Source organism: Dermochelys coriacea, chromosome 14, assembly GCF_009764565.3.
Source record: "Dermochelys coriacea isolate rDerCor1 chromosome 14, rDerCor1.pri.v4, whole genome shotgun sequence".
NCBI classification, from domain to species: Eukaryota; Metazoa; Chordata; order Testudines; family Dermochelyidae; genus Dermochelys; species Dermochelys coriacea.
This window is the reverse complement of record NC_050081.1, coordinates 4,709,748-4,853,926: the sequence shown is the minus strand read 5'-3', so window position 1 is coordinate 4,853,926 and position 144,179 is coordinate 4,709,748. Positions and strand designations below refer to the sequence as shown.

Here is a 144,179-nt window from a genome sequence, read left to right as displayed (position 1 = left end):
GTATTTTTAATCTAGTACAATTCTTAAATACCCACATATATTCAGAGCAACGACGTTCATAGCTGCCTAAACCAGATAGGCATAGAGCCTTTGACACTGGATCTGCCATCTGCTCATGCAGTCCTCCTGGAACTTTGGGGTTGAATTTGTTTATAAGCAGAGAAAGCTTTGCCTCTTTTGAACTTATGCCTTTATTTTGTAGAAAGTCCTTCAAGCCATCAACTGATTAGACTCGGGGATTTATTTTGCCAGAAAAGGTCATCATCCCAGCGCTGTCCACTTCCTGTTTTCCTTACAGATCTTCCTCCCTTTTCCCTCACTTGCCCCCAAGCAGTTTTGCAGTTTGACTTGAATACACAGGAAGTTTACTTATGAAGCATTTCTCAAAAGGTTGAGGTTATTGCCAGGAGCAGTCCATCTGTTAACCCTGATCAATCCAGATTGCCTGATAATAACTCTAATATTACCCAGCTGGCAAGTGGCAATACATGTGGCTTTTCAAAACCAGATTCATGGTGTCCTGAGGAGAGATCAGAAGCGTGAACTAGACTTAAAGGTGTATTTCTAGGTTAAATTTCTATGCGACAGCAATTTCAATACTAGATATTGTTTAGGTGCACTTTTGAGATGAGTAAACCCTGCCTCAGAATATGTACCAAACAATATTTCTGCTTTCCCTCTGAATTATTCAAGGTACGATAAATCCTTTTCCATTCTAATATATTGGTATCCATACAATTGTATGTATCTATTTATGCTTAGAATTTTGTAGGGCACCAATCACCAAAATACCTGGAGGCCAATATACTATGTGAGGACCTGATCCTGCAAAGACTTAAGTGCATGCAAACTTTACACATCTGAATGACTCAAGTGGGATTACTCAAAGACATAAAATTATGCATGCATGTCAGCCTTTGCAGGATCAGAGCCTACATGGCCCAATCCCTTATGGTGCTGAGTACCCTCAATGCTCACCAAAGTCAACATAAATCAACGTTTCTCAGCACCTCATGATATCAAGCCACTAATTATATAATGTTGCAGAATAATCATTTGGTTGATTGTCAAAGGCTCACATGACACTTAAATGCCTAGTTTCCATTGAAATGGGAGGATGGGTGCTCCAGTGCTTTGGGTGCTGATCTAGGGCTTGTGACACCTGGGCACAATTCTCTGTCCGGGTACACATTTCTGATGTGCCCGTGGGCATTTCACTTAACATTTTAGTGTCTCATTCCCCATCTGTAAAATGGAGACAGTAGTGCTTCCCTGCAGGAGTACTGTGAGGATAAATACATTAAAAGACTATGACATGTTTTGATCATATGGTAATGGAGGACATATGAGCAACTAAAATAGTTATGCACCTGCATGTCTTCAAAAATCCCTCTCCAACATACTCCTGACATTCCGGCCTAGAGCCAGTTACCTAGAGTTCAGAATATTTGGACCAGCTTGATATTTTACCAAAACCATGCAGCTAAATCCCACTGAAATTACTTTGGTTTTCTATCATGGCTAATTTTCTTACAGTACATTTCCCTGACACTTATTAATTTTTGGTCCTTTTTTTAGATGGGGGAGTTTGATTGATATTTGGGTTTTGTGACCACCACACAGCACTCTGTTTTATGGTTCATAAACGGATTTATGGCCTGCCCCATTGTTTTTCCCTCTTCCACATACATTTTGTTTTTGATCTGTCCATTCTCAGGGGTTCTAATCTTCTTCCAAAAAGCTATTTTGAAAAAAAAAAAAATAAAATAAAATAACAAGGCAAGAGCTGTTGGGTTCTGATATATAATTGTTCATTGATTCATAAAGTGTCAATTTTCACATGTACAGTTGCAGCTTGTTATTCTTATTTATTAGTCGAAGTATTACATTAAAGCCTAGAAGTGCTAACTGCTAGTGAGACTAAAGCTGGTTGGAATATTTTTGGCAAAATGAAATTTCACCAGTGTTTTGTGGATGCATATCGGTTTCAAAGAGAACTCAGACTCACCTCCTATATCCTTGTGGCTTGGACACTGCTGGGGATAGGGAAGACCCAGGTTCGTGTCCCTGATCTGGCTGATTCAGTGTGATCTGTGATTAAAAACTTTCTCTGAATCAGGCTGAGCAAGGAGTTGAACGTGCGTCTGCCACATCCCAGGTGAATGTCCTAACCACCCGCAAAGGTTCCAAAATGGACATTTGGACACAATTCTGTTTGGGCAAAAACATTCAAAGGGCTTTGTTTTCATTCCAATGTGGAATGAAAACAACATTCAAAACTTCTGAAGTGGCTGCAAAACGGAATTGTCATTCTTTGGGCAGTTCTAATCACAACCCATTGTGATACATGGTATACAGACACTTGGGTAAGGGACAGTTCCTGCTCTAAAGAGCTCCTATCTGAAATGGACAAGTCAAAAAGTGGGATAAAAAAAAGGAGTAGAGACAGGAAGGGACTTGCCCAAGGTCACACAGTAGATCAGAGGCAAAGTTGGAAACAGAACCCAGCTTTTTGACCCTTAGTTCAGTGCCCTGTCCATTAGATACTTTCATATATTGCTTTCATGGTCAGGAGGAATTGACTTGGAAGAGACTGTCCCACCAGGTTATTCCAAAGTCTAGAAACTTAGAGTTGTACAGTGTTGTACTGCTGTTTCTTTTTGCCAGCTCTCATTTCTACAGCCTCTTTGGAGGATCCCAGCAGAAATTAGCCAAAGTTAATTGAGCCCCTCGGCACTCAAAGAAGGAAGGAAACTACACTTGTTGCAGAAATAATGGGCCAGATTCTGCCTTGGATTGGGGTAGCTTCAGGATGTATCAACAGTGCAAAGCTATTTGAAAGACAGTTTACCTGGCCATAGAAGGAGCAACCCTGTGTGCTGGATCTTCAGGCAGAATTGAGCTACAATAGATCTCTTGCATCACTCCATCTCTTTGCACCTAGCCAATGTCCAAGGAAAAGGAGGTAGAGCCAAGGAACCCATCCAGCAATCACCAGCTGTCATACTGGTTCTGCGGCTATTACTAGCCAAGACAAATTAGAGCAGCCTTCTGACTGCTCTAATTTGTGCCAATGAATCCAATGCAGAGCAGAACCAGGATTTTAAAACCAAAATTAAGATGGTTTTAAAGCCAACTTTGCACACTTTGCCCTGTCAGGACTAGTGTGACAGACATTAAAAACAGGGGATTCCCAAGCCACAACAGTTAAATATACAATATTATTTTCCAGTACCACAAATCCCCCTAAAAAAACTGCAGTAAATGTCCATTTTTAATAGTATCCAACAACAGTAAACTGAGGCAATGAGAAATTAAGAACCAGATGTACAATGGTATTTAGGCACTTAAAGATGCAGGTGAGTGCCTAGTAGAATTTACCAAAGTGCCTAAATGAGTTAGGCACCAAACTCTCATTAACTTTCAATGGGAGTTAATCAACTAACCTGCGTAGGTGCTTTTATTAATTCTACCATCTGCATCTCAAGGTGCCTAAATACTTTTGTACATCTTGTCCTAAGTGATTTGCCTATTGTCATGCACCAATTCTGAGACATGCCCTGAAATATTTCACTGGAAATTCAAAGACGCTAATATTAAGCTTAACAGTAACAAGTGAGTGAGTCCCTTCAACACTCTAAGCATATCATGCTCTGTATGATGGCCTGTGTGTTGTATAACTAGTGAGGATAGAACTTGGCTCAATAGGAGAGACTGGTTTAAAACTACCTGGTGAATGCAGAACAGTGGGATACAGGAAAGTAAGGAGGGGCACTCCACCTTTCCTATAAACACCCTTGATCAAAATCAAAACATTGTATAGGCTCGACCCTCTACATCCATCCTTTCCATGAGACACTGTAAACAATGGCCACGGATAATCACTGTAATTAAGATGGAATATGTTTCCATTTTCCAGTTGCATTAGCAAATGTTGGGGTGTTATTTGTGGTAATAACCCAGAAAGGATATGGGGGGTTGAATTCCCCCATCTGGAAATGGTTAGGTCAGACTTTATGGCTATTGTAGCAGAGGCTGGCATTCAAGGAAGGCAGAAGGTGAGGTTTAGAACATAGGTTTTGGGATCCCAACCTGCTACTGTAGAGATATAGGGTGAGGAAATGGGTCCTGAATGATACTGCTCTGCTATCTTAAATAGTAGCCAGAAGCTTTATAAATATTATCTTACAAAATGAAGAGATGGGGGAAGGGAAATAGTGTTTTGGCATTAGAACAATTTCTCCATTACTTCAATTAGCTCAAATGATCTGGAAAGGTTCTCTCTGGAGAAATCAAGCCAGCAAAAGGGCTGGTGGTTGCTTTAGGTGTTGATATGAGCATTACTCAGCACCGTAGATTGCAATGAAGTCTGCAGTCTGGGCAGAGCCAGAAATTAATTAACTATATCACTGTGGTAACCAAAGTCCTTGTACTCGCTAGGATTCTGATTTGACACCTTCCACGCTATTTCTGAAGCTGTCCAACCTTAGAAAGAACTGTTTACAGAATGTCAGGAACCAATAGAAAAGGGCTAGCTAGACAATAAGACAGAAAATATCATAATGCCACTATATAAATGTCTGGTGCATCCACACTTTGAATATTGCACGCAGTTCTGGTCGCCCCATCTCAGAAAAGATATATTAAAATTGGAAAAGTACAGAGAAAGACAACAAAAGTGATTAGGGATATGGAACAGCTTCCATAAGAGGAGATTAAAAAGACTATGACTGTTCACCTTAGAAAAGAGATGACTAAGGGGCGGATATGATAGAGGTCTCTAAAATCATGAGTAGTGTGGGGAAAGTGAATAGGGAAGTATTATTCACCCCTTCCCATAACGCATGAACCAGTGGTCACCAAATGAAATTAATAGGTGGCAGATTTAAAAGAAACAAAAGGAAGTTCTTCTTCACACAACATACAGTCAACCTGTGGAACTCATTGCCAGAAGATATTGTGAAGGTCAAAAGTATAACAGGATTCAAAAAAGAATTAGCCTTTGATGGAACTATCCTCCATGAATTTATCTATTAGTCAAGATGGTCAGGGATACAACCCAGTGCCCTAGATTTCCCTAAGCCTCTGACAGCCAGAAACTTGGATTGCATGATGGGATGGATCACTCAGCAATTACCTTGTTCTGTTCATTCCCTCTGAAGCATCTGGCATTGGCCACTGTCAGAAGCCAGGCTACTGGGCTAGATGGACCATTGATCTGACCCAATATGGCCATTCTTATGTTCTTACTGAAGGCCAATCTCATTCAGAGAGCTGGATATGGAGGAGATTATTTCCTATAAAACTTAGACTTTCTAAAAGATATTCATGTTCATTCTTCTCCGTTATTCTCAAGAAAGAAATCAGTACACTGAGCATGTGCCCTGGCTAATGAACCCTTTTTCCATGTGCTCAAACAATGCCTTTTCCTATAGCCAACAAAGATGGCCTTGTGGTTAAGGTGCTGGAATAGGACTCAGGAGATCTGGTTTGAATTCCTGATTCTGTAACTTTGGACAAGTTACCCAATCTTTCTTTGCCTCAATTCCTCATCTGTGAAATGGGAATCATAATACTGCCAGAAGCTGGGAGTGCACGACAGGGGATGGATCACTTGATGATTCCTTGTTCCGTTCATTCCCTCTGAAGCACCTGGCACTGGCCACTGTCGGAAGACAGGATACTGGGCTAGATGGACCTTTGGTTTGACCCAGTATGTTCTTATGTTCTTATGTTAACAGCTTCACTGTGTCTCCTTGAAATCTTGTGAAACTGGCAGGTTTACATGGTAGCCACACGAAATGAGGTGAAGTTCCATGGGTTTGGCTAAGTTTCAGTTGGAGAGTTGGGGTTTATTCAAACTCACAGTGAAACTCAGGAGGAAAGATACAAATCCACATGGGTCAAAACCAAAGCAAATGTTTGTGCACAAACAGCCAATTTTGTGCACAAGTAACAGCCCATTATTAAACCTGGAACAGGACCAATAACTAACATCCTACTAAAAATTAAAGGCTTTGAATACTCATAAAATGGGATGGGAACTGACTCTCTTCAGGAAAAAGAAAAGGAGTACTTGTGGCACCTTAGAGACTAACAAATTTATTAGAGCATAAGCTTTCTTGAGCTACAGCTCACTTCATCGGATGCATTTGGTGGAAAAAACAGAGGGGAGATTTATATACAGTTTTAATCTTTGGGCAGCACTTAGATACCATGGAGATGGATAGATGGATAGCTAGAACCAGTGTTTCCAGCCCTTGTGATTTTATTGCAAGTCTCATGGTATTTGATATTTTACTTAAAGTCCCAGATCCTGAAGACTGGATGAAAAATCTCAGCTTTCTTTAAAAACAAAAACATCTTCATGATTGTAAAGGATCAGAAACAGGGTGACCAGACATCCTGTTTTTAAAAAAAAGAAAAGGAGTACTTGTGGCACCTTAGAGACTAACAAATTTATTAGAGCATAAGCTTTCGTGAGCTACAGCTCACGAAAGCTTATGCTCTAATAAATTTGTTAGTCTCTAAGGTGCCACAAGTACTCCTTTTCTTTTTGCGAATACAGACTAACACGGCTGCTACTCTGAAACCTGTTTTTAAAGAGACAGTCTTGTATTTAAGCCCTCCTGCAGCATGTCCCGACTTTTTCTTAAAAATGAGCACATTGTCCCATATTTTCTGTTCCGCCCCCCCATACTGGCAGGTCCTGCTGCTGGCCGGATCCCCGCTCGCCAGCTGCCCACCCACCAGTGGTGAGTGGGGTGGGGAGGTCCAGAGGCCGATGATGGGGGTGGCTGTGCAAGGCGGGTGGCAGGGAAAAGCTGCAGCGCAAGGGGCCGGCTGCTCCCACTGGGTGCCGGCTCTTGGCCAGCAGGGCCCGACACCCCGTCCCTTTTCCAGCCAGCACTTGCTGCCCGCTCTGAGCTGTGGTGGCTGATGAATGCAGGCAGGCAGCCGGTTATGTGTCACCTCTGCTGCCCACCCATTGGCCCTTTAAATGCTTCCCCTCTCACTGTCCTCTCCCTGCTTTGCCCCTTCAGCCCCCCAAGCGCCGCTGCTCCTCCATATCCCCCTCCCCCCAGTGGGGTGCATCCCGCTCCCAGCGCTGTGTGGAGAACCAGCCCCAGGTCGGAGTGCTCAGCTCACCAACAGCCTGGCCAGCAAGCGCATTTCTTCCCCCACTGCCAAAGCCCAAGACCCTCCGGCCTGGGGCACTGGCCACGAGGAGCCGAGCCCTGTGTGTGCCAAAGCCCCCCACAGCGCTGGCACGGGGAAGCCTCTCCACCCCTCAGCTAAGCTCTGGAGTGGCCGGGGGGGGGGGGGGGGAGGGAGGTGATTTCCAGCCTGTTCACATCCTGACCCTGCAGACTCTACAGCAGCCTGTTCACCCCCCCTCCCCACCCCCGCCTGGGTCCTGTCCCCATGGAGCGAGGGGCTGCTCCATCCCCTAGGCACCATCCCCTGCTGAGCCACCTCTCTGCCCAGGTTCAGGGAAGCCCCTGCAGTCAGGTTCCCAGGGCCCTGGTGCACAATGCATCCTAAGGGCTTAACCCCTTCCTGCGCACGCTGTAGCCAGGGGACAGGAGGCAGCTGGGCTATGTCGGTGGCCAGCAGCAGCCGGGGGGTGTTAGCTGCCTTTCGGCATTGTGTAGGCAGGAAGGCCTGGGAGCTGTTTCCAGCCACGAGGGAGCAGTGAGTGAGGGACGGGGGGGGTGGGGGGGGTGGGAAAGAGATGAGCTCTGCAAAGACCCGGGCCAGGTCATCCCTTCCCCAACTCCTCCTGCCCTGCGGCTGGAAGCAGCTCCCATCCCTTCCTTCCCACACAGTGCCGAAAAGCTGCTGCTGACCACATTCTGGTGTGAACCCTGGCAGAAATCTGGGGGGGGGCATGTGACCCTGTGCGCCCCTCACCCACATGTTGCCTGTAAGACATGAAGACATGGCACCAGATACCAGGTCCGTAACCAGGGGCCCAGCCAGGCCTGGAGAGTGGAGAGCCTCGGGCAGGGACGGTCATGTTGGTCGGTCACTGCGTCCCCCCTGCTACCCCCCCCCCGTGAGAGAGGTGTACAGGAGTGTGTGTATGTGTGACCTTTTCCTGGGGGCAGGGGAGGTGTCACCCTTCCCTGTGTGAACCCTAAAGCCTTAAAGATAAGAAGGTAAATAAAAACTATGCAGTATTTCTTTTTAGCAGGGGCTCAGTCAACTTGATGTTAATTTGAACATTTGTACTGCATAATTGATTGTCGTTGAACTTGCTTGACTACAAGTAATTTTACCAGGTGTCCCATATTTAGCATAGGGAAATATGGTCACCCTTCTCAGAAAACAAAAGGACAAAGAAAAGAACCCAGAATGTTTTTATTTAATTGCATGTGTTTCAAGCCAATTTCATGATTTTTGAGGGGCCGGACTCATGATTGTTGAATATTTGGGGTTGGCAATACCATAGAGCCACCATTCTGTATAGCAGATAAAAAACAGTTTGTTAGATGCCCTTAAGAGAAACCAACTACTAGGATTTATTTTGAAGGTGCTTGATACTACCTCACCTACCTTGTCTCTCTAGTATGGCACCTGTCTGTCATTTACGCCTTCTCTTCTCCCCCTCCTGACCAGTGAGTCAGGGCATGATCAATGTTTTCAAATAGTAGGTGTGCAGCACTAGGGACCCCTAGGAGCAATGGAATATTTTTGTAGGCCTATAAACCTCTCAATTAACGCTGTAAATTGGGAAAATGGCTCTCAGGCTGGACACTGCCCAAGATCTAATGTGCTTTCACCGCTTCAACGAGCAAACCTTTTTGCAACTGATTGATGTGGGTGGGGGGAGAGGGATTTTGTAACTGTATTTAGTTCAAATGTCATCCAGCAGTTTTTATGGAACATTTTCTCAAAAGTCTTTACAGGGACAGAGACAAAATGGCCACAGTAAATGAAAGGTATGTTTTCCAAAGAGCAATAAATAATATCCAACTATTATTTGTATGATGTTAGTACCCCACGGCACCAGTCAAGACCAAGGTCCAGTGTGCTAAGCACTGTACATACACATGGAGAGAAAGTCCCTATCACAAAGAGCGGACTATGTAAATATAAAAGGCAGATAAAAGGTAGAAAGGGAAACTGAGGCACAGAAAGGCAAAGTAACTTCCCCAAGGTCATAAAGCAGTCTAGCAGTGGGAATAGGACCCCAGTCCCTTGATTCCTACTCCAGCACCCAACCCGGAAAGCCTTTAGGTTCGCTTCTGCATCTGGGGCAGTGTATAGCCTGGCAGTCTCAGGAGGAGTGCAGCGAGAGGATTGTGACTCAGAATCTTAGTTGCTTCCCTGCTCCCCCTAATTCTCTGGCAGATGTAATTTACCGGGGTCCTGAAGAGGATGTTGCTTATTTCCGCCCTCCCATCCAGTGCCTTAGTAATGGGGCTGAGCCCTGAGGCAGCGAGCTATAATGCAGCTGCCCAGGAAGTTAGGGAGGGGCTTTTCTCCTCTACAGGGTTGATGGCACCCTTGTGCGTAGATAAAGGGCTAATCGGGGTTCAAGGATAAGCAAGATTTGGATGAAGTTAAATCTCAATGTACAGGGTGTGGTCAGGTATAAGAGTCCCGGTCAGGCTTTGTGTAACTCTGGTTTCACTCCATGGACTTCGGTGCCTTTTCATTTACACCTGTGCAAGTGTGATCAGAATTAGGCCTGAGGAAAGGGAGAGGAGAGTTTAAATGATCGGCTGGTGCTGAGCTGTTCTGCAGGAATCCATCGTCGCCTCTTAGTTGCCCCGATTTTAATAAGTGCACAAAAGGAGTGAAGCTCTCATGGCCGAGCACAGCTGGGAAGACCCAGACATTGGGGATGGGAAGGAAACAGACTATCCCACTGACTCCGTCCTTTTGAAGTCCTTTTTAATTCCCCGAGCATCCTGACTCCTCTATGGCCAACTGTCTGACCACTGCCCAGAGGCGATGGCCAAGCCATTCTTCGGCTCTCTTTCCCAGCTGGGAGAAGCAGGAGGGAGACGAAGATGCAAGGGAAGCCCCTGCCACACAGAAATGTCCCGCCAGGTTAGTCAAGTGTCACAATGTTTCCAGGCCTTTAAAAAGCCTCAATTAACCAATAATCAGCACAGCATGGCAAGTTGGGAACTGATAGTTACTTCTGCTGACTCCGTGGCCAAAGGCTAAAAAGCATTCAAGGAGCTAAATTAATCATCTAATTGGGATTGTTCCATCCCTACACCAGTACCCACTCCTGCAGGCTCACAAAAATGTGTTGTTTGACCTCAGTAATAAGATTCCAATGGCCTCTATTTTCCTGCTGCTCTCCTCTTAGCAAACTCTCCTAATGAGCTTTACGAGGCCAAAGGGGACAGTGCATGCCAAGTTGTGACCTCAGATGCACAAGCATGACTCCAAGGAAGGAATACAGCCCAAAAGATCTGGGGTCGGATCCTTGCCTAGTGTATATTGCTATAGCTCCTTTGGCTTCAGTTAGCTACACTGATTTATAGCAGCTGGAGATCTGGTCCCAAATTCATTCCCACTTGCATGAGAAATCTGCTCCTTGCAAATATTGTTGAGGCCCCTGGGGGCAGAATGTGTGTGACAGAGACACCAGCCGAGGGATACAGCAAGCCATAGCAGAGGAGGACGAGGGTTGGAACTGGCAATAAAGACTAGGCACCTGGGTTAAATGTTCATAACGTTTTCTATCACTTCAGTTTTCTTGATTGGGCCAAACACATCTTTTCGTTATGGAAAAGTCCTATAGAAAATGAGAACTTTTCTATGGGTGTTTTGAAGCATTCTATAGAATTTTAATTTTTTGTAAAGACCTATAGAAAAGTTCTCTATCTATAAAATGTAATAGGGTTTTAGAATAACTTCTATAAAGCTCTTCTAAATGTCCATGATTTCAGCCATATTAAATTATATAGGACTTTATTGTAAAAGAAATTATAATTAAAACTAGACTTAAAAGTGTGAAATCTTTGCCGGTGTAAGTTACGGACCCACCTGTCTGTATAATGTGTCTGTCTGTGCTTGGTAATTTAGTCCTTCCATCCAATGTCTGAGCAGAAACAAAATTAATTTTGCTGGTAGCATTGGGTTTTTTTGGTCTTGTTTTATTTTTCCCGCAGTGGCTAGCTGAGGAAAAAGAAAACAATACATTAATTCTCCCTGTATACCCCAGCTCCGCATTTTCAGCCTGATTCACCAGTGTATTGGAATCAAAAGAGTTATACAAGCAATAAGATAGAGAATCAAGCCCTTTGATTAGAGTTGGGGCTGAATCAAAACTCCAGACCCAAACTCCCCCACACCCCACCCCACACACACGCTTTGAGGAAGCCAAATGGGGAACTGAATTTTCAACTCTAGCTCCACATTTAATTGCTCCTCAGCTTTTTCCTCTCAAAAGGAGGCACATTTCTATTCAGTATCCTTGAAATCAATGGAAAGACTCCAACTGACTTCACTGAGCATTAGAGTCGGCCCTGTGGGTGCTCTCTTTCCCAATAGATCATTATCTCTTGGGAAAGGGACATGGCAGCTCTGCTGTAATTTTCACTTCTCTGTCTGATCTTATTGAAAGCTTGAAGGGTACCCAGGAGAATTCCAGTCACCTCTGACCCTTCCATGCTCTGGGTTGCCTACGGGCTGTTTCCCAAGAATATTTCTAACTCGTTCTTCATCAGAAGCTGCAACCTCTGTGATCATCCAGGTTAGGTTAAGACTAAAACACCAGGAGCTCCAATAACAGGGCTTCATATATTAATTACAGGTCTCACGTAGTGCTGACAGAATGGTGGCTATAGCTGACTGCCCCAGCCCTTCATATTCAGATGGAATTGATTTCTGGGAGCAGATAAAGAGTTAATTTCCCCCCAGATTATCTCTTCCTGGTTTCCAGCATGTTTCACTCTTGCTGGTACCTAAGTTCCAGGTGGATTGTTCTGAGAAGGGTCATGTTTTCATCTGACATGGAGTTTGCATACAAAGGGACTTCCACTAAAATCAGTTATAGCCAGATCTTTGGCTCTGGCCTAAGGAGCAGACTAGGACAGCTTTAAAGTCCATTAAAGGAACCACTGAAGACTGTGGGGGTTGGCATGACAGAACATGGAGGGAGCAGGGCTGGAACTTACTGAACTCTTGATATCCTGAGTCAACAGAATCCAAAACCCGGCAAATGGGGATTATCTCTAAATCATGTGAATGGTTCATCAATGTACCTTGCCTGGCAAATCTGATGGGTTTTGCAGGGTATAATCTCATCTGAATCAAGGACAGAGGAGTTATACCTATTCTTTAGGCAATGTTGTTCATGCCATTAACGTTCCGGATTTGTTGTCACGTATAAGCCCTTATTTTCAGAGGGGTTATAACTCCTTTGCCGTTTGTTCCATGCTAAAACTGGCACATAGAATTTCCATCCTCCAAGAGCCATTTCTCTTTCAAGAAAACTGTGTTCTGGTCTTCTTAGACTGCAGCTGAAGCAATGGGAGGGTTCTGTTTCCATTAGCACGGATTAAAAAATGTTTTTCTTGTTTTGGCTGAAAATTTTGGTTTTTCATTGGAAAAAAAAATTGATTTTCAGCAGCAGAAAATTTTGGCCAAAAATTGCCAGAGATTGTTCCATTTTTAGCCAAAAGTCAAAAAATGTTTGGTTTTTCAATTTTAATTTCCAAAAAAAATTAAAGGATAGCAAATACCATATGAAAAATTTTGCTTAGCCAAAACCAAACAAACAAAAATGGGGAAAACAAATTCCAATGGCACAATTTTTAAACAGCTATCTCCTGGGTTTCCATATACAAAGAGCAAACGTACTTTCAGTCTAAAATGAATTTTAAATTAGTGGGATTAAAAACTAAGAAAAATCAGAAGCAAAGTCTCTGAGAGAGATTACAGTGTGTGTCTCTTCCGTAACAGACTGCAGTGGTTCTGGGAACCAAATAGCTGCCCGAACTCTGAAGACAGGGAGAGATCTTAGCTCTTTAAAATACGTACCCAGAAAAGAAAAAGCATAACAGATTCATAGCATCATAAATGCATGGGCACTCTGCACAGAAAGCAGTTACAGGATTGGACCATTCCCCTGCCAGGAATTTGCCATTAGTTTAGGCCCTGCCCTGAAGCATGAAGCTTAATACAGCCTTACTGATTTTTGTCCACATTAGTTTCACTGCCGATACTGTTCCTATTCATACAGGTCAAGAGAACTGGGTTCTAGTCCCACCATTACCACTGGTCATCTGTGTGACTTTTAGCAAGTCACCCCCCACACTCTGTTTCTCCTCCCAGCTTTTGATTTTGGACCAGGGACACTCTTCCTATATGTTTGTACAGTGCCTAGCACAATGTGGCCCTGATTTCTGTTGAGGCCTCTAGGCGCTACTGTAATACAAATAATATTAAATAATGATGCTAACATCCAGGAAGAGTCCAAATCTACCAGCCTGAAACCTGAGACATTTCACTGAGAACTTGTCTCTGATTTCTGATCTTGGGTCTCTTCGGATAATCTTAATTTGCCTTCCCAGACTCTGAAATTAGCAAAATCTTTGTCAGCCTCAAAAAAAGTGAAGCCTCAGCATTCTTTGAACTCGACATACAGTAGTCAGAGTATCTGGAGCAGATAAAGAACTGCTTTACATTTAGTGCTGTGGCTTTTGCCAACCCCATAGATGTTTTCTTCTATTTCCTCCACAATAGGTTTCCCCCGAGTTCTTTCTTCCTGTGCAATAACTGATAAGAATGAGCTTTCAAGTCACAGAACCATTTGCTACTGGCACTCCACATTACAGTACATATTGCAGCAAAGCAAGTAGAGCTTGTGAAGGGGGCTATTTTTTTATTTTATTTTTTTGGTGGTGAAAAGGTTGCATACACTTTTTTTTTCTGGTGCAAAGGCTCAGAAAGGGTGGAAAGCAAAATATTTTGACAATTATTCAGGCCATCGGGTTACATAAAAGGTTCCATAGCCCTGTGCATCAAACCTTAACAGTTAAAACCACAAATTCTGTTTGTTCAGCTATAAAACATTCAGAGCAATATATATATATATATAATAAAATCTATTTTCCATTCGCCTGAAACTTATAAAATTTAATGTGGTGAAAAATGACAGTTTACTCCCAGAAGGAAACTGCTCAGAGAAGCTTGTTTCAAATGTACACTGGTACGGAGAAATATGTCCATTTTCAAATAAAAGTAATTAAATGTTGGAAGAGGATGTCACAGCATAAAATGTGAGAGCTACGAAGAACATGATGTTTTAAATCTTAACGGGAAACCTTCTGGGACGATGGTTCAAGAAGAAGTCAGTTCTGTAGATCTCGCTATACCAGTGTTTCCAAGGCGGTCTCAGTTTTGATAGGATGATGATTCTGCCAACTTGAAGCCAATGACTAGATCCTATAAGGTGCTGTGGACCCACAACTTTTTTTATCGCCTAGATCTCCAATTGATACAGCACTTCTCAGGTTCTATGAGACATTAAAAGGCACTGAGATCATGGACATAGGAATGGCCCTATTGGGTCAGACCCAATGCCCATCTAGGCCAGCATCCTGTCTCCAACAGTGCCCAGCACCAGACATTTCAGAAGAAGATGTAAGAATGCTGCAGCAGCAGACATGGGATAATCTGCCCCCATATAGATCTCAGCATGATCTTCAATAGTCTCATAGTGCCATGGCATTGTGACTGGAGCAAACCAGAAACCCAAGACTTGATTGTCCTCACACAGCAGAGGCTGTAGCAGAGACACCAATGGATGCACTCAAGGTACACCTGATTTATGCTGGATTAAGTGTGAGCAGAATCTGGTCCTCTCTGTTAGACAACCTTACCAGAGCCCTATTTTGGCACAAGACATTCCAGTGATGATTTGGAGTCCTGGTTTCAGCCATACTGGAAATATAGAGAGAATTATATTTCTTGTGCCATTTCAGTGTATGTGTTTCTATTTTAAAGAGACAAAACATTTATGAAGTGCTGATTGTTTGAGTTTGTCTTAATTTGGTTTAAATACTGGGGTGAAGGCTCATGTAAACATTATCTCGTGAACTATTGCGCCCATCCCACCTATAAAACAACAACAAGGTAGGTTGATAATTCTCCTCATTTCACTATCCCCCCCAAAAAAACTCTTCCTTAAAGACTTAGTTTGAAATGATATGTTCATCATCTGGTATGCCCTGACTCCACATACAGCAGTGGGGAGTCGGAAGTTTAAATTCCCTTCACTTCCAATGAGTAAAGTATATCTCTAGGTATGGTAGATCACATCACATTTCCACCCAGGACAACAGAGTGGCTGCACGATACAATATGCACTGAGGGGGGAAAAGCATCCAGTATTCTGTTAAATATACTTGCAGCCTCATAGCACCTGAAGACATGGGGAGTTGGAGAAGGCAGCCCCCAGGAAATCAATCTAACTTTTTTAAGCCCACAGTAAATGTCTTTGTGGGAAACCCAGATTTTCTTTGACTGGCACATCGTTGCATCTGTTTGCTGTGAGCAGCTGTATCCTGATGCCTGGAACATCTGACCAGAGCTGGGTGACTTTTGTGTGGCAAATAGTTTATTCAATGAGAAATGCCATTTTGACCCCAAAACTATTTGCGAATTTGACACCGTTACTTTCATCCATTCACAAAATGGCCAGAAGAGGAGAAGGAGGTGATGGTAGCAGTGCTGCTGTTGCCACCACCACCTCTTGTATGTCTGCCCCTTTTATAATTGAGCACTCATGTGGGAGATCGAGGTTCGAATCCCTGTTCTGGAACAGCCCCAGCATTGACATTTTCAATCCACCAAGAATCCCAAAAAATGTCACATGTGATTTGACCCATTGAACCAAAAAATCAGTTATTCACCCAGCTCTACATATGATGTTATCTTGTGTCAGCTGGGCATTTAAGGCCTGAAATTGCAAGGTGGTGAACGCTTCTGGGAGGTGAAGTGTTGTTCAACTACCATTGGTTTCATTGCAATTCAAGAGCACTTTCCAGGATTGAACCTGATCTTGCTCCCATTGAAGTCATTAGCAAAGTTGCTATTAACGCCAAATAAGAGCAGAATACATCTCATAATGAAGGCCACAGCTTCTTTTGAAGACCACAGCTATAATGACATTATAGCCATTCAGAAGTGGTCGGTTTTCAAACTAGTTGTGTTACTTGGTCTGCGGAAAATATCCAGCTTAAAATCCTAGACAAAGCATATAAAACAGCTCAGAAAAATCCATAGAAGAATATGCTTCTTTATAAACCTTTCCTATAGGATATGTATACACAAAAGATAAATTTGTATATGAAAAATCCCCACTCACTACACTTTTGCTTGCCAATTAGAATGAGTCCCACAAACATTACTAAGAAAGGGATATAATTTTCTTTATGTTCTTTCTGCATGGGAACATTAAAAAGTCATCTAATCTCCTGTAACTACAGGCTAAAGAAATATGTTAAAAATTTCCCAATAGTCAGCCACAAAAACACAGACTATTACCAGCTAAAAACCAACATTATTCCCTCTGCATGTTAGAATTTGACACTTCTGGGCACCAGGATCATTTTTCAAAAAAAAAAAATCAAAAATAGGTCTGTATAAATGAAAACTCCCCCCTCCCCCTTTTCCATTTCAGACATAGAAAAAAAATGACTCTTAAAATATTAATGAGCAAACATGAGCTGTGGAAGGAGACCTAAAGCCACGAGCAGGACATAATGGACTGTGTGAGTAACTCAAATGCATGGCACATTTAAAGCCATACGGTGATTTTGATTTGCTATGCTATACAATTAGCATGTCCAGAGAAATGCTCTCTGCTCATCAGCTAGCTAACAAGTGGCCAAATGTGTGTCTCCATTTTTAACAAGTAATGAAAATTCTACATTGTATTACAAGAGCAACTAGAACTCCCAGTCAAAGATCAGGGCTCCATTGTGCTAGGGCTCTTTACAAACATACATATTAGTTCTGTCTATATAGTTATTTATGAAATATCTAATTACCATTGTGACTATGCTTCTTGGGCATGATTTTCAAAGCTAGGCGCCTAAAACTAAGCTCCTGCGTCCATATTTAGAATAGGATTTCAAAGCCAACTAAGGGATTTCAGGTTTCAGAGTAGCAGCCGTGTTAGTCTGTATTCACAAAAAGAAAAGGAGTACTTGTGGCACCTTAGAGACTGCCACAAGTACTCCTTTTCTTTTTAAGGGATTTCAGCATCCAATTCCTGTTAAATTCTACTGAGATTTGGACATCCAGGGTCTTAAATAAGTAGCCATATTTCCAAAAGTGCTGAGCAGCCAGCATTTCCTTCTGAAGTTAAATGGCTGTCCGTCATTTTTGGAACATCAGGCTTCTTATTTAGGAGCCTAAATATTGACTTGGGAGCCTATGTTTTGGGCTCCAAGTTTGAAATATTGGGTCCTACTCTAATGAGAAGCACACTTTGGAAGAGCTGAAGATTTGGTTCAGACAAGCATTCAGCAAGTCTGGTGATAACAGAACAAGGGACAAAATGCCTGCCTCCCAGCATGAAGCCTGAATCAACAGGCTTGGTGCAGGGGTTCCCCCAGGACTTGTAGTTTGCAATCCTCCTCCAAGTTATGAATCAACAGCTGAGTACATCCAGGAGCAGTAATGCAGCGTCAGGGATGCAGTAGTGTCCATGTGCTTCCCCTTCCCCAACCCCAGAGGTTTTAGCTACTTGATCCACGTAGTTGTGGATCCACTGGCTATGCTGTGATCTCATGCTAATGGTTCAGAGGTGGCTCCTGTAGAACACTGTTATACAGGCATCCTCAGTGTGCCCCCTCCACTGGATTTCAGAGGATTAGCTTTTGCTGTACTCTGATCAGGGCTTTTAACTCACTGGTAAATAGCTTTTAACAGCAAGGTTTTAAACAGAGAACACAGTCTCCTGACAATAAGTACTTAGAAGAAACATTCTCTCTGGACAGAGATTTTGCTGCTCGATTGTTGATTAACTTTGCCAGCTGAAGGTTGTTACCCACAAGTCAATGGTAGGGTCAGGCACAGAACCCAGGAGTCCTGACTCAGTCCCAGACACTAACCATTAGGCGACATTCCTCCCAGCAAACATGCTGCAAGACAAAACAATTGTGTAAAGAGACAAAAAGACAGTCCTCATGAAAGTCGATTTGAAACACTGGTCTTCATAATAAATGAGAAGGAAACCCAGTCCTGGCTGAAAGTACATCTGACAGGTAGATAGTCCCATTACTGATACCCTAATGATTCCTAATCACAGTCTTGGGCTTTTGGGATAGGCTCAGTCATTTTCCTACATCACAGCACCTCTGAAAATATAGTGCTATTTTCTCTGCCTTAAACCATAACCTGCCTCTTATGAAAATATTTTAATAAGCCTCTTTTCCCAAAGAACTTCTGTGACATTTCTTTCATAACCCTATCATGCCCATCATCTCTTACAGTAGTTCACATGCACAGCACTCATTCAGGTTCTCTTTCAACTTAAACAAAGGGTTTCAAATGTGACTTGCGATTTCAGATGCCTCAAATTTGGGGAGGAGGGAACTTGCAGCAGTGAATGAGCCCCTGTAAGACGTCTCGAGCTGGGAACCCAAAGTCACCTTTGAAACTCTGAAACTTCTGCCTAGCAAGAAGCCAATGGAAAGCACATCATGCTGTGTATTACCTGAGTCGCAAGGCAATTTCCAGTCCTACCTGAAGAAGAGGATGTGGCTGATCTGCCACTAAAGGAGACAAAGCACAATGGCAACTGTCTCTGTGTCCATCTCGCAAGATACGATCACAGGACCTCAGCAGTATGTGACTATTAGAGCAAAAGAACACAGATAATGTTGCAAGCTGCGACTTTAGAGATGGTAATAACCAGGCTGCAGAGGTACAACCAATGCCCCCTCCTCTTCTCCTCCCTTGCTGCTCTTTTTCTCTCCCTCATCTAACCTGCAGACACTCGATCCCAAAGGCTATTTAGTTCCTGGCCCTTCTGAGGCCACTGGAGGCTGAGTGATACGTGTGGGAAAGTGGCAGCCATCTTTGGTGCACCTGTTGTATGGGTCACCCCCCTCTTCCACTCCCTTCTCTTCTCCCTGTCCCATTGTGTGCCACCTTATTCTGTTTCAGCAAGAGCAGAATAGAAGCCTAGCTGCTCACATTCAAAACAGATACACACACACAAAAACTCCCATGAAAGAGCGCAGGAGAGCCCTCCCCACTGTCCCTCTGAGGGGCAGCACAGTTGCATTGTTCAATAGCAAGTTTAGCAACACTATCCCCCTTTTCAGAACAACAGCGCAGCAGGGTCTCTAAATAGCACTAACCAGGTCTCTCTAAGCGTGTGACCATTTTAATGGGCCTACGAACAATAGGGCTCCAGAGCTGACTTTAAAAAACATAACAAAGCAAAAACTCCTTGTATCTTGTATCCCTCGGAACAACAGATCCATTACTTTTTTGTACAAGGAAACAGACTGGAGATCAAAGGCAGCTAAGATTTCTAACTTCCAAGTAAAGTAAAGTGTCTTCAGATCAATAATTATGCCCAGGAGCCTTTGCACAACACACTGTTGAGCATGCACCAGGCTCTAATAACGCAGCATCCAGGATCATGCTAAAATAAACCACCCCCAGAAACCAACGCACCCCCAAAAAACTCCAAATCCTAACCCAAGAGCAACCCAGCTCTAGAGGGCCATGTCTTCTATTGGTATAAACAGCTATAGTTCCACTGACTTCTATTGGTTTCTTATACTATCCTATAGAATTTAATAATTATTTCCTGACTATAAAATCCTGTAGGATGCATCAGAAATCCTACAGATAGGAAATATGTCTCCATCAAATGCTATAAGTCTTCAGAGTAACTCTATAGGTTGTATTACATTTCTTCAGTACCCTATTGTCTGTAGGACTTTTCCATAGTGGCTGGGGGGAATGGGGTTACTGAGGATTGGGTACTGACTGGCTTATGAGAACCATGGATATTTTAATAGTCTACAAGATGCTAAGGAATTTGCATGTGCACGTACCTGAACCTGAGCACTCTCTTCCCGTTCCATCACTTGTTTCAGTCTGGTGTTTCTGAAACAGCCCTACATGGAAACAACAAACATCTTTTCATTTTCTAGTCTCCTCAGCACACAGATTCCTTTGTAGCACACACTGCATCCCTGTAGGCAAACTGAAATTGTACAAACAAAATAATAATAATGCAACCTAAGCCCAAATGCGGCCTGAGATAGAGCATCTGGTGAAGATGCCCTCTGCCTGCAGTAGAGAGTTCTCCCATCAGCGTAATAAAACCACCTCCCCAAGAGACGACAGTGATGTCAGCAGGAGAAGCTCTCCCGCCAGCATAGTGCTGTCCACACCAGCGCTTAGGTCAGTGTAACTTACATAGCTCACACCCTTGAGGAATTTCCTAAATTCACGCTCACAGCTTCCTGTGTCTTCCAAAGATCATAGGATGAGGGCAAGGCTGGCTAACTGCATGGTCTGATTGCTGCTGAACTCCTCCAAAAAGCAATTTCTATTCATCTAGATAAAAAAATGGAAAAAGGTTTGTTTTTTCATTGGAAACATTTTGAGCCAAAAAATCACTTTTTGACCATTCTCAGATGGACATTTTTTTGGCATCTAGATTTTGTTTGTTTTGACAAAAAATTGAAATTACGGGGGAGAATTTGGACAACAAAAAATTTAAAATGTAATGGAAATTGTCTAGGGGCTGGAGGTGGGTGCAGCAAATGAACATGTTTTTCAGTCAACTTTATTGATATTATTTTTAGATTCCCAATACACAGTCTAATGAAATGTGACTATCAGGCTCCTGACCTTTGAAATTTAATGGGGTCTTATAGAAAATACTTTACAAATCAACAAGGAGTCTGGTGGTACCTTAAAGACTAACAGAAATCAGAATCAGTAGAGAATGCGGCTTCCCAAACCATGTTACAGAATTCTATTCCAGGGCTAAAGTTTTCTACTAAATTCTGTAGGACAGATCAGAAAACCCTATCATTTTCTATTACATTCTTTAGAACTTTTCCAGTAGGGTTTGCACTGGGAAAAAAGGGGTTTTAAAATTGCCTGTTTTCCCATTGATGAGAACTGGGAAAGAAAATGAAATTATTTTAATCTGTCTATTTTTTTAAGGCTCTGACAGGCCATTAAACCACCAAGTTAATCTCTAATTCCTGGATAATCATCACGCTGCGATTTAAAAATGTGGTCTCAGAGAATGACGGGAACAGCCAGGTGTAGAACAATCAGAACCAGCACATCTCAGAGAGTTTTTATTATTTTTAGCATTACAGTACTATTATTTCAAGGATGTCTCTCCAAAACCTCTTCCGATCTGTCCTGCAGTGAACTGAGTTGTAGGAACAGCAACAGACTTAAACACACAATGTTTCAAGAAGTTTTTAATAAAAACAAATAATAATTCTTCCTTTGTAAATCAATCAATAAAATTACATCGTTTGCCACCTATTTAAAATAGGGTATTTATACATAACAAGTGTTATTTCATTGCTAGTTCTCCTCACCCTCTGCTTAAAAAGAAAACCCATCTCTCTACCCACATTTACAGAAGATTGCTCTTATACCAATGTGAAGAGCAGAATAACAATCTTTATTTCAGTGACAACTACAGTATGGCCTATGAAAGCAAGAGAGAAAGATTAATGCTTTAACATCAAATTTTTCCCTTTCAGATTATTTTTCCTCCTTCCCGCTCAGCTTGTCAAACGATGATTGATAGGTGTAGAAATGGACCTTAAAAACAGCAGCCATTGCCTGGGGTCCTTCCTATAATCAAAGAACATGCCCACCCATGGCTAATTAGACATTAGGCTAATGTCAGCTGATTGATTTAGAACAGTCATACCACCCACCAGAGAAAGCTGTAAACCTTGTTCAAAGAGGCACAGTGCCTTTGACAATCAGTGATGGAGTGAAAGTGGTACCCAGAGGAGACGGTGTTGTTACACCTTGAAAAACCATGAAGAAGAAGGTATTTCAGCTTATTTATGCAAGGGGGATGCAGGGAAGTTTCTTCTTACTCACCAGTTAAAGAAAGGAAATAGCAGGAAATGCAAGGTAAAGTGCATCCCAGCAATGTCATTCGGTTGTTTAAAAAATAAATATATAGGGGCGTTACCCTCATAATATAACGCAATGTTTTTCCCACCTGAATTGGTTTCTTCATCCTGAGTGCTCACAAGCATGTTATGGTGAGCTAAGGAATGGGGAAGGAATGCCTTGGGCAATGGGGGTGCATGGACTGTGTGAAAGGAGACACAGCATGCAGATTCATCCTCACAAAGCAAAGATGTAAAAATAGCAAAGGCGAAAATCAATTTTTTTTTTTACAGAGTGAGGGGAGAAGAGCAGGAGGCTGTGATGAGTTTAAGGGACAGGGAGTGAAGGGGGGAATTGCAGGGATGGGGCACTGGAAAGAGGCAGGAATTGAGGATAGGGGAAAGAGAGAGGAAGTGAATGTTTCAGTGACGGGAGAAGGACAGAAGCAGAAATGGGGGATCTACATGCATAGGAAAATAGATCATGAACTTGGAGGGCATATTCTCAGCTGCATGAACTTTTAAAAACAAGAACACTCAGAGGTCATCGGCTGAGCACAATGTAAGAAATCCTGGCTACACAAGGAGCCCTGTTAGGCAGATTATCCCATAAGAGAGCAGCTGTGATCAAGAAGGTTATTGCACTGCACTATGGCAAGCCCTGGGTCCATTTTGCTGGTGTTTCCAGTAGGCTAGGAGAGATTCCTATTCATTTGGCTACAATTTAGATACAGTTTTTCAAAGTCCTTTGGCCTACATCCTTCTTGTGACCCCCTCATCCCCACACACACGCACTTGCTCTGAATTTATGGGCCGGAAAAACTCAAAGTTGTCTTGATGGATTAAGCAGAGACAAGTCTGTATTGAGTAAATTAAAAATGAAATAGTTACAGCTGTTGGAACGGTCTTGGGCCCAGTGAAGGTAAAAGCCTTTCTATCCTCCAGGGGCAAGGAGTCATCTGTGAAGCACCAAGCACTTAAGTAAAGACAGCTTGAGTGAGAGCACGGGCTGTCTCTGAAGTCCTGAAAGACCTCATCCTTCCCTGTGGCTTAGGGCATACTGAGAAATGTACAAAAATGTCTCCTCCTAGCAAAATAAGATCTTCAGAGTGCTTAGTTGCTGAGGAAAACAAATGCTTGTTATAATTTCCCTCCATGCATTTGTAGTGAAGATGTTAGGGCCAGTTCCAGAGTTAATGGAGCAAAGGAAGCAGAGACATTTGGAAATAAAACATGGAGGACTTCTCCTCTCTACTCAACTTCAAATAGCACCCAGGGGTGTCTTTGCAGGATGGAGGGCATCGGACGAGATATTTATTCTGTAACATTTCCCCCATACCCAGCATACCAACTAGGTCCCTGAATTACTGTTTTTAAATGAGTTTAAGATGGAATTCATTTCTGCGGTTGAAATTGCAGAATTCCACGTGCATCCCAAGGTTCCCCTTAACTCATCTCCTCACAGAGGAGAGTTTGTGTGAGTGAGTGAGCGAGAGAGGAGGAGAGGGATTTTTCTCCAACTGAAGAATCTGTGCAACTTGATGTTTTTCAGCTATAAGACTTTCAATACCTGGAAGTAAATCCTTCAGGTTTGTAACAGAGCTCAGCCCCTGCAGCTGCAGATTTACTCACCCAGCAGAGAATCGGGCCAAAAGACGTAAACATGAAAGATGTGACTGATAGCTCGAGGACATAACTCAAGCTCTCTCTGCCCTGCACTGCAGGGCACTTCCCAGGGAGAGACTCTCTTTGCTGACTGCCTGCTGGAGCTGCAGATCTCATACTCGAAAATGAGGAAATTCCTCCCTTGGAAGTTGAGGGAGGGTATAGACCAGGTACACACTAGAGGCTGGTATAGTAACCAAATGCACTTGTTATTGTAGGGCTAAGCTCATGTTATGGGCCTGGAGTTTTAGGGTTGCAAACAACTAACTGGCACATGGAGTTTGAAAAGAGCTAAAAGACAAAAGATGGTCCTGCTAAGTCAAACGTTGAGACACTTAACCTTGATATGAACCAGCAAACTCTAAAGAGGCTTTTATATAAAACTCACGGACAAAATCAATGGCAGAGCATTGCAACCATTGCCTGTGAAGTGAGACTCTGAATCTGTGAAAGGCCTTTATAGCCTCTCTTATGTGATGTAATATACAGTCCTGAGAAAAAGAGCTTAAGAAATTACCTAGATACACATTTCACACTCAAAGGCTTTGGGGAATGACTCCCTTTGAGTTTTCTACAGGGTCTCAATTCCTTTTCTTCCACTGAACTGGCACATATATCCAGCTACTGCCCTCGCTACTACCAGCAGTGTCCCAAGCTGCAAACCAAACCAAATCATACAGATACTTAATTCGCTCAAATCTCCAGCCCAGTTCCAGTTGCTTTGCAATGCTCTGGCAGTGCAAAGAAACCTAACATTGCTTTACCTGGAGAATCTTACCCAAACTGCCTCCTGGCCCCTAGCATAATGGCATGTCCAGGGACTAGAGGCCGTGTCTGGGCTTGTCATAACCCCCCTGCCCTCAGTCATCCCTGGCTGCCAGAACAATCCTTTGGGCAGCTGGTGTAAATTAAAGCAGCTTTAAAGCAGCATAAGACAGCCCCAGCAGCTCAGACCCAGGAAGGTGGTTTAGAGGTACCTCTGACTCCCTTCCCTCCATGGCCATCACCACCGCACAAACTTCTGGTCTGCCACTAATTCAGCTCAGCTTTTGCAGTGGATCTAACGGGGTTGGTGACGTTTCAAGTTTACCCAGATGCAGTAATGAAATCGGCATAACCTGCTCGAGCTCACATGTCCTTAAACTGGGCGACGAGGAGGTGGAGTTTTTGAGGGTTGATTATGTCTGGGATGGGCTTGATGCTTTAGGAGAGTCTCTTGGATTTGAAGGTTGGCTGCATGATGAAGTTCTGTGTTGATGAAAGGCAGGGAGGGGCCTGGGGGGGTGAGAACGGAACAAAGACTAAACATAAATAGGGCAGCACAGCACTCCTGCTCCTGGCTGTCACTGGAAGCTGCTAGACTCTATCAAGCTGCACTCACAATGGGCCACTCATAGATACTGAGGCCAAGGGAGGTCATCCACAGTCATTGCCAGTTATTCCTGTCTGATGGCTCATTGGTCATCTGAGTGTGGTGTCAATCCAGTCCCTAGCAGACAAATGCCCACAGAACAACAGTGCTCTGAATAGCAGTTTCTTTAGAGAAGTCACAGACTGAATGAATCCAAACTGCTCTCTTACTTCATGCTCAGAGATGATGAACCTAGCAAGGTGATGGAGGGAAGCTAGTGTATGGGTCAGCAGCTGGGTTTTGAATCTGGAACCTTTTGCATCACAGTTCTTTTACACCTAAGTTCCATTGGTGAGCAGCAGTAGTAGACTGTTATCCTTTAGTGCACCAACTACTAGATGGGGAAACAACATGCACTCTGCCAATATGTTACCCTGCGTTCTGTTGAGGGAGGCCATCTTCACTTTCTAGGCCTCCTGGGCTGACGATCTGCTCCAACCCAAAATTTACTTTAAAGAAAACATAAAAACAGTAAAGCTACAGTGAAATCCAGCCAAGTAAAGCAGAGCACTTGGGTTTTAAAGGAATAGCTTAAAGGGGAAGATGCAGCAATGTAGCCGATCAATATGACAGAGTTAATTACCTCTGTGCCTTCCCCACATAACTTGAGGTGTGTCTGAGGCTGCAATAACTGCTCTGGAATGAGTCTCCTGATTTCGCCATGCTTGGGCAACTGCGTGCACCTCCCCAAGGCCATTGGAAAGGCAGACAATAAGGATGCAGTTTTACCCTCAGGGATTTGGCAGGATTCTCAGATGCAGGGGAGAAGCGGTGCCAGCACACACACACACACACACACCATGGTGGAAAATCACAGCATTAGGCTGGGCTGCATGGTAGACTTAGAGAGAGGGGCTTTAAGAAATAAATCAAGCTTCTGTTTAGGGGTGAGGTCGCTCCTTTGAAGAACTCAAATACCAACCTTGAAGCCAGTTAAATTCCACTGAACAGGGATGAGTTTCACCATAGCAAACTAAGGTCTTGTCTCCACTAGAAAAGGTTTATAGGTATAACTGCAGTATAGGCCTGTTCCCTAGTGGCCAGAGCACCAGACTGGAGACTTGACTTCTATTCCGGGCTCTGCCACTTGCTGGGTGAACTTGGGCAAGTCACATCCCTGCTCTGTGCCTCAGTTTCCCCAACTGTAAACAGGGACAATGATACTGCCCTCCTTTGTAAAGTGTTTTGAGATCTATGGATGGAAAGCACTGCATGTGAGCTAGAGATTATTAGTATAGTGTAGTATAGATGGTTTAGTCCAACCATAAAATGCTTTTGCCAGTATTACTTACACTGGTCCCCCAGCAAAATAAGCTATAGCAGCAAAAGCACTTTGATGCCTGTGGAATTGTGTCTCCATTAGGGATTTTAATGGTATAAAAATGGTCATCCAAAATCACCCCCCCCAACCAACATTATTATATGAGTCACGTTTCTATGTAGACCTGGCGGGGATTGGAATAACAGGAGGAAACCACCCAGCTCAATCAATTTAAAGAGTCAGGTGGAAATATGATTAGTCTTTCCTTTCTAAACAAAACAGTGAGATAACCTTTTCTTTATCCCCCCCCAACCCCCTACTTTCCCTCCCAACAACCCCTAAACCATCTGACATTGCAATGCACTTTGCAAAGGTCATTTTGCAGTGTTAACTGCTGCATTTTGGCTTGGTTCATGGGCTTCTCCCCCCAAAAACCTAGTGGCAAAATCATATGACAGGCATTAGTACTCGGTGGGCAACCCCTCCCCATTCTCTCTTCTCTATCCCGGGCTCAGCCGCTTGCGAGACTGGTTTCCATTAACACGGGAAAAGCTAATAAGTCTCCTGATAAATCGGAGTGACCTGGATCATGCTGACTTGCTGGGGGAGAGAGAGAGAGTGTATTTCCTTCATGGTCCCTGACTAGCATTTCATCTTCACTTCACTGGCAAGCAACAAAAGGGGAGATTGTTTTCTCCTTTAACCCATAGGAGTGCCCCTTCCTATGTAGTACATGAAACACTCAGCACTCTCAAACTCCATTGACAGCTGTTTGGTGCCAGGGGAAAGTCTTTGGGAAGGGGGCTTCTTTTCCTTATTAAATAAATGGGGTGTCCGTTTCATTAACTGCAACCCATGCCCTGCGATGAAAAGGATTTACGGAATCAGACCCGTCGATGTAGGAGAGAAGAGACTGGTGGGCAACACAAGCTAGGTTCATTACCAGAAAGACAAGAATGATTGTCCTTATGCAGCATGGGCAGTGTTGTCAGCTCTTCTTAGTCTATATGATATGTGGTTGTTTTCTTAAAGCTCCAGCTCCAGGAATCATTTGAATATGTGAGAATCTCAGCTTTCATTAAAAAAAAGAGAGGACGGCTTCTAGCTCTCGCTGTTGTCGAGTAAAGCTTGAAAATAAATAAAATACAATACATTGGAAATGCAGATTTACTCATAATGATTTGAAGAGAAAGAACAGAAGGCCAATATAAAGAACCCCAAATGTATTTTTAATGCAATCTCCCAGGGCAGAGGGGTCAGTTTAAGCCAATCTCATTATTTTTAGGGGCCTGATATGTTTTCTGAGGTATAATATGTTTGGGGTTGGCAGTATTGTTGATGCTGGATTAGCCCTTGGCATAAGCAGTGCAGAAGACTACTTGGGTTCTCGTATTTTCAAGGCCCTGTGATCCTGCCTAATTGGCAGCTTAGGGTTCAATTCGGGTTCCATCTCTGGCAAGTGGACTGAAGGCACCATGCTCATTACCCCAGGCTTGCTTCACTGTGTTTGTTTGTTAATATCAGCCAATGCAATCCTTCATTCTAGCAGCACCAGCTGAATTCTACATTGTCTGGCCAATTAGTGCAGCAGCAGATTTTAAGCCTGGGAGCAAGACCCATTGTGCTAGGTGCTGCACAAACACAGACCAAAAAGATGCCCCCGCCCCCAAAACACTTCTGATCTAAGGGATGTTTTCTTCCCTCCCCAATTTTAATCTTATTTTATTCTGAGCCACTTTTCCGGGCCCCTTTTGTTGGCCTTTCTGTTTAAAGTAATTTTGTGCCTATCCAATGTTGCTTTTCCATCCGGATTTGACCACAATCCATTGAAAACATGCCAAATCTAGACATGTCTGCTTTGAAAGGGGTCTTTCACCTGGATCAGGCCCATTCTTACTGGAAAATGGGTTCATCAGCATTGTAACAGCTTTGGGTTTGAGCCAAAAATAATTAACACAATGGGGGGCATGGATGCTTAAAAAAAAGGGGGGGGCATTGTTCAGCTTGTAACAAAAGATGCAGAAACGCTAATTCTGTGCAGCTATACCTTTTTTCTGTGGATATTTAGCTCTCACAAGGCTTGGGTCCCCGTAGTCAATTTAGTATTTATCAGTATATCTGGGTCCAGTCAGACTATCCTCTCCTATCAACTCCTGGGTTATGTTTGCAGCACAATGACTAGTTTAGCAGTAGGACGCTCAGTGATGCTGCAGACATTACTCATGGTTGCGTCCTGGAACCCAGACGAGAACACTCATTTCACACTGCAACCATTCCCCCCCCCCCGACATTTTCTTTTATCGAGTTTCAATATAATAAACAAAGGACACGATATTACTTCACTGGCAAAGAGTCTGACTTATGCAGAAACAGCTTTAAATACTGGCAGACAGAGTGGCTTTTTCGCCATGCGCTGGCTAATCCGTTCGGAACAACATCAGCACTAATGGCTTCGAGAAATGGAAATTCAGATCCCTCACCTTAAAGAACAGTCGCAATTCATGCATTGCTAGCGCTCTTTTTTTTCTTGCAAACATAGTGAACTGACTCATCACAGTTGTTTCAAAGGAAATTTTTACAAGACATTCACATACTGTAAGGGGGCTGCCTCTCGAGCTTTCAGATTTAATCTCTGTAAAATGTGCCAATGTCTTTGGGTGGCAGTGTGGTGTACCAGATAGGGCACTGACCTGTGGGTCTGGAAACACCGGGTCTGTTCCTGCCTCTGCTACTGCTTTGCTGTGTAACCTTGACTAGTTACTTTACTTCCCTGTAGAACTGGTTGGAATTTTTTCAGCGAATAGTAAATTCACCAAAGTGCATTTTTGGGGGAACCAAAAATAATCACAAATTCAGGTTGAAGTTGGCAAATAGTTTCAGATGAAAATTTTTTTTTAAAAGTTCTTAATGGTCTGTTTCAACTATTTTCACCTTCCTCTGCAGGATGGAGCATAGGTCACTTGAGGGTTTAAACTAGTGTAAATGGTGAAGTCTCCGTAATTTGAAGTCTTTAAACCATGATTTGAGGACTTCAGTAACTCAGCCGAGGTTAGGAGTCTATTTCAGGAGAGGGTGGGTGAGGTTCTGTGGCCTGCAATGTGCAGGAGGTCAGACTAGATGATCACGATGATCCCGTCTGACTTTAAAGTCTATGAGAACATTTTGACTCTGTTTCAAAATGACATTTTGTTTAGAAATCATAGAATCATAGGACTGGGGGGGCCTCAAGAGGTCATCTAGTCCAGTCCCCTGCACTGAAGCAGGAGTAAGTATTATCTAGCCCATCCCTGACAGGTATTTGTCTAATCTGCTCTTAAAAACCTCTAGTGATGGAGATTCCACAACCTCCTAAAGTAATTTCTTCCAGTGTTTAACTATCCTTATAGTTTTTTCCTAATGTCTTGACAAAGATCTCCCTTGCTGCAATTTAAGCCCATGCCGTTGCATCTATTAAAGCAGGGTGGGCGGGAAGATAATAAAACACCCAGAAACAAAATGAAATGAAATGAAAACCTCAAGGAAAAAAAAAAGTCAGGTTCAACCAAACCAAAATATTGGGGGAGGAGGGTTTTGTTTTGGCCCCTGAACTGAAAAATCAGTTATTCACTAAACTTTACTGCTCTGTCCCTATGTCCCTTCCCATCCTTTGTCTTCATTATTTAGACAGTAAGGTTGCCCTTATTGGGTGGGATCTATGTTTTACTATCTGTCTGTATAGGGCTGAGCACTATGGGTCACTGATCTCATTTGGGGGTCATCAGAGCTAATGTAATACAGAAATTAATAATAGGAATGCATATCAATGTAAGGATGTGCCATGTGTTTGATAGTATTTTTGTATTTGCACAGATTATCAGTCAGACCAGATAGCATGACAGTCAGGTAAAGGAGACAAACAGAAGGAGACTTTCTCTTTTGTCAGTAACTCAAGTCAGTGTTCAATCCCACATCTCTGGAGCTGAAGGGCTAATAAAGATCATAACCATTTGTACTTACACGTCAACTTCATCTTAAGGTCTCAGAGAACCTCACCAGAAGTCTCACTTGACCCCTGTGGTGTGAGCTAAATTTCCCTATTTTGAGTGAGCTTTGCTGTGTAACTGGGCTCTCGTCCACCAGTGTGGCAGTTGAGGTTCAACCCTTCTCCACCCCGTGTAGGTGCAAGGCGAAACAGAGATAGCACCAGCACCTCCCATCCCAGTAAGTCACACTGGTGAAAGCACCATTTTGCACTGGAGCAGTGTGCCTCTGTGAGAGGTGAATCGACACCGTTACACCGCTGCACATTTCACTAGTCTAAACAAAGTGCAGCGAGAAAAAGTCCTTCCTGTTCAAAGAGCCAACACAAGACATGTGTACTACTTAAGTCTGAGTGAGTGAATGACTTTTCTAAGATCGTACTGCAAGGTCATTGGTAGAGCCAGGGCTAGCAATTTGAAGTCCTGAGCCCCAGTCCTACTGCTCTAGCTATGAACCGATACATCCTCCCACTGCACTTTCGCAACCCCTCCCCTCCACCTGGTTGCCTCACTGGAAAAACATGCCATTTTCCATAGGTGGGGGAGTTTTGAGTTACTAGGAACACAAATCATGATGACTAAAATGGCATTCCCAATTTATTTTATTTATAATTTTATTCCTTACTCCACATTTTCCATGTGTTTCACGTCTCTCGCGTCCATTCAGGACTTTACATGGAAATTTGGGCTCCTCTCCACTGGCTAATGTGTTGACGGCTTTATAAACAGTCTTGTTTCATTGTTTTCTCTGCATGTTTCTATCCCAAGGGTGTGTGACTAACGTTATGTTTGGTACAAGTCCGAGCATTCTGCAAGAGGGGGGAAAGGGAGGGAGAGAGAAAGGCAGCTATTAATGTGATAAGCTGGAGAAAATAAGGAACATAAAATTATTCAACCCCCAGCTCCAATAAAGGAAAATCTTGAGAGTCCAGTTAAAAAAAAATCTGGCCAAAGATAACAGGCCAGATTTTCCATGAGCTCCAGACAATGCAAAGAAGTGCTAGATAAATCACCTACACATAACTAGATTTTCCATCAGCTCCTGAAACACAACCCTTTGAATGAAAAGATATCCTTCTGCTGGTGGTAGTCGAAGGTTCTTTACTTTCTCTAAGGTACAGCCAATAGAAGGCACCATCACATGCACAGATGGGACACAATTGCTCACACCCTGCCCCCCCCCCAAACTGCCAGTGCAATTATTTTCTCAGGCTAAAAACCTGACTGCATGTATACGTGCAACTCAGGAATGCTCACTGACACTGTTTGCTCCTATACATTCAAGGTTTTGGGTGTGCAACAGTATGGATGCTGATTTACAGGCTGCTTTTGAAGATTTGCTGCAGTGTGTCTAATTACATTCAGAGGTTTTACTTAAAGTGATATCATCATTCAGCTCCTCAGTGGAGGGATGTTCATTTACACCAGCTGATCTCATAAACTTTTAATAATCTTCTTGTGAGTTCTTAATGACACCTTCGTTAATTAATGCTTTTGTTCGTTCTGTGAACAAATGTTTTGTTCAATGTACCTATCCCATACCTGCAGCACATGGGTGGAACACACACAAGATTATGATCTTTTCCTCACCCTTCCAACCTAGTAAGAACCAGCAATTGTTTGCAATGTGAATTTTGCCCGAGTAAGATCTGCAGGCTTTTCCCCTTAACATTTTTCCTTAACTTATACAATATCAGCACCAAGAGGGATATCCCTTCTGGAACTATGGAAAAATGGACTAAAATAAAAGCTGGTGGTGGTGGTGATGTTTCAGTAATCTAGGGCAGTGCAGTATCAAATCAGTGCTCAGCTCCTGAGAAAACCTTGCTAGCTGTGAAGATAGATACTGTAGTTAAGGTGATTTTCTTACATTAAGAAATAGGGAAAAAATAGTATTCTAAGGCAATGAAAGAGTGGGGAGGGGAGACTGAATTAACACATCTGGTTATGTAATTACATTCACTAAAAAGTTTACAATCCAAACTACCCATACGTAATTGATCAGACTATTGTGGTGTGTCACTTTCACTTACTCATATTAAGCAGTTGGTTTCACCTAGCTTCACCCGGGGCTAACCTTCGTTGTTGCCCTGCTACAGTATACTTATTAAAGCTGCAATTATGGGGTGACTCTTAATAGCAAGGTCTTGGTTCAGAGAAGGGGGGGAATGTTTCTGTAGCTCACATGTGACAATTAAAGATAATTTAAAATGTAAGTAATTGAGCTGGGTTTTTGGAAACTACTGGAGAGGTCTTGTCCCAGGCATCTGACAGGCACGGTGGTGTATTTTGACAAGTTTTGTGCAGATTTCCATTAAATGCCAAGGAGGAGTTTGATTTTCTTTGGCGTCACTGGTCAGGAGATGGTGCTTGTGAAAGGTCAGGCCTGGAAGACTCAGAAGGGGATGAAGGTGTTACTCAGATTCTATACCCTGGGGATCTAATTTCAATCTAAATCTTAAATCCCTCTCAGCCTCATGATTCTTGCCGCCTGTGTAATCTTCAAACTGCAGTAAATAGGGCCTGATCCACAGCCAATGCAAGTCTTCCCACTGACTTCCATAGGTTTGGTTCAGACCCATAGAGAGGCACCAGGAATGGTAGAGCTGAGAGAAATCATCCTCAGTTCTCTGAAGCCCTGGTGGGACCCAGATCACTGGCTTTTTTAAAATGAGTAATTACTGAGGCTCATAACATTTAGAGGTTTGGCTAAACACCCACATGTCTGGCTGATTTGCCATCCCCTTTCTGAATTCTCCAGAATCCTCGAGCCTGCAGAACTGGATGGGAAATCTCAACTGTCTCCAAAGATTTCCCCAAGTTGTGATAGATGTTGGAACATTCCCGAAACCACACCCTGAAACTTTTGGAGGTTCACCAGCCACTAGCAAACAGTTAAGTGTTATCATCAATTTTCAGCGCCTCAGGCTAGTGAGTGAAAGTTAGGGATTAATTTAGGGACCATCTTTAATTAAGGGACTGCCATCTGACCACAGGGATAGGAAGCATATGCTTGATAGACTGTTTGCGTACATACTGTTGCCTTGCTCTTCCTTGACTTCTGTCTTCTCTCTCTTTCTTCCTACAAAGCTCTTACATGACCTACAGGTACCCATTTAAGAAACCAGAATTGTAAGTGTATAATGTCTTTCAATATACAAGGGCTTGGCTTTTTATTTTACTGTGATGAAAGATCATTGACATAAGGCATTACATATGAGGCAAAATTATAGGATTTTTAAGGGTTTTTTTAGATTGATTTCAAGTATGACCCAATCACAGCCCCCATTTTCATGAAGCAGCCATAGCTATGCGCGTATATAACACAAAGCATGTTACAGTGATCCAGAGAGATATGGAACACGTATCATGGAGTGTCATGCAGACAAGACTATGGCTTCCCACGAGTTGTTCTGACAAATGCCACCGCATTGACCAATGCAGCAGCACTCACAAGCAGCCATATCCCAGCGTCCCTACAATCTGACAAGTGAGGTTTATAGTAACATCATATGGCTGTCTCCACTGTGGCTGGAAGGGGGTCTTAGAGACTCAGATGTATTTGTTAGAATTGTACATTTACAGATCTTACAATGTTGTGCTACACTGGTAAAGGAAGGAGAAAAGAAAGCAATATGTAGCTAGTTTTTAACACCAGCATTTGGATAACAGGTATTGATTGTGCTAAATCTAATCCAACCTTCTCTACATTTGTCTGTGCAGAGTTGTTGTAGAATATTTTGGGGGCAGCCTTTTTTATGTTTTTAAACACATAACACACAGGAAAATAACACACTATAGAAACTTGGCAATGGATTAGTTTGGAGTAGCCAAGTTGGGCATGGAAAAAAAAATTTGACAATAAAAAGTTGTTTCTAGCCAAGTTTTAAGTGAGTACACAATACATACCTTTTTTTTTGCCTTATTTATTGGCCAACTTGGCTAAGGGCTCATGGAAAACAGGGAAATGGAATTATTTTAATTTTTGCATGATCTTTTTTGACCAAGCAGAAGTTCTTATAAGCAATAATTTAATTATGGCAAAAGAGGAACATAGACATCGCTTTAGGGATGTACCATAGCAAAACCTACTTTGTGTACTGTACTCAAATCCAAGATTCATTTCAAAGCCCCGATGATCGAATGCTATTGCTATTTATGATTATTTTAAAATTATTTATTGTAAAGCATGTCATAAGGAGGAAAATTACTGGTGCTGACCACATTTCCAAACAGGCTAATTGAAATCTGAATATTGAACATTTGCTTACTAAACCTAGTGTGTTTTGTTATGCTAGGATCAAAAGAGATACTTTTAAGTTAACCAGCGGCTTTTGAAATGGACAGACATAGCTGTCTCTCTTCCGGCGTGCTCTTTGCATGGCAGCTATTCTCCAAGATGGCTTCAGGCTGCCGTAACATGTTTCCACATATTTTTGTCTTTTCCCTGAGGTATTTCAGGTGGATTGTTGATTAAGAGCAAATTCCTTGCTGACGTAGGTTGGGTATTTAACATCCCTGGCATGGCGCTTACTTTTGGCTTGCCCAGTGCCTTGGAATTTTTATGAGGACATGCAGTGTAAAAAAAAAAAATGAAATGAAATGAAATGAAAAAAACTGTTGTTTTTCCTGAGCAGATTCCTAGACTTTTGTAGCTTGGAATCAGGTCTTCCAAAGATGCTGGGTTTTCTGTGTACGTGGCTACGCTGGGGATTTTGGAACCATTTTAGCTATGTAGCTGACCCACTGCAGGCCCCTATTGTAGATTTGCAGCAACAGCTTCAAAAGTTGCTTGCACAAATGCAGCTAATGCTGATTGAAACATCGGACTGGATTGGGGAAGGGATCAACTCTGCAAATAAATAGTTACAAAACTAGGAGCTCACACGGGAAAGTGGTCCCCTATAGAGGTCCATACTCCAGGACCTTCCTTCCTTTTGAAGATGCTGGGCATTGTACCATACGTATTAGAGATCTCCTGAAAAGCTTGATGTAGGAATGTAAGCACTGCCAGAGTGGATCAGACCAGCAGTCCATCTAGCCCAGTCTCCTCTTGTCAACAGTGGCTGGCTCCAGATGCTTCGAGGAAGGTGCAGAAAACCCTGCCCCTGAATAAATCCTGATTTCCAGAAATGTTTTGCAGGTTGAAATTTCTGGATAAAAAATGCAGCCTTTCTTGGCATTCATTTCTGCTAGGACAGAGATTATAACATGACAGCAGAGGAGAGGAAAGGCTGAGTGCTGACAAACTGGCCTCCCATCTGAGATAAAGAAAGGAGCAGTTGGGAGAAGGACATGGCAGTATAGGGCTGAGAGAAAGAGCTGGAAGCCTTTGAAACTGTTAGGTTTCGGTGCCAATTTTTTTTCTCTCTAAGACAGGAGAAACCCTGGAAACAGAGCAGGAAGAAAGGCTACAGTTTATACTACAGAAACCAGTTAAATAAGCACAATCATCTCCTGAGCTGTCACTTGCTGACACAAGGCCATTCTTTTTGACAAGTGCTGGTCAAAAATTGTCCATCTAAAATAATTCCCAAGGGAAAATGGTCTTTTCTGACTAAGTGAACATTTTTAGTTTTTTTTCATTTTTAAACCTTTTGTCAAAAAAACACAACCCCCCCCCCCCCCAAATAATCAGTTTCCATTTTGCCATTGGAGAAAAGTGTGGGGAGCAAAAAACCAACAAGTTTTCAGTTTGGGCTTCTTTTTTTCATAGAAAAAAATTCAAAGGCAATTTTGAGACCAACCCCCCAAAAAATGTCTCAAACTTTTCCACAGAAAACCATTGGCATTTTTTGCCCAGCAATATTTAACACCAAAGCACTGCAGGTAGCTTCCCAGCCCACATCAGCTGTTACAGGCAAACAGCAAGTTAATGGAAACCATTTCTGAGCAGATGAGAATCACCCAGCTGGCTGTCATGACTGTTATGTGAAAACCCACAGACAGGCGTCTCCAAACCTTGAGTCTGGCACAGGCTGGCACACCACATAAACAGAGCAGCCAGCCCTCTGGGAAAACTTCATTGCCATCTGTTTACTTGTGTCAGTGGGGAAGAAGTTGCAACATGGCAAACCTCGTCAAGTTCCACATGTATAAGGCAGGTGAGGTCATTCCTAATTATACCCTTGGTAAGGATTTTCATGAACTAACATACCTAGCACATGAGAAGTCCACGCTGTGTAGTTTATGCAGCATTTGTTAGCGAGTATGACCGGTTAGACGTCCTACCTAGGCCCAAGCAATGATATGGATGGGAACAGTCAACATGATGAAAAGGAGGACTTGTGGCACCTTAGAGACTAACAAATTTATTTGAGCATAAGCTTTCATAAGCTACAGCCCACTTCATGATGAGTAACTATCCATTCAGAGACACTGAAGTCATCTTTAATTTAGCAGGTAATAACTTGATTTTTGACATATGCAGCAGCGAGATGGGTTAAAATGACATAGCTGACATGAGACACTATATTAGATTTTATTAGCATTGTATGTATGGTGGTAGTCCTACTGCATTTGCATGTCATAATAATAACTCAGATGAATGCATTAAGGGAAATACCCCCCAGGTGAGACCACTGTAATTGTCTGGTCCCTTTGCAAACACACAGGAGAGTGGGATTTTCTTGAAGAGAGGGAGTGGACAGCGGGGACTCAGGAGACTCAGGAGAAGAAGTGGGTTTGCCATTGACATTGCCCAAGGTCATCCACCCTCTGTTTACTCTCCTACTCTTTGCTTGTTTACACTGCAAGTCTATGGGAAAGGAACCATCCCTTACTATGCGTTCATACAGGGCCTAGCACTAAAAACAGCATGTAGGGACCCATTACAAATAAATTAAAGTATTAGTAACACTTCTGCAGTCTTCTTTCCTACACACTGACTAGCCATGATCTGCCCGCAATTATCTAAGCATTACACCACCGCTCAGAGGTACATAAGCATTTTACACCAAGGGCAATTGAAAAATACTGAGGCTAAGTGACTTTGCCCAATATTACACATTGACCCTGTGGCAGAGCTGGGAATGGGACCCAGGAGTCCTGACACCCAGCCACACGACCATGTATCCCTCCCTCCCTTAGTGTCTCCAGAAGTTTTATGAAATCCTCAGAAGATTATGCAAGAATGGAAGGGGACTATGTTTGTGGGGTTTTTTTTACAAATCCCAGAACTCATCCCTGTGCTGTACTGTCAAGCTCTATTCTTAGCCTCTGCTACTCTCTTGTTTGTTTGCTCGTCCCAGGAAACCACCCAGCAGCCTTTCGGGGTTTGGTTTGATCAGATGCAAAGAATCTCACCCAAGCGTGAGAACCTCATGACATCAGTGGGACAGGCCACCCTGTGCAAGGATTCTGGAATCTTCCTGCTCTTAATTGTTAATGAAGTTACCTTCAGCAACATGCAGGAGTTGAGAGAAATGGCTTTAAGACATGATCCCACATGTTTGATGGCATTTCTTGTGACTTTCTTACTGCATTCATTTCTGTGCTGTTGTTACAACCCCTCCGGTTGTATTATTGACAGAGAATGAAACTGGGCTCACTAGCTCCAATGCCCAGACATCTACACTTGAGCGAAATAACTAACTCCATTAGCTGGGGACAGCAGCAGGTGGCCATGCTCTGTGGATCAGTGACAGAAGGGGACCCAGATATACTTGGCCGGTGTATGCTATACAATCCTGCTCTCCCGCTGGACATGAGTTTCTTCAGCCTGCCTGATCTGAATGTATAACCAGGAGACCTGTTCAGTTCAGCTTCTCCAGACACCTGAGCGTGAGGCTTCCTGTAGTTCCCATACAGGGCTCCAACCCATGCATAGCTCAGCACAAGCCATTCCCCACATTTCTTATGATAAGGCATGCCACAGAGTTTAGTCCCTGAGCTATCTCTGTCCTACACAAGGCTGCTGTTGGCTGCACTGGATAGTCCTGGAAATTAAGCATTGCCGGGGATGCAAAATTGCAGAGCTGCTGCTATGGCAAACAGTGTTAAAGGGGAGAAGGCTGTGTCAAACTCCTGCTCACTTGGTGGCCCTGGTCCATGTTACATACCTGGGTATCAGAATGCTGAGTCTCTCCCATGCCTTCATTGCAGAAATGGAATAAGGTGGGGAAGGATGTGATGGGGGGAAGGACACCCAGTTTAGAGCAAGCGGTAGGGAAGAATTGCCCTTCCTTTGATGGTGCTAGTCCCAGAACCAAAGGGCCTAATTCTCCTGTGTCCTCATTTACGCCTGCAAACTAGATATAACATGCTATTAAATCAGCTCAGAGTCACTTTGCCCTGGTATAAATGACAGCACAAGCTACAAGGCCATGGTGTGTCAGGCCCTCTGTGTCGCTAATGATGGTGACGAGCTCAGTACAAATGTGGATAGGTCTGAGAGAGACAAGCAGATGAAGAGAGACAGACAGCCATAGATCTAAAAAGAAAAGGAGTACTTGTGGCACCTTAGAGACTAACAAATTTATTTGAGCATAAGCTTTCGTGACCTTCAGCTCACTTCATCGGATGCATTCGATGCATCCGATGAAGTGAGCTGTAGGTCACGAAAGCTTATGCTCAAATAAATTTGTTAGTCTCTAAGGTGCCACAAGTATTCCTTTTCTTTTTGCAAATACAAACTAACACGGCTGCTACTCTGAAACCAGACATAGATCTAGTTTACACTTTCCCCCTTGTCCTTCTGCATTTAAGGTCAGTCCCTGGAGAATGCACCTAGCATTCCTCAGAGTGGGTTAGGGGGTGCGCAGCATCTCCCAGGAGGCTGCCCCGAGAAAGAATCGGGGCCTTTAAAAAGCAACAGGACATAAACCAGTTTGTAAGGTCCTGCCTACGTTCTTCTGGAGGGGATTTTCAGTGCATAGCCACAGCTAGGATTCACTAAAGCCAAGGCCCCCTCCTATGGTGTTTCCTGATCACTGCACCACCCAGAGCCCACAGCTCCACGCCCATCTGCAAAATCAGCAGCTAGAGCTTGCTCAGGGCCTGTTGACTCACCAGAACACCTCAGGATGTGTAATCGTGGCGTCCTCATAGCAAAAGCTATTTTTGTCTCCCAAACAAACAGAAGGCAACTTTGATGACGTGGATGAAAAATGGCTTTGTGGCTTCCCCAAAGGGAAGCCTTGTTTCAGTCTAACGTGAGGCAGCGATCAACAGCCCCTCTCTCTTTGATTTGATGGATCCTAGAACCAGCTTTATCCAAAAGCTACTGACAAATACCCATGTGCTAACCTCAGGAAACCTAACTCAGAAAGGCTGGCTGAGATCCTAGTGTAGCTGAAAGCATCTTGAGGCCTGGCCAGCCTGAGCAGAGCATTCTGTTGTTGTTTCTTAAGAGCGCGATTCATTAAATCCAGGAGTTGGGCAAAGTTCCTTTCTTTTCATCAGGCCAGTGTACTCCTTTGCTCTGGCTACTATGGAACGGTGGGTGGGGTAAGCAAACCTTGGAAAATAAAACTTATTTGGCATTGCTGCATTTCATTGTGGGAAATGGTGTTTGCCCAGATTTTATTCAGCTCTGATCTCTTCCAGCCACATAGGGTTTGTTTTAATGATAGGGGAGTTATAAGGACCAATTTTTTCCTGATGGTTTTATAGATAATATTTATAATAATGTTTAGTTCTTATACAGCCCTTTCTATCCACATGTCTCAGAAGGCTTTAGGGAAGGCCAGTAATAATATCATTTCCTATTTAAACCTGGGGAAACTGAGGCTCAGATGGTTATGGTGATGTGCCCAAGGTCACCCAGGAGCTCAGTGGCAGGGGCAGGAATCATGCTCATGTGCCCCTATATCCCCTTAGACCAAAAATTTTCCATCAGCTCTAGTTTGGCTCATAAATAAAAATCCCCGGTTCAATAGTGGTGTAATGGCTGAGAAGTGAGAAAGCAGGGAGCCTATAAAGATCCGGTGGAAGGAGGGTCCAGTAGTTAGAGCTACAGATTGGGATGCAGGAGACTTGAACTCACAGATAAATACATTGAAGACTTGGAGCCACTCAGATACTGGGTTGAAGGGGGCCATTCCAGAACCTAAGCTATCTACAGAGAGACAATGAGACAAAGGTGTAATTTGACTGTAGAAACAGTAAAGTGAAGCTTAATCAAACTTATCTGGGGCAGCTGGCATGAAAAGAGGTTTCGCTGCTTGACAAATGATTAGACTCCCCTCCCTTTTTCTAGACTAGACCCGAGAGCTGAACCAATTGCCCGAACGCCTGGTTTCCTCAGCACCAGTCTCGGGAGGGAGGGAGGGTGAACCCACCAAGTGAGCTACCAAATCAGCTGTGGGGAGACATCCAACCCACCCGTCTCAGGTTCTTGCCGATTTCAGAATCGTTTGGGGAAAGCCTGCTGCATCTGGAATTGTTTGGTCTGGATTGGGGGTAAGGGGGGCTTTTTGTTTGGCTTGGGGTTTCCCCCCCCCCAATTCAGTGCATTCACCTTTCAAAGAAAAGCTCCGCCTCCATTAGGAAATGATATCATTCGTTTTGCACGGTGGCTGCGGTGACAAAAGACAGCGAGGCTGAGACAAAGGCAACTGGCCGACTACGTTTCTCGAGCGCCCAGTGGTAACAAGTAATAGGGACGATCCAGCCGCCGTCATGAGCTGTCTGTCGTCACGATCATGCTCTCGCTGAACTCAATGGTGAAAATCGCATTCATTTCAACAGCAGCAGAGCCATGAGCTCTCTGTTACTGCCTCTTGCCCATATGGGTGGTGCAGGGGGACATGCACGTTTTGCAGCGAAAACCTATTTCCCCCTCGGATAAGCAGTTCCGGGGCTAGGAAATCAAAATAGTCATTGAGGATGGGCCCAATCCAAAAACTCAGCTTGAATATACCAGGAACAAAGTTCTGTGCTGCACTTTTAAGTGGCACAGCACAGAACTCACAACCCGGGGAGCTCAGGAAGTTATGATCATTCGAAGCTCATTTTGTACCCTGCAGAACTTGGGCTGCTCTGAGGACCAAAGAGAGCCCCAACACAATTTAGACAGCTCTGGGCACCTATCTAAGTTAACAGCAGCCTTGCAGTGGGCATCAGTGCTGCCCAGGATATACTTAGTGTCCCACCCCCAACATGCTCCCCTGCCACTGGCACACCCACTTTTCTAAGGTTTGTGAGGGGATTTTTGCAAACGGAGCTTTTGCTCCCTTTTATACGATTTTACCCTTTCACCTGGCATAAACGGACTGGAGTGGGGGTGAGGATCTGAACCCTGGCCTTTGGAAATGGTCAACTCCAGCTAGAACCTTGTGGAAGGAGGGAGTCTGTTCATTGGTTTCAGTGGGCAGTGGAATCTTACAACTTAAATCAGATTCCTTAGGAACATACCTCATGTAACCGGCAGATGCTCAGAAGGATCCCACGGCAGGGAATTTTCAGGGGTAATCATTTGTAAACGTTTTTAATTTCTGACCAAAGGTCCATCTAACCCAGTATCCTGTCTTCCAACAGTGGCCAATGCCAGGTGCCCCAGAGGGATGCTTTGGTTTGTTGTTCCCAAACATTGAAATGGAAAAAGCTGGAAGAGTTCAAACTCCAGGTAGAGAAATGGCAGAAAAAATATCACTCGAGCCTCCTTTTTTCATCTCCTTTAACCTTAGCCATTTACTAGGACCATGTGTGAGGCAACAGGAAATAAAAGGAGTACTTGTGGCACCTTAGAATTTGTTAGTCTCTAAGGTGCCACAAGTACGCCTTTTCTTTTTTGTGAATACAGACTAACACGGCTGATATTCTGCAACAGGAAATGTAATATACAGGGAATATTATATTATGAATATTATGTCTAGGTTAAGATGAATCAGATTCCAGAGACATGCAATAATCCCCTTCTCCCAGCGCAGATGCTGGAGGGGAGAGGTGTGTGTACTTTTAACAAGTGGACTGATGCAAGGAGAAGCATTGCTTACCAAGAAACAAGCCCCAGGGAAAGCCACATTGACTTGCAAGCCAGGACAGAAGGTGTGAATCTGGTGAGTTAATTTAACCCGCCAAGTTGGTAATATTTTATGTTAATTGCTGTATGTTAAACCAATACGCAATTTGGTCAGCAATGCTGCCAGCATGTGGGAAATGACAGACAGTGGGTATCCTGCAATCAGAATGGATTTGGGCAAAACCCCCCTTTGTAATAGGAAAGAACAATTCCCAGCATGACAGAAATTACTGTGTAAAATTCTATGGCCTGTGTCCCACAGGAGGTCAGACTAGATAATCCCAGTGGTCCCGTCTACACTTAAAATCTGTATACCCAGATCCAGAACATAGGCGGCTCCTTGCCTTCCAGGAATCCAGAGGAACCTGGTCCCAAACCAGGTCTTGCTAGCTTGCACAGAGGAGAGTAATGAAGTGCTGCATTTTGACAGGCCTCCCAAGAAGAAACTGCTCACACCACCAGAAATAAGCCGTGTGGTATCCTGAGTTCTCTCTGGCTAATGGCAGACACCTGGGACCTGGAAGGAAGGAGCCGAAGCAGGAAGAGAAAGGCGGAAAGGGACTGAGATTAAAGAAGGTTGGAAAGAAGAAGTCATATTTCACTTTCCTGCCGTTCCTTAACCTGCCTATACATGATCCCGTATGTTCAATATATGCTTCTGATTCCAGGTTTCCATACGCCCTACCCCAAATAAATCCCTGCACCCTGGAATCTAGCTCTCTCCATTTGTGTTGGTAAGAAAGAGAAAGAGGAAAGAAAATAAAGGGTGGGGGGAAGCAGGCACTGAGTCTTTTTAGGGGCCTTGATTGTCTTTAATGATCTTTATAAATTTCACATACTAGCTGATAACATGTGGGTCTCATTTATATCCCATTCACCTCTGAACTGGATGACTGATAAACATGCTTCCAAATGCAATACTGCTCTGTGACTGCTCTTGATTTTAAAAACAGTTTGAATATAATGAATGCAAGATCCAGAATAGCTCCAAACAGCCCATCTGCCACTGGGTGATTTCAATTTCAGGCAGCATGTTCCACCTTTTTAAAAGTGCCTCTCTCCTTTCTTGAACTGTACGGATCAGTTCCTCAGCTGGCATTTTAGTGATGACAGTGCAAGAGGTTGGCATGTTTTTATTATCTCCACCACTGCAGCTGGTTGAAATTTTTTCAACAAAAAAAGCTTTTTCCCCCCTCTCTTTTTTGACAAAAAACAGGGTTCCATCAAAAATGAAATTTTTCATGGAAGCAATGTTTTTTTATCAAATAACAAACCCGAACATATTTCAATTTCTAAAATCCAAATTGTTTATAGGAAAAAAATTGATGAGTGTGAAAACTTTTTTTGTTTTGGAAGAAATTTTTAATGGGGATGGGGGGAGCCCGTCCTGCTCTAACACCACAACAGGCCCGCCCAGAGGGGGAGGCAAGTGGGGCAATTTGCCCCAGGCCCCCGCAGAATACTATAGTATTGCAACTTTTTTTTATGGAAGGGGCCCCCGAAATTGCTTTGCCCCAGGCCCCCTGAATCCTCTGGGCGGCACTGCACCACAGTGGTAATGCAAGCTTCCTCCACGTCACCCCACCACTACCACTGCTATGCCTCAGCCCTGTATGGGCTCCAGACATCAGAGGGGAATTCAGTTTGCATGTTCTAGTTCTTGGCCTCCTCATTGAGATGACAGTGGTGGTAGCATTGTGACAAACTTTAGTCTATCCAGGATTTGGGTTGAGACACCAGCTCATGTCAAACTGAAGTCACCATGAGATGGTAACAGCTTCCGTTTACAACTGTCTGGAGTTAGATCTACACTGACAATTTAAACAAGTAGGCTTTGTATCCCATTCTTAGACCCCTCAGCTATCCTATCTACTTCTGCCTCCATAGTTTATGGCTCTGTTGGACTTCCCATTCAAAATCCCCTACTTGCCAGGTTTTCTAAAGCACATATACTGTTTTGTTCCATTGTGCACTGGGGCCACACCACTAGAGAAGTTGCAAGGAAACAGACTGTTATATGGGATCCAGAACCACACCTATGCAGTCCCTTCAGTGCTATAGGATTTTCCATCTGTGAATGGGTAACAAATTCTTGAGGAGGGCTGTGTTAGTACAAATTGGACATTGTCAAGGTAAATTATATTTGGAACATCCCAGCCTAGATGGTGTCTGGCTTAAAGATTTGCTGATGGCTCATGAAAGATTTTTGAAAACTTACAACACAGGGATGTTTCTGCTGAGAGCAGAAATGTTCCGTATTTCTCCTCTTCTGTGGAGCCTACCTGACATGGCAAGCACTCGACCATGACCTAGAGCCAGTTGGAGTACAGAACCCTCAGCACCGCGGGAAGCATTTGCACCTTTGCCAGACTTGGGTGGTGACATCAAGAGGCCTGAGATCTGACAGCAAAAATATGCAAGTATTTACACATCTAAATTTGTGTGAGCAATTATGTGCACAAATAGAGTGTGCCTTGATGGAGCAAATGTCCTAGACTAAATTCTCCTTTCACATACACCAGCATGAGAGCACAGCACTTCACTGATAGCAGCAGAGTTATTCTGGATTTGTGACAGAGAGCAGGTCTCTGAGCCAGATTTGTCACTGCTGTGTGACCCTGTTGCACCAGTTAGGCTGGCATAAAGGGGCCATCAGGTAGGTGTAAGGCCCTCTACTTCAAGGAAAAAAACCTAGAACAGAGGACCCTACATCAGACCAGCTCTGCTAACTATGTACTGCCTCCACTGCAGGCAGGAAAAGCCCTTGCGGCAGAGGGCATGCCAGGAAAGGATAGACTGAATAAGGGAGAAGGGACCATGTTGGGGCTGGAGGGGGTGTGACCTGGGTTTTCCTACACCCTGGCAGTTCTTTGCCCCTACAATGGCCCATCTAGATCATTGCATCAGGGAGCAAGTAAGGGACAGATCTCAGGGTTTCCCTTACCAGTACCAGGGACCAAACAGGCATCCCCTGAACAGGTGAGATGCAAGCTGCCAATTTCAGTCCTTGCACCCCGTGTGATGAATCTTCCCCTCTGTCTTCACACAAACGTCCTTTGTAATTAAAACAAACTAAACAAAAGAAAAGAAAACACCTGCTGTCTGAGCAGAAGACTTAGCTCTTGTCTAGTCATTTTCATCCATCTATCTCAAAGCACTTTACAAAGGCATTCAGTATAATCATCTTCATTTTACAGCTGGGGAAAACAAGGCAACGAAAGGTGAAATGATTTGCCCAAGGTCACCCAGCAGCAGTGGCAGAAATAGAATCCATGTCATCTGAGTCCCCGTCAGTTGCCCCATCGACTAGACTTTTTTGTTTGTTTCTTTTCTGAGAGATGTCAGCAGCTTGTCATTCAAAAATAAAAAATAATATATGAGGTCAATTCAATCCAGAGTTCAGGCCTGACTGGCCTTAGATCACTTAATGGCGACATGAATTCCATTTTTTTTTCTCTTTTCAGTTGGGCTGCTGTGTCAGTCTAAACTTTCAGCCTTAATTCTGAATTCCCTTCTGTGGGATTTACGTCAGGCCCCTACCATTACTTAGTTTTCTGTGGCTGAATACATTTTGCTGCTCTCCAAAATGTGAGCTCATAGAAAAATGGACTGCGTTTCAGTCCAGCTCTGCAGCTGAGGCTTGGAGGGAGCAGGAAGAGTTAAAGGGAAACTCACAAGGCAAACCACTTTGTCATTTGTTTTTCAATAAGCTAAATAATGATGGAGGACAGTGTCATGGACAGACCCTGCCAGGGCATGGAGAACTGTTTTACTGACGGAACCTTTGGATTGGGTTTTCTGTTTAATTCTCCCAGACCTGCCCAGTAGTGCCTGGGGGTGAAAATATCAGGAACCAGCCTTCGGTGGCTTCTTCCCAGCATATCTAGAAATGGGACATCTCCAGCTCGGATGGACGCACCAAGGTTCTTCACCAGTCAGTGCTCCCAGTGCTGCTCACCACTGACCTTCTCCACAATGTTTGCTCACCTTTCCCTCCTCTCCAACTGTTCCCTTCCATTCCCCCTAACCATCTCCACTCTCCCCTTCCTTCCACTCTCTTCCCACACTAACCTTCATCCTCCCCGACACTCACCTTTCCCTCTCTGTTGCGGTCCCCATCCATCATAGCATCCTTCTCATTCTCATCTCCACACTCTGCTCCCTTTCATGCACCTCACTGAAACCAGTCTGCAAAAAATTCTCAGCCTTCTCTCTCCTCTGGGCCATTCTCACATTCTGTCCCTCTCTGTCTCTCAAGGTCATTTTCATAGATTCATAGATACTAAGGTCAGAAGGGACCATTCTGATCATCTAGTCCAACCTCCTGCACAGCGCAGGCCACAGAATCTCACCCACCCACTCCTATGAAAAACCTCACCCAGGTCTGAGCTATTGAAGTCCTTAAATCATGGTTTAAAGACTTCAAGGAGCAGAGAAGCCTCCCTCAAGTCAACCATGCCCCATGCTACAGAGGAAGGCGAAAAACCTCCAGGGCCTCTCCAATCTGCCCTGGAGGAAAATTCCTTCCCAACCCCAAATATGGCGATCAGCTAAACCCTGAGCATATGGGCAAGATTCACCAGCCACATACTACAGAAAATTCTTTCCTGGGTAACTCAGATCCCATCCATCTAATATCCCATCTCAGGGGATTAGTCCTATTTACCCTGAATATTTAAAGATCAATTACTTACCAAAATCCCATTATCCCATCATACCATCTCCTCCATAAACTTATCAAGTAGAATCTTAAAACCAGATAGATCTTTTGCCCCCACTGCTTCCCTTGGAAGGCTATTCCAAAACTTCACTCCTCTGATGGTTAAAAACCTTCGTCTGATTTCAAGTCTAAACTTCCTGGTGGCCAGTTTATACCCATTTGTTCTTGTGTCCACATTGGTGCTAAGCTTAAATAATTCCTCTCCCTCTCCTGTATTTATCCCTCTGATATATTTATAGAGAGCAATCATATCTCCCCTCAACCTTCTTTTAGTTAGGCTAAACAAGCCAAGCTCCTTGAGTCTCCTTTCATAAGACAAGTTTTCCATTCCTCGGATCATCCTAGTAGCCCTTCTCTGTACCTGCTCCAGTTTGAATTCATCCTTTTTAAACATGGGAGACCAGAACTGCACACAGTATTCTAGGTGAGGTCTCACCAGTGCCTTGTATAATGGTACTAAAACCTCCTTATTCCTACTGAAATGCCTCTCCTGATGCATCCCAAAACCGCATTAGCTTTTTTCACAGCCATATCACATTGGCAGCTCATGGTCATCCTATGATCAACCAATACTCCAAGGTCCTTCTCCTCTTCCGTTACTTCTAATTGATGCGTCCCCAACTTATAACTAAAATTCTTGTTATTAATCCCTAAATGCATAACCTTACACGTCTCACTATTAAATTTCATCCTATTACTATTACTCCATTTTACAAGGTCATCCAGATCCTCCTGTATAATATCCCGATCCTTCTCCGAATTGGCAATACCTCCCAGCTTTGTATCATCTGCAAACTTTATTAGCACACTCCCACTTTTTGTGCCAAGGTCAGTAATAAAAAGATTAAATAAGATTGGTCCTAAAACCGATCCCTGAGGAACTCCACTGGTAGTCTCCCTCCAACCTGACAGTTCGCCTTTCAGTAGGACCCGTTGCAGTCTCCCCTTTAACCAATTCCTTATCCACCTTTTTGATGTTCATATTGATCCCCATCTTCTCCAATTTAACTAATAATTCCCCATATGGCACAGTATCAAATGCCTTACTGAAATCTAGGTAAATTAGATCCACTGCATTTCCTTTATCTAAAAAATCTGTTACCTTTTCAAAAAAGGAGATTAGGTTGGTTTGGCACGATCTACCTTTTGTAAAACCATGTTGTATTTTGTCCCATTTACCATTGACTTCAATGTCCTTAACTAATTTCTCCTTCAAAATTTTTTCCAGGATTTTCCTTTAACTCTGTGTGAGTTTTCATAGCAAAACGCATCTGAGGCTGACAAATTTCATCTCACTTTGACCCTCAGACCATAAATTGGCCCAGCTCCACTTGTGACTTTGCCTGAGTTTGCTTGAAACCTTGAAACCCCACTGGGTTTTGCTTGAAATTCCCCCTGAGTTGAAGGCTTACAAATCTCAGCAAATCTTTCCCTGAACCAGGGTTGAGTTTTGAGCTGATAAAGGAACCTGAAAGTTGATGAGTTTCACCAGATTCCAGGTTTTGTTAAGAAACAGTCAACATAGTTTATCCTAGGAACTGCTAAAGTTAACTCTGGTCCCCAGACACCGTATAAAAAAACCTCATGTCCCCTACCTCAGTTTGTGGCATCCCTAACTCTGGCAAACTGGGGCAGGTTTGAGGGAAAACCAAACTTGGATTATCCAAGTACCAAAAAAACATACCATATATTGTGCTGATGGATTCAGAGTTGGACACAGCTTGCATTTTGCCCTGTACCATGAGAACCCCATTTTCCCTTAATAAACCCTCGTTAGCTTGCCTTACTTCTTACACAGTCTCCCCTTGAATGGGTGCCTATGTTCTACCTGGAGGGGCAGCCCTTGCTAAATGTTGTGATTTGGAATGAGCCGACACCACGCTGGGCAAGCTTCGCCAAGTCAGTTAGGGACTGGGGGCTCGCTCTTTGAAGCTGCCATTGATAAGAGGATAAAAAGATAATTATTTATCCAAATTTGAGTGAAACAAAAGAAAAAAAAGGTAATTTCCACTGCAGCTTCCTGTTCCATCCCAGGAAGAGATTCCATTGACTCTGGAAATTCTTACGTTTTTTCCTTATCTGTTCCTACCTCATTGTGTTTCACTCCATTCCCTCCCTTTCCCGATGGTCCTGTTTCCAGATTTAACAAGCCATAGATTATATACTAACTAGGAATGCAGTGGTGTGGCAGCTGGGCCAAGTAATCCTCTAGCAGTGCAGCCTCCCACACGCAACCTGTGAAATTGTTGCAGGCAAACGAGCTGTACAGTAATGGTCATGAGTGGCTGAGTTACCTCAGATATCAAAGTAATGTAGGACTCTTGGTATGGCACAGATACATGCCTTGCTGTGGCTGGACAACACACAAGTATAATTTGTACCATCAAAATGGCTGAGAAGTTAAATGCTGGTTGGTAACAGACTGTGAAACCCACAGGTGAGTCCACTTCATGATTTTCTGAACAAAAAGAGCTCTCTCAGCCAGGCATGTAGCTGTTTCAATCGCTTCATGCTGACTCAACAGATTTTCTAGGCTTCAGAGTGACACGTGTCCAGGTACCAATCCTGGACTCCTATGATATAGAGATTTAAGTGAAAGGGACACATCTGGGCAGAGGGCCAGCAAAAAGGTTATGCTCCACTAAATTCCTAATGTTGTCGGTTATTTTACAGTTGGGGAAACTGAAGCCCAATGCTGCTGACAAAGAATAGAGCTGTTCCTGGCTTATAGTCCTATGAACTAGAGGTCACCAAATGAAATGAATAGGCAGCAGGTTTAAAACCAACAAAAGGCAATATTTCTTCACCCAGTGCACAGTTAACCTGCGGAACTCCTTGCCAGAGGATTTTGTGAAGGCCAAGACTATAACAGGGTTCAAAAAAGAACTAGATAACTTCATGGAGGATAGGTCCACCGGTGGCTATTAGCCAAGATGGACAGGGATGTTGTCCCTTGCCTCTGTTTGCCAGAAGATGAGAATGGGCAACAGGAGATAGATCACTTAATGATTACCTGTTCTGTTCATTCCCTCTGAAGCACCTGGCACTGGCCACTGTCGGAAGACAGGATACTGGGCTTGATGGACCTTTGGTCTGACCCAGTCTGGCTGTTCTTATGTTCTGGCCACTAGACTACATGTTCCTTTATAAAGGAATATTTCTCTTTAGCTAAAGCAAGGGCGGCTTTTGCAGGGTTTCAAGGCCTGGGCTTTATCTCTATTACCAATATATACTCATTAGGGTGACAAACAGCCACCTTTACAACCAATAGTATTGTCCAACAAAAAAAGGGATGGGTATTACTCATGCTGCCTGTAAATAATGGCCAACTGTGCAGCCTCAGACATGAAGTCACATTTTGCCATAGGCAGTGGGAGGCTGGGGCTAGAGGCAGGAGGATCAGGGAGGAGAGAACTGGACACAGGGAAAATGGCACGTTTTGTCCTCTTTTTGTGTCCTGTCTTTCATACAGATTGTGAACTTTCTTGAGGAAAGGTCTTTGTTCTAGAAGTGCACAGGGTCTTGCACAATGGGGCTTTGATCCTTCATCTGGGAACTGAGGTGCTTGTGACATTTAAATAATAACTAAGAATAAGAAATGGAGAAAGAGACAGAAGAAACGATTGAGCAAAAACAGGGGTCAAAGAGCCACATCGAGAACAAGAATAAGGAAAAAGTGGAGGAAAAAATAAAATCTGTCCAGAGAAGAACCACCAACTGAAACAAAGAAAAGTGGGAGGAAAGAAAAAACCCAAGTAGGAATGGGAGAGCATGGCAGCAAGGAGAGGACTGGGGAAAAGCTCGAGAAAGATAGAAATGAAACATGAGGGAAACAAAGACACTGCAGAGGGAAAAGAGATGGTGAATGGCTAGAACAGAGTTAATGAGAGCCAGAAACACAACAGGTTGGAGAAATGTTGATTTTATTTAGTATTAATTGCAGGAAAGAACCTATAAACTGTGGTAAAAAAAACTATTATGTGTCCCAAGCAATGCCAGCTTCATGCCAGCCACCCCTTCGAAGCAGGTGTATTATTCCGAGTTCCCGAGGTATAAATAAATATTTGATTTTCCATGTCTTTTTATGATGGCATTTCATTATTTTTTACTGCTATATAGTTAAAGGTTCTGATTCCCCCAGAACAAATCTGGAGATTAGCCCAAGTTCATGTAAATTAGAGTGTAGGGGAGTGATGGAGGAGTTCTGCACCTGATCTCTCGCCCCTCCAGAATATACCTAATGATCATAATAATTCCTAGCTCTTATCTAGTGCTTTTTGTCAGTAATTCTCAAAGCACTTCACAAAGAATGTCAGCACCATTATCCCTATTTTACAATGGGGAAAGTGAGGCACAGGAAGGTGAAATGACTTGCCCAAGTTCTCCTGAGTAGCAGTCCAGTGCTCTAGCCACTAGGAAATACTGCTTCACTTCCACATATACAGAGTCATCTCTGTATCCCACTCATTGACTCATGCCTGCAGCAATTCTGAAAACTTTCAGGTGACTATACTATAGTAAAAACTATGTGTCTATTTCTCTCTGACTTTCCTTCTTGCTCCTGTCTCCTCTAACCAAAATTCAGATTAGGGGGGAAAAGGGTGTCTGTACTTTACTCAAGCTCCACCCATAAATTTCTACTAAAATGATTGGCGGTGAATTAACTGGCACTGCTGTTTTTAGGCTTCAGAGTTAACATTTTCAATTAAACTGAATGGGGCAGTTCATACTTCTTGGGCATTGTTTATGTCTGTTTCTGCAGGCTTAATTTAATCAAGTCACATTCAGAAGACTTTCTTCACCACCATAAGGGCTGGACACCTTTTCCACCACAATGGAATCTGAAAGTCTGTAGAGTCAGATGGGATTACCAAAAAGGTGCCAGGAAGATGTGATCATCTAGAATCGGCTCAATCCAATTCCTGACCTGGGATGATGAGCTGTGCAAAATGATCATAAATTTTAAACTTGTGGCCAATTCACATCAAGGTTCACTGAAGGCCGCAAACTTTTTGGTGGATCTAACCTCACTTTGGATCAAAGCAGTTTGATGTATGATTTTAGGTCATGAAACAGTGATTTCAGTGCAAAAGCAAGTGAAATTCTGCTGTTTCAACTAAGAATCAGTACAGGTTAGGGGGCTTCCAAAATAAACCATCTATGAAATTAAACAGGACAGAATATATGTATGTATAAACAGGGGAATCTTAAGTAGAAATAGGAGGTTGTATTAAATCTGTATTTGGCACTGGTGTGACTGCCAGTGGAATTCTGTGTCTAGTTCTGGTGTCCACAGTTCAAGAAGGATGTTGATAAACTGGGGAGGGTTCAGAGAAAAGCCATGAGAATAATTAGTGATTGGAAAACATGCCTCATAGTGATAGACTCAAGAGCTAATCTGTTTAGCTTCATTAGAAGGTTAAGGGGGTGACTTGATTACAGTCTATAAAGTACCTATATGGGGAACAGAAAATATGAAAACAGAGAACCTAGCAGACAAAGGTATAATATGATCCAATGGCCAGAAGTTGAAGCTAGACAAATTCAGACTAGAAATAAAGTGTAAATGTTTAACAGTGAGGGTAATAACCATTGGAACAACTTACAAGATTTGTGGTGAATTCTCTTGATCACTGGACATTTTTTAATCAAGACTGGATATTTTTCTAAAAGATCTGCACTAGTTCACACAGGATTAATTCAGGGATGTTCTATGGCCTATGTCATTCAGAAGGCCAGACTAGATGATCAATGTTTGTTCATCAAGTGTCGGGCAGAGCTAGCCCACCCACGGGGATCTTCAACTCAATCCAGTGTCCAACCAAAGACACCGAGAGGAAAGTGATTTATGGTTTTTGATCAAACAGCCATAAAAATGAAAATCACTGCAGTGAGCAACAGATTTTGTTTAAACCAGAAAGCCAAGCATCAGCTTAGGAACTAGCATTTAACTAGCTTCGCCATTTTTAATGGGTCTGAGGCCAGCCTACTCCCCAGAATGTCGAAAGCTGGAGTAGCACTGGGGAACTTTCAGTACATAAGCATTGGCTGTATAATTTGTATGGCGCTTCCAAAGTACCAACATAAACTGCAATACACCCACCCTTAGTCTGCAGTGTTTCTTAACCAAGAGGTCGGGGAACTATGGGTAGGGGGAGGGGATTCCTGCAGTGTTCACAGAGTAAAAGTCAACTATGTAAAACTGTTAGACTCCCTGAGCTTGCAGGATGTCTAAAGTTTATAGTCAGTGTTGATGTGGGCTCGCACTTGTAACATCTGTATCCAGTCGCGGAGCCAAGTCGGTCTTTTTTCCACTGCTTGGTCTCCCCTCCATGTGCATGTAAATCTCTGAAGGGAAACACTACATCATAATTTTTGACCAAAAAGGTAATCCTGGGCAATCTGTTATAGCAACACCTGCAACACACAGAGTCTTTTCCAGCCAGGACTACCGTTAATATAGTACAGGGCTTCCACTGCCCCCTCAGGGAATCCACAGACCAACGTGAGCCAATAAGCAACAGGGCAGACCCGTTTCGATCAGCCAGCAGGTTTGTATCATAAGAGACTGAAAAGTGGGCAACGTGAACAGTGACATCTGTCGTGGGGAAGTCAATTGGCAACTGCTGAGATTATAAATGGGGATCTCAAGAGAACTGAAATCAGGGTGAAATTCACCCCAGTGCAAAGGGCTCATGCAAGGTGAAGCACAGCCTCAAATCAATGGTGCACAGGAGTGAATCTCAGCTTGCTGCTTAAACACTGCTGGGGATCAAACTCCATCCTTGATCTTAAGAACAGCAGCCAAGTCCTTTGGTTTGTTTGCAGTTTTCAGCACATCTTTATTTTAAAGATGAGTTTACAGTTTGGGAAATCCTAACACTTGGGGTCTGAGAGTCCCCAGAACTTAGGATGAGTATGTCTTTCTTCCATATTAGTTGAATTTAGTGCAAGGTGATTAACTTTTTTCTGAAAGCAGCCTTTGTGAAAGCTTTTCCCCCCTTCTTTTATTAAAATTTTCCTTTTATTGCCAATACACTTTACTCTGCATACCCTATTCCTGGGCATACACGACCCTGCCAACATGCCTTACTCCTGACCTGCAGCACCTCTTTCTTTGCCAACCCAGAGCTCACATACAGTTCTTCTAATACTCCTCATTATTAACCTTCTGAACCCCCTGCACTTCCAGCCCTTTGCCCACACATGGAAGGCCAGGAATGAGGTACATTGCCTTACTCATCTCCATCCCACCATCCCATGACAGAAGCTGCGGGGTTGCAACCACCAGTTATGTCCTAAGAGAAATGTGACCCCCAGGTCTCTAGAGGTCTAACGCATTTACTCTGGCTGAGCTAGCTTTTTCATGACTTGGATAGCATCAGTAGCATATTTCTGAGTTCTCTCTCACTCTTTCTCTCTGTCAAGGTCAAAGAGGTTCCTTCACGTTTTCTGAAGCAATCTGTAGAAGGTGAGTTTGCTCAAAGGGTTTACGCAGGATGTACAAGCCCTGGAGATGTAATTGGGCAGTAGAAACACCGTTTTTATTAAAGAGAGAGAGCACAGGTATTAGCCATCTGTGTGCCATGGAATATTTCTGCAGTACTTGGGGCTGTGGTTTATTTTACTAGTGGTGACTAGTTCAAGCAACATTTAGTCAATAAATATGAGCTATGAGGTCACTCCACCGTTTAGCTGTTACCCTGTCTACACATTTCACAGCTGGATAGTAACCTTTTAACTAGCGTCTACCTCGGTGGGGAGTCTACATAAAATAAGAGCCAGGATCCATTGGTCTTGGTGGGGGATCAAGAAATAGAAATGCATGCAGGGTTTCTGAACAGGGAACAAAAATAATAGGTGGGGGTTCTCTCTCCATTCTGTTACGTCGGTGTGACTCCCAGTGGAATTATAGGACCCTGGAAGCTCTCTAAGCGATGACGCCCTTCCTGCTTTTGAACATGGAAGCAAGGAGAGCACACTACTTTGAAGGCACTGTGGTGTCCAGCTTCTGCAGTCCATTTGGAAACATGGGCCAGGACACAAATAATTCCCTTCAGTTTCCATCCTCATGGAACAGTCCTATATGATTGAATACAAAATGGTAGCCTTTCATAGGGTTATTTTTAAAAATGTATAAAATGGATCTTATCATCTAGCAGATTCTATAGGGCTCTGTTTCATTTCTCTAGAACCCTGCTGACTTCATCCAGTTCTACAGGATCCATCCATGAGGCCAGAGTTTTGATTCAGTGTATTATGTAGATTCCCAAATCCTCTCATGCCACGAGACCTGAGACCCAGCTGGAGAAGCGAGGGTCTTGCCACTCTTTGTAGTCTCTCTCCCCCAGCTAGTTAAGGCCTTCAAACTGTCCAGCTCCCCAAGGATAAGTGGTGGGACACAGATCCTTGTTAAATGGAACTCTTTATTCTGCCACAGGTGGTTGCTGCTGAGTGACATGAGGCTCTTTCCACTAAACTCCGTTAGCAATGGATCAGGTATATATCCAGAACCCCTGCAGTCATGGAGGCTGAGACCACTTGTCAGAGCTAAAGCTGGTTGTGATCATTGCAGCAAGCCCTGATCCCATGTTAGCTAAAATTGCATCTAGAAACAGTCTCAGATGGGTAGATTTCAGCTAATGCTAAGTGAGTTAGGCTCAAAAAAATTAAATCCATGAATATCTGGGCTGCAGGGTGAGCAGGGACAGGGACAGAAGAGAATGTGCCAAGAAATTCATAAGTGGAAGGATCTGGAAAGATGCCAAATTTGGAAAATACCAAAATGAGGGGAATAAAGAATGGAGCTAGGCTGATTTATGCCAGTTATGCATCTGGCCCTGTAAACCAAAGGTTCAGGGGTGTAGCTCGGAAACAAAAATGCATGAGCAGGAGGTGTGGACATGAACAAACACCTGGGGTTCAACAGAAATTGGGGCTCCTGTCCATCATCCTTCTGCAGACTGAAATGAAACGAAAAGCAAAGCCAGGGCAAAGGAGAATTCCATCGAGGGAGGGCTCTGTTCCTCCACCGTGATGTGAGCAAGGTGATGGCAAGTCCCTTCCAAGCATTGCACAGAGTCTCCGAAGAGGCAAGCCAGAAAAGCAGTTCGCTTGGACTGCTGGCAGGGTTAGAGGTGATGGCTCGGGTAAGCCTGTTGCTCCCGCCCTCTGGCACGCCGAGAATTCCAACCTGTTTCTCTCTCGCTGACGTCAGGACGGAGCATCAGTGCTGGACACATGGCACCAGCTTCTGGAGACAGCTGCAGGCCCCACCCAGCTCAGCTGGAACCTCCTAAAACGGGACCTGTTCAGTAAGCTGCCTTTTATAGAACTATAAAACCAAGAGTTCACGTATGAGGAGCTGGGCCAGTGCGTGGGAGAGGTGACCAGACCTGGCTGCTGCTGCTGCCATCCCGACTGCTGCTCCCTGGCAACGTGTGCCACCCTGCTCCTTGCCTGACCAAAGGCCCAGTGGCATTTTTTTTCCAGAAGATCAGGGACCAGATGGCATGGAGCGGAAGAGCCAGTGCTGCCTTTCCCGGACCTTCAGGCAAGATTCAGAGCAGCAGACAGACAGACTGATGGTCTGAGGGGTTTATAGATGTTCATCTTTCCAATATGTCTGATTTGCTCAAGATAAAAATGTTTCACTGCCTTTTTCTTGTCCGACGATGTTTCCAGCTGCCTAGCAATACTCAATAGCGTCAGAATACACCCCTCTGAATGGCAATGATTGCGAGAGGGATCGAACCAAGACGCCTTGTTCCCCAAGGACAGCAGAATGTTGCCCACAGCCTCCCCCCGACCCCGACAAATCTCTTGCTCTGCACTGGATGCAAGCCCTCCTGAGCACATTAGTATCAATGCAGTTAATAAAGTGCACACTTGTAATGTTGGGCCCAGAGACAAGAATAACATTAAATAACACTGCACCCACCCACTAAGAACACTGAATGTGTCACACTCCTCTGTGTCATGCTTTTAAAAATATCTTCACCGACGGGCCCTCTTTTTTAAAAATTGTATTTATATTTTTGAACATCTAACTCTGCCAGGTGGAAAATGTTTGCACCGGAGCCCAAGCAGGGGCCGGTGATGGATGTCTGCTTGTTTTACGTTAAATGGGAGGAAAGGAACAAAAAAAGTTTGGAATTACATGTTCCTCACAAAGAGGTGGGGCCGCTGGCACAGAGAGCAGCCTTAACCTAAACCGCACAGACAGATGCAAAGGGAGGTGGCTTTTGTGGCCAGTGGAAATACACAAACAGGGGCAGCCTGAAGCTGAGATTTTATGGGAGTGAAGGGATTACAGGCTGAACAAAAGGCTGGAGGATTTGGTTCTCCTGAGGGCTTCCACTTTTTGCTGTTCGTTTTGCCCAGCCCCGTGGAAGAACTTGGCAACAGAATTTGAAATGAGAGACAGGCCTCGGTGATGGGGTTAGAGCCCAGTACCAGTTTGAATCTGGATCCCATTCTAGGAGATGTCTATGGTTCTGAACTCCCCCAGGGTCAGATACCATGTGCCTATTTGACCTCATCATCTCACTACATAAAGCCAGGCCAGACTCAACTACAGTGGAACGAAAACAAGAGCACCACTCCAGTGAATGCATCCGATGAAGTGAGCTGTGGCTCACGAAAGCTTATGCTCAAATAAATTTATTAGTCTCTAAGGTGCCACAAGTCCTCCTTTTCTTTTTGCGGATACAGATTAACACGGCTGCCTCTCTGAAACCACTCCAGACAGTCACAGGATGACCGCTCAGTGTGTTCAGTTTCCCACTAACAGTTTGCCGCCCCTTTCCTGACAGGTCTCCCTGAAACACTGCTTGTCATCATCAAAGACTCTTATTTTTAAATTGCCATTTCCCCCCGCAAAAAAAATTTACATAAGCAACATTTAAATGTTACATTTCAGTTAGCAAAACATGCAGCTCATTTTCAATCTGAAAACAATACAATAAATGCATTTATTCTTGAATTGTTAATGCAATGTAATTCAATTCAATTAGGCTGTTATTGATGCATTAAACGCAAATTGAGATGGTACACCCTTAGGGGCAGGTACTGTCTCATTCTATGTATGTGCACTGCTTAGCACAATGGGGGCCCCACTCCCCTAGGCATCCAAATAATTAATACTGTTCACCTATTTCTTAGGTGAATATGAAAGACAACAGGGCTCAAGAACTGTCATCTTAGCAACTGTCTTAACAAGAGTCATCATTTACTGCCTCTGTTGAACACCCCTCTTTCTCCTTTTTTCAGTGGTCACAGCAGCCACAATACCATCCTGTGGCACTGTCCACGTCAAATCCCGCAAAGCCTGTCATTCAGGCCAAAATTATATGGCTAGGTAGGCACAAAAGCCAGCAGAGTTTCATAGAAGACTAGACTGGGCCTCACAAACTGTTCACAGAACCTCCAAGCAACAAGGTTTTGTTGTTCCCTGCTCTCGCTAGAGGTGAGACATTCCATCTCCAGGGCAGATTTAGTCCTTGGGCTTTCATTGGGGTGGGAACTGTAGGTATGTCTGCATACGGATAAAAGACCCATGGCATGGCCACGGCTGGCCCGGGTCAGCTGACGCGGGCTCGCGGGGCTTGGGTTGCGGGGCTAAAAAATCACTGTGTAGACATTCAGGTTCAGGGTGGAGCCCAGGATCTGGGTCTCTCCACCCTCACAGGGTCCCAGAGTTCAGGCTTCAGCTCAAACCTGAGGATCTACATGGTGATTTTTCAGCTGCCAAGACCAAGCCCCATGAGCCCATTCAGCTGACCCAGGTCAGCAGTGGGTTTTTTTTCTCCCTGCATAGACAGACATCACAAAACTGCCATCACAGGCTATAAGATATCCCAAGCATGTTGTGAACTACAAGGCTGGTATTCCATTATGTTAATCCTGGAGACTGCCTAGGGCAGCATTTTTATATTGAACAATGACTTTATAGTGACATAATGGGATTGTCTGGGATTGCCGAAGGAGGTGGGAAAGAGAAAGACTGAGTTATCAGAATACCCTCTCTTCCAATGCCTGCTGTAATCGCAGCACTAATTTCATTGTGTTGAATTTGACTTTCCAGGCCAGCCTGCCAGATGCTTCTGGCTTTGCTATTACCTCAAAACACGACCACAATGGGCAGTAAAAGTGAAGTAGTTCTTATTCTGCCATAGCAGGTTCTCTGCACTGAGTCTGTCCATTGCAGCTTCATGGAGCGTGTTTGCATTCCAGCCAAGTGCCAGCCCTCAAGGACTGAAATGGGAATTTGGGGTCCCATTCACTAATGTGCTATGTATCATTGCTGTCTGTTTGTCACAGGTGCTTCTAGACCTACCTCAGAACAGAGCTCAATAGTCAAATGACAGTGCTCTGCCTAGGTAGTTATCAGGTACATACCCAGAGGGGAACGCAACTAGGCAGCATTGACCGTCTTGTGGTTAAGGCCCTGGAGGTCAGGGCTTGTATGCGACTTAATGTCTCTGGTTCTCAGTACTCCCTCTAGAAAATACTAATGGTAATGCTTCCTCCGTCTGTCCTCTCTGTACAGACTCTAAGGGTACGTCTACACTGCACAGACAAACCCACAGCTGTGAGTCTCAGAGCCTGGGTCAGTTGACTTGGGCTCGCAGGGCTCAGGCTGCAGGCTAAAAAAGTGCAGTGTTAATGTTCAAGCATAGGCTCAAGGGAGATCATAAACACACATCAGGTTTCCTTCAGGGCAGGGACTGTCTCTCAGCCCATAGCACAAAGGGGCCTGCAGGTATTACTGAAATGCAAATAACGAATATGAATATTTGTCATTTCTTCACTGTCCAGTTGGGCCCATAAGGCAAAATCCTAGCGATGGCTGGCATTGTGTTAAACAAATGTTTCCCTTGGTATATTTCATGATTTGGCACCTCCGTGTGCTGCTAGAGATGAACTTCTGCCTACCACGAGAAGGAGGTTTTTATCCTGAGGGGTACAGACAAGCATTCAGATTCCAAGCGCCTGTCTACATATCCCATTATCCCTCTGTCTCGGGGCACTGGTGCCCAGAACACACACTATATGTAGCTTATTCCTGGCAGTTTGGAAACCATATGGGCCGCCCAGGCAAGCAGAGTTTAAGATGTCCCCACTGTGTGATTGCAATGTAAAGACAGATGAATAACCAGTACATAGTAAAATGGCAAAGTCACTTTAGCACCAAGGAAATGTATTGGGCTGACACCCTGGGGAGAAGGGCTTTCTCTTACTGAGCCATAGGCTGCAGTACAGGCAATAGCAAGGAAGCTTAGGCACTGTGCCTAAAATGTGCTTCCCTGCAGGCTCGAAAAGACTGCCTCAAAGGAGGAGGGTGGAGTTCCAGCTCCCTGGACCATTCAACCCTTGGTTTCGGGCAAGAAAGGCAGGGGAGCCAATTAGTGTGAATGGCAGTGGTGAGATTTCTACTTTGGGCACCTCTCCACCATTAAGACTTCCAAAGCCACCCAACTGCCATCAGATGCATAATAACTTCTGAGCAAGCTCTGTAGAGGACGGCTGATTTAAACCTATAAATGGCTCCATTACAGAACATACTTAGAAGTCCCAAGATACTCTAGGAAACATGACCAGGTCTTTACTGCTCTAATGAAATGTAACAGATTGGCACTGAAATGCATAATGTATGCCAATGCAATTGACAGCACAAACCCTGGACTGAGTTCCTCATTGGTATCAATCAGGATCTTTCTGGTTTTTAATTTAATTTGATTTCTCCTTTTCTCTTTAAGTTCCATGGTTTTTGGCTGGTGTGCTTTTGGAGTCAATTAGAGGTTGCTGGAAAAGCATTACTTTGTAGTCCCCCACAAATGCAATTAACATCCCCTTTTTAATTATTCCTTTTAAAAACTGCATGTAGTAGTTTCTGTCACTAGATGTTACTTTATATTTAAAAAATTTAAAAAAAAACATTTGCAAGATTAGTTAGTCAAAAAACATCACCATCTTTTTCCTCTTACACTGATTTCCCACACACATATCAGTCTTAATCGGTTTCATTTTTGCCCCTTGCAAACTTCTCCTGCATGTCGCAACCAATTTGTTTACACCCTCACTTCTAGAGACAAGAAGTCTATGGTCCTTTCACACTATTGCCTCCCCTGGTGAGAAGGTTTTGCTAATGGTGCTGTAGCTACCTATCCACAAGGAAATATGCTCAGACCACTTGAAACCAGGGATATGATAAAAATATGAATGTGAAGTTTAGCTCTTACTTACGAGATTATGGTGTTCAGTTCCCCTGTATTATGCTTTCTAGCATACAAAAGCTTAGCCATCTTCAGTCTAAACCTGCTTTTATTTTATATTGAGAAAAGCAACAAAGAAGAAAGAAGTAAAGTATCCATGAGAGGGCCCAATGTGTGTCTCTCTTCTGTAAGTCTGCAGCAGATCTGAGAACAAAATGGCTGCACTTACAAATGTAAAGGTGCAGAGCATGAAACAACAAAAGGCATCACAAGTATCCTAGCTATATACACTGACACTTGCTGTATGGAGACCTACTTTCAACACTTCTTGGAAGAGTCCTAAAACTCACAAGCTTAAGGCACTGAAGCTACTTTCATAACAAGCCTTCTCAGCCTTTTCCAGTCAGGTACAAATGCCTCGTGACTTGGACAGTGTAATTTCTGTCATCTATTCAACTTTAATTTAATTGTGTAGAAAAATGGTTTCAGGTTTTGTTTTGTTTTGTTTTTCCATGAGGTGATGAGGATAAAAACAGTTCAGCAGAAGGCCTTAAGCGCTGAACCTTTCCACATTTTTTTCCCATTCCCTATTTCTTCCACAACAGGAGGCTGAGCCATCAAATCAAATTTCTGACCTAATGCATGGCTGCTGCAGGATAGGAAAAAAGCAACCGAGCGGTGTATAGAATTGCCATGTTGTGGCTGTCGGGAGACTCGGCTGCAGACTAATTTGGTGCAGCTTCCTGTTTTTCTATAGCCAACTCTGAAGAGAAACAGTGGAGAAGCTAATATGAGCTTCTCAAGGCATTGACTTGCTGCTGTTGTGTTTTTCAACTGACAGACCCAATTCAACAGAGGCCTGACTATGCTTCCAGCATCAGCCACAGCCAAGGGACATGGTTAATGTCAAACCTGACGCACTTTGTTTATTGTGAGGTTGCAGTTACACAATGTACCGCTTGGTATTTCCAACTGAAGTCCCGGCCATGGCATTTTTTCATTGTTTTTTGGGCAAGTGTTTTTTGTTTGGCTTTTCAGGCCTTCATGGACCTGGGTTAATCAGCCATGAGGAGTTCATGTAACTCCCTAAGGACTGCAACTGAACATCACTTTAATCTCTTCAGGCTTAGGAGAATCACAATCTACTATGACATGAACCTGATGTTTGAAAACTAATTGCATCCCTAGTCTTTAAATACGATGATGACATTTCTTAATTAACTCCTCCAGGCCTCTGCCAATTTAGACTAAAATAAGCAAAGAGGTAGATTCCACCCCCTTTCCCCTTCCCAGTGCAAGGACACTAGCACTAGCCATTTAATTAGTCATGATGCAGTTTGGGTGGTAGGGCTCATTTCACTGTAACTTGCATCTCAAACATCAGCATCAGTTGAAGTAAATGGAGTTGTACGGGGTAAGACAGAGAGGAGAACTGAGTCTACTGTGTGTTAATAACCCTTCACTGTGCATTCAGTTTGCCCAATTGCTCCCCGTTATTGCAAATGCACACCTTGCAAAGTGCTATTGGAAACACCAGATGGGCAGAATTCCTTACACACAGCACAGCTGTAGATAGGACTGTCCTATTGTGAAAAGGTCATATAATGTGACTGATTTAATCTAGCGCATTGTGTTTGCTAAGGGAGCAATATTATACAGGTGAGGCAGGCCCTGATTAACTGGTACAGTTAATCAAGGTACACTTGGCACAGAACCAGGGTTGAGGGCGGTAAAGTTGTACCACTTTCATGTGTCTCCAATTCTGGGGCCAGCCAGGGGCCAATCTAGTCTGCAGTATAACTTAGAGCAGCCTGGGGACTTCCTATATCCTACACCCAGCTGCCTATAGCCCCAGTGGGCCATTCTTGCAGCCAAAGCACAGCAGAACTGTAGCCATGCCTCCTTTTCTCCAGCCCCACACTTGCAATTGTAAATGTAACTCAAGAGCTTCCTCCTGCAGGACTTGACTTTGTTTCTCCAGGGGAGGGGCAGAGAACCATCTTGAAGGGGACATAGCTCTTAGCTGGATGTTCCGCGTCTGATAGAAGGCCGCTGAAACATCCCAAACGTCTCTTTGAAATTGACGGGGGACTATTCCCCATCTACTTATCGCAGTTTTACATACAAAAGCCCATAGGTCTTACCCTGTGTCATACTTTTGGAAAAGTCCTGAAAAGATTGAACTCTGGCCTATTCTTCAGCAAAGCGCTAAGCTGAAATGCAGGAAGAAGGGAAGTGTTTAGTTATGCAGAATACTGAGAATCCCCTGCCCCACATTGCACAAGGAGGGACAGCAAAGCCCCTCTATCCCACCAGGGATTTCCTTTTGGTGGAGCAAATTCTACAATGCACAGATCCTCCGGCTTCATGGCTCCTTTGCCCAGGGTTCTTTTCACTTTCTGCATCAACAGTGACAATGCTAAAATTACACTGCATTGCCCGTTTCATGGGAAGATCTCAGAGTGTTTTACAGGCGGTGAACCTGAGACACAGAACGGGAGCTAGAACCCAAGTCTCCTAACTTGCAGGTGTGTGCTCAGACTAGAACGTGCTAGAACATCTGTTCAAGAGATGGTTAAGAGGAGGTTTGATCATGGTCTATACATTCATATGCGAGGAGAAGAGTTCCCAGAGCAGAGGGTTCTTTAATCTAGCGAACAAAGACATAATGAGCCCCAGTAGGAAGCTGAGCCTAGACCAATTCGGACTAACATATGGAACATATTTTTAACTCTGAGGGTAATTAACCACTGGAACAAGTTAAGAAGAGGTCTAGTGGATTCTCCACCATCGCAATCTTTAAATCAAGACTTGGTGTCTTTCTAAAAGATCCACTCTAGCGAAGCCAGAAGTTATGGACTTGAAGCAGGAATCACTGGATGAAATCCCCTGGCCTGTGTTATGCAGGAGGTCAGACTCAGGGATCATAATGTCTCCTCTCCTTAAAATCTCTGAAGCTATGAAAGGCCTCCTTTAAAACATGCTTCCTCTGGGAAGCTTGCCTGAGATGCCTTGCCCAAAATCTCTGCGCACCCTCCCATCATCCAATGCATTAATCTGTGTGAACCACCATGTAGGTAGCTTCTATCAGGGGCCTTGTCTTCTGTAACAAGCATGTGGTCGGTACTTAATCAATAATAGGGGTAAGGCCATGCATATGATGGAGACCCCTGCCAGACTGTCTGCTCCCCGCACCAGGCATAGCCATGTACAGCAGATGCTTACTCCAAGCATGTCTGTGTGGGAGGAGCTGAAAAAACACGTTACTACCCCATGTTAGTGAAGAAATGCTGCCAGCTGGTTCCATCACTAGCACAACATCCACAGTTTAATATTATATGACACTGCTGCAGCTCGGGGCTTCAAAAAGGACAGGATCATTGGCTAATTGGATTTCTGTTCTCAATTAGGGCCGAGGGAAAGCCAAATCCAAGGCTGACATAGAAAGCTTTAAACATCTGTAACAACAAGTGGGTAATTTATGACCAATCCATCGAGTCGTTTGTAATCTGAATGCAGGCTTTTACCTCAAGATGCCTACCTTTTCCCATATGTGCACGGATTTGTTTCACAACATAAAGGAATGCAGAAGTTTTCAAAGTAAAATCTCCATTCCCGCTCCCCCATTACAATTATGAAGATGATACCTTGGAGGATTTGGGTTTCAGAAAGTGAGCACCAATCTCTTCCTGCTCTGCGATGGAAATTGGAAATTTAACGGCAGGCGTGATTATATATATTTTGTGGTGGGGATGGAACTCTCTGCAGCTCAGTTGAGAAACTCCAATCGGTTTCACCTTCAAATCAAACCTAGATTTGAAACTAGCAAGCAGGTGAAATATAAAATTGGTGTTGGCCACATGTTGCAAATCAGAGGCTAATTAATCCAGCCAAAGATTTGGAGTCGATGTTCAAGCATTTCCACATGACATTCAAGAAAGCAGCTAACCCTGGAAACCCTGGAAAAAAAATTAGGAACCAATTGATAGGAATTCAGATATCAGCCATTGGATTTTCCCCATAATGTCATGACATAATACAAACCAGCATATAACAGATTTCAGTAACAACATGGGAAGGGAAAAGTAATTCTTTGTAATTTGGGCAGGAGACATCATGCTGGCAACTCTGCCCTTCTATTAGAGGATCTCAAAACACTTAACCAACATTAAGGGCTAAATTTTGGCCTTAAACCACCTTCCTTAAACCCACCTTAAACACCTGTTGTGCTACAATTAAATACTGTGGGTGCACTCCCCTCCATCACCACTGGCTAGTAAGGATGGAGATGCGGCAAAGGCCATACCGTCTCTTTGGGATGGGTAGTGTGTCTAGCAGCACTGGCCAAGGGACTACCTACACTAGAGCTGTGGTCAGCCCTTGCATGCAAGAGGAGCCCCTTGCACTTGCTGGTCATGTCCTAGCCCTAGTCAGTTAAGACATGCAAGGCCTTTTTAAGGTATGAAGGAAACATCAGAAGTATTTTGTGGCTATATGGTATGGGTAACTGTCTTGACAAAATCAATGCAAACAAATCCATAACAAAGGCAGAAACTGAATCGAGGAGTCTAGTCCCTGCAGGGGGTTGGACTAGCTGACCTCTTGAAGTCCCTTCCAGTCCTACAATTCTAACTACATTCCCTCTCCATGGGAATGTAGTTACTTACTCATTGAAGACAAAGCAATACTCATCTAATGAAGGCTTTGAAATATCTGGTCATGCGCATGTATCAATCAGCTGGTGGAAGGGGAATTTAGATAGAAAAATACTATTGTAACCAAATTGTTCAGTCTTTAAAGAGACATAATCATGTTAGTTTAGGGTCCTAATGCTTCCTTAAAAATGCTTTAATTTAATGTGGAAATACCTTCTGGATAAACAGTTTGTAATATTAAAATGCACTATTGCTGAGAAATAAAACAAAAATATAGTCATATGTCTCTTTAAGTGCGACATATCAACAAATCACTAGATAGTGTTCTAGCACTCCGCCTACTGGCCTTCCAGCAGCAGCTAATGAACAAAAGGAACAGAGTCTATCACCAGGACCTAGCTGATTAGTCTGGTGTACAAACAAGGAAATGAAGTAAGTGATGGACAAAATTTGCACACACAAATGGGAAAGTTAGATGAACAGCTGCAGATTTGAGTGTGCAAATGAGAGTGAAAGCAATATTCACCCGCACAAAAACAAAACTGTTTTGAACATGTCTCTCTTATGTTTTCCAAACTGTGACTTTGGAGCCCCTCAAAAATTCAGCACAATCCTCTCTCTCTTTTGATATGGCTGTTCCTTTAGCTACCAGCAGGAGTAAGCTATTATCCGCTGATGGAACTGCCAGTGGAGGGGAATATGATACTTTCTGACATGGTGCTACCTTGCTTCAACAAATAAAGGTGTGTAAACTGCATTAGCACAGCATTACCTTTTACCTTAAGGGCAAAAGACTACATTATTTAAATACATTATGTCAACTGAATTAAAATCTTGGTTTATATGCATTTGCATGGCACATTTACATACCCATAGGGCTAAATAACACTCAGTTTAAAGCTAGAGTAACCCCAGCAGCTTTATCAAACCAACAGCATTGCTGCAGATTCGGAAAGCTAATGATGCTATTCGAGGCTTAGTCAGAATAGAAATTGCCCCTTGTTATGTTAGACACAAGCTATATAGAGATCAGACAATGCAAAGTATTAATATGGCCAGGTTAGCTCCTGCATGCATATGCATTCACTGTCAAATGCTAGAGTATCACTAAGTTGAAAAGAAAGGACATGAGAAGCTGCCCCAACTTCAGCCTTTGTACACAGGCTGGTTTCAATCATATTCCTGCACTGTCTATGGTCAATGTCAACACAGACAGCCACAACAGCTTCCCAAAAGGCAGTGGTGAGGGGTGGGGTGATGTTGTGGCCAAACGCTCATACATTAGTATTCAGAAGTGGACCAGTGTGGTGGGGAGCACATGCTGCATCTTCTGAAAGGAGCTGTTCTTGGTCATCATTTCTCCCGCCTGCCCAGAGGCATTTTTCTTCCACAGTATTTGGGATCTCCAAGCAGGGGGCTCAAACCGACTCCCAAAGCCTGTGGCTGAAAAGCCACTGGTTAGGGCAAAGTCTGTACACTTCATTTTCCAGGCACTACAGTATGAGGGCAGTTAGGCTGATTGCCAGGGGCACAAGATAGCAGCACGCTGCCAGGCAACCGCATATTATTTATGACACAGGTTTTAATAATTCGCTTCAGCAACTGGGGAACTCCCAGCAATTTCCACCCGCAGCACACACCAGTTTTTCAGTGGTGACTATCTTTGCGGCCCACAAATATTTTCATTGAGCTGAATCAAACTCGGGCATACAAACATGAGTGGCCAGATTTTCAGCTGGTAAAAATCATTTAAGACAATGGAAGGAAATCATTTTAGACAATGGACGGTACACCAATTTACCCCAGCTGAGAAGGGGGTCTGCGAGATTATTGGTTGGAATATTTTCAAGTGTCCCAGGTTCTTTCCTATTTGAGTAGCCCTTCATTTTTATTTTCCTATAATGTGCAGCTTGACCAGACACGGGAGGGTTGAAATGCTCCATTTTCGTTTGGCACCGTTGCCAATAAAAAAAAAATTGAAGCTTGGTTTGTGTGTTAGCCGCATGATTGTGAAAGGAACTCCAGGGATCCCTGAAGGATTCCAGCCAGTTCTCCCAACCGCCACTGACATGGAAGGGGGGGAAAGGGTTTCAGAAGCAATGTAAAGAGCAAATTGAGCTGAACCAACAAATTTTGGGGGTTTCATGGCGGGGGAGGACCCACAGCCCTCCAAGCAAAGTGGCTATAGAATGTTGATGCAGTGTAAACACATGATTCCTTAAGACTTCTCTGAGTGTCAGATGTTCAGCATTCAATGCCATTGCCTCCAATTTAAATCATTTTTAAAGAAGTGCAGAGAAAGGTGATGAAAAGGCCTAATGCCATTCCCTGGTCTGAAAAACACAGCCCACTTGTACACTGTGGTCAATTTTTGCATTTTGGCGAGACATCTCGTGCAGGGTTATGCTGGAACCTTTGCTTATTTTTTAAAAGTGTAAGTCACCAGTGAGCCATAAAACGAGAATATACTTTTCTTTTGAGGATGATTCTGGAGGAGTAGCATCTTTTTCAAGAAATGGGGCGTTGCCCACCTCCTTTCATAAGGGGGTGTTCTTTCCAAAGCTGGGTACAAACTCAAACCTTGGATCGGGAAGCCACTAGGTTTTGTGGCATCGGCCCCTTATTTCCACTTCTCTTTGAAACGGTGGTTTAGGGACTTAACACTGTTTCAAAGGGTCTATCACAGTTTGCATCCACACTATGCTGGGTTTAAACTCTGCTGTGATCAGGTGAATTGGGGTTAATTCTCACTCTAGCCTCATGGAGCTCAGTACCACTCCATGAGGTCAGAGCAAAGTTTTCAACACAGATCTCAAATGCACTGGAAGTTTGGAGCTGTAGGCCCTGGGATTGGATTTAATGTATGTAGCTGATTGATATTCTTATTTTTTTAATTTCTGGATTAGTACCTACGGGTCTGGGAAAGCCATCACTCCAGGATTTAAGACCCTATTTGCTAGGCCCTGTTCCCCCACATAATGAAAAGAGAGTTCCAGCCCAAAAGAGCTTACAATTACATGCCTTTTCCTCTCCCATAATCTTTAAGACAATTTTTAATTTTGCCAGTCAAAGAGCATTCTTCCTTTAATTCAAAGCAGTGAATTAATATATTTCCATCACAGGGCACTGCAAAGAAGCAAACTTCAGAAGTGACCGCAAACATGAGATGGCAATGAGATCAGGAAACAAGGTAAACATTATAATGAAACATTTAAATAGGTTTCTAGAAGGAAAAGCCAACTCTATGTGCATCATGTACAAAAAAATTCTAAAAATAGCTAACATGCTGGGTTTATCTTAATGATTTTATCTGTGCTGAAAAGCTAAGTGCCCCCAATCTAATGCATCCCCATTGACTGGCTTTGACTGATCCAAAGTCCACTGAAGTCAATGGAAATACTCCTGTTGACTAAAGTGGGGGTTGGATTGGGTCCTGAAAGAACTTTTTTTTCAATGATGAATGGAATCCATTTTATTCCTGAGTAACCATAATGCTAGCCCTTCAGAAGTGCATTTTGCATCCTAAAGGGGATGGCTTAGAAATACGAGCGTCGGATTTCGACATACCTACCCTGGCATCCAGCCTAGCTTAAGATTCCTGGTAGAGTAGATTGAGCTCTTCAGACTTTCCAAGAGAAATAAACTGAGTTCCATGCAGTTTACTCTATGGAGGCCTTTCAATGATACCTGTTTGCTCTGCCTAGACTCTAAAGGTGCCATGGCACATTGTACAAGTAAACAATGCATAGATCAGTAAATGAGCCTCTCCAAAAGTTTAGCAGTCTCCTTCGGTTTTCGTTGTGGTTCTTCTCTAATCACCACATCTGCTTCTGCATTGCATTATTCTCTATTATGCTCCCTGTATGTCCCACCCTATGCCATTAAAATCAATGGCAACACTCACACAGACGTTGTGACTTTTCCCTCATTGTGCAGCTTGGGCTCAAGCCTGTGAAGTGCTGGGAGCCCTCAATTCCCAGAGAAGGCAGTACAAGTTGAAGCATTGGCACTCCACAGGGTCAAGCTCATTGACTGTAAGAACCGGAGTTTCCAAAATACACAGCAGTGACCTTACACTGCTCCCATGGGTATAAATGACTGTACAAAGGCCGGGCAATGGGATCTTCTTATTGACTTCAGAGTGAGTAGATTTAAGGCAACACTGAGCACTTCTTTGAAAATCCCATCCTAAACCTCCCAGGGCCAGATTCTCTATTGCTCTACACCAATGCCAAATTGGCATAAAATGCTACCCATTTGGAATGGTGCACTCACTTTTCATTGGAATAAATGACTGTGCAAGGTACAGACCAATGGAAACTTTGGTGGCTACCTGGTTCACGGATCAATTATTTGTTTGGCAAAGCTCATCAGTGTCAGAGTGCACGGCACAATTCTGATGCTACAAAATATATGTACTCTCACAAATAAGAATATCCCTTAATATAAGCTGTTTGACTAACAGCACAGTGCTAGTGTCACTTTGAAAACAGTAGCGCACAGGTATCTAGGTAGAACCGCAAAAGCAAACTCCAAATATCTGTGAATTTTTGGGTCACTATTGAAAAGCTCTGCAGGTTATGTCAAAAAAAAAATCCTCATTTCTTTGGATTGCTCTAGGTTCCTGCTGCCATTGCATTAGCCTTAATAACCTAAAACAAGAGTGGATTGCCTCTTTTAATTCAGTATTTCCTTGCACTAATAAATTGATTGATGGATTTTAAGGCCAGAAAGGTCAGCTATGATCATCTAGTCTGTCCTTCTGCGTAACATAAGTCATAGAATTTTCATCAAACCCTTAATTTCTGGTTGAGCTACAGCAGATCTTTTTTAGAACAACATCTAAACGAATGTCTCTTTTTATCTTTAAAAAAAACAGATGAACACATAAAAAGCATCCTTTTGTGATGCTGAACTTCTAGATTTACTCTCTGGAGAGCGTGTGTGCATGCTTGTATTGAAAGATAAGTTTAACAATGGTGTGATTTCAATTTTTCTTCCTGCTTATGCAGAGTTACTAATATCCTGATTGGAACCAGATTTGTGTGAATTAGAAGTCGAAATTGGAGCAGTAACTGCTGTGCAGAGGATGTAAAGGGAATAAAATGAATGGGGTATTAACCTTCAACCACTGAATATTAATCAGTGTTTCACAAAAAAGAAAATACAGAGCCTGCCACACTAAATATTTTTAGCACTTATTGACAGACTTGATTTCCTCTCTCCCTGGGTCCATTTGCTTCCATGGACCAAAAAAAGGAACATAGAAGATTTTCGGGGGGAGAAAAAATATTATATGTTTTTAAATACTGTATGATGTTTGTGAGTTATGCAATATGGAACCCCTTGTAACAAACAAAACACCTTATCTGAAAAGCGATCTGTTCAAAGGATCATTTCTCCAAGCCTCAAGCTAAACAGTAATCTAGACTGGAATATGGTGAAGCCCTCGGAAATGAATGCACGATAAAGAAATAAACTTCCTTTAAAAATAAACTTCCCGTGTGCCGAAAGGTAAAATGCAACTGAAAATCAGCCTAATAAAAGAATTGGCATGTTAAATAAAGACATTTTCTGTGCACCAAGCTAAAGTCTGTTTCATAAAATAGCAGCATCTTCTGAAAACAAAGTCCTGTTAAAAGATTTGCTGGAATAATGAAATCTGGCTTTTCATACACTGATAACTTACATCTAGCAACACCCCCATTAGGTAGGTATTGGCTATTGTTATTCACCACAGATGGGGCAAATGAGAAACAGAGGGCCTGATATTTAAAGGTATTTGGGCACTTAAAGATTAACATGGGCACCTTCATATGTACCAAAATCCCAATGATTTCAATAGAATCAGACAGTTAGGTGCTTTTGAAAATTCCAGTAGGTATCCATCTCCTTCTTTAGAGACCAACATACCTTTAAAAATCTGGCCCAGAGATCCTAAAAGTGTCTTTTATATACTAACTTCTGGATACTGACTGAAAATACATAGGGTTTGATTTCCAGAAGTGCTGAACGATGTTAGAGGCCATTTTTTATCACTTAGGTCTTAGTGAATTGGCGAAAGTCACATATAGCGAAAAATGGCAGAACTATAAATAGGACTCAGGAATTCTTGTTCCGTATTTGAACTGCTCAGCAATACTCCCCATCTCCTACCACTGATAAGTAGGGATAGCTAGGATGGATTTGTTATTGGCTTAAATTTGGGATGGCTGTGTTACTTAGAGGTTAAGGCCAGGTCTCAAGAAAGGTGAGTATCTATGAATGACTATCTATCTAAAGACAGATTTTTGCTAAATTAAATAAAATTTCATAATCAGGATAGTTCAAAGAAACTGCAACTCCACATTGTCAGGAACTTATTTCAGGGCTTTCATGACATCGTTTATGAAATCTATTTGCTAAAACAAACACACACACACACACACACACACACAACTAAGGCAGCTTTGACAGCAATCTAACCCATATTATGTATATCGTTGTATTTTTATTTTAAATGCCTGCCTTGTTAGACCCTTGTGAGAACTGTTGTCTACACAGGGAAACTGAAAGAGGCTGTAGACACTTCTGAAGTGATATCACAGTTTAGCAGCATGCCAATGTTGTTACTGCTCTGATGCTGCTAGAATGTCTCATGTTTGACACATTTCAACAATCCTTTGCCCTTCTTTAGCACCTTACTCAGGGCATCAAAGGGATAAGATCCTGAATGGGCTGGTGAGCATCTTCAACCCCCATTGACTTCATTTGGAAGTGTGGGTGCTTAGCACCCCACCAGAGGCACCCTGTTCCTTGTAGAATTGGGCCCAGAGTGATTTACAAATATTGATCAGTCTTTGCAACCCTCTGTGAGGTGGACAGAGGCTATTATGTCCATTTTACAGATGGTTAAACTGAGGCGCAGAGTTTAAGTGACTTGCTGTAGTTCACACAAGTCCATGGCATAGCAGGGAAGAGAATCCATGAGACCTGACTTCCTGTCTTGTGTTCTAACTATTAGACCACTCTGCTTTCCAGAAATCACTGACTCCTGGTTACCTGTACATGCACATCAAGGGAAGAATAGATTTCTCATGTCTTTGTGACGGCAATGAAAGAGTCTGCTGGCCACTATTCAGTACAATATTCATACAGCATAATCATCTCTTGAATTTTTTTTGGTCAGAAAAACAATGGAGGTCTAGCAATTGCTCTGTCCGTACTTTGAATGAGGACTCAAATTTCACCGTGGATTATGAAAACTATCCATCTCAAAACATATCCTGTTAGTAAAAAAAAAAAAAAAAAAAAAAAAAAACGTTGTTCCAATAAGTTTCATCCCACCGTTTTCACACAAACAATGTTTAAAATAGCGACACATGCACAAATGGAAAACTACAGAGGTTTCTCTTTTGCCTATTCTCCCCACAAAATTTGGCACAGCAAGACTCCGACGCTCCAACTATAAAGCCAGATGGCCTTTGAAATCCCTTTTCAGCAGAGACAACGATGCCCCTCTCTCGCAGATTCTGCTGCCCCTCTCCTTAATGCATCTTTGCAAGACAGAATTAATTTGTTTTCATTAACTCCTTATCAAGTTACGTGGGTTTGAGTCCATGCTCAAAATGTATTTTAAAAAAAAAAACAGTGGTAGGTTTTCAGGAAATAGCAAGTTCTTTTTCACTAAGATAGAAATCATTTGGCAAGCGACAGTGAAATACTTCTGGTTTCCAGTAGAAGAGGGGGGAAGGAAGTTTTAAAAGAAAAATCAAACCTTGCATTTGAAAACTCCTCTGTTTGAAGCCGATTTTTTCAAGTACTATCAGGGTTTGTCCCTAAGAAGGTAGATGATATCCTGGCCGTGTGTTTATGAAATGAAGTGATTAAGATAAAGTCCCACACGTAATAATGACGGATGTTTAGATAGCATCCTGTAGCCAGAGGTCCTAGGCACTGGTTCAGCAAGCACTGAAGTGCATGCTTAACCTGACTTCTGTGGGACTTAAGCATGTGTATAAGTGCTTTGCTGAACAAAGACAGATTTAAGCACATGCTTAAAGTTATGCATGTGCTTACATACTTTTCTGAATAAAAGTCCTCAACTGATTCAGATCCATATTTTTTGTATGTAGTTATCATACTGCAGCCAAAAACTGCAGGTTACTGCAGCATAAAACTAAAGCAAAGTGGTTGTGAATCAGGACCACTATACATGGGGATAAGTTTGACTCATTTCTGTAATGCAGCCACTTCATGGCCAGATGGTAGCTGCTTTTATGCTACAGAGCAAGGAACACCCTTTTTCTAGGTTATTGCTACTTACCAAACTACTCAGAACCGGTGTCACAGGAGTGCTGACGAGAGACCAAGGGGATAGCTATGGCCTTTGGGAATTTGTACACACATGGGCCAATCTGGATTTTCTGGCCTTATACAAATTGAAATGGCAATGTACTGCTCCTTTATTCCATGCTTTCAGGAGATTGTCATTCACTTGGCTTTTTTACTCTGAAGCAGGACTGCATTCTAATTAGTTTGCATTTAGAGGCTACATAATGGTAATGTGATCCTTACTCTAATATTTATCATCTGTTTCCCATCCTCAAAGCAGCACAATCCTCTTAACTCCTGGTGCACAGGCGCGGTTTTCAGACTTGCTGCTTTGCTGAGTGCAGTATTGAAACAGGAGAAGGCAAAGGTGACATTCTCGCTTGGGGAGGGTGTCACCCTATTTCTGATACACGTACCTGGGAAGATGCAGGCTACTACTTCTGAGATAGTAGCCTGCATCTTCCCAGAAACGTGTATCAGATACATTCCCATGTATCACACAATGGCTGAGTTCATTTAAGGCATACTGATTGATAATACCTGCATGTGATGTTTGTACCCTTCTGTGCAATTCCAGTGGTTTCTCAGAGCTTAGTTGCACTGACAGTGGTGCAAGACATGTCTATTGGGTTGAACATTTGCTTGACTCCGGACCAATAGTAGTTTGTTTAGGGATGGCGCAAGGAAAGGGCTGCTAATACTGTCTGTTGTAGGTGGTTTCAGTTAATGTCAGGTGGTGCTTAGTCTAGATTAATGCACCACATGCTAAGGTGATGGGCTCACCAGTACATAAATGAATGCATTAAAACACCCATCTGGTGTTTTCAAAAGTTCTTACCGGTGCTAACTCTGCTTCCATTAAAGCCAATGGTAAAATTCCCAGAGCATTTCTGAAAACTTCACCCTAAATGTTTTAGATTTCTTTAAATCATAATAAACCATGTGCCTGAATAACAGCTTGCAGCAGTGAGTACCACTGGTTCTATTCCATTCTGTTTGTTTACGTAGCCCCTTTGATCCAAAGGTTAATTTTAGGCTACTATAAAAAGCTTTTCTTCTTACCCATTTTAAATCCATTGCTTTTGATTTCCACCATGTGCTGCTAACTCTGGAATGTCCCGGAGAATATTTCTCTCAGCAGAGCAGGGGGAGTCATCCTGAGTTGTTCCTCTAGCATTGGCCTCCGAAGAGGAGGAACCTCCTTTGAAGTCTTCCCTGTGATTCATTTCCAGGCCCTTCCTGTCCCTTCCCACAAGCTGAACTGACCTCCACTCCTTTCTACCTCTGTGTCAGACGCAGGGAAGACCAAGTGACCTTCCAAAATCCTGAGTCAAGGAGTAAATCTCTCCCCCTCAGCTGACTGTCCTGGAGAGACAGGACACAATTCTCCTTTTACCCCTGGTGGATATACACCAGTGCAATTCTGTTGACTTAAGTGTAGTTCTTCCTGATTTACACCAGAAAAGATGACGTAAGTAAGAGGAAGATCGGACTCTTAGTAAATATCTTTTTTCCCCTATGAATTGCTTTTATTCCGACCTAGAGACCTTGTATACTCTATTCCAGTCTTTTAAAAGAAACGTCCTCAATAGAGCCCTCCTTAGATGCTGAACAAGACATGAGTTGAACAGGAAAATCACCCTGAAGTCTATAGTAAATACCATCTGCTCAAACCACTGTGCTAGGCTCGGATATAAAGGGGTAGCGAGATGTCCCACTTCATCCTTTCAAATAACCTCTCTCTTGAAAGGGCTTATTAGGACCTCTTTCAGCAGTAATGTTGGGAAGTTTTGTCAGGAACAGATGATTATAGTAGTAAAATGCACTCCAAACAAAACGAAAGGCTTATTTGTTGGAACACTAGAGTCTCGATGCAGAATCTGCTACCTTGCTTTGATAATAGAAGAGTGCCAGCTAGATTTTTAAAAAAAATTTCTCTCTTTTCAAACATAACACGTTGCTTTTTTACTCATTGTTCTGTAGACACAGTTCAGCATTTTACAAAAACAAAACAAAAATTGCTAGGTGTGTGATGATTAAAGTTTTCTAGGTCTGGACGTTTTAAAATCGGAAACATATGTTTAAAATAAATTGTGCTGGCTGAGGGCCGCTGCTCTTTACATCCAAAGGGCTGCTGCATTAAAGGGATCTGCAGTTAGCATGAAGAGAAGAGAGCGCAAGCGTCAACAGGTCTTCCTGTCATTCTGATACTGCCAATGCAAATCCACACTGTGTTCCTATATGCTTGCATTGCCATATACTCTGTGCTGGCTCTAGTCCCTAATGTTAATGTTATAACCCAGGGTTCTCAAATGGGGGTCCACAAGAGTACTCCAGGGGATTCTGCAAGTCATGTCCAGGGCTGCCGACCCCGCTTATTAACTCCTCCCCTCCCTCCCAGCTGTTCTGCAGTGAGCAGGAGGCACTGGGAGAGAGGAGGAGGAGCAAGGACAGGTGGAGGAGGTGGAAAGAGGTGAGGAAGAGGAGGGGCAGGGGTGGAGCGGGGAAGGGAAGAGGTGAGGCAGGGGTGGGGCCTTGGGGAAGGGGTGGAGGGGGGCAGCTTGTGGGGCTGAGCGGGAAGTTGAGCATCCCCAGAGAAAATTAGAAGCTGGCTTGAGGGGGTCCGTGAAAAAATTTAAATCAAAATAGGGGTCCTCGGGTTGCTAAAGTTTGAGAACAGCTGCCATAACCATTTCTTTAACAGCCTGGGCGATTTTCTTTGTATTCACTGTTCATCCATCTCCTAAACTGGGGGTGGAATACACCCCCATCCACATCCCCAGCGAAGTTAGACAATGCAAGATCCACTCTACTACTTAGGGCCCAAGCCAGCTCCCGCCGACATCTATAGCCAAACTCAGACCTACAGTGATTTACCAGCTGAGGATCTGGCCAAGCCCATTGACTTCCAGGAGCGCTAGATCAGGGCCCTGAAGTGGGGCCTATGCAGGTCAGGAGCAAGGGTCCATTTAATCTTCAGAGTACGGATGCTCATTAAAAATTCCAGCCAGGGCATGTCTACATTGCACAGTGATTTCCACATCCCAAAGGGGCAGCGGGCTGTGTATCCTAGCTGGGGCACACATTGCCTTAATCTTTTGCACAGCCTCCTTGGTCTGAACACACAGGAATGTGAGTGGTGATTCCCACCCTCCAGAGCAGGTGGATGTCCCGGCTCCTGCCCCTGACTCTGCTCCGAACTATCACCACTAGGTTCCTTTTTCCTCCCGTCACCTCTCCCACCCAACACACACCTGGGAGTTTTGCACTTGACTCTGAAGCAGCCATTAGAAGTCACAGGTGACAGAGATCAGATATCAGATTAGATGGGTCGCTGCGCTGCTGAACTGGGGTGATTCAGATGTGGCTGTACAACCTGGGATGACAAAAAGCAGAAGCAGCATTTACTTTGGGAAGGAAATGAATGTGATTTGTTACTTTCAATTAGACACATTACATGTCCTCTCTGGTTTCTTAGAAAATTAGTAGAAAGGCATTTTTGACCCCTTACATCTCCTCACTCTGCAAGAAATGTGACCTAATTAGAGACACTTGTTTGACCTGCATCATCTAATGATATTTTTCCTCTCACTTGCCTTCCCTCTATCTGTAGGACAAGATTCCCAAAAGTATCTAAGTGACTTAAGGGCACAAGTCCCATTAACTATCATTGTGATTTATGCTCCTACGTCATGCAGGCACTTTGGAAAAGCTCACCTGCAGTGCGTCTACAAGGGTTAGTTGAACTAAATGACTGTTTTCCTGATTTCCCTTTGATATGTTTTGTTTTCTTCCCTGTTGGGTCAATGTGTTCAAGACCAAGAGGCATCAAGAACCTGTTTGCAGAAGGGATTGTTTTGCTGCAAACGTTTGTTTTAAAGCTTTGCAATGATCATAGATATTGCACTTCACTAGAAATGCCCTTCTAGGGCCTGATCCAAAAGCCTGTTGAAGTCAATGGGAAGACTCTCATTAACTCCAATTGCCTTTGGATCAGCCCCCAAATATCCAATTCCACAGCATATTAGCCTCTCTGATGAAGAGCCATTCAGTGAAACAGAAAGGCAGAACATTTAAAACTAATAAAAGGTGTCCCACTTCATCACAAAAGGAAAAACATTTAAAAAAACACAACAAACAAATTAGGCTGTGGAACTCATTGCCACAAGCTATGAGATCTTTAGCTGAGGTTCAGAGCTTAGACGGATTTATATGAACAAAAAGAACATACAAAGTTATGGAAATAAGCACTTTTAAAAGGTGAGACTTTTGAACAGAATATAAGGCCTCTTACTCCAGAGCATAAGCCAACCTCTAGCCAATAGGAGTAAGGAAGAAACTTTCTCTGTGGGAGGATATTTCACATAAGCATCTGATAAAAATCACTGTCAGAGACTGGATGCTGGACTAGATATAGAATAGAGCAGTTTTCCTCTGCTAGTGTTTCTGTAGCTACCGGATAGCGTCCTAAAGAAGTTATCATGCAATTTATTTTCTTCTCCACTCCCTGTTTTTCTTCTGGTGTTTTAGTTGTATTGTCGTTATCAGCAAAAGAATCATCTAGGTCAGGAATATGAATTTATGGACCTAACTGGTGGGGAGAAAATCCTGAAATAATTACACTGCAAGGCTGCTTAGAAGCTGCTTTACACTGAATAATATTCTTCCTCCTACATAAATGTATAGGATTTTTAACTCTTCCCTTTTTATAGGTGGGTTTCTGAAATCTATTTTATTAGGGGAAAAAGATTTGAGTGTGTTAGGCAAAGTGCCAGTAGCCATGGCAACCTAGGATTTTTCCATCTTCATTACAAGCTCAAGTAAAACCTTCATATAAAATCTAAATGAAAGGGTACATTATAAGTCAATTTTCAAATGTTTGCCTGGAAGTAAAAATTTGGACTGCATCCTTTTTTTCCTGCAGAACATTCTGGTTCTACACAGAACACATTTTTAAAGTGAGAATTTTGTTTTATTTATTTTTGCCTTCACGTTTTATTCAGTTTTCTCATGCAGAGTGTGTTGTCTAGTTGTTAGACCAAGGTAACTGGACTCCTGGATTCTAGTCACAGCTCTGACCCGCTGTCTGACCTGGGCAAGCTATTTAATCTCTACACATCTTTGTTCACTTGTCTGTACAATAATGATGAGAATAAGTTATACATCTCACAGGGGTGTTCCAATGATCAACTAATTAGCAAAGTGCTTTGAGATCTTCCAATTAAAGGAGTTATAAGTGTGCTAAGAGCTGCTGGTCTCTTGATTATATTTTCTCCTTAGTCTAAAAATCATACCAAAAGGCGAAGGAAATGTGTGGGTTAGAGAACAGGGTGAAGTGTCTGTTTTCTTTTCAAATAATTGATTATCTGAGAGCCTGAAGAGGAAAAACAAGGCTGTTTGTTTGGTATCCGATGAAGTGAGCTGTAGCTCACGAAAGCTTATGCTCAAATAAATTTGTTAGTCTCTAAGGTGCCACAAGTCCTCCTTTTCTTTTTGTTTGGTTAAGAAACTGATGCAATGTTACCCTAGTACAGAATCTTCACACATACAAATGTTTAGGTGCCATTTAAATGGAATCATTCCAACACTGTTTCATCTTAAAGTGTTTTTAGTCAAGAGAGGAGACAAATCTGTAGCAGCACTTCATTTCCAGCCACATGGGCTGGACAACAGGGATCATTTTAAGGAGCCACTGCTCAGCCATTAATCTCTGGGATAGGCTGCTGAGTAGCTTCCGGGAATTTGAACCAGGATGCGGCATCTCACCTCAGATCTCTGGCTGACCCTCCCTGCCTGTTCAAGGCATTCAGAACCATGGGTTTAGGGCTGTGTTTTATCCTCTAATGCAGCTTCCCCAGGGAAAGGCACAGGGTCTCTGTTCGTTCACTGCTCCCAAATGAAACCACAACCAAGCTCAGGGCTGCAGATCCAAACACACATAGACAAAGTCTCAGACACACCTCAAGGCAGGAACCTTGCCCGTAAAGCACTCTGTATTTATAGTTTCTGAAGCCCCATGGGTGTGCAAACACTGAGGATGATACGTGCGAATGGGACTTTCTAACTTGTGCACATAAATCCTGTTTGCACATACAAAACAGTGGGCTGATTTTCCAAACATAGCCCTTCATCTGGAAACAGATTGGCTCCATCTCGTTAGTTAGAGCATAACAAATAATGCAATGATATACTGGTATGCCAGATTGGAACCTCACAGCAATGGTGCGAGCACCTAGAGACACTGTGGGCCAGAAACAGGCAATTCCTCCTGGAGTTCCCTGGGAATCGTTGTCAGGCAGGGACCGGGCACAATCTGGCCTTTATGCTTTTCTTTGCAGTAAATTTCATCCTTCCTGGTGTTCATGGAAAATATTTTCCAGCTCCGCCATTAGGATGAAAGGAAACCCCACTCCTGTTGAATCTGATTTCCCTTCTGCCCTGTTATGGTTAAAGCTACAACCTGCTGCCTTCTAATATTGTACATTTCGGGGGGGAGATGGATTAAAAATGGCAGGGGGTTCTTTCTTTTTTTTTTGATACATCCTTCCTTCCGCCCCTCGCAATCAATTAGTGGGCAAAGACTTCCGAAAAGCTCTTTCCTCCCTAACCTTTCACAGACTGTAGCGATAATGACTCTGGAGAGCTCGAGCTGGGCCTTTGCGTGGGGTTTGTTACCCTCCTAGGGCAGCATCAGGCGACCTCCATCACTTCCTCCTCTTCCTGTCCTATTCCTGCAGCTCAGATCGTCTCAGGAAAGAGGAGGGGGCTGCTGAAGGAAGGGATAATGTTCTTAAATTGGCTTGATGCCACCAGATAATGTTTCCTCTCTGGTGTCGTTTCTGCAGTCAGAGGTAAGAGTATGGCTGTAGAGATTATATAGGCGCACTCTTTTTCCCGTTAATAAATAATAATTATGCATACCTGGAGTCAAGAGGTGTGGGGGGGGAAGAGCTCTCTGTTTTTAATTTACATTCTCTTTGTCCGTCTGTCGAGTCAAACCACTTCTTGGAACCCAACCTCCCTACTGCTGCAGCTCCGTCCCCACAAAACACACAGCTTATAATTATGGCGTTACTTATTTTGCCAGCATTCCATGATTTTCCTTTATGCCCCTCAGCCTTCTCAAAGAGAGAGATACATGTCTGTATGAATAGGCGTGGGATCCCATTGCACACTGTTGCTTGGCACCTGGTCCCTGTTTCGCAGCCAGTTTGTTTGTGACAACTGTATCATGGGTAGGTGATGCTTCAGTCTAAAGTGTTTCTGTTTTGTGGTGCGTGCCTCTTGGGTGTGTGCGTGAGAGAGAGAAAGGATCCGGTTCTGGGAAGGATTTCTAATACTTCTAAGAAGCAGGCACAGCACAGGCAGGATTTGTGCTGCACAATGCTGCCAATTGACCGCAATCCTGGCGGGCATCATCTCCTGCTCCTCCAGCCCTGGGACGCCCACAAAGCTCTGCTCAAGCACCTCAACCACTTCCCACTCTCCCAGTCCTATGGCTGATACACACACACACACCTGAGCCAAAGCACCTGAGCCTGGATCTGCAATGACCCCGCTATTCCAGGCCTGGAGTCACTCCTGCACAAAGCTTATCACTGGTGCCATTCCAGTGGTTTACTGACGCAGACCAGTGTCTACTAGGAAGTGACCTCCACGCTCATTTTCGCTTGTGACCTCCTCAGGAAGTACTGATTGACTCCCCATTTGCCTTCCCACTATGCCAAAGTTCTACTATTTTAAATGCGCACACAATTCTCCTGGCGTATCTGCATCTCACATACAGATCTGTGAGAAAAGGAAGCAAACCTATAAATAGTGGTTCAAACCATTCTGTGGCTGCTGTGCGCAATTCGGCATTTCAATTGGCAGGGATTCAGTTAAACCCATTTTTTTATTTCTCTTCGTGGCGGGGTTCACACCCTGTGGGTTTTGGTTTGTGTTTTAGGTTCAGACTAAGCCCCCTCCCCAAAAGAAATCCTTCAATGCAGAATTCGGTCTAAACTTCCACATTTTGTCCTCTTTTCAGGAGAAAGATGGAGGGGATTCAGCCCTGGGGGTCACTGAAAATTCAGCCCCGGTTCAATAGCAACCTTGGCCCAGACCTTCAAAGGTATTTCAGTGCATAACTCCCATCAGTGGGAGTTAATAGGGCTCCATGTGTCTCGTAGTATCAGGCCTATATTTCTGTCTCCATTTCTGGGTTTAGGTGTTTGGTGTGTGTCTGTCTGCTGTGTGTCTGGTCAGAGGAGATCTGGATAGGACTCAGACTTTTGATTAACTATTTGGAAACCGGTTTCAGAGTAGCAGCCGTGTTAGTCTGTATTCGCAAAAAGAAAAGGAGTACTTGTGGCACCTTAGAGACTAACAAATTTATTAGAGCATAAGCTTTCGTGAGCTACAGCTCACTTCATCGGATGCTGTAGCTCACGAAAGCTTATGCTCTAATAAATTTGTTAGTCTCTAAGGTGCCACAAGTACTCCTTTTCTATTTGGAAACCGAGTCTTACTCCTCTCTCGCTCTATGTTTAAGCCAACTCCATGACTTCCATTCCAATAAACCATTCACCCTTTGGGCAATGTGTCTCCTTGTTAATTTCTCTTTGGTAGCTGTGACAATGTTTCAAACACAAGAGGCAAAGTGGCCTAATCCATGAGAATACTGATTTCTGCCTTTCCCTACTCCTTTAGAAAGCTACAAAAATTTGCAAAATTCCAATTTTTGGTTCAGCAAAAGTCACTCACTCTGTCTTAGCTGTGTTTATGACTCACCTTTATTTTAGCCTCATCCATCATTCTGATTCCAGAGATTTCATCTTATCAACATAATCGAGAGGCCAAAATTCTCAGTCCTAGCTGGGCATTAATAAATACAAGACAAATCCATCCAGGGACTTAATTCTGCCTAAGACAGAGATAAGGGTGTTAGTTATTAGATCTTCTTATTAAACCTTAACTTGGGACAGAGAGTCCTTCACTAAATAGTCTAAGTTTCCAGACCCTTTTTCCTTTTCAAAACCCCATGAAATCTCATCTCTGACCACTAGAAGGAGACGGGAAAGTCAAAAGACAAGCGGAGGACACAATTCCCACTCCCCCCTCACCTAAAATCTAATAAAGATGATTAAATTACATGTCTTTTCCTCCCATTGAAATAACCGCACACTGCTCAAATATTAGGACTCAGGAAATAAAGCACGACAACTTCCCTCATGAAACCTTAGAAGGCAGAGCAGGGGGCAAGGGCTACAGGCCTGCAAGACTGGGCTGGTCTAATTAAGAAATCACCCTGCTGAGCAGAACCTAATCTAAATAAAATAGAAAAAGGAACCTAGTTCAAACCTCTGCCTCCCTCCCTTCCTTCCCTCCTCCCCCCTCCCACCCCAGCACGCCTGCCCCAGCCCACCTCACCCCCGTCCAAAACCCATCCAAGTCACATCCAAGTTTTTCTCCTCTGGAGTTTCTTGGAGGGTAAGGTTGGCTCACACAGAGTTCTGTGTGTGCTTAGGGTGGCCAATTTCCAAAGGAAAAATACACCAGCCATATATGGCAGAAGACTGCTGTTTCTTTATTGGCAATTTTTTAAAATGCTACTTGGCCTGCTGTTTGCTAAGAAAAATGCTGGCGTCTCAATTGTTGCTAGGTAGGGCTGGTTGAAATGGTTTTTGGGTGGAAAATTGGGGGTTTCCATTAGATGACATTTTTCGCTAAGTGACCTCTTCCCACTGAAAATTTTGATTCTTTGTAAAAAAAAAAAAAAAAAAAAAAAATCCTTTTTTAAAAAAATTTCAGACTGAATACCAAAATATTTCCTCCAGACCCTGAAATATATTGATTCAACTATCCTACCCAGGTGTCTCCTGAGACTTTTTAGTCTGGTGTCTTCATGTTCTCAGTCCCCTCTATGGACGAGAGCCCCCAGTCGGATTACATGCAGTGTAGTTGTAGCTGGGTTGGTCCCAGGATATTAGAGAGACAAGGTGGGTGAGGTCTCAGGATATGAGAGAGACAATATCTTTTATTGGACCAACTTTTGTTGGTGAGAGACAGAAACTTTCAAGCCACAGAAGTTGGTCGAATAAGAGATATTACGTGACCCACATTGTCTCTCTACATCTCCCATAATTCATCATGGCCAGAGACTCCTATAATGCAAGTGCCTCCCCCTCCCTATGGTACACCATGGGAAATGTAGTCCTTCCAGGGGCCCAGACTATAAAGAGAATGGGAGCATGAAGCATCCATTTGAGGCCAACTACAACTCCCATGAGGCACTGTGGCAGTATTCAAATTGAAATATTTTGGTTTTCAACTGACATATTTAGATTCCCATTTTCTGACCACCTCTGACTGTTGACAAATTACCTGTATATAGGCATGAGAAGCCAATTTTTCAAAAGTGACAAGTGATTTTAGGTGCCCAATTTGAACTACTGTAAAGGGGCCAGATTTTTACCAGGAACATGCTGAGCCCCTTCTGAAAATCAGGCACATTTAAAGGGTCTCAGACTGGGCACTCAAAATCGCTGGTTACTTTTATAAAGCTTGGCCTAAAGCAACTTGGAAAGTCTGTGGGAGATGGATTTTGACCCTTCTTTCCCCACCACCACCACATGAAAAAATATTAAATGTAAACATTTAAGGGTTAGGAGTTGTTATTTTCTGCTTTTTTGTTATATTAGAAGGATCAGGAAGGTCAAGTACAGCCCTCCCTGTTTTTGTTGGCGAACTCATGGGAGGTCTCAGATATAGACTGAGGTATCGCAAACCCTTAAGTGAAGTGGTGGTGGCATCACATCTTTAACAGATACTTTCTTCCAACTGTTTTCAAGGTGTTTGAGTTAAATGGCTGTTAATAAAGTGGGGCAAGAATAGGTGACCGCTGGACTGACTTGGGCTATGCCTGATCCTACAGTTGCTCCCAGACCAAAGACCCTGATACTGTGATGTGTATGTATAACTCTAGGTATATATACACCCTGTTGTGTTTTTAAAAAACATACTTAGCTGGTTAAGAAGGAAATTGTTGCAATTTGAGGGAAACATGGCCAGACCTGAAATGCAGAGCAAACAACATATATTTTACTTATTAATAATTCCTGACTGATTATTTTTAAAGGTGATTTTGCCTTCAGTGGAGCTAGGCCAATTAATACTGGTTGAGGATCAGGCTGACTGCCGGGTGTCCTTTACAGACACAATTAGAGATGTGACAAGACCAAAATCCCAAATCCTAACATCCCTGAGAAGTTTGCATCCGCAGCCATACACTACAGTTTTGGCCCACGTCAGTGGGTAACACAGGAGTCAGGATGAGAGACAAATCTATAATCCAGAAAACTTCTTTTCTCCTTCCCAGCCACAATCTGCTAAAAGCTAACCCTAGTAATCTATAGGACATTGCCAAGTTCCTAAAGATTCCTTGCCACTGATGTGGCCCAAAGAGACCAGCCTCACTCTTGTTATCTCTCTTTATTAATAATTATTATTACTACCTAATTAGGTTGCCATTCAAAGAATATAACAGACTCCCAGGTTACTCACAGAAGAGAGAGCTTCAGAAGGGCAGATGTGTCCACAAGATTGGGATGTCAGCACGAGTTCATTACTCTGCCTCTGACAGATATTACATCTGTGATCGTGATGAAATAGAAGCAGACAAAATCTCCGGGGAATGGGAATGTCACAAGCAGCATTTCCAGGTTGAAGCCTAAAAGAGATGTCATCATAACTTCAGAACCAAACATTCAGAGCCTAGGGCTCTCACTGGACTGATTTTCACACTGTGAGACTCTGCTGTCACAGATTATATTAAGTGGAGAAAAGGGCAAAGAGTCTAATTTGACTGATTGGATCACCTGAAATAATAAGATGAACAAAGCCCACCTCATCACATCCCACCCTGGCCTCTAGACACACACACACACACACACACATATACCACTTGCTCTCCCAAATACCCTCTGTAACCTTATACTTGCTCCTAAAATCCCCGAACAGCAGTGTAGCACACTCCCAGACACTTCCAGACTTACTGCCATTTCATTTTCTTCTTAAACAGTAAAACTGTTTCACTATAACTTGGCTAAAGCATTAACACTCTGGTTTCAGTTTCTTTTATGATAGCCTAGGGCAACTGCCAATTAGAGTCCCCCTAGCCACTCTGCCCCCTCAGTAGCAACTCCCTGAACTGTCTTATAGTGCAACCCAGACATATAACTCTCCTGTTCTCTGATGAAAAAATATAAAATAATAATAAACACACCATAGAAAAGATTATTGGAGTTATTTGCCAACAGAAAATGGCTATGAGCCAATCTCTGTTCTCAAATCCACCCTCCTCTCCCAGCATCACCACCCTTCCCCAAGACGTTTCAACCACCATTGTTTCTTAAAGTGAAGTACACATGATTTTGCGCACTACAGGAATTGTCATAATACGGTTGTTTCAGGCTACCATGTCTGCTCTTAAATGTTTTCAGTTACAGACAGGAAGGATGTCCAAGTGGATAAGGCAATGGACTTGGACTCAGAAGACCTTATCATCAATTCCTGCCTCAGCCAGACACATAGTGACTGATCCTGTGCCTCAGTTTCCCATCTGTAAAATAAGGATGATACATATTTACCTCACAGGGTATGTGAAGATGAAATCCATTATCGACTATGAGGTGCTCAGGTACTATGGTGATGAGGGCCATATATGGACCTAGACAGATATATAAAACCTACCAAATTGTTTACTGTTCTTATCTTCCCAGCGTGAGGTGCTGAATCTTGTAAGTGCCAGCAATCAGTAAAAGCCAGGCATAATGCATTGGATGCAGCTGACAACTGCATTATCCACTGGCATTTGCATGAGATATCATCATCATTTTTCCACCAAATGCATCCGATGAAGTGAGCTGTAGCTCACGAAAGCTTATGCTCTAATAAATTTGTTAGTCTCTAAGGTGCCACAAGTACTCCTTTTCTTTTTGCGAATACAGACTAACACGGCTGCTACTCTGAAACCCATCATCATTTATAATCTATGCAGTGTGTGCGCAATGGTAGTGCATTATAGTCAGTGAACAGCACCAAACATATAACATGTTCCTGCACTGAAGAGCTTAAAATGTATTTTAAATATAAGCATGATGACAGAGTACTGTTTGGCTTTCCACACACGTAGTTTTCAATCAGATACCATGTTAGAATAAGGGGGAAACATCCTTTTCAACATCTTCTGATTGGTTTTTAGTACAGCTGCATGGAAAATTCCCCCCATACATTTTTTCAATGATAAAACTATATTATTCCCCCAACTCTATTTTTTCACTACCAAAGTTTTCTCCGTTCTGTTGCTCGGAACAGCCATTTTAGAGTCTCTCACTTTTCAATGTGTTGCATGCCCAGGAGATTGTAATCACTATAAGTTATATCAGTATTGCACATGTAATTCCCTACACACTTTCTTCCTGTTGCGGGGACTCCCAAGTCTTTTGTAATCAAATCATTAATTAATGAAGCCTTTTATCATCAGCCAATACTCAGTATTATCCTTATATCTGTGGGGAATGTGAGACAAAGAGGAAAGTTAAGTGACTTGCCCAGTTACTTGCCCTGTTAAGATTGAACAGCAAGCCTGTTGCATAGACAGGAATAGAACCTGGGTATTTTGTCTCTAAGTGCTGTGCTTTAATCACTAGACAATGCTTGGATATATGGGCATATTAACCCCTTTGTTTCTCATATGGTGGCATATATTCCCCACCATTATAAATTGACTTCATACGGCTGTGTGGACAACACGAAGCTCTGCTACTCATTTACATAGTAACTAATACACTTCTAAGGAAGAAAAAAGAGATGGGAAAGACTAGAAGAAAAGCTAAACAGAAAAGACTAAAACTGGTGAAATAAAAACAAACAAAGTGGTGGTGTGGACGGCTCTTGAAATTTGTTGCCACTTGAAGACTTACATGGTTCAATAGACTCACTCAGAAACACATACATGCTCACAAATATGTACATCAAACCACTAGAATAAACAGACAGATTCCATCTATGAGCAACACAAACATTAGAATAGATTATTACATGAATGCTAGAGAGAGAGAGAGAGAGAGAGAGAGAGTTTATTCCCTCATATGCATATATATCTGTAAATATCACACACACACACACACACACACACACATATATACATACATGTTGTGCGTTATTTACACAGATAATACTTTGCTCAGCTTTTTCATGAACTTACTGAATCTTAGCCAGGCTTCTGGAAATAAGTCACAATGTTAAGAGAAAATGGGGGGGGGGGGAGGAGGAAGATCACTAAGGACATGAAAGCATAAGGTAATAACCTGGGAAACACTCAGCCTAATAAACATCTCCCAGCCATGGCCTATTTTGACTCAATTCACCGAAGCTCTGCTTAAACACAGTGTTTAGCCAATCGCATCGGGCATGAATGTGCAGGGAAAAAGGTGGATCCTGGGTCCTTTGTTGCTAAGAGCACTCGAGGCTAATTATTCTCCTTACCTTCCAGTTCTTTAAGCCCTCCCGACATCAGCAGCCGTCCTGATTTGATTCCTATTTCACTGATCCTGAAGCAAGTTTATGGGTGGGGAGGGCAATGGGAAGAGGCTCTTGATAGTTTGACACTCTAGATCCAGGCTGGGAAGAGAAGAAAGGAATTTATTACTACACATTTTAAACGTGGAGCCACTCCAAATTTTCATAACAGTTATTTTCATCCTCTTCAATAAATTGTGGTTTGGTACCTGGACGTCATCTGCAAGTGAGCAGCAATGTAATCTCTGTGGAATAGCAGGATACCATCACATGGCCCATTTTCTCGTTCTTTCAAAGGCAGACTCAGCTGAAGCCATTTGACTGCAGCTGCTGAATTCAGAACCAGCATCACCATCAACAGAGAGAGCCAGACACGTGTTGCAGCTAGGTGCATAGATAGCAATTGCACGTTTTCCACTGGGCAGCTTCTTAACTAGCTCATGGAGCCCACATGGCTTAAGATATTTAGGACAGGGACGTGCTGTCAAAATCCCAGCTCCCAATAAAGCGCCAGCTTTACCACCCCACCCCACCCCATTGCTCTGTCCGACATCACGTTTACAGTTTGTTTTCCAGTCTGGAAAACATAAAGCTCCACTAACACTGCAGAGGCAGAGGTACCCCTGAGCCAAGTGAGGGGGGATCAGGTCCCGAGCCAGCCTCCAATGCTGCAAGCAGCGACAACCGATCGGTGAGCAGGTCTGGTTGCTGCTGCCAGCAATGAAATGAGGCTGTAGTGTCCACCAATCTGATCTTTTATAGGGCTTTGTTTATTAGCTGGGTGCCCCTATTTCATAAGGCAGCGTTAGCTAGACTGTGATGAAGATGATGACTATTAGCAGGAGGCCAAGGGCACCTTTTCTTAAGCCTCATTCACAGCGGCAGACATGGTAAAACAGCCTAGCGATTGTTCTCTCAAATGTCACCTTTCTGCGTAGGCCACTGTGCCGACAAAACCCTGCTCTCGGTGGGGCTTTTTTCCTTCCCGCCCCCCCTTTAAAAAAAATAACCGTACTATCCTTTAACTATCGCCAAAGAAATTCAACCCACCAGGGACGTTTTTCTTCTTTTAGGCCTCCCCGCCCCCCATCCTTTATTTTTTTCCCCCTCCCTTCTTCACATCGCTTGAACAATCTGGCTCTGTTCTGGGCACATTCTTGTGGCCTATTCTTTAGGTTGCTCGTGCAGGGTTCACTCTGAGTGGACGGTGGGGGGGGGGGACAATACAAGGTCTGCATTCAGGTAGGGAAGGGCAGGAAGGTGAATCTAATGTCGTGGGGGATTGTTGTGCCATCAGCTTAATACCTGAGCAGGGGAAACAAAGAACCTTTAGAGAACTTGCTTCTAGGCTGTGACCCTCCCCCTCTTTCTCCCCCCTCCCCCCGAAGGAACTCAAAAGATAACAAGGACTGAAAGAAATGGCACCAATATAATTAAAGCTATCCAAGCAATTTCTGGGGGTATTAGATACGATGACAGAGAACCAAGCCGTTAACAGTATTCCTGGTATTATTAACATCCACCAGCATGAAGGGACAGGTGTTTTTTTAAAACTCTTCATCAAAATTATTCCTCTTAGGAGTGACTCAAAGCAGGGCTGACGCTCCCAGACCAGGTAGAGCACACAGTCATTCCTAGAATGATCCTATATATATAGTCAGCAGGGTGTTTAGTGACTGCAGAACTGGGATATTTTGCAGTTCACATAGGTGGCAAATTAGGGGCCTAGTGATGGGAAAGTGTTTGACCTTGATGAGTTTGATCAATGGAGTTTGACCAAGACTCAGCTAGAAAGAGGCTGAAAGTCGCTGCTGTCTGACAGCTGTTTGATAGATTGTGGGACATGATTTGATGAGGAGGAACTCAGTCCAGTTCTCAGTGTGCAGGTATCTATCATTTAACCAGTTCATTTGCTGGTATAGTCAGCAGAGAGGGATTGAATGGACCTTGGAGATAGCATCCATCTAGCAAACCTAGAGATGGTCTCTTGCTAGAATAATTTTGAGGCAGACTAGTCGGGCAGCTGGGCCTATTTCAGTGGCCTGCTCATCTCATCATTACATCCAGATGGCCCTGGACTACATTTGTGGACATAGCGGTAGGACGCTTTGTCAACACATCATAGCTAACGTGAAGTGCCCCTGGTGTGGGAATGGGAGAGGAATACGAGCCAAGAATACAATAAAGAATAGAAATACATACAGTAGGTCAGTTCTAAAAAAGGCTGGATACTTACATTAACAATAACATTTCCAGTTATACAGGTTAAAATGAAGATAATTAAATTTCATGCTCCAGGGCACAAACTGATTCCCACAAGGGTCAGGAAGGTATTTCCCCATAAGTACAGCATTGCTCAACTGGCTAGGTAGTTTATAAGGGAAGAGGAAGGATCACTTTCCTGTGAAATATGAGGTACTGGCCTCTGCCAGTCACAAAACTTAGGATTGGCTAGATCATCGCTCTGCTTGCAAATGGTAAACAAACACCCAGAGGCTGATCCAAAACCCATTGAAGTCACTTGGTATTGAGATCAGTAGGGTTGCAATCTCTGCACAATGTGTATGGTAGTGTCTGTAGGGTCCCTTATGCTCTAGCCCTGGGTATCCAAAGCTGTGACATGCAATGTGGACTTTGAATGAAAAACATTAAAAAAACACTAACTTCTCTGGGAGTTTTCTCCCCCCATGGTATCATGTCAGTCTGAAGTGATCCAAGCCAGGGCAGGATGGCTTTGGAACAAGGCTAAAGGGGTGTGAGAGATTAACTACCTGGCCTATCCTTTTGTTCAAGTGAAAGGACTTCAAACTCCCAGCTAATGAAGTCCAGAATCAAGCCATTCATCTCTTTATTAATCAGTCTCTTCATCAGTCCAATTTAATTTCAGACCAATACATTTCAAACTACCAGCATAGCTCTGTTCTAGGTGGCAATCCCCACTACCTTCCTCAGTGTTCTGTAATGAAGAGATCCCATTGGATCCGATACTATTATAACAGGCTAGACACAAAAGCCTTATATCTTCCTCACTTTCTGAGCACTGCCTGTGCCCCTGGCTCAAACCATCTTTCCTATGTGCTGCCAAAAGCATTATAAGCTTTTTTCATAGGGCCTCACCTTAGTTATTGGGCCAGTATTTAAAGGGAGACAGTCAGCTCTTTGGGAAATGTCACTTGGACACAGCATTTCTGGCCTAACTAATCTGAGCTCCTGAGCCACTTACAAGTCATCTGTGATTTTGTTTAGTGATTAAATAAATCTCAACTACCGGCTTGAAAATGGGCTTTTGGCAAATATCTCAGTGTTACTAGCTCTCGCAATTTTATCATAAGTCTCATGGTTGGATGTTTTTCTTAAAACCCCAGCTGATGGAATCAGATTCTAATGAGAATCTCTGCTTTCATTTAAAAAAGAAAAGAAAAAAGATTTCTAGCCCTCTGGCTTGCAGAGAAAAATCTTGAAAACATGAAGCAAATGCAGCCTAAAGACTCACACACTGGAAGGCAAATAAAAAAAACTAACCCAACATTAATTGGGTTTTTTTTTAATCTCATGATTTTTAAGCAAATCTCATGATTTGGCGGGGAGGGGGGGTCGCTCGAATCATAACTTTCGAATATTTGGGTTGATGATACTCATACCAGTACATTCCCCAGCTTGGAATGTAGCAGCCTGAGCTTGTTAACCTTTCTGGCTCATCAAAGTAAGGCTCATGTTTTCTGCTTGACCCACAGGGAGTCAAGAGCTAGGGGAAATTGGGGTAGAAGATGTCAGGGAGCTAGTGTTAGCTGTAAGTAACTACCAGAGTCGGATTATGTATGAAGGGTGCCCAAAGGGCGCACTGGCCCCTCTTTTATGTAGGATAGTATGAATCTAAATAACTGTTGCTTGCACAATACTGTTAATGAAAAAGGAGTTGTGAGCAATGTGAAGTGAAGTGAAATCCTACTTAGAGGTCACCAAAAATGTTTGCAAATAGTTTTTGTCACTGTCCACCCACCTCCGCTGCTACCTAAAGCCCAATTCCAATCTGGTCCAGTTCCATAATATAATTAATAGTCAGTTCAGCTCATGCTGTTATGCCAGAAAACTTGAGGTATTTTCTGCTCCAATTTCAGCTCTTCCAAATAAATGTTTTTCTGGACTGGAGTTCATACTGTTTGCCTTGCTCTGCGCTCAGTGTATAACCTCATTAAGCAAAAGCATAAAGTCTGTTATTTATTTATTCCACATGATAAAACCAGGATATTACTCACAGTGATAACATGGGTTAATTTTCAGTAAAGTCTCTTTTGGCAGCAGGTGGCAAACTTCTAATGCAATGAATAACACTCCTATCAGATCCAAGATAAAAGGTTGTCATATCATAAACTCATTTCGCTCTTTGGGCCAATAACATTAGACTTCAAGGTGCTGTAATTATCTTCCATTGATTTTTATTTATTTTTTATTGTTACTCATAAAAAATGGAGCAGAAAATTCAATTAGTTCAACGAGATTTGGTGTGAGCTTGGACGCTAAGGTGTAATAGCTGTCTATACAATGTAATTTAAGGGCACCACCCTGCCAGCTGACTGCTATGAACATCCTACAGAGCTATTTCTGCTGGAAGAACTTTGCACGAGTTCTGTCTGGGGATGTCTGTAATGGGAGCAAAGTTCACAACCCAGCCAGCCCTGCTTCTCTCTTAGAATAGAGGTCACGAACCCGCATGGTGGAATCCACTTGGGATACAGGACAGGTAACTAGCCCTTCCCAAATGTTTCCTCCAGTAATAACCCTCACTCTAAGCTGTTATGGCAGAATGAAACGTGGAGGCAGCAGGGCCCAGTGGCTGGATTTGGATTCAGGACACCTGGGTTCTATTCCTGGCTCTGCCCTTGGGTGACATTGGGCTACTTACTTCCCCTTTCCTTGCCTCAGTTTCCCCTGCTGCCAAATGGAAATGATGACACTGACCTCCTTTGTAAAACACTGTCTTATATGGTGGCTTTCATCAGTAGATCTCAACAATGTGTTATTATATTATAGATATACCATATCTATCGATGAAAAGCACTATAAAAGGACTAGGTACTATATATATAACGGTCTAAGAAGGGATCAGGAATTACTGCTGAGTGCTCCCCAGTTCAGCCCCTAGGCCAGATCCCCTGTTGTAGGCCAGCCCCTTTACAACACTGATCCTTCATTCACCCTGTAATCAGGGTGTAAGTCAGGACAGCTTTTGGCCCGGCCTGTTGGCGTTAACTATCTTGGGTGAGTTTTCAGTCAGGAATGAAAGGGGTGGGGTGTTTTTTTGGTCAGAGGTTCTGGCATGTGGTAACATTTCCAAAAGGCTATATTGATTTGAAGGCTCGTGCTACGGATTCATGGCAGGAGTTACACACACAGCCCTGCTAGCCACAATCTTGTCCTCCTTCCCCCCCAGAGCTAATTCTATTTAAAAAACAAAACAAAACAGTGGAGCATAGGAAAAGCAGCAGAGAAGAAAGTTTAAAACATGAACAAGGAAGCCCCAAAAGGTTTGGGGTTGGGGGTCAGTGCAGAGAACCCCCCGAGGTTTCCATAAGAGAGAAACCCAAGCTGAAAATTTCAGATTTTCAGTAGGCATTGGGTTACCTAAGAGACCACCTCTACCTCCATCCTCCACTGCCACAGCTGCAGAAGCACTGATGTGATGTCCCTCCTCCATATAATGGAGAGGGAATGACTGACAGGACATTCTCTGGAAGGGTCCAGGCTTTGGAATACCTTCCCAGAATGGTCCGAAATAGCCTGGCTTTGCCAATTTTCAGGGCATGCTCCAGGGCCCATTTGTTGCATCTGGTTTTAGTGAGGGGAGACTGCTAATGTGCTGAGGCATTTTCATTTGCATTTAGAGGTGCTACTTGTTAAAAGGAGTGAAATGGTGTTTGATCTTGTCCTTTTAAATCGCTGACAGAGCCCTCAGAACCTTTGGACAGGTGCTTTTCATCTCTCTATATGAAATAAAATATATAACAACACGTCAGCTTCGGATTCCAAACTCCCCCAGATGGGGGCGTGTTTGGATCCAGCAGTCTGGTGTGGTATGCTGGGACGGTGGGGGCTATTTGCAAAATCAGGATCTGGCTTCAGATTCACAGCACTCAAGAAGCATGAGAGGTGTTTGTGGCTGGAGTTTGGGTTCGAGTGCATGGTGTTGGAAGGAAGATTGATCTTGTGGTTGAATCACTGGAGCAGGATTCTAGAGATGTGACTTCAACTCCCTGCTCTACGGTAGGCTTCCTGCGTGACCTTGGCCAAGTCACCAGATATCTCTTTATGTCTACACTGAACACTAATCTTGTGTAAGGGAACTGTTGCTCCCTTACTAACATTCAGTGGGGGTGTTTTAGTTGCTAGCTCCCAGTACTAAAAGGGGAAGGGTCTATGGGGAATCAGGACCCTGAGACTGACAGTCCCCAGGAACAATGGGGAAAGGCCAATGCTCCAGGTCAGCCTGAATGACAGGGCGGGCAGGCTAATCAGGGAGTCAGGAGGCCAGGGAGGTCCTGTCTTCCACGTGAGCTGGATTTGCCTGGGTCAGACAGCGTGGGGTCAAGCTAAGGAGAAAGCAGGGGCCCGAGCTGAGCTGGGGAGCAGAGTTGGGCCAGATCCAGAGGGACCAGAAAAGCAGCCCAGAGAGAGCAGACCCTGTCCTGGGAGCAGAGCTGCAGCCCCAAAACCAGAGGCACAGCCCAGGGAGAGCGGACTTGCCCTGGGAGCAGAGCTGCAGCAACCAGAGCCAGAGGGGCCAGGGAAGCAGCCCAGGGAGCTGGAGGCAGAGCAGCAGCAGCAGTGCAGAGACCGAGTGGTGGAGCTGGGGCTGGAGCAGTCTGGAGCTGGGCGCGGTGAGCAGCTGGGGAGAGCGCGGGGGACCCTGGGCAGCAGGCCCAGCACAGAGAGATGCCTCAGCCAAGAGGCTCTGCAGGCCAGGCTTGGATCGGAACCCCGAAAGGGCGGGGGCGACACTGGGAAGAAGGGTCCTATCACTTAGAGCCTGAGAGCGGGTGGCCACCACCAGAGCAAGTGTCCAACCCACAGCATCCCTGCAGCACAGCCAGGGCCGGAGAAGGGGCCTGGGACCTACAAGGAACAGACTGTGAACTGCCCTGATGTTCCAGAGACACTGTTTGTGATGTTCCCTGCCACAGAGCGGGGTGATATTTCCTTTAACCTTTCCCATTTTTCCTTATTCTTTTTAAATTAATTGTTGATTAAATAACTTGCATTTGCTTTAACTTGTATGTAATGGTCAGTGGGTCAGAAAAGTGCCCAGTGCAGAGAGAGTACCCTGGAGTGGGGACACCCTAGCCCCTGTCCTAGGTGACCACAGCAGGGTTGGGGGTCGAGCCCCTCAGGAATCCTGGGCCCAGCCTTGTTAGGGTTGCAAGGACTCTGCCAGACAGGAGAGGGGAAGGGGAGTCCTCAAGGGCCGGGAGGCCACGGGGTAAAGGAAGTGGAAGCGAGGACTCAGATCCTTTTGCTAGCCCACTTCACCGGGGTCGTGCAGAAGCCAGGAAAGTTCCCCACAAGAGCAGGACTATTCCCCCGCTTCCACTTGGGCCGTGACTCAGGTTTGAGTCCGAGCCCCACTGCCGTCCACACACAAATCAGTCTTGGACCCAAGTCCTAAGACCCTGCAGAGGGGATGGTCAAACCCATAGTCCCACTGTGACTCCGATCCAAGCCTCGTCATTTTGCAGTGTGGACATGGGTCAAGCACACACCCAAGCCAGAAGGTCTGTGTATTGCAGTATAGATGCATTAGCACACTTGGGAGACCCAGCCCCAACAATTGTAAGCCCAGGTTTACACTGCAGTGTGGACACTCCAGCACAGGCTTGGAAACCCCGAGTACAATGCAGTGTAGACATAGTTGCTGTGTCTCCATTTCCAACCTTATGCTCGCCTGTCCTTTTCTCCCCCCATTTCCTGTCTTGTCTGTTTGATTGTAGGTTCTCTTTTACTAAATGTGTGTACAGCACATAACAGAACTGGGTTCTGGTGTCAATAGAGGCTCCAGGCATCTCTGTAATACAAACAGTAAGAACTGGCATTTTCCAGAATTATTTGGGCTTCTTACCTATGCAAAGACGCATCGGAAGTAGAGCCAGTCGACAGCATTCATTTCATTTCATTCAAAACAGCATTTTTTAAAAAGTACAAATTTTCAATTTTTTTTTTTTTTACATTTTCCAAATTAAAATAGTTTTTCATTCTTTGGGGCATCCAGTTTTTTATATTTCCTTTTCCTCCCTTTTTTCTTCCTTCCATTTTGCCAAAAGGTGGTAGGAAGGCAGAGAGAGAAAAAACAAAACACTAGAAATCCTTCAGGTTGAGGGATTTTTGAAAGAAAGAGCCTTTCATATTTTTAAACAAATATTTTCAGAAAATATGTAACGTTTGTGACCATTCCTCATTAGACATTTCACAAGAACAAGCCTTCTTGTGCAATTTCTATTGTTATCTGCTTCTGATAGACCCAGAAGTGGCACAAGAACAACCTTTCTTTTGTTATTTGGCATTTCCAGTCCCGCCTCCCCCAGAGGAAAAAAATGAAAAATAATATAAAATAAATTAACAGAAAATTTCTGAAAAGTCAACAGGGTTTGGTTAACAGAAAAAATTGGCCTAATTCCTTATGATGGTTTTCTGAAATGTCATTGATTTTAGTGGAGTTATTCCTGATTTATATATATATTGGTAGTGGAGTTATTCCTGATTTATATTATATTGGTATAAGTGACAGGAGAATTAGTCCAAGTACTGGGTGCAGCAGGGGTGTTTTAAGATAGAAATGAATGAGTTCGTTATTTTGCAGAAGACCTTTGCATACTAAGAAACTGGAATATGAAAAAAAAAATCAAGCAAGGGGTGGCATGAAACATACTATTAAACCAGTGTAGCCTTCCAAAGGTGTGAGAGTTGTGATAAGTCCTGTTTAAACTTTACCCAGAGCTAAATACCAAATGTCAACAGGCGCTCATGCCCAAACTCTCTGATCAGGCCAGACAAACATCCAATCAGAAGCATAAATCAAAGCTGAGACATAGTCGAAGGGAGGCGGGAATGTTTAACTCTCCAATTCCCAGCAGGTTATCCTCAGCCAGTTCTTTCCCCTTCATCTATTTATACAAGACACCCTGCCACATGTATCTTTGTTTCCCGTCAGGTAAACAGGCACAGTGAGCAATAACTGCTAAGTGTACATCATGTACCAAATCCACACCAACTCAAAAGGGTGTCTCCAGCATACTGCGGATGCAGCATGCTTGTTTGCCTTTCCTCCAGGTCCCATCTACCTAGCAAGCATTAGGCCAGGCTCATGAACTGACTTCTGTCCAGCCACTTTCTTCAACACTAGGAGGGAAAACATTCCCTTCCTAAATCCTTCAGTTGGAGGAGGATAACGGCTCAGGAGGAGACTGAGTGTTATAAACGGATTCTGCTGCCTTAGTTCACCTTCAGTCCCTGCCTCTGTCTGTGCATACATGGCTTATATGATTAAATGCAGCCACCAAATTAAATAAACCATCATATTGCTGCAGGTGACACTGTATTTTTTAAAACAGCAAATACATTTCAGATCTGTTCACAATGGCAAACGTTCCGCCTGTTTTATAACCCGTCTCCCCCTAGTTTGAAACATCTAATCAGGTTAGTAAATATATTCATGAACATCTTATGACATAATATACTTTAGGCTTTCCATTGATTTCAAAGAGCTTTGGATCAGGTCCTTAAATCCTCAAGTGACTTAATTTATAACACTCCTATGTCAATACAGCTAGTTTTTTTTATTATTGGGCTAGAGAGAAGCTAAAAAACACCATCTGTCATGGTAATGTCTTTCTTTTTTATATTTCTTTTTTCCCTTCCTCATTAGAAAAATCATGCTTATTCAAAGCAGGCAACATGCTTTATTAATTGATGGCAAATAATCCTAAGATAAAATGTGCAATAAACTTTTTAATGAAAACATATGGTGGGGAATATTGATAGGGTTGAGCCGTCAAAGTGCAAGCTTTCCTTGGGAGTACTGTTATAAAAGGAGATGCAGTGTGCAGAGGGACCGGCGTGCTCTATGAGGAGCTGAAGGTGGGGCCAGCTTCATCTACTCTTGGGAGGTAGGCTAGGCGTATTACTGGCATGGCAAGGTGGGTAGTATTTTAACCTGAGATGGACCCAAGCCACAGAATTCAGATACGGACCTGTCTTCCGCATATCCCAAAGCCGGGGGTTTCAAAGCTTGTCTATATGCAGTCATGATGGTTTAACTGAAGATATTATTTTAGTCTGTCCACAAAGCTGTTAGCACTGGTTTAACGAATTCACTCTTACTCCAGTTTAAACCACTCTGAGCTCAAGTCAATTAGAAACACATTTAATCTAACCTGACATAAGCTGCGCTTAAAATGAAATAAGAGTGTCCATGCAGAGCTTTGCAGCCTTTAACTGGTTTAATTGAACCAGTGAGAGTTTGTGTGTAGATCTGGTCTTGCGGCGCAGCCTACTGTAAAGATAAGAGCTGAGTCTGATCTTGGCTATGAAGCTACATCCCCATTAACTTCCGCAGATTCACTCCTGGTTTACACTAGGGTAAAATCTTAAGCTATCATATTGCCTCACTCTAGACATAGTGGGTGAAATCCTGCCTCCACTGAAATCGGGTTTTGTTGAAAATGGCATTGCAGTTAGATCAGAGGGAATCTGTGCCTGGCTTGGCTCTGACTCGTGCCATCTCTATACTACAGGGACTACAGCAAGGGCACCATAGCATGACCCTGTAGTGTAGATGCAGCCTACCAAGACAGAATGGATTTTTCCATCGCTGTAGGACCCAGTGGTTGCTAGCTCGATAGAAGCATTCCTCTGTCAGTCTAGTTGCCTCTGCACTGGTGGTTAGGTCAGCATATGCTCCAGGATGTAGACTTTTCACACACCCAAGTGCCACAGCTGTGTTGACCTACATTTTAAGTGCAAACCAGGCCTCACTGGGGGACCCAGGGCAAGCCATTTTATCCCCACTGCCTGCCTCACTTTCCCTTTTCGTAAAACTGAGAGAACAATAATACTCCTGTTAAAAACCATTCACTTCAGGCCAAATCCTGGAAAAACGGAGCCAAGTGTGAGCCAAAAGGAAATGCCCCAAAGGACACAGGGAGCTTTCCTTCCCAAAACCAACTCATATAGCCCGTTTAACCATTAAGGGTGGGATTTTTACAGTGTCTAAGGCCCAGCATCTCAATGGTATTTAGGTGCCTCACTCCCATTGGATCTGTGCCTAAGTGACTCAGGGGCACAGAAGCAGTTGATTTTCAGCAGGACTTATGGTGCCTTGGGTGCTTCTGAATATCCCATCTGAATAAGCTACCCTAAATGCTGATGTTCTGAAAGCCAAACACACACACTGCCTCAATCTACTACTCCCAGACATGCCTGAGAAACCAGATAAGTCTTGCAGGGAATGGTGAGAATTGGTTGATGTGGCGAGCTGCTCCCAGCTTTTGGCCCTTGTGAACGGGTTCTTTGTGCATGAAATGCACTACTGTGCCAGCATAACCTCCGTATACCACTTGAGTCTTGCTAAACCCTCAGAATAAGTGGGACTTGCACGGAGCATACTCCTGGTGCTGGCCCTCCTGGTGACACACCATTGGCCATGGCCCCTAACACATTTCAGTGCCGGCAATGCAGAGAGACCAGACCTCAGGGGAGCAGTACAGAATCACAAATAATATTTGATTGCCTCCTCTGAGTCTCTGCATGCCACTTGCATTATTGCCAAACCCTACCATTCAAAAATCATGAGTCAGGCCCCAAAACTCTTGTGATTAGCTTCAAAAATCAAGAGATTTAAAATCATAATAATAGATTTGTGGTTCTTCTAGGTTAAACTCGGGTCCCATTTTCAAGCTTTTCTCCACAACCACAAGGGCTACAAACTTACCTTTTAAAAACAACAAAAGCTGACATTCACATGACTCCAAGAGCTGGAGCCTTAAAGAAACCATCAAAGAACATGAGATGTGTGATAAAAACACAGAAATGAGCAACATTTCACTTTTTCTACCCAGTCATTGTTTGCTGGCCCTGATCCATCAGTCATGAGATCCTGGTTGGGGGTCAGAGGTGCCGGTTGGCCCTGGTAATCTATTAACCAGAGTCACATAAAGGTATTGAAAATACGGAGGCACCTGAATTCACTAGCTGCTTTTGCTGGCTTGTCCAGTCGTTCATTATTAGTAACATTGTTATATTGGCACCCGGAAAAAAATGAGTAAGGTCCATCCATCTGAGGCCTTTCTTTCCCTGGCCCCGGGCAGGGTTGCAGAAAGGCACTGACAGCGTCAGACGGAAGCACAAGCCCCCTCTTGCCAAGGGACTGTAAACCTCCTGGTTCCTGGTCTCATTTATCACCTCAGCGAAGGTCCTGTGGAATTCCACTCATTCTTCACAAGGACTTTCACCGCTCAGATCAAACAAGGGAGTGACATTCCCGGGCCAGCATGTGTAGGCGGGGAGGTGGGGGGAAAGGCTTAATCAATCCAGCAGACTTTCCCACACTTTTTTATCAGGGTTTTGACACAACAGGTCAAGGACCTTCTAATGGTGTCAAAGGTGCTTTTCTGGCCTAATAGGCATTGGCATTGACAGTGGAGATTTTAACCTCCCTACAGGTGGTCCCTCCACCACAGTGGTGATAGGGCCACTGTACTGGATCCTCTCTATCCCCTGAGTAGCTAACAGACATGCCATGCAAGAATACCCCCGTATTATTTGAAGGGGAATAATATGCCCATCGGTTGGAATTCAGCTCTTAGAACAAGTAGAACCCACTTTTTATCTGTCCAGCCACCATGACACACACCAGGGCTCCTTCTGCATTCCACACACAGACATGTAGAGACCCCGGAACATTCTCGGGAAGAGCAGTGAGTTCATGTCGACAAGACACACTTCCAGGAAGATGGGTGGTAATTAAAGAGGTCCAATTTCCCTGTGATTTAGAGTCACTTTATGTCCCTTGTAACACCATTAATTTAAATGGAGTTCCTCCTGCTGTATGAACATATATGTGAAAAATGGTCACATTTACATTTCCCAGTTATGTTACAAAGCACCAGCTTAAGAATCACAGCACATTTACTTAACACAAACTAGACCATGATTTCAGAGACAGGCAGTGAGGTTTTGTTTTGCAACAACAAACAAGACATTTGAGAGTATAAGACCTGTATAAATTGCTATGGACCAGACACCATGGTGAGGGGTTGACTAAAAAGACAGATATAGATTGGAAAGGATGGATGCTCGTAGGTGCATAACATAATCTCATTATGACCCACCCCAAAATAACTGATGGGCAAACCTTGTAAATTTCAGAAGTTAGGTTCTGGTTCAGATACATTTCTAAAAACTCAGAATCTCATCCAAACATAAAGAGTCTGCAAACTTCAGCTAGGAAACTCAATACAACCAGATTTCTCACCCATTTTCTTGGACTGGTCAGATTGGAGATACATGGGAAATAGCTCTACTTATGGGTACTTGGCACTTCATTTTATAGTCCCAGCTGAAATAAGGAAGCTCAGAGGTTGAGAGGGAACATGAAAATTAACTCCTGGCAGGGGGAAGGTAATCCACATTTTTTACAAACTTCCCAAAAGTCTGGTTTGAGTTTTGGGGTCAGTTCTACTGTGGATCTTATTTTACCCACCTCTATCTAAAACTAAATGCCTATCAGGGACACAATTCCCGAGTGGGAGTTCTAGCTGCTATTGCACTACAGATAAATAATAATAATGGGTTCCTGGAACCTAAAGGGGAAAGTTTGCTCCACCAGCTAATAAATGGTTGTTTTGCAACAAGACCGAATTAGAAATCCTTTCTTTGTTTCACAGTGTTGGGTCATGCAGGGTGCTAAGCCCCCTCAGCCTCCATGTACTAAAAGAGGAGCTGAGGGCACCTAGCAGCTCTCCAAAGCATTCAGCACAGCACAGGATTGGGCCTTAGGATCTGAACGCGCTCACTGGGGTAGAAACTGTACAGAGTGTTCTGTATCTTTTGGCAGGTATTCACTGTTTCTTTAGTTGGGGTTAAAGATACTTCTCCTCCTCATTGGCTGGAATGTCAAAGAAAATTCATAAATCTTATGTAATTTTCAGGAAGTGTGTCTCTGCAAGGAGACTGGAAATGCAACTTGCAGGCATGTCATGTTTTGTTAACATCTCAGTCAGTAGCCTGTCTTAAAGTAGCTCTGTCAGGCCAAAAAATTTGACCCACTCTAACCTAAAATGAATTTGGGCCTTTAGAACTTCAAGGAGAGCAGCAAATATGATTGATTTAATTTTTTGCAGGCCTACAATAACAACCTGCTTTCTCCTCACGATCGCAGGCACAAGCCTGCATGAAGCACTTTGCCCATCTGCTCCCGCTCAGTGGATTCAGTACAGGGCAGTGAAATATACAGGACTGTTGCTCCTCGAAGGAGACAGCAGGAGGGGCCTTGAAATTTCATTTCATGGCTCACAAGAAAGCTTCACACACAGCAGTGAGAACAAGTCCAGTTTCTAATGCTTAAAGGAGTGGATGGGGAGTCAAGACTCCTAGGTTCCATTCCCAGCTTTGCCACCAAATCATTGCATGACCTTGGACACGTTACTAAACTTCTCTGTGCCATTGTTTCCACATCTGCAAAGGGGATAAAATATACCATTCTGGCCAACACCTTGAGAGCTAGGGGCTACAAGGTTCAAACTCACGTGCTGATCGTTGGAGCCATGGGCACATGGGACCCCAGTAATGAGCGAGTGCTGAGAGAACATGGAGTCCGTCAATGCTACGCTTGGCTGATGCGGCAACTCATGGTGTCGGACGCCATCCGATGGTGGAGGGATATCTACATAAAACACATCACCAGACATCAGCAATACCGGGAGGGATGAGCTGGAGTGCCGATCAGAAGTGCAATCGGGAAAGTAACTCAAATACTTTCCAGATGGAATGTTTTTTCTAAATAGACAACCTATCCCAATTTCTCAATTACTGAGGGACAATCTTCATTCATTGATATATTTTGCTTTCCATCACCATCTCTCTGTATTACTTTTTTCATGAGTAATGTACCCAAATACTTGGATGCTAAATATCTAAACTGTATTCTTAAATTCATTCACTTAAATTTGGGTTATTGCTGCTTATGTACTATATGTATCTTATGACTTTAAAAACAAACCTTGTATTTGTGAATAATCTAAGCACTATACTCAGATGTACAAACACTCTTTTCTCTACCTGCATATTATATAATTTTAACATTAGCTTTAATAAAAATTTTAAATCTGTATCTCAAAGGGGACTTGTGAGGATCAATTAGGGCAAGTGTGTCTCTTGCCCTACATGTGCCCACAAAGGGGGAGTAATGTTATAATAACTAAGCTTCCCCCTTACTCCCTTATGCTGGCTTCCTGCATTGCCAATCGCAGTTTGAGGGTTGGACAGTTGGATTCCATGGGACCACTACACCACTGTCCCACACAGACACAGAGGTGAGCAGGGAAAGAGCAAACCATGGCCAGAGCCTTGGTTAAATACCTCCTCCCCCAGTGCACAGGTTAGCACATCTCAGTCAGCACAGAGTATTGATCTGTCAATATCAAATTACCTTCCTCTGCAAGCAAAGAAGGAGCCAGGAATGGAGATGATTCTTATACATCCCTGGTCTGTTCCTGGGGTGATGCAGCCACATGTTGCTCCTTACTTTTGGCCATGAGCAAAATCACAATTTTGCCCTTAATTAAATGTTTTCAAATCTGGAATGCTCAGATAAAAGATGCTACGCAAGTTGTACTATTCTGTCTGACTCTCTTTTGTTTATGTGTACAGACAGCCTGCAACCTAAGTAACAAGTCAAAATTGTAGTCCACCTTGACAAGTGTCCCCATAAAGCTGTTATTTCAGGCAGTGGATTTTCCAAGTGTGGCACTGTGCTGTTTTGGCCATTGCCTTTAATAGCACTTTAAAAAAAATTACTACTGTTTTTAGAATAATCACCCCAAACAGCACAGTCTTGCTATTGTAAGAGGGAGCGTTCAGGCCTGGTCTTATGTTTTCAGAAAAAAGTTGCCCAGCCCTGGTAATTAGCTCAGTCTGTCTGCACTGGGTTTCTCCAACTTCTCATGAAAATACTCATAAGGTTTTGAATAGATTTTTTTTTCCATAGCACTTTTCTGACTTGATGTTTTCCAATGTGACTTACAAAGCAATGGGCTTGGTCTGTGCACTGCAAGCTCAGAAATAGCTCACACGTGGCCCTGGAAACATGAGACTGTTGTATGGGGTCAAAGAATACTTGTCAAAACCATGGCGTTCTCCCAAGGAATGGAAACCCAGTAGAACATTTCATAGTAGCAGCCGTGTTAGTCTGTATTCGCAAAAAGAAAAGGAGTACTTGTGGCACCTGAGAGACTAACAAATTTATTAGAGCATAAGCTTTCGTGAGCTACAGCATCCGATGAAGTGAGCTGTAGCTCATGAAAGCTTATGCTCTAATAAATTTGTTAGTCTCTAAGGTGCCACAAGTACTCCTTTTCTTTTTTCCAGTCGAACATGTCATCGGCAAGCTGGTGCCTTGAAGCCATCATTCTTTTCCTGCACTGTGATCACTGTAAGAGGGCTTCAGCTAAAGATGGGAGACCCTCATCAGGTTCAGGGCCCTGGGCAGATAAGCACACATCAGCTCAGAAGTGTATCAGAACCTCTTGAGACAGAGTTAATGCAAATCTTACGAGATCAGGTTTTTCCTCACAAGATTTGCAGTGGCCAAGTAAATGAAAAATAACGAAACAATCTTCCAAATGGAGGCTCTTTGGAAAGACACAAGCACATCAGCCCAAATCCTCAAAGAGATTTCGGCACCTAGCAATCAGTGGGAGTTAGGTGCCTAAATAGCCTTGAGTCTCTGGAGAGCTACTGACTAAAGCCTTGATTCAGCAAAGTACTTAAGCGTGTGATCAGTGGAACAATTCATGTACTTGAAGTGAAGCACCCATTTAAGTACCTAGCGAAATCAGAGTCTAAAACAAAGCACTGTGCACCGAAACCAGATATTCAATGCTACAGCATATAGAGCATCATCAAAATTAACAGTCTGACCTTAAATCTGCATTTCGGTGACAAAAGCTCTGACAGCATATTATACATACATTTCAAACTGGCTAACCGCATAGCTGGCTAAACTTATACAACAGAATGTAATGGCCATAAAGGAATCATTAGGGCATTGGCAACTCCTCTCTTCTTGTCTGAGGTATGATTATTTTGCTGTTCTCTTGCAATATTTTTAACAATTATAATAAATTTATACAGCACCTTCCATCTTGGAGGATCCTCAAGCACTCTAAGGCTACATTTCTCAAAAGTGGCTAGTGATTTGGGTGTCCAATTTTTTCGGTGCCCAACTTGAGATACCTTAAAGAGACCTTATGCCCTGTTGGTGCGTGCTCAGTACTTCCTGAAAAACCAGGCCATGCGTCTGAGCCTTCTTCAATTTGGGCATCCAAGTCACTTTTGAAAATCTTGGCCAGTTTACCTGCCCAGAAATCTCTTTATCCACATGGGAAATGCAGCCATTTCTGCACAGCAATGTGGCATGCTGTTTAGGAGGGGAAATGGAAAAGAATACCATGTCCAACCGGAACTGCAGGGGGAACTCCAGCAGAAAGAATGCAATTACCAAAACTAGGATAAACAGGACACTGGGATTAAAACAAGCCCTGTTCTTTCAAAAAGTTCCATGGGATCTTTAAGAGACAGGAAAGAGGGTCCAGTGGTTAGAGTTAGCTGGTGGCTAGCCTGGGAGTTGGGACACACAGGTTAAATTGTCTGTTCTGCCACAGATTTATCATGTAACCCTGAGCAAGTCAATTAGACCCAGGTCCTCAAAAGTAATTAGGCACCTAACTCTCATTGAAAGGCCTTAGTCTCTCTGTGGCTCAGTTCCACACCTGTAAAATGGGATAATAGCACCGCCCTGCCTCACAGGAGTGTTATGAGGGTAGTGCATGAATAATTGTGACTTGCTCAGATACCATGATGATGCGGGCCATGTAATTCCCTAAGATAGATACCAATTAGGACATTGTTTTATTATTATTTATTGGTCACTAAAAGGTGACATCTGCAAAATTCCCGCTTCACATGTGGAAATGATTCAGTAGTGACACAGAGATGGACACCTATTGAACCACCAGTACTATTCCCTCCAGTACCACAGGGTTTGCTTACAGTTCTTCTTGCTTAGTTGGGGAGCTCTGACAGCCATGTCAGTATCACTGAAAACCACAAAGGTCAGGAACCAGAACCTGTTCCACCCCAAGATGTATTAAAGGGACAGTAGGAGGTGAATTTTCAAAGTGTGCCATCACCATTGGTTTAAATGATGTTCCAGATATGAAACCATGTCTGAGGCTTTAGAAGGGGAAGTAAAGGGGCTGACAAACCCAAAATTTGCAGGGACCTCCAGCCTTTCCCCATCCCCTTCTGCACACCTGTTGCAGGTTTCTCCGAGGGATAGGTATTACTGTATATTCTGCAATACCCCAAGGACTGGTCTTAACTGTGAATTCCCTACATTCCATAGAATTATGCTGGTCTGACTTAGAGTATGGCTAAACTCCAGTCAGAGGTGTGATTGCAGCTCGGTTAGCTACGTTAGCTTTGATCTAGTTAGTGCATCTAAAATAGCAGTGACGTTGAGGCAGTATGGACCTCAGCACAGGCTAGGAATGTGAGTATGTACCCAGGGTCCCAGGCAGGCTTGTACCACCCATGCTGAAGCTCATGTCATGTGTTTTCCTAAAGCTAGTGCCTACATAAACTGTAACCCCACCTGCCAACTGCAGCGTACACAAACCCTGAGAATTCACTTCCATGAGCTTCCAAGACAGCAACATTCTACTAGAACAATCTGACTGTCGGCACCCACTAAGAAAGGATCATCCTTGCGGGAAACAGAAGCGGGATCTCTCAGCCACAAGAAATAAGAATGACAGAGAAAGTTACCTTGAATAAGTGGGTTTGGTATTTAGTTATGAACAAGATGAAGCCTTCTAAAGCCTGTTGTAAGTTGCAAGCTGGTTCACAGTCAAGCTGGAAGGGCATATCAAGAGGGGTCCTGCAAGATCTGTCCTGGGTCTGGTTCTAATCAATGTCTTCATAAATTATTTTGAATAATGGCACAGAAAGTACACTTATAAAGTTTGTGGATGACACCAAGATGGGAGGTGTTGCAAGCACTTTGAAGGACAGAATTAGAATTCAAAATGATCTTGAAAAATTGAAGGACATGGTCTGAAATAAATAGGATGAAATTCAGGAAGGACAAATGCAAAGTACTACACTACAGAAGGAATAATCAATTGCACAAATACAAAATAGGAAATGACTGCCTAAGAAGGACTACTGCAGAAAAGGTCCTGGGGGTCACAGTGGACCATAAATTAAATATGAGTCAACAATGTAATACTGTTTCAAAAAAAACAAACATCATTCTAGGATGTATTTGCAGTAGTGTTGTAAATAAAACATGAGAAGTAATTCTTCCACTCAGCACTGATAAGGCCTCAGATGAAGTATTATGTCCATTTCTGGACAAATTGGAGAAAATCCAGAGGAGAGCAACAAAATGATTAAAGGTCTAGAAATAACCTATGAGGAAAGATTGAAAACACTGGGTTTGTTTAGTCTGGAGAAGAGAAGACAGAGGGGAGACATGATAATAGTCTTCAAGTGCATAAAATGTTGTTTTAAAGAGGAGGGTGATAAATTGTTCTCCTTAATCACTGAAGACAGGACAAGAAGTAATGGGCTTGTGCATCAAGGGAGATTTAGGTTAGGAAGTTATTCCTAATGTCTAACTGTAAGGGTAGTTAAGCACTGGAACAAATTAGCTCGGGAGGTTTTTGTGTCTTTGTCTGTCATTGGAGGTTTTTAAGAACAAATTAGACACCTGTCAGGGATGGTCTAGCTAATAGTTAGCCCTGCTTCCGTGCAGGGGACTGGACTAGACGACCTCTCGAGGTCCCTTCCAGTGCTACATTTCTATGATTCACATATACACAGACCGACGCACATAAATACACCCCTCAGTCACACATTGACAAGCAAAACCTCTATAAACTACGTACCTAGGTCTCTTACAGGCTGTGAAGACAGATCAGTAGTTGGATAGACAGCCTATTATACAGTCATAGCAATCATCACCAGATGGCTAAGTTCCCTCTAAGCTGTGCGGCCCCACAACCGTGCAGCAGGCTATCAAGGCTGCGCAGGCAGGGAGAGGTGCCTCTCTCCTGGCCCTTGCCCCAGAGCTGCCTTGGCTGGGGAGACACATCTCTCCCCTGGCCCCGAGTTGCTGCTGTGAGAGAAGGCTGGGGGGAGCCCTCTCTCCCCACTGCAGCCCCAGGGCAGCCTGCACTCCAAACCCCTCATCCCCGGCCCCATCCCAGAGCCCACACCCCCAGCCGGAGACTTCACTGCCCCCCCACCCCACATCCCAATCCTCTACCCCAGCCCGAGCCCCCTCCCTCACCTTGAACCCCTCATCCTCAGCCCCACTCCAGAGTCCTCACCCCCCACACCCCAACCCTCTGCCCCAGCCCTGAGCCCCACCTGCACCTTGAACCCCTCATCCCTAGCCCCACCCCCACCCCAGAGCCCTCCCCCCAGCTGGAGCCCTCAGCCCCCACATCCCAACCCTCTGCACCAGCCCTGAGCCCCCCTCCCACTCCAAACCCCTCAGCCCCACCCGCACCACACATCCACCTCCATATTGGTGCACATAACAAAATTCATTCCTCACATGGATAGAAAAAATTAGAGGGAACATTACTACACAGACACTTTCAAGTTGTTTCTTTTCAGGTAAGTCTACACTGCAGCTAAGTGCGTGCTGCCCAGTACAAGTAGACAGGCACGTGCTAGTTCTGCTCGAGCTAACGCACAAAAAATTGCCGTGTAGCTGGAGTAGCACCGACAGCTGCTCAGGCTAGCTGCCTGTAGCCAGGGGCCCATGCGGGTTTGAATTCAGGCAGCTGCCCACTGTGCTACCCCTGACTACACTACTATTTTTAGCATGCTAGTTCAAGCAGAGCTGGCATGTGTTTTGTTTACCCAAGCAGGGAAGCATACTACCCTTAGGTGTGAGCAACTTTTGACTCTTAGGAAGACAAAACTGTTATTGTTGTTAGTTTGGGATCATGCAAGGTTTTGTGTAGAGGCAACTTCAGAAGAGAGGGAGTGGCTGCATTGTTTGCTCTCTGATTGGAGTCAGTCCCTGAAGCAGTGTTTCTCCCAGGCAGTGGTTCTGTGCAGAGATTCCGGGCGATGGGATTGCCCTGCATCTATGTGACCACCTCTGTTCTAGGACTGATGTATGCATGAAAATAAAACAAGTTACACTTGCATATAAACACTTTATATATACCCAGACTCCGAATCACTGATTTCTCCTCTAGAGGGATGCCGACTTGCAAAACCCCAGACATCTGCTACAACTTGGTAGAGGAGCAACGGTGGTGTCAGAGCAGGACCCTGGTGTCAGGAGAAGGGGCAGGAATATTATTTGAACATACATTTTAATACTTTAATATGTATGGCCAGGTATCATTGCAGAGAGAGGTTATACTCTGGTATGAAAACCTACAAGGTAAGTAATGATTTGACAATCAGTAGTTTCTCAGTTCAGTGGAGCTGAATCTTTATGAGCATCTGCTGGAGCAGGTTCTATATTTTCTCTATCAATCAGACTCCTTCAAAGTTATTAGGATCCTGAAATAAAAGGGTGAGGAGAAAAGCAAAGGAGGAAGGGCTAAGGAACCAGAACTGGGTCCTTTCCAACCTCAATAAATGAATCTCTCTCTTTTGCGGAAAACTGTTCACAAACAAGTCCTGGCAGACAAACTCAGCCCTATATTATTAGTAGTCATAACTTATTCCCATTTAACACATCAATTAGTGCTCCTCCCAACCCACCCACCCCCCACTCTCAACTAAGTCCAACATTGGCTGAAAGGAGGTAGGGCGAAGGGGTTTCAGATTTTGGCACCCAGGCTCCAGCTGTTCTGGTTGAGCAGCTGGGAGTGGAATCTGACTCTGGAGGAAGGGATTTACGACAAGGTTTAGCAGTTTACCTCCAACGTTTGTCCCGAATTTTTACGGAGAGGTTCGAAGTCAAGCTGAGAAGTTTCTCAAGCCCTTGTCCAAGCACAGAGGTCCGTCACACAAATGCCAACCCTGCTCTTTACCTCCCCTGAGATGCTAGGAACTTCACCAGACCAGGAGAGGAATTTTTCAGTTCCCCCCACCACCACATTCCCTCCCTCATCCTTTTTTGGCCACTGCTGCATAATGCAGTTGGCTTGTCTTGGCAGCCAACTGACAAGGTATATATGTACATACTGACCAAAATGAATGGAGTTGCTGAAGTAGGTGTCAGAGTGAGACCCCTTAAAATGATGAAATACGCTTACTGTAGAGCAGAATCCAAGTCTACACAAGCTCAGCCAGAACTTCCACAGTGTAGCTCTTTTCTTCTTAACATTTTTGCTGTGGAACCATCCCCCGTGTTCAGAGTCGATTCCTTCAGGGGAAAAGATACTGCTGCCTTGAATTCAGGAGATCTCATACATCTCTCCCACTGTCTTGAATTTCATCTGCTCTTGCGAGTTTTCCACTATCTTTGGCCACATCTGTTCTGGATTCTTCCCAATTCTGGATTCAGCCTGGACCCAGAAGTGTAGCAGAAGATTCTGGTCTAGGGACTAAAATATCACACACACACACAAATTTGGGGTAGGCTCATAGCTGAAGTAGCAGTTCAGACCTCTCACTCTCCATTCACCCTAAGCTGAATGGATGAAATAGAATCATGGCAGGTCACCACGAGACCACTTCTATTTGCTGTTCTTTCTCATAGGTTTCTAATCGCTCTGAATCAATAGGGCATAATGCACCGAGCACCAGTACTGGGCGCAAATATCTGCAATCATTTCCAAATACAAAGCACTGCATTGTGGAATGGAGCTCAGATTCCCAGGTGAGTTGGTATATCTGCAATGCGTGCAGCTTTTTCTCTATGCTGGGGAAACTGCATTGGTTTCAGTTGGATCAGAACTAGAGATCTCTTCCTATGAATTGAAACCATCCAGCAGAATCATGCTTGGAAAATGCATGGGGCAGATGTCATGCTTGGGCACACAGAGGTCCTGATTCTCCTCACATCTATGTTGATTTTATACAAGTATCACTAGATTGACTTCAATGGAGTTGCTTGTGATGCACAACCAGGAAATCAAGGCCATAGTTTCATGTATGCACTGAAAGTTTCAGTCACTCCAAGCAGTGATGTTTGTGACTCCTTTTGCTTAGTGTAGCTTAATGAATGAAAGAGGCTTAATTCTCTGGCACTATGCTGGGACTAGGAGTGAAAAAAACTCCTTTGGAGTAATAGATGGAGTGGATTTGATATGGAAGGTCATTGACAGAATAAATACAAAACACGAGGATGTAATAGTCTCTCTCCTGACCACAACCACACCCTAAACATTAGTTTATGATGCATACAGCCAGCTATCTCCTGCTGAAGCCAGTGAACAAATGCCCTCTGAGGACAGGGAGAAGCAGACCAGGTAGATATGGGCAAGCCAGCAAGTTTGGAGACAAGACTCGCTTGGCTTTGGGAATCAAACCACAGGCGGAGCCACTGACGCTGGCCCTCCGCATATGAAAAAGGAAACATATAAATAAAGATTGCTGTGGATGGCAGAAAATGATGTGAAGGGATCCCATTGGCTTGTTTTTCCTTTGGCTTGCTGTCAGTCCTGGAAGCAGAGCTAAACTGAAGTCCGGTTCTCAGATGGAGCCAGCCTTCCGTCGCCTGGCTTTGCCCACCTTTAGACTGCAGGCACCCCGCACGCTGGAATAAGGCAGAGGTAGCACATGTGTAGCCTAAAAAAACAATTGTAACAAAAGCAATGATGGCTTTTTAAAAAAGAGATGAACCCACCTCTGTTTCAAAGGCTTGCGTTGTTTAGGTCAGTCTGACAAACTGTGAGTCTAGCCTTCTGTGGCAGAATCTTGTAGCGAGCCCCCTGGGCAGGGGTGGGCAAGGGCACTGGATTGAAGATACAGCTCTTTTCCCAGCTCTGTCACTGACTTGCTCTGCCACCATGGGCAAGTCACTTAGCCTCTCTCTGCCTCTGTTTCCCCTCCCACCTCTTAGGGTGCGTCTACATTTGAGCGGGAGGTGTAATTCCCAGCTCGCGGAGACATACCCCCGCTAACTCTGCTCAACCTCGCGCCTAAAAATTGCATCCACAGCAGTATGGGCGACCACTAGGCTAACTGCCCCATGTATAGCCCTCCTGAGCCCTGGCTTGCATACTACAGCTGGGATCCATGCAATCATGCACAACCTGCCATCCATGCAATCATGCGTAACCTGCTATTTTCAGACACTAACTCAAGCAGAGCTAGCACAGGTACATCTATAAGAGCTAGAAATCCCACCATCCAGCTCAAATGTGGACATAGCCTTAGTCTGTCTTCTTCAGTTGGACTGTAAGCTCTTCAGAGCAGAGACTATATATCTGTACAACACCCACCGCAATGAGTCTCTGATCTCAGAGGAGGCCTCGAGGTGTTGTTTTAGTATAAACAACAACTTTGAGGAGAAGCAAACAGGTCAAGAAGAGAAGAGGTCTTTCCAGTTTAAGAACTCAGCAAATAGCCCAGTAAATCTACTGAATTTCTAATGTTCCTCTTGCATTTGCTGAGTCTTCAGTGGCAATGAGAGAAGTTAACAAGTTGTGCTGATCACAGGGTTGAAAGATGCTACTAAAATGCACCTTGATTCTTTCATTTCTATTCACGGAGGAAACAGGGCCCTTGGTCGCACCTTCTTTTAAAGAAACTATTACATTCGTGAAGGCCTGAATTTTTTTATTTTGTGCCAATGAGATTTTGAAATATTCTTTCAGACAAACTAAGATTTTCTGGAAACTCCTGTGCCAATGGGCCAGATCTTCAAGTGCCTAGCACTCCCAACTGGGGACAGAGTTTCAAAAGAACATAGCATCCAAAATCTCTCCAGCATACTGAGCTCATTTGAAAACCTGGCCTGAATTGTGGGTAATGAGCCCTTGTAAATATTCTGTCCATAAATCTCTTCCCTTTTATTTTTTGTAATTGTTAATTATCACATTTCTTCAGCCTGAGGCAAAGTCTGTACTGGCGCCATTGCCAGCAGCGAAAGGGCAAGGGACTTGCCTTCTGACAATGTTCTCTGTATGGTACACAAATATTTATAGAAGCCCGACAAGGTCCCATTAGGCCATTCAAATTAAACAATGGACTTTAAGAGGAGTGAAACTGACCCCCAAACAAAACCTGAACTTCTGTGGCTTCTTCTACCTGTACCACACACTCTCCATGGTGATTAATTCCTAACAATAACCCCACCTGCAAAAGTAACTCCCATACTCCAGAACCTAGCAAAAACAGGACAGACTCCTTAAAGCAAAGGAGTTTTCTTAATGATTTTTTCTTAGAGTTTTTCTTAATGATTAAAGATTGGTCTGAAGACAGTCCTCAGTTCTGAACGCTCTGGAGGGTGGGATTTGGGATCCAAACCCAGATCCAAATTTCAAGACTGATCCCAAGTGCTATAAATATGGGCAAAACCAAAACCCCCAGATCCTGAAGTTGAGCTCTAGATCTGGATCTAAACCTGGTGGCTTGGGCCTGTCTCAAGTATAATTAATTAGTATTGATTTTATTATTATTATTATGAGAGTGTTATTTTAGATAACACCTCTGAGGTTCATGGGGATGTACAGACAAGTAGCAAAACCAGGCATTAAATTCACTGCTGGCATTGGCACTTGTGACTCCATTGTCTTCAATAGATGGACTCAAATGACACCGATCAACGTGCCTAAGAGTTCCATGTACTCTAGGCAGGTGAAATTTACCCCTAGGCAGAGGGGACAGTGCAGCATCTATGACACTAATTAAGCCTTTTGTTTGTCTCCTCAGAACGTCAGAAAACATAAGTGGTACATAGGCCTTCTGCTAGGGGATGAATTTCACCCAGTAACAGCAGGCAAGGGTGAAACACCAAATTCATTTGGTACAATAAGAGTCAGCCCAACTCTCATCGAGAACCTTTGTTAGGGTTGGAATAAAATAACTGGCTAATTTTTTATCATCATGCTTATTCTCTTTCTTGGGCCCTTCCATTTCCCAGCCTTGCCCAAAGGGAGAAGCATTGACATATCATAAGAGCAGCTATTCCCACCCACAACAGAGGAAGCAACAACTGGAAAGAGCCTATTCAGGTGACACTTCCAGCCTGATTTCTAAGTGAAGTCTGGCTGATCTTCCAAACTTTTAGATGTTTATCCAAACCAAGCCTACAAACCTTTGAGGTTCACCATCACTACACAGAGAGGCGGATCCTCAGTTGATGCAAGACTTCAGTGGAGTTGCACCAATTTACAACGATGGATCTGCCCCAGATGCTTTAGTGAACTATTCTCCTTTTTCACACACACCTTTCCTTCCATTGGAGAAAAAAAAAAACTCACTATCTCGTACCTCCTAGTGTTCCGTAAACACAGATCCGACTTTTCGGATTGGTCACCCGCAGGCTAAACCTACTGAAAGAGCCGATCGGATTCCTCAATCATATTTGCAAATGAGCTCTCATTTCCTGCTTACCAGGCTACTGCAAGCATATTTTGTCCCTTTAAATCATTGTCTTCGGCTGGTGATGTGAAACACTGAGCAGCCCTTGCTGCGGATGCTCAATGTCATCAAATTCAAGGAGTGGATAATTAATATTGAAAGGTGTGATTGCAGCTAAGCAGGTCAGCTAATCAACTACTGATTTCTCTATAATGTCCTAGATCGTTTGGAAATCTAATCCAGAGGGGAGGGGGAAGGGGGGACTGCTGGGAATTAGAGTGGAAATGCAGTATCCCTTTTCAAATATAAACACTGCACAATTATGCCAGCAAGTTGGTCCCTCCTTATTCACTGGGCTATTCTCAAGCTATGGAAGTTGGACAGGCATTTCCTCCAGAGCAGCCTTCTAGTGAGTCAAATGAGACCTTCCAAGAGGTCTACTTTAGCCATTGGATCTCAAGAAATCTTATGTCATATTCATGTCTGTTTTGACAACACTATGACTGCCTGGGCATTCGTTGTAAGAAATAAATAGCAGGCACTTATGCCTCCGTCACCTTAAAAAATGGGACCATGTAAAAGTACATCTATGTAGCCACCACGGAGCTATCCGATGGCTATAACTTTAAGTATAGACTACGCCAAATTAAGGGACTCTATTGATTTACAGTGCTTGGGGAGTCCTCTACATATTTGGGGTCGGGAAGGAATTTTCCTCCAGGGCAGATTGGAAGAGGCCCTGGAGGTTTTTCACCTTCCACTGTAGCATGGGGCATGGGTCACTTGCTGGAGGATTCTCTGCTCCTTGAAGTCTTTAAACCATGATTTGAGGACTTCAATAGCTCAGACATACGTGAGAGGTTTATCGCAGGAGTGGGTGGGTGAGATTCTGTGGCCTGCATTGTGCAGGAACTCAGACTAGATGATCATAATGGTCCCTTCTAACCTTAATATCTATGAATCCATGAATCTATGAATGGAATATATTTTCTGATATGTGAACATTGCAAAAACATTATAGTAATTTACTTGGATGATTACCTTATGTTCATTTGTCCCACAGTAAAACTGACACTTTAAAACTCCAAATACATTCCAGCCTATTTGCCCTGGTGACACGAATATATCCCCCACTTCACCTGTAGGACCATTCCCAACAATGTTATAAAAGGACTAGAATGATGCAGCTGTGCTGGTGCTTTTCTGGTTTCCTGTTAATCCTTTCATTACCTCTAAGAACATGCATATTTCCTAGCTTTAGTTTTCTACTGTGGCTAACTATAGAACTTCATAGGGATGAAGTCAACAGAAATGTAGTAGGATGCTGTAGTAATTGATCTACAGAAGCAATTGATTTAAATTGAAGTGAAGGACATAGACCTTTTTGAAGATACAAATAGACACACCTATCTACATCTTTTGGCATCTAAATTCCTTTAAAGATTTGTCCCTAGCCAAAATCACATGAGAGTTGAGAGCAGAGCTGGGAACTGAACCCAGAGCTTTAGTAGCCCAGGTCAATGTCTTACCCACAAGTCCATGCAGTTGTCTAGATGAATAGTCAGTGCATGGCAAGCTGGGGTGTAAGTCTCCAGTGCATTAGCATGGCCTGCACCTAGGGTTGCCAATCCTCCAGGATTGGCCTGGAATCTCCAGCAACTAAAGATTAATCTTTAATTAAATATTATGTCATGTGATGAAATCTCCAGGAATACCTCCAACCAAAACTGGCAACCCTACCTGCACCACCTGTCCATGTGGACCCTGTTACCATGCACTGAAAGTTCCCTAATGTGTATTGATTTACTCTTGTTTCAAAGCAGAGTAAATCAAAGCACATTAGGAACTAGAGTATTGTGTCCAGTCCTGGGCACCATATTTCAGGAAAGATATGGACAAATAGGAGAAAGTCCAGAGAAGAGCAACAAAAATGATTAAAGGTCTAGAAAACATGAGAGAAGATTGAAAAAGTTGGGTTTGTTTAGTCTGAAGAAAAGGACATAACAGCTTTCAAGTAAATAAGAGGTTGTTACAAGGAGGAGAGAGGTAAATTGTTCTTGTTAACCTCTGAGGATAGGACCAGAAGCAATGGGCTTAAATTGCAGCAAGGGCGATTTAAGTTGGACATTAGGAAAAACTTCCTAACTGCCAGGGTAGTTAAGCACAGGAATAAATTGCCTAGGGAGGTTGTGGAATCTCCATCATTGGGGATTTTTAAGAGCAGGTTGGACAAACACCTGTCAGGGATGGTCTAGATAATACTTAGTCCTGCCATGAGTGCAGGGGACTCAACTAGGTGACCTGTCGAAGGCCCTTCCCGTCCTACAATTCTATGAACTTTTAGGGCCAGTTTGCAGTGTCCACATGGACAGTTAGCGCGTGGCAAGCTAGTGTACTACAGATTTACACACCAGTTTGCCGCACACTAACTTTTCATCTAGACAAGACCCACGTTCCCACGCTAAACCGGTTCTTGACACAGACAGGTCATTTTCAGCTCAGCAAACACCTGCATTCCCTTTTGTCAATCTCTTTGTCCATATGCTGTCCAGAAAGGATAGACGCGTTCAGCCTGTATATACTCTGGGAATCTCTCTCCTTTCTGTAGGCCTGTCTCCCTGCCTCTCACCTAGCCTTTGTTGGGACAGCCAACATTCCTCTAGTCCCACAGGAGCTGGGTGTTGTCCTACATTGCGCAAAGAAGGATTAAAAACTAGGATCTTATACCCAAAACAATGATGCTTTATTTGTCTTGGACCTCAGCAGGATTATTGCGTTTTCCTTTTAATTAAGGAAAACAATTCCTCTGCAATAGTATTTTGATTTTCCAGCCTGTGCCGTTCTCTCCTCTCCCCATCTGCTTTCCTGAGACAGCGCTCGAGATAGATAACTTCATTTCTTCGTGGGACGCAAGTGTGCTTGAGAAATCACATCATATTCTCCTGCTCCTTCTTCCATGTGGGAATCGTCTTCTGGGAGGTTGCATTGCTTGCAGCGTCTGTTTGTTTTGGACGCAAAGCCTGGTGCATTGGGTTAGATGTTAGTCAAACTGACCTTTCCTGTTTTCTGAGTCAATGATCTAAGATCACTAAATCATGCATAAGATGTTGAAAATTAATCAGCATGTGGGTCTGACAGTGAACTGTGTGGTTGGGGGACGAGAGGGGGACCAGACCAACCAGCTTTCTCAGTCAAACCATGGTCCTGTGCTTTTAAAACCTGCCCTCAGGAATTCCACCAGAAAACCCACCTGATGTGGCCACCCTGAGGCAGTGTCAGAATCGATGAGCCGCCTCCACCCCGCACTGGAATCCAAGGGAATGGAAGGCGTTCCGCACAGTGAAAGAGCTGGCCCCAAACGCTGATCACCTTACTCACAGGAATAACCCATTTGATTTAAAAGATTTGGCCCTAAATGGGAATGAGTAGCTTATTCTCTGGAAGGAATCAAACTGAGGGTGAAAATCCCATGCGTGAAGTTTGCACTGTATTTCAGACATCAATTTGGATGTCACTTTAGCTCTCTGGAAATGTTTAAGGAGTTGCACCGAGTTCTGATACATAATTTCAGGGTGTTTTCCAATAGCAGAGGATCTTTTCTAGCACATACCTGTATGTTTCATATACATCTAGCTACACACCCCAGCTTTTGCTCTTGCAGTGCCACAAAGCCAATGGTCTTTTCCTCTCCTGGTATACACCCCCCAAACACCCACACTGCAAATAAGAACCTGGGTCTACATTTTCAAAAGTGACTGATGATTTTTGGATACTCGGGCTCATTTGAAAGGAGCCTGGCTTTCAGAGAGCGCTGATCACCTGTCCGCTGGAAATGGGGGCTCTTTGGATCTGTCTCTGCTGCATCTGGGAGAGAGTCTTTCCATGTGGTAGACAGACTCATGCTAGCTCCACTCAAGCTACCATGGAAGAAGTAGCAGTGGGGACCCTGCAGCTCAAGAGACTGCTCGAGCTCCCAAGCCCTACCAGCCCCCTGAGTCTGAGCTTGGGTGATGAGGCAAAGTCCCAACCAGATCCACAACATCCACCCTGCTGGTTTTAGCCCAACAGCTTGGGTGAAGCTAGGCCGAGTCTGTCTATCCAGTCTGGGAGACGCATTCCCAGCTGCAGTGGAGACGTACCCTTTGCGGTGACTCAAGTCAGGCACCCAAAAAATGGAAATACCTCACTTCCTTTGTCTTTGAAAATCTAGGCCCAGCTGGACGAGTGGAATCGCAAGTCCTTCAGCCTGTTAAAGCTAAGTGCTAAGCTTGTGGAAGTGTCAATAAATAATAAATAAATAAATAAATAAATATGAATAAATCACTATTTTATAAAGAGCACATGCTAGCCAACATCACTTATGTGATCCAAGGGCCCTGCTATCAGGTTCAAGTTTAGCCTGATAAACTTTCTATATTACCAAGCAATTGTTAGCAGTAAAGGGATGAAATAATAAGTCATTCTTAAGTAGTATCAGTGCATTACTGTCCCAGATAGAAAAGATCGAAATTCCTCCTTTGTTTCTAAACTCTGCTGTTTTATTAAAAAAAAAAAAAAAAGAAAGAAAGAAACAATACCTCCTTTCAGGCACTGCCAAGCTCCGGCTCAAGCCCCTCAGATAAGAGCTGGCAGGAAAGGTGACTGCCATCAATATTTTGGTGAATGTAACTACAGCTGAGGATGGGCTGTGTGTGGGGATAATCGCAGACACTTTGGTGTACCGGGGCTATGTTTAAAAGACATTTCTTATTGGATCCCCCTGAATTCCTAGCAAACTTCCTCTAACACCAGGGTTTGTAAAAGACAGAGTTTAGCATTAAAGGAACCAAGTCGACTGTCCTCCATATGAAGGTACGTTTTCATCTCTTGATGCTTCTTATTGTCGATATTTAATTTACTCCATTCAAATATTATTCATCTGGAGTTTATTTTGGATGGGTGGGGATTTTTTTTCTTCCTACATTGCAAGTTTCAAATCTGCAATGCTAAGTAATCTAGGGCAGCCTGGTTCCTTCAGCTCTGTAAGATAGCTACACAGTATCTGACATGCTCTGTGAAAGTTATAGTTTTGTATTATTGTTTGTATTAAGGTAGCATTTGTTTTCATCATTTTTTTTTTACAAAGTCACTTGTATGTTACAAAGAGAGACCTGGGACTGATTGTTATGAAGGATGAGTTTAGGTTGAGAGTGAATGAAGGTGAGAGCAAAAGTATATATACTGTTCTTAGACAGATTTACAACAGATTACTCCTTAAACCAGAAAATGCAATGATATTCCTTGGGCATCCTGGCTTTTTTATATTACATATATTATTAATTAGTAACTGTTATTATTAAATAATTGGGACATGTTATTCTCAGAGTGATCTCTCCCCACTTAGCAAGATGGTGAATTTTTTCAAAACTTCTATCAAAAATGTGGGACTTTTGCCAAGCTAAACGGTCAACACATGTTTAAAATCTATCAGGGAGAGAGAGAAAAGACCCTGAATGTTTTTGACCATATAAATTCTGTGCTGTATTATTGTATTAACTTTCATTTGATGATTTAAATGTTATCCTTTTCTCTTTTAAATCCAGTGTTGTTATCTGTAATATAGCTGATTTAATATTTGGAAAATAAACATAGCAAATACAAAATAGATCCATAGCACAAATAATATCACACAAGATTTCATTCTTTAATTGTTAAAATAGGAATTTATGTTATGGTTGCTATTGTATCAAATTGAGTACATGCAAGTTGCTTTGAACTAAAAGCCATTATATTTTTCAGGTGCAGGTTTTAGTTTATATAGTGTTCTTTCCAAACCTTTTACACTCAGTCGATCAAGCAATTGACAAGCAGAAACACAACATCCAGGAATGCAGATAAAGGGCTTAATCTGAAAGAAAGGATGATCTTGTGGTTAAGGCATCAGGCTGGGCCTCAGGAGACAGGAGTACTGTTCCTGGCTCTGCCACAGACTTCCTGTGTGACCCTGGGAAAGTCACTTAATCTCTCTGAACCTCAGGTCCCCATCTATAGAGAAGGAATAATATTTCCTTTCACCCACTCTTCCTCTGTCTTGTCTATGTAGATTGTAAACTCTGGAGGGTGGAGGGGTTCTTTGCTATACGTGTACACAGTGCCTTGCACAATCAGGCTCCTGAAGCCACCAGGTGCTACCAAAATGCAAATACTAATGATAGTCTAAAGCCCACTGAATTCAATAGATAGATGCAGTGGGGCTTGGATTAGGCCCAAAATGCTCTGAGAGAAAGATTTTCAAAGCCACTCAGGCCACTTAAGGCATCTAACTCTAATTGAAAGTCAATGGAAGATAGGTGCCCAAGTGCTTGATCATCAATGTGCTGCTCAAAAGAGTGCCAGTTAAACCTTTGCAAAGTGATCAGGCTGTGCAGAGACAGCTGTCAGCCCCTGGACCAGCAGCAAGTGCTGGAGGAAACCTTATTGGTAGGCTGGGCAGAATTCAAATTTTTTTGTTTATAATTTTGATAGATAATATTCATGTTTATTTTTAAGCATTTTAACTGATTTACATTTTCACAATTGCATGAAATTACTGGGGACCAGACAATAATTATTTAATGACAGTGGATGTTGAGATTTAAAAAGTTAAAGCTTTATAACCATGAAACACAAATTGTCAACATGACATGCCAAAATATACACAGTAAATATCCTTAAAGCAAACTCTAGTAAGTTCTCAAGTGGCATTTTTCTTACTTTGCCTATCCATAAATTTCAATCATCATCCATAGAAATATTTTTCATCAGTTCATGTGTGGACAGTGAAATCCAAACCTGAAGAAGAGCTCTGTGTAAGCTCGACAGCTTGTCTCTCTCAACAACAGAAGTTGGTCCAATAAAAGATATTCTCTCCCCACCCCACCCTCGTTTCTCTACGGTGAAATCGACGTTTACCGACATTTACCAATAACCATTTAAATCTTCCAACCCTACTTATTGGGAAGTCCAGCCAGCTCCATGAGCCCCAAGTACAGACAGCTTCCTTCCAATCCCCAAGTTTAAGATGGGTGAGGGGGCTAGTTAAAAATCCTCTTCCACTGGAAATGAGGGGAGAGACCAGTGTCTCATTAACCCTCTGCTTCAAATGACAAAACAAGATGCCATTCACACCTTTTCTCCTCAACAAAGGTGAGAGCAGAGGACCAAAACTAGGGCCCCAATTCAGCAAGGTACATAAACGCATTCCCAACTTCAAGCAGTTACTTGCTTTTACTGAATAGAGATGGGATTACTCAAATGCTTCAAGTTAGACAATTGCTGTGTGTTTTGCTTACGCGGGGGTCTGGCTCAGCAAAGGCAGATGTGAGAGAAGAATCATTGATCAACATGTCAAGCTTTACCAGCAATCATATTTAAGGATCCACCATTTCTTTCATTAAAAAGAGAAATACAACTGAGAAAGAGAGAAAACGAGTTAGTTCTGCATATGCTCATCCTTCTGCAAAAGCTTCATTAGGTTCTTTTAAGTAATATAGTGCCAGCTGAATAGGAAACATCTTATCTGCCTCTAATAATGTCTTATCAAACTTATGTGAATATATATGTATAATGCACACACACACATATATACATAGATATACATTCAGAGAGAGACACACACACACACACATATATACACACACACACACACACACACATATACACACACACACACACACATAAATATATATAGGCTTGGCAGAATTCCATTTTTTTTATAATTTCAGTGGATAATATTGACATTTATTTTTATCAATTTAAATTTTTACAGTTGCAAAAAATTATGTTTTAAGCTTTTTTCAGTTTTTATTGATCTAAATGTTCACAGTTGTGGGAAATTAGGGATTGGGTGTCAGTCAAATAATCATTTAATGACAAAATGTTGAGAAGCAAAAAGTTCAAGCTTTATAACGGTTAAAACACGCACAAATTGTCTACTTCAGTTGCCAAAATATGCAAAGTAAATACCCTTAAATCAAACTCTAATAACTTCTCAAGTAGCATTTTTCTTATTTTGCCTAGCTGTAAATTTTAAGTGTAAATTGATGGAAATATTTATCATCAGCTTGTGTGTACAGTGAAATTGACATTTACCAATAAAAACTGAATCTTTCCAAGCCTATATACATATATACATACACACATACACACATATATACATACACACATATATACATACACACATACACACCGACCCACATATATGAATCCCTGTTTATTATGCAGTAGAGAAAATTGAAGTTTTTAAATAAATAATTCCAGTGTAAATAAACTCCCCACCCTGAGCAAACAAAAACGGATCCCATAACAGATTTCTCTATTTTTCAAATAAATCAGTTCCAAATGAACATGGGCCTGGCAGTTAGAATTTCCAAATGATTCAGTATTGGGGAAGGGGGCAGGCAAAGGGGCTGGAAAAAACCCAAACAAACAATTTTACAAGTTCCAGAAGTGAAATCCCCCCCCCTTTTCTTTTTCTTTTTTTTTTTTTTTAATTTGAAGAACTGGGAGGCGTGGCGGCTGCGTTCTTTGGCCCATAGGAAATCAGTGACCTGAGGACATCTGCAAGCTATTAGGACACAGACTTCAGGTAGCTCCCAGAAACACATGCTGTCCACATTACACCCTCCAAGTATATTTCCACAACTTTAGCTCTCCAAATAAATAGTCGAGCTCTCCCTGCATTAGGAAGGAGCTGCACAAACAGGTAGAGAGAATGGTAGTTTTATTCCCCCTTCCAATTCTCATGAATTTCTTGTAAGCCATTGCTGGACTGTGTAATATGAACTATTCCTTCAAAAATATAATAGGGCTAGTTTTAAATTACCCCCATGCATTTATCTGTAGGTGACTATGAAATATCAGGTACAATTTCCACAACATGTTAGCTTCAATATACGTGTCATACCTGAATAGCCACTTGTAAGAATGTGTTGTGTCAGTTGAAGAGTTAAAAAAAGATATGAAGCTACCAGGATTTACTATGTTGCTGATCGACGTTTTATTATTATTATTATTTAAATAGAGTTTTCCACCTTTTGAAACAATCCTGTTTAAGAGTTTGTAATGATTTTTAAAGGAAGGCCTCAGCACCAGAGCATGTGTCTCTTTGCAAATATAGTGGGGCAACACAGCCAACTGCAGTTTAAAACACTGCATCCTTCAGAATATATGCAGTTGTGATGGAGATTGAAAGCAGATAAACAGATGATCTGAACGCAGAGAACTTGTTCAATTTGAATGAAAGATCTCTCAGTCAAACAGCAGATGAGGGGAAAATTGGGAAGGTGTTTTTTACTATCATTTTCTTGTTGTATAGGGCTGATTTTAAGAAAAAAAAATACTGGTTGTTCAACAAACATCTATTCCTTCTTCAGCCATCTCTGTGCTGTTATGAATTGGAAGCCAGGTCTTTGGCCCCCATCAGCAGAGTTTGACCTTTTCCCTGTGATTGGTTTAAAATAAAATTATTCAAAACAGATTGTGTATCTGATTCAGATCCATAGCCAGGCAACATCCACTCCAAAGTGGGACTCGAAGTAAGATGAACTTGAGTTAGAAAAGTAGCTCCTGGATACCTCTTCAGAGCCTATAGTTCTGACCTAGCAGAAGGCAACATAAGGCTATTTTTAGCTTGGTTCTTTTGCCTGGTAGCATACTAGGATCACATCTCAAGACCTTCTTAGGAACAAAGTATCTATGTTCACATCAGGAGGCAAAAATTAGGGTATGTGACCAGACCACCAAATACAAGATGCACCCTAACGTCTTTGAAAGTATCTTGCAAAATATTCCACTTCCACTAGCATGGGAAAAATTCTGTACTATTGCAAGGGTATTCCCCTTCACTTTCAACTGTCAGATACATCTCCTAGACCTACCAAGTTTGCAGAGCTTGAAGCCAATGTTATTTTTTTAAAATAATAATCTTTAGAAGAGAACATTGGTAAATTACAAGTTTGTGTGCAGTGGTTTCAAAGTGTGGAGGAAGGGGGAGAAAACAAAAAGTGTGTGTACACACACACACACACACACACACACACCGCTGAGCTTGCCCTGGAGCCAAGAAGTGTTAAAAATCCTATAGAACTAGTCTGGTGCCCTCAGCTCAGAGATCTGGATTCAAACATGCAAAATAGAATCAACCAGTCTCTGGAGTTTCTGCTCCGCTCTGCTACCACTCATAACCAATGGATGGGTTAAAACTTCCTATTTTTCCTTGTACTAATTCTTGGTCTCTACACATTTTGTGTGCTTCTAACATTATTTTTTTACCCAATGATCAGGCGCAAAAGAGCTTTCATAATCAGAGACGACAACTGTACTTGCTGCTGTCTGGAAGATTCAAGTGCAATGTCTGATTCTACTTGCTGCAAAAACAGGATCTGGCCCACAGTGAATTCATACTCCTGGAATTATTTTTTTCAGGAGCAAATCTCAATTCTATTCAGAATGGTGCTATTTCATAAGCAAGGGTCAGCCCACAGTTATTCTGTAGACAAATAAACAGGTATACCCAGTCTGACCTTGCCACCCAAAAGTAGCCAGCCCTTAAAAGTAGTTACAGTATTTTTATTGCAGCACTGTCCACTTTTGCTTTATACTTTCATTATTATACTTTTCATTATATTCTATATGGCAAACATGAAGAGGTAGTCATTTTCAGTGATTAATTAAAACATTAAAACAGCAATGTCCTTCAGAAATCATACTGTAATCTCCCCTTTGTATTACAATCCAAAGAAAGAGAAAAATGCCACTGGTCTAGCTTTCACTCCCATTGCTTTACATTTCATTAGTTCCAACGCTTAAATCTACCTACATTTTGCCCAGCTCAGCAGCAGTATAGGGTTGTAAATTATTCTGACAAACTGGTGATTAGATAGATAGATAGATAGATAGATAGATAGATAGATAGATAGATATTAAAGAGCTTTGTTAATGAACAGTTAAGGTTAATATAATAATTCAACACAAATACCAAAGAATTCTTAGTTCAGGCTGCAAAATAAGTCATAATTCTGCCCCAAAGCCATCACCTAACAGCCACCATTCTCGCAATTAAAACAGGACAGAAACCCGCATTCCTCCTGACAAAGGCTAATCAGAAAGTGGTCTAAGAAATTAGCAGGCATTTGCAAAATAAATAGCTACAGTACACAAGGAAACATGCCAGTGGTTACTGGATTCTGAGTAAGGCAGACTGCTAACCCGAACAGAGGAGTATGTGATGGGCCACTCCTACACAAGATAATTCCTGCAGACTCCAACCACTTTCAGCCACAGTTTAAAGCACCCACTGTTCTCCTGGCATCTCTGTAAGTGCCACAGGGCCTCGGACAACTCTGGCGGCCTGGCAACAGCTGTTTCTAATGTTAACCCTGACGTGCATCCACATGGGTTGCCTTTCACAGTGCATGTAAAATGTAATTCTCCCCTCTGTCATTCTCTAAGCTCAAGTGATATTTATTCTTTTGTGTCAATAAAAAAATATCGTGAACAATTATTTATTGTTTGTTAAGTGACAACAATGTGTTTGGAAAGGTAGAAGGTTCTTGCCCCAGTGACCTGAGTACAAACAATCTGAATGAGATAAATTAGCTAAAATGCTAACATCTTGCACCAACAGATGAAAACATTCTGCACTGATCAAGGGTAACACTGACCTTCCAGATTTACATCTGTTCAGAGCATGTTTCCAGGCTCTCAATCCTTTTATTTTGTAAGTGGAAATAAAAATGTGTCACTGTTTTGACATTGATGAAATTGTCTTATGCACATGAACACAGACAGTGTGCTCTTATTTAAGAAATCATTCCATGGCTTATTAGTAGGCAAAATGATTACATAGATTTAAAAAATTCATTACACACCCAGATTTTCAGTTGAAAGTTGCCTTCCAAATGGAGGAAGCACTGAGGAATCTAGGAAGTACAGACTTATCTGGCATCTGCTTTTGTGCCATGGAATAGTCATGAAAAGTTTTGCATACAGCAAAATTCAGAGAGATTTTTGCATTAGCTTCCTGGTGTATATTTTTAAAGGGTTGCACTGCATCCCCGCTCCTCTCTACTTTGCCCCACCACACACACACACACACACACACTCCAAATGGCTGAGCATATGCAGTCACAGAAATGGCTTTCACTCTGCAGCACATCATTTGAAAAGGCGAACATTTCTCCCAGCAGAAATGCAGGGAGCCAGCATTTCCCTGGGTTTCCTGTCCTACCAAGGATGAACTTTTTGTTCCAATGAAGAGTCTGTTCTGACCCAGCAGAGAGGTCCCAGGGCTGTGTTGGTGACATCACAGCCAGCAACTATGCAAATAAGTGGCTGTCAGCAATTTCAGCATGATGACTTCACAGGGGGTGAGGGCGGTGGTCAAAGAGTCTGGGGTAGACAGAGACACAGTGGACTTTAGAAATTACTGAACTTCATAAGGAAAACAAGAAGGTGAATTTGCCATCCTCCCTTCTCCCTCTCCTCCTCCCCTCTCATGTCAGTATACTACAACTGATTTACATGTACATGCAGAAGCTGGCTCTCAGCAAAGACATCTGATTCATGTCAATATGGCTAAGGTACACATTTGTAGGGTTTGAGAGAAAAATCTTTATTTAATGTCTTGTGTGGATATTAGTCCCCTTGCTATTAAACTGACTGTCTCTTTCCCTCTCTCCTAAATAGCTTAGAAAGAGGGTTTCCTGAAGTAACTAAATAAGCTGAATTAGCACAAGGGGGGGGGAAATCAAATGAGGATTGTAATTCACATTCTTATTTGTCAAAAATCTTTCCTGAAGCCTAGGCTTGAATACTCCCTGTAAAATAAGATTAAATCGAAAACACACTATCCTGTTGTATAAAACAGGACTTCAATAAAAAACATTCTACTCTTAAAAAGTGAATCTGATTGATCAGATTGTCCATATGTCTAACTATTCTGGAAAACAGGGCTTTTTTAACAAAAATATGCAAACTATGAAATGGCATATGATATCTGTTTTACATTTTTCTTTTGTTTATTGTTCAAACTTGTTAAACCACTTTCTTTTGTTAAAATAGATTCTCTTGTCAGGAAAAGGCAGAATTCTTTCAACAAATGGACTTTCAGGATGAAAAATGTTCTATTACATTTTTCATTAAGTCAATTATCCTCCAAAATCATGGGATTTTTTTTTCTTTGCCAATCAATCAGCAGTAACAGAAGGGAACGATCTGTTGTCACTTCCCCCCCCCCCCCCACACACACACACCCTCTTCTCCTCCAGGTACATTTGTTCAGACTTTTTGCTTTACCAGTTCCGCTGAGAGAAGAACAATTTATTGGTTGAGCTTTCTTTGATATTTCTAGACCAAATATTAACAAATAGATGAGCTGTGCTAAATTTGTCTCCTGAAATAGCTAATCTGAGATTTAAATTGATAAGCGATTTTTTTTCCAGAATTTTCCAGAATTGTCCATCTAAATATTAAGAACAGATTAACTATGTTCATCCCAAATGTTGATGCAAACCTCAGTATACCTTCCTGGTTGGTCTCTGCTATATATTTAGTCCAGTCATATCTGTAACACTGTGAAATGTTTTTAAGTGTTGCAGTCAATCATAAGAAAAAACAAATAATCTTCTCGCCTCCCCTATTATTTCAGACAAAGGCTCTATAAATAAGGCATACACTTACCTTTTAGCTCACCCAAAGATAGCTGTTTGCCAGAGGTTTCCAAGCAAAAACTCCCAGAGAAAGATAGCAAATACAGAAAGGGTCTATCAGGGAGTTTTTCTTCAAATTGATTTCTTCAGAGCTCCTTCCCCCTGTGCCTTTTTTTTTTTTTTTTTTTTTTTGCCACGCACAATTTCCAATTCCATTTAAAAAAATAATTGCACTTTTTAAAAAGTGTCCCCTCGCAAATGTACGATCATCCAGCAAGACAATGCTATCTGTAGGAATTGTTTAACCGAACAAAGGCTGTGAACTGAAGCAGTTTCAATAAAGCACTGAGGGGAAAACCCGACATCAGTGCTTGAATTGAATTCAGAATTAGGCACTGTATATTTTATAAGGAAAACTACAGCAAAAAAAGGTGTCCCCCTACTTTGGCCCTAGAGGTTTTGATCACTTAGTTTACAGGGAAGTGGGGGGGGAGACCCTTAGGTTAAATTCTGAATTACAGTCTTTAAAAAGCATCTGTTCTGAAATTCAGTTCTCAGCTTAGTCTTTTTATTCATTTATTTCCTTTGAAGTATTAGCACAACTTGTATCTTATTCCCAACCTAGATAACCTTGTTATTATCTCTGACAATGCATTTGCTGTCTTGCAAAAGAAGTCGGCAATTAAAAATGTAGGTGCTAAAGATTTCACTACAGAGCGAAGGGGAAATGTTTGGATATTTTCTTTTAAAGCACATCTCAAACACACACGTTAAAAATCGCGGCCCTTTATAAATAGATAAAGGACTGCGATTTTTAACGTACGTGTTTGTTTACTTTTGCTGATCGAGTTTGGCCAATTTGGCAGCTCTTTAAAAAAATCGCGTGTTGCTGCACCGATTGAAGCTGTACAAGGACAGAGACAAGTCTTTGTGGGGAAGGGTCCCCAGTCAGGCTGGAAAGCGATCTAAACCTTCCGAAGCGATGCAGAGGCTCTGCCCAGAAGATCCTTCAACGCGCAGCGAAATTGACACAGAAGTGCGCGGGGCAATCTAGACGGATTCGAGACGGCCTCGAAGTGAGACCCTGCATCGTTTAATTATAAATATTAATTACACCACTTTAGAAAAAAGCGTGCAAGGAACTGTACGGTGTGGCCAACATGCTGTTTTCTTGGGATACGTGGGTTTGGGTTTTTTTAATTCTTTAGTTATTTCTCATTTTACTCCTTGATTTTCCCACGTGAACCTTAGAGAAATATTAAGAGCTCTTTGACAGCAGCATCACAAATTAGGGATTGGGAACACTTGAGGGGGCAAGAGAAAATGCACCAGAATAACTTTCATTAGAATATGTAGATTTCCCCCAAAAGTTTAAAAAAAAAAAACGCCCTCCCCCTCCCATACAGTATGCGGTATTTTATAACTATTTGGTATCTTGTCAGTTTCATCGATCACTGGCTGAAAACACTGTGATCAGTTTCTCCTCACGGTTTGCTAAGTAAAGTTTGCTGTTGAATCTTGTAAAGGGGGAAATGACTGGAGCTGATCAATCTAATTGTCAAAGACGAGTCCAGATTCAGCAAGAAACCTGTTCTAAAAAAGTCTCCTGAAGCGAAAAGTTTGAGGTTAGTTTCTGGGCTTTTGGCGCCCCCTCTGGATGAAGAAAAGAATTACATTTTACCAGCCGAAAGGCGATTGTTGACAACCGTAAAAGTTCCAAAAAAGAAACGGGACTATGAAATGTGAGTATCAAACGCACAGAAAGCAAAGCAAACCCATTTAATGGTGCCTGGCAGGGATCAAACAACATGACAACAATGAGGGTGCTTCTCCCATTTTAAACGATTTCTATCAACAGCTAAGTTTTATTTGCAATAGCTCTGGTAAATATCTGATGATCTGTGACTGCGAGATGATATAGGTATGTGTTTGATATGATTACTTGTGGCACTTTAGAGACTAACAAATTTATCTGAGCATAAGCTTTCGTGAGCTACAGCTCACTTCATCGGATGCTCTGAAACCTTTGATATGTTTATGCATCTACAAATGTTGAGGCATTAACGCGTTAATTAGGAGAAGAAATAACCACATAGGTATGTTTAAAACTATTTTCTTCGCTATTTTTATTATACAGTAAACTTGTTTAATGATCACTGGTGGGTGTGCTGTGACAAGTTTAAAGTCAGGAATAACTTTCTCAATTTTTTCCCTTCCTGTTTGCTTCAGAATTATACCAGCTTTGCAAAACAAATACATCTTGGATGCCCTATACCAGTTATCGGCCCAGTAACTGGTAGATAAGAACAGTAGATAAAGAGCAAACTGAAAATGAGTTAAACTTTTACTAGCAAGAACCAAAAAGATATTCAAAACATGGAATGAAAACCTAAACAGTGACAGCAGGAAAAACAGTCTTTCTGCAAATATAGAGGCAAAGATTTGCATTCTATATCCTGCAAGTAAATCTACGAGAAGAGAATCTCTGGGTTTAAATGCTGGAGAAAATGCTATGTATTAGTAAATGTCATGTTTTATTACATTATTTTGCATTTATTTTAGATATGGTCTTTGCATATTTTGAGACTGTTCTCGCTTAACAGTTAACTTGAGCATGTATATCCCTAATGTCTTCATTATTTCATCCTGAAAACAAAATCTGTTGTAAATAACTATCACTCTTTCTAGTACATCTTAACCTTACGAAGCTCAGAAATGAAAATATTCCGTTTATATTGTAAGACTGGAGAAACGTCAGTGCAATTGGTTAGCTCTATAAATGCAAGTTACAGCGATGGACGAGAACGGTATATAAAGTTAATTCCTGTATTAAAATGCAAAAAGTAGACAAACTTTTATTTAGTGTGTTTCAGACCACTGAATAATTAAAGGTTTAATTTTAAGACGACTAGCCCAATTGCACCATACTGACATAGTTTAATGACTAGAGTCTTCAAACTACAGTCCAAACCAGAAGACCAGCCTCTGAACAAGGTAGCTCAGCAATAAATTGTCACATAACTTTGCAGAGTTAAGCTCGCTCTACATCTGTGAGTACAGAATTTAAAGCACTGAATTATCAAATAAGTCTGCGCGTGGCTTTAAACCATGCTGGTTTTAATTAAAGAATAGCTGCAAACCAGTGAGCGTAACATCATCCTTGATGACAAATGTATTTTTAAAAACAGCTATCGGTGTTATAATGAAAAAACAAACAGAAGGGAATCACAACATCGTTTACTTCACAGAAAAAGCTCAAAGTTCTTTTCCACGCCAAAGTAAATGCAAATTAGGAGCACACAACCTGTGTGATGCAATTTGACCCCTGGAGTATCTTTTATAGAACAGGAGACTGTCCATAGTCCCACTGAAATCAATAAAAAATTGCCTAGACAAATATAAAATAAAGACGAGTTTACTTTTAAGGCATCACAAAAGTTCTGAAGTACAAAGAGTAAACTCAGACACTTCTACTTTTCTGTATTTTTGTCTTCCCCTTCTCTGAGACCTGCGCTCCTTTCTCCCCTCCCTACAAAAACTTGTAGCCAATCATCTGTGTGCCAGCCCCCCAGGGGCAAGGTTGTCATTGGCTGAAAGTTTCTAAGGTGAAATAGAAGAGGAGAGTATTTATTACAGAGACGCGGAGAGAGAGTTGGAGAGCTGAGCTTGAAATTGACTAGGTGAAATTGGGAGCCTTAAACTTTCCAAAAACCAAGGAACTTTTTTTCTTCTTCTTCTGAGAGGCAGAGAGAAAGAGGGGACAGAGAGGGGGCTAATAAGACTAACTCCAAACTTTATTTCCCACCCCCTTTTGACTCTCAGAGCTGGGTCCATGCACGTCTCTGAGAGCAGATCGCTGCAGCTGCAACTTTGCAGTGGGCTGTGAACAAACTTTTTTTTCCCCCCTCCTGCAAGCTGCTGTTCACCAGCCAAAACTTTCTTGTCTCTTTTGCAAACTTTTTGCTGCCTTCCTTCCCACCCACTCCCGCCTCCATCTCTTCCTTGCTTCCTCCACCACAAACCCAGCTGGTTTTAAAGAGGCGTTGCCACTTTATAATTATTATTTTTAATCCCTCCCTCCCCCCCTCCTCTCCCCCACCCCTTCATTTTCATCCCACTGTTTTTCCCCTCTGCCGCTTTCTCGCATGAATCTCCTAGACCCCTTCATGAAAATGACAGAAGAGCAGGACAAATGCATCTCTGGCGCCCCTAGCCCCACCATGTCGGACGACTCCGCGGGGTCCCCCTGCCCTTCTGGTTCCGGCTCGGACACTGAGAACACCAGACCCCAAGAAAACACTTTCCCCAAGGGCGATCCGGATCTGAAGAAAGAGAGCGACGAGGACAAATTCCCGGTGTGCATCCGAGAGGCGGTCAGCCAAGTCCTGAAGGGTTACGACTGGACCCTGGTGCCCATGCCGGTCCGTGTGAACGGATCCAGTAAAAACAAGCCCCACGTGAAGAGACCCATGAACGCCTTCATGGTGTGGGCACAGGCGGCCCGGAGGAAGCTGGCGGACCAGTATCCGCATCTGCACAACGCCGAGCTCAGCAAAACGCTGGGCAAACTCTGGAGGTGAGTGCGGCGGGGGAACGTGTTTAAAGGGCCCCGATTTGCAAAGCAGGGAGACTTTTGGACCAGGCAGGAGAGCGTGTGGTTTCGATTCTGGGAAGCTGGCTGCTGCTGCTGGCAGCAGGGTGTGTGCTGCTGGCAAACTCGTGTGCACGGGGAAAAGCAGCTAAACTAGCGCTGGGGCAAAAGCTGGGGCGGGCGGGTACTTGGGCTTGGCCTCCTCGACTTTCAAGTGGCTTTTCTGCCCTGCATGGGCTAAGGAGGGGGGGGGGGCGCTCTGGTCCGGGAGAGGTTTGCGGAAAGATGGTGAGAAGAGCCCTTTGATCCCCTGGCAGGGTTTGGAAAGTGGCTGGTGCTAACAAGGAGGGCGGTCTGGAACACACGTGTGTGTGTGTGTGTGTGTAAAACCGGGCTTCATCTGCATTGCATTAGATTAGCACAAACGAATAAGTGATCATGGGGAAGAGGGGAGAGAGAAAGTTGGAAAAGTTGTGCCAAGCTAGTGGTGGGTGGTTCTGGAGAAAGGTGCATGGCCCGATTTCTTCGGCATTGAAAGGGAAGGAAGGGAGGGGGAAGGAGAAAGAAAGTGAGTCACCTGGCCGGGGCTTATTCTGTGACTGCAGGAGGAAAACAAAACAAAAGAAAAGTTAAATTTGTAGCAGAAGGGGAAAGTTCTGAGCAAATCTGGACCTCCAGAGGTGGTGCCCGGAGCCATCCAGGGCGTTAGTCATCTAATCTTTTTATTGAATCAGTGTGTCCGCGTGCTCCTCTTCCAGAGGGGGAGAAAAAAGTCACTGTCTAGTTTTGTTGTGTCTTGTTTGGCCACCAAAACAATCTGCCAGTTTCATGGGGAGAGGGGGGTTTAGAGAGCTCCACCAGCCAGCAAGAGATTATGAAGCAATGGCAAGAGGCAGGCCGTAGAGGAAGGGGTACCTAGTGGGGGTCCTTTCCTTGCACTTAAGAGAGATGCCAAGCTGGAGCAGGGGAGGTGTGCTGGTCATGCAGGATGGTGTGTGCAGAAGGGAGGCTGGGTGCAGATTATTGGGGAGGGGGGGCAGAGCAATCTGCACTGCAGCCTGGCCGTAGTAGTAGTGTGTGCTGACATTTGTAGCACCCTAGGGGTGCAGGGCTCTTTATAGCAGGTCAAGACAGGGGGCCCCTTGGGGCCTGCCCTCTAGACAGCTTGACACGCTGTAAACTGCCCTTGCTGTTGGAGAAGCAACTAACCCCCAGCTCCCCTGCGTCTTGCCTAGGTTGCTGAATGAGAGCGAGAAGCGCCCTTTTGTGGAGGAGGCCGAGAGGCTGCGGGTGCAGCATAAGAAGGACCATCCCGACTACAAGTACCAACCCCGGAGGAGAAAGTCAGTGAAGAACGGGCAGTCGGAGCAGGAGGAGGGCTCCGAGCAAACACACATCTCCCCCAATGCCATTTTCAAGGCCTTACAGGCGGATTCTCCTCAGTCTTCCTCCAGCATGAGTGAGGTTCACTCTCCTGGGGAGCACTCTGGTAAATATGCAACCTGACACGCACACAAACACACACTCGCACTCGCACTGGCCCAACACACTGGGCTAGGCAGCTAGGGAGAGACACAGCTGTCTGTATGTTACAGAGGTACTGGTTGTGACTCCACAGCTCACGCTGTGTTCTGAACCAGGCTCCAAATGTAATCTGCTTAGAGACAAAGTGACAGACAAACAATAGATATGGCTTACGAAAGCTGGATCCAGCGTCAGATACACTCACACAAACACACTTACTAGGCTTAAGACTTTTTCATCAACTTTTCTCCTTGCAACAAAGTTTCAATCAACGTTTTCCAGCTTTTTAATTCAGAAAGTAAATTAAAAACCACTTTGAGCTGCAGGCTCTCAAAAGCCCCATATTTTATCTGGTGCTGCATATTTACACAGATACAGATCACATTCGTGTTACAAACCTGGAAACGTTTGTGTTACCCTTCGCAACTGACTTCAGGGGCAAAGCAGTGATATCTGCCAGAGCCCCAAAGATCTTGAGTTAACCATTAACTGTGGTATCACCATTATACAACTGCCTCCTGCTTATAAAAAACAGCTCACTTTAGATTTCAGGGCCTTATTGCTCTCTTTGTGTGCCATATCAGCTAAAGAGACAGAGAGCTCACTTAAAACAAGGGAAGAAGCCAACTCACGACTGCATGTGCTATTTCTTTTCCTCTCCAGGACAGTCCCAGGGGCCCCCGACCCCTCCTACTACACCCAAAACAGATGTCCAGCCTGGGAAGCAAGACCTGAAGCGAGAAGGGCGCCCTTTGCAGGAAGGAGGAAGACAACCGCCCCACATTGACTTCCGGGATGTGGACATTGGGGAACTCAGCAGCGACGTCATCTCCAACATAGAGACCTTTGATGTAAATGAGTTTGACCAGTACCTCCCACCCAACGGTCACCCGGGAGTCCCAGCCACTCATGGCCAACCCGGTCAAGTCACCTACAGTGGCAGCTATGGAATCAGTAGCACGTCCGCCACTCAAGCTGGAGCCGGGCACGTTTGGATGTCCAAGCAACAGCCCCAGCAGCCACCGCCACCACCCCAGCCGCAGCCACAGCCACAGCATACGATGACCACCCTGAGCAGCGACCAGGGCCAGTCCCAGCAGAGGACACACATCAAGACAGAGCAACTCAGTCCCAGCCATTACAGCGAGCAGCAGCAGCACTCTCCTCAGCAGCTCAATTATAGCTCCTTCAACCTTCAGCACTACAGTTCCTCCTACCCGACCATCACCCGCTCGCAATATGACTACACAGACCACCAGAGTTCCAACTCCTACTACAGCCATGCGGCCAGCCAGAGCACCAGCCTCTATTCCACCTTCACGTACATGAACCCCACCCAAAGGCCCATGTACACGCCCATTGCAGACACTACCGGAGTCCCTTCCATTCCCCAGACCCACAGCCCACAGCACTGGGAACAGCCCGTCTACACACAGCTTACTAGGCCATAAGGGTGACAACAGCAACAACAACAACAACAACGAGAGAGAGAAAAAAGAACTGTCTCCAACTTTTTTTTTTTTTTTTTTTTTTTTTTTTTTTAATAAAGACACTAACGCTAAAGATGATGAAAAAAGAGAACACATTGGGCCTTCTGCACTACAGCACCCTTCAGGAAGTGGCCAGACCACTCTGCTGAGAACCAGCAAAACTCGGTACAGACATTCCAAGGACTGGACTTTAACCTTGATTCAGGGGCGAGAGATGAGCTTTCTCACCAGTCAACTCGTCTGCCTGTGTTTGGACTTTTGTAATTATTTTTAGCAGTAATTGAAAGAAGAAGAAAAAAAAGGAAAAAAAATACCCAGAGTCCTCTGTGAGGAATATTCTCTATTTTAAATATTTTTAGTATGTACTGTGTATGATTCGTTACCAATTTGAGGGGATTTATATATATTTTTAGAGATTTTTTTTTAAATGCTCTTATTTTTTCCAACAGCTAAAACGACACTTAGTGGAACAGTCCTAGCTTTTCTTGCAGTCAGAGATATTTTTGTATAGATAAAAGTCTTTTCTTTAAAGAAAAACAAAATAAAACAGTGTGCATTAATTAGGAACAAAAACTGTTAAACAGTGATTGGCATCAGGCTAAGCTTTGGTCAGCTGTGCAACCTAGGAGACGCAAGGGGTTAAAAACAAAAGAGGCTTTATTTTTCTAACTTGGAAGTAGCGAGAGAGCCAGGAGGAGAATTTGTTATTTTATTTTTTAAAGACCTTGAGTCTTAAAGCAGTGCTGTTGAAAAGCCTTAAAAGCAGCCCTGTAATATTTTTTTTCCCCCCTCAAGATTCTTATACGACTTCCCTCCAGTGCAAGGAGAAAGACAGAGGCCAGAAGGGAGGCAGATCCAATTTCTGGGAAAACTTACGTCTGACTCTCTTACCAACAATCAGCAGCACATTATGATGCCACAACCAGCATCACCCTCCTCAGCTTCCTGCTTTGGACACCATGTGCATGACAGATGCTGGAAGCCTCCCATCACCTCCCCAGCCCTTTAAAGAGCCTTGAGTGCAAACATTTAGGGCCTGATCCAAAGCCCGTTGAAGACCCCTATTGGCTTCAGTGGGCTTTTGATTAAACCCGTAGGGCACATTGGAAACATCAGACACATTTTAAATTATTTATTTTGTGAGAAAAGCCAGTTTAAAAAATGGAAGGGAGATTTTAGAAAGAAAATCTTGATTAAACTCCTTTAAAAGCGATTAGATTTGTTGGAGTCTTATTTGGAGGGAATGATGCCTGTTAAATTATGGTCTAAACTGTAACCAGTTCTTTATTTATCTCTAATTCCTTTTTATTATTATTATTATTATTATTCTTTGGAATCTGTGTCCTAGGTTTGTACAAACGTGTCCTCTTCCTTTTTTTCTTTTGTTTTAAGGATAAACTGGAATTTTGTTTTGTACAAACTAGAGATTGCAAATGTAGTGTATCACTGAATCATTTGCCTTGTTTTCTGCCTCAGCTCTTTTGGACACACAAACGTGTGTGTATGTGAGACACAAAACACCATTGACAAAATGTGTGCGTCATCTTGCTAACCTTCCACCCCTTGATGTTGTTTTGAGGTGGGGAAGCTGTGGCTAAACAGTTAAGAATTGCTTTTTAAAAAAGACAGCAAACTTTTTTTTATTTAAAAAAATGATATATTTGTTAACAGTTGTGGGAGTTTTTTGTTTTGGGGGTATTTTTTTAGGGATTCAGTAGAAAAAATCTTAAAGCACTCATAATATGGCATCTTTCTATTTCTGTATAAAAGCAGATCTTTTTAAAGTATTTCTGTAACTTAAAAGACCTGTCATTTAAATCATATTTTGTCTTTAGGTAAGTTTGTTTTATTTTGTTTTGTTTGCAAGACCATTTGTTCTCTTTGTGAAACTTACCATTTTTGTATATTATTGTTTGCAATAAATATACATTGTATTAAAAATTTTAAAAAGCAACTGTGTATATTTTATTAAGTGCATCCACTAAAGAACAGTGGGATGTTAAAGCTACAGAGGGTTTTTCTAATATAGTGCCTTGTATACTTTTGTCTCTTGTTTTGATTAACTTTTATCACTATATGGTTTTGGGACCTGAGCCTGCTTAATTGGGCCCAATCCTGAAATGGTTCTTTATACAAAACTCTCATTGAAGTCAAGCAATTGTGTCAATTTCCTCCTGCTACAGTGATAGCCCCATATGGTCAGCGTTAATCCCAGGGCAGGATAGGTAATGTAAATAGAAGGCTACCTCGTTCCTACTACCTCTCAGGAAAGCCAGTGTGAAAAACCTTCAAAAGCTGGATCCATATTAATGTGTTACAGTAACATATTACAGTTGGTAAGATACACCTACATGCAGTGTAAAGGCCTGTACACATAGAATCATGCACAAGTTTGTGGCCTCATCCCAGTTCCTGGTGGCCAAGTGTTTATCTCACAAACACCACAGTCACATCGGAGGCTAATCGTTAAGAGTGGATGAAGAGGACCAAAGGAGCTAGAATTCCCTTCTTATCCTCTAGGAGGCAACCCTCTCAGCTCAAGAGGAGGCATATTTAAATGAATCACGAGTGGGGCTGACAGGAGAGTGGGATTTGCATTGCTGCTGCTTATTTCTCTGCCTGTTAGATAGATGAATGGAGGACTTGCCGCAGAGTTGCCAGATGGTCTAAATGCACAAATCAACCAAAGGCTGAGCTTGGTTTTATTTTTTGGGTGGGGGCAGAGGGGAAAAGTAGAAAACAAGAATGAAAAAAGAAGGAACTGTCAAAGAAAACCAGAGACCAATTAATCCCTGACATAATTCCAGGGAAGTGAGAGTGATTAAGAGAAGAACCCAACTGACTTGTCCCATTTGAAAATGAAGCATATTAACTTGAAAGGTGACAATGAGCTTCCCATCTCTACCCCCAGGATGGAGCTGGGCCCGATTTGCTGTGCACCGTCCATGCCTGCATTTCAGTTTTAACCAATTCACATCACAGCAGGGGCGTGGGGGAGGTAAGGAGATCGGACTCTGTTAGGTTTGGCATGAATCATTCAGGGAGTTTCCAAGCTCATATGGACTTTCAGGTCATTTTCACTAAACAGATGATATCATCCCCTTCCCTGTGCAGCAGCACAGAACAGGTATCAGCCTCTGTACAATGATGTCACTTTTCCTCCGAGCCAGGGGGAATGCTGGGATTTTTAAAGGACACGTAGTCACAGTTGTTTATTATATATTTACTCTGAGACTTCAGGCTTCCTGCAGAACTGCTAGCAAGAATTTTAACCCCCTGCCCTCCCATGAGCTGTGCTTCCATCAGGTTCATTTACTGCCTCCTGGGCAGCTCACAAGCCATTTGAAGGGAGTTAAGGGAAGGGGATAGAGGTTCTCAAGATAATACCAAGCAAGGGATATGCATGCTTTTTCCATCCCCTCTGGCACCAGCAAGGGCTGGTTTCCTTCCATTCCTGATCCTGCAAATACTCACTCACCCAAGTAGCCTCACTGATATCAGTGAAAATACTCATGTGTGCAAGAGCTACTTGCACAAGTAAGAATTTTGCAGGATCAGGGCCCTAGTCTTTCAAGGTTTTATAACCCCAAATTAGGGCCCTGGGAGTTTTCCTGTTGACTTCAATGGGAGCAGGAGCAAGCCCATAAACCTTATTTCTGAGCTGGAACCTGGCAAGGGTCTCACCCCTTTTGCATGATTCATGTCCATCAGCAGGACTGTGCCTTCACGTATGTGTCCGTGTATCTATATTGCTATGTCTGTACCTAAGTGTTCTTATTCAGCACTCTATAATTAAAAATACTTTTACTGCCCATAAAAGTGAGATGCTGACATCGCCAAGTGGAGCCAAGCTACCTTTGGGCAGCTGCATAAACCCTCATGAGCAATGCCAACAGGCCCCGCAGTCCAGGTCTGAAACACCTTCCGGGCCACCCTATCTAACTGCGCTGTTAGTGCATCTCAGCGCCGCCTGCTAGCCCAGATCCGCATAGTCACTGAGCTCTGCCAATGCACCTTCTCCTGATTTGCAGCTCCTTCCGCTATTCCAGTGGTGGGACCCTACACAGCGCTCAAGCCGGATCTACAGCCCCCATTATTATTCTAGGGCTACATTCACCACACACAGCTGTGCAAATGCACCTTAAACCTGACCTGCAGCCTCCCCGCCCCCACTGCTATTCCAGGCTTAGGTTCTCCACACACAGCACATCTGTCCTCCTAACCTGCAGCACCTGTTGCTGTTCCCTGCTGCGGCTGAGCCAACCCTCTCAGAGTTTCTGTCTGGTGGTTTTGAGACACTGAGAAATGTGTACTCATGGCTGGAGCTTGGTTTCATTACAGAGGTTAAAGGTTATTGCATGAACTCATTGTGTTACTTCCCTCTTTTTGAAACGGCCCAGTCATCCACCGAAGAACACCGGCTGCTGCACGTCCATAGGAACTAGCCCCAGAGCCTGTTTCGAAGGAGCAGGATGATCATAGAGACAGCCTCATGCTGGGAATGGATACACATTCCACTACTCCTTAAGGGTTCCTCCAGAGCTGCCGTCACTTACTGACCACAACACCTGTTCTGCAGTGTCCTTTAGCTACATATTCGCCTGACAGACTGCAACTGTCTCCATACCTTCCTGCTGGCTGCTATCAGGAGGCAATCGCTCCTAGACTAGCGGCACAATGTGGGGAGTTAAAGCCGGCTGCTCGGCCTTGGCATTTCCAAGCAGTTGGTGCCCATTAACAATCACATTTCTGCCTGACCATTTCTTAGCTACCGAATGGTTGGTCTTGAAGGCAGTAGACTGGGAGCCATGAGATCTGGATTCAACTCCCCGCCCTGCTATAGACTCACTATGTGACCTTAGGCAAGTCATTTATTCTCTCCACACCACAGTTCCCCATCTGTAAAACAGCATTTGTCAACCAGCTCTGTCACTTAGTTATTAATATTTACTGTATTTGTATGGCAGTAGCACCTAGGATCGCCAATCGCAGGCCAGCACCCTATCGTGCCAGGAGCTGTACACACACAGAACTAAATGACTGTTCCTGGCCCATGCAGCCAACAATCTAAGTAAACTACTTAGTTTCCTTCTACGACTTGTGCGTAGTGGGTGTTTTGCCCAGTAATGAAAGAGGGAAAACATTCCAAACCAGGAAAATGTTTGAGGGGGTTGTTTATTTAATTTCCTGATCTGATTAACCTCATTCCAGGAACATACTTATAAACAATCAGTTCTAAAGGGATCGCATAGCAGTTCTGCAGCCTATACACTCAGGTCTAGATCTTCAAAGGTATTTAGGCTCCTAACTTCCTTTGAAATCAGTGCTTTCCTGGCATCACACACGATTAGGACTAACCATAAGAGCAGTAATGAATAACCAATAAGGAATGCCACTGTGCAGCTTTGCATCTGAAAAGGGTGGGAGGGGGGAGTCTGGTCCCTCAGAAGATGTTTGCTTTTGTTGCTGCTGTTTTATTTTTTCAGTTATGTTTTTCTTCCATTTTCTTCGCGGGAAGAAAAGGTTCCTTCCAAAGTGGGGACATGCGGGAAGAGAATAGAGATGGCCACCTTGCCCATGCTTGGTGCCCCCAGGAATAACTGTCTAGAAAAGTCAAATCATATTCCACAGCTTACATTTGAGGAGATTGTAACATATATGTCCTCCCACATTACAGAAAAAGTCCAGTCCCACCACAGAGAAATCATACGTAGAGCTGTGCGAATAAGGGATTATTTGATTCGCTGGCAAGTCTGAAAACAATAAAATATCCATTTCAGGCAGAACCACAACGTATAATTTTGCAACATTTTTGGTGAAACAAAGAGTTAAAAATAAATGTGCTGGGGGGTTGAGCTATATGTTTCATTAGAATCAACCTTTAAAAACACTTCTTGTTTTCCATTTTCCTTCTTTTTAAAAAAAACAAAAACAAAAACAAAAAAAAACCCAAGAAGGCATTTTAACCCTTAACAAAATGTTTAAAAATCAAAACATTTAGATTTTTTCCCCAATTGTTTTTCAACCGAAACAATTGGGTGAAACTGCCATGAAGTTGCAGAATGTTTTGTCGTCATTTATTGCCAGAAAGAAAGTTTTGGCCCAGTTCTAGCTATGCTTCACCCTGGCTAAGAGGTGCTGAGAGTTCTAGGCCATTTGTTTCCACCTCTGGAGACCCGGGGTGGACTTGGGTCAGAAATGAAAAGTGACTCCAGCAGTATCTCTCCAGTGCTGCTGTTTGTCGTATCCATCACAGAATAAACTCACCCAATGAGCAGCCTCCGCTCCGTAGTGCTGCAGGGTAAGTGGGTGCTGAGTGTGTGTGGGATGTGGGGAGAAAAGGGGAGACGTGGGAGCTGGGAAAGCAGGGGAACATCTGTAATGCTGCAGGGCAGGTCTAAGTTAGAAAACAGAGCATAGGAGGGGCGAGCACCTCACAGCCTGGGGTCTCGGGGAACTGTTGTAATGCTGCAGGGCAGGTTGGAGCCAAAGAGCAGAGAACAGAGCAGAGTGCAGGGACAGCTGGGACAACGGGAACGTCCGCAATGCTGTAGGGCAGGTTTGAGAACAGGCAGAGTGTGGTGGGGACTGCAAGGGAGGGAACTACCTGTAAAGTTACAAGGCAGGGCTGAGCTGGGGGTGGGGGAGTGGGAATGAATGGGGTAGAACAGTCTGATTGACCCCAGCTGCTTTGCTGTCACCTTCTCTCTTCACTGGACCCCACTGCCTTATCTTTAGCCTGAGTGCTGTTTTTTCCCTTATTCCAGAAAAACAATAAGAAACTTCAAAAAAAGGGCAGGAGGGGGAGATAGGAAAAGAGGCCCAGCTCCTGGGACGTCCTACCGGATCACTCACATCTCTGCTCTAGAGCCATTGTTGAATACACATTCTTATTAACATCTAATACATGCTGATGGATCAGGAGTGAGGGGCAAAAGGGAGAGGAAATCCACATCCTGCCTTTGCAAGGGGCGGAATCTTTGGGACCAGGACTGCCCCTTATTATGTGTACGTACAGCACCTTCCACAATGGGGCCCCCCATCTCAGTAGCACCTAGTGGCTTAGGTGTCATACAAATAATTGATCATAAGCACATAGAGAGATGTATTTACTTGGATCAATGGTTCTCAACCTATTTACCATTGTGGGCCACATATGCAGCTCTCTGTGTGTTGCGTGGGCCGCATCCAAACAATATATATACTACCTGTGTGGCCCTGAGGATGTCACATGGGCTG

At 43.3% G+C, this 144,179-nt stretch overlaps 1 protein-coding gene and 1 long non-coding RNA gene across 2 annotated transcripts; one reads left to right on the top strand and one right to left on the bottom strand.

The window, feature by feature from the left end:
* Positions 1-31,033: 31,033 nt before the first annotated feature.
* Positions 31,034-129,727, bottom strand: LOC119843224. The gene is made up of 9 exons (XR_006275768.1): positions 129,367-129,727; positions 103,686-103,822; positions 88,861-88,984; positions 85,876-86,041; positions 83,104-83,236; positions 77,586-77,707; positions 64,905-65,322; positions 63,508-63,576; positions 31,034-31,274 (listed from the first exon to the last, which is right to left on the bottom strand). It is a non-coding gene; the product is annotated as an uncharacterized LOC119843224 (long non-coding RNA).
* A 1,837-nt stretch (positions 129,728-131,564) lies between these two features.
* On the top strand, positions 131,565-137,477 carry SOX9 (SRY-box transcription factor 9). The gene is made up of 3 exons (XM_038372277.2): positions 131,565-133,911; positions 135,162-135,415; positions 136,114-137,477. The coding sequence occupies exons 1-3, from the start codon at positions 133,481-133,483 to the stop codon at positions 136,899-136,901; spliced, it is 1,473 nt and encodes a 490-aa protein (XP_038228205.1). The 5' UTR covers positions 131,565-133,480; the 3' UTR covers positions 136,902-137,477.
* The last annotated feature ends 6,702 nt before the right edge of the window (positions 137,478-144,179 follow it).

Excerpts from the sequence above, each read along its gene's own strand:
- SOX9 (XM_038372277.2), top strand. The coding sequence starts at position 133,481 with ATGAATCTCCTAGACCCCTTCATGAAAATGACAGAAGAGCAGGACAAA. Across the intron at positions 133,912-135,161 it reads ACGCTGGGCAAACTCTGGAG|GTTGCTGAATGAGAGCGAGA; the intron begins GTGAGTGCGGCG and ends CGTCTTGCCTAG. Across the intron at positions 135,416-136,113 it reads CTCTCCTGGGGAGCACTCTG|GACAGTCCCAGGGGCCCCCG; the intron begins GTAAATATGCAA and ends TTTCCTCTCCAG.